Source organism: Myzus persicae, unplaced genomic scaffold (assembly GCF_001856785.1).
Source record: "Myzus persicae strain clone G006 unplaced genomic scaffold, MPER_G0061.0, whole genome shotgun sequence".
Lineage (NCBI taxonomy): Eukaryota > Metazoa > Arthropoda > Insecta > Hemiptera > Aphididae > Myzus > Myzus persicae.
Window position 1 is genome coordinate 224,634 of NW_019101374.1, and position 144,179 is coordinate 368,812.

Consider the following 144,179-nt stretch of genomic DNA (forward strand, 5'->3'; position numbering starts at 1 on the left):
TTATTAGTGTTAGTATTTTATTATATTTTAAGTACATAATGACATTTTAAAAACATTTAGATTAATTGTATGCTATTGCCTATTTATACTAGTACCACGACTCACGAGGCACGAACCTTATATATTTAATATTGACATCATAATATATACGGTAAGTTGGTATTGGTTTAAAAAGTAATTACAATTATATATTCAATATACATATTACATATACTATTATAAGTTTGTAATAATTAAATATTAATTATAAAATGCAGTGTTTTCGCTGAGAATTAATTTAACCTGTCGTATTACTAATACATACTTAGTACCTATAGTGTTAGTATACCTAATGGCTAATATAGGCTGAAGACTGTCTTCGCTCAGAACAGTTTTTGGTAAGCAATGATTTATCATTGAATTCAAATCAGATATTTACATTACAGTGACGATATACATTTGACTAATTTATAGTCTAATAAAAATCTCAGATTCCAATTGATCCAAATGTCCAATTAAACGCGACCACGATGGGTAAAGTCATTGTTAAGTGCATCAACTATCATTATTTTTATTGCTATTGTATTATGTGTATATTGATAGAATAAAATATTAAAGTTCGGACCACAGATATACTCATGTAGGCACGTGGGCGGAATCCAAGGAAATATACACTATATGAATAATAGTTATAGATTAAGTATTTAACATCCCTTAAAAAAATTGTACCGCATACTGTTTCTATACATTACCTAGTTAATGTCTTAATAAATAACGTGTGGAGTTTAGTGTGGCGAAATTATAAGCAATTTTTGGAAAACTTGATCACATTTATGTATAGTTAATATTTACACATTTTTAAATAAATTTGTATAGCTATAGCCGTATAGCGCAATTCCATATTTACTTCACCGTCTTACTGCATGACTAAAATACGATACCCGAGTTACAAGACAGTATAATAGACAGCATAAGACAGATTGCATTTAACCCACAGTTACCGCACTATATATTGTATTATACATTATACCTTAATAAATATGATGGTGTTATATGTATACATCACATCACATATCATATTCATATATATATATACTGTTCGAAAAACGACACGCGTTCAACACGTGTCTGAGGTTGTGTACCTGGATAATATGTAAAATATATGCTATACACTATGCATGTGTATACCGGCAATACTCAATTACGTAGGTTGAACGAAAAATATATATCATATTCTACACGATGGAAGTTGTTAACGTACAATATATATACGTGACTCATTCATGGTTTCTCCCTTCTACCGACATCACACGTCTATTGGGATATACCTACATGTAATGTTTAAACACAATAATATTATTATCTTGATAGTAATATTTACATGTGTGTATTTTTTTTTTTTTCCTTTTCAATTATTTGGATTATCGTCGTCTCGGCAGCAGTGGCGGAGTGTGCGACGGTGACGACGGTTAAGGAGAGTGGAGGAGAAGAGGGTGCCAGACGCCGCCGCCGGGAGAGACAGACAGACTCCTGTCTCCCCCCCTACCCCTCCCACCTCCCTCCTGACCATCACATACCCGACCGTGAATTTTATATAGGTCACCGACCTTGACCGATCACTTCATTATTACACACACAAACACACGTACATATATACGCACACAAAGAGACGGCAAAACGTAAACAAAACGGCGATTTATATATATTATATTGCGCGTATAGACAGAGGAAACGTGTAGTGGCGGTAGGAGGAGTGTGTATAGTAGTCGGTATGTGCAATATATACGGATGATACCACGTGCCGCCAAAAATATATAGGTATATTGAATATTATCCGATAACATATATGTATAATGTTTATATATTATAGGTACACATTTCAAATATTATTGTTTAGGTATATCATACGCATTATACAGTATACGTAAAACCATGGAATACCTACCTACTCGAATGCGTATGTAAAGTGAACTTATTTACCGCGGTGCATAGTATACAGCTATACTATACCTACTATTGTTCATTGCGTATACATAAATATTAAATATCGTTTTTACTCACTGACCAGTGCTATGACTTATTAGCTAAAGACTTTTCGACTCCATTTCTGCATTCGTAAATACATCACCGTAACACCGTGGGTTGTGACTTGTGGGTATACCTATTGAAATTTGAAATTCATATTTATAATATAATTTTATAACCTATGGTAGACGGAAGTTCCCTAAGATTTAATAATAAAAATATGATATAAATATCCTTGTTGTACATCATGTAGATTGCTGGTAGTTTTGTTCGGTATAGAATTCTAGAAAATTACAGAAAAGTTACGAAGTTTACGTCTTAAACAGTTAATAATATAACTATATACCATACTACCGTACGATTTGTGTCTAATTTCAATCTATACAAAGGTAGTGATGAGGAACTATCGATTTAACGTATATGTCTATAGGTATAATTATTATTATTATTATTATTATTCATCGTTAAACTCTAAATAAAAATTTATTGTTTATGGTATTACTACTGTTTCTATCCATACCTATTACCAAGTGTCAATTCATAGTGATTTGAAAATACATCTCATTAAAATATAAAATATTAGGTATGTCTGTCTGTCATAATAAAAATATAATTAATGTTATACCAATCTATATTCAGTGGCGTAGCGAATTTAAGCAATGTAGTAAGACTGTCGGAGTAGGTTAGGTGTCACTGAACTAACCTACCGTATAATATTTTTACGATATTTACTGTACAATTAAATTATTACTACCGTCTGCTATACTCATGCATGTTTGTATGTTTGAATAAAAAAATAAAAAATATTGCCATAGAATTTTGGGTAACTTCTTGTAAGTTGTAACTTAGAAAAACAATTTTGCCTTTGTATTTTAAATATTGTTACATTAACAACTTATGTGGGATCTTCTATTCGATTTTAAAGCTTTTGACCGAGTCTAAAATGTACTGTCAACATTAAAAATAAAATATAAAAATTTAAGGTATTTACGATTAATCGTTTTTGAATTACAACTAAATAAGAACATAGATTTTGTAAACATTTCTGTACTCCCCTAATTTTTCTTTTTAATTATTCCCAAATCCCAATAATTAAGAAAATTATCGTGCATTTTTACTTTTGACACTTTCTGATTCACTTTCCTAACAGAAAAAATATTGAATTTTAAAATCAAATATTTTTACTGCTCCAAAAGCGGTGACAAACTATAAAAAAACATGTAGCTCATCATCTAATCGCTCCACTCAGAATCTAAAATATATTATGTAACACAGTTATTATTATTGTTTTTAAAGTATTATAATTTGAATAACAAAACAAAAATATATTCTTGGGATTTCAAATATATAATTTTTTTGAGTGAGCCACTGGACTACTGGAGCTATATAAATGTATTATTGTATTCATATGTAATTTTAAATACATACATAGTTTTAGTCTTTCAAAATAATTTTACCATTAATAGAGATAGCATCGAAATAATTTTGATACATTTTAAGATTTTATTATTTTAACAAATCTAAAAACTCATATAGCTTCCTTGTTTTTGTTTAACCTAAATGCTATTTAAAGCTTTAAAAGTTAAAAGTGTACCTAGCATACCCACTGGGTACTATGCACTATCTACACGACTACAAAAAAAAGGGTTTTAATGTTTTATGTTTCCTTTTTACTCGAAGAAATTATAAGAATTGATGGTATGAATACATACAAAATTATAATTATAATATTGAATTATGGTTAATCTACGAAATTAGTGTTGTACACAAATACGCACTTTTTTTAGTTATTGACTTTTAATTTTTTTTTAAATATTATATAGGTACTAGTTAGTTTAAAGTATAGTGTTATTGACGTATAAACCTACAAACTACATGTATTTTTATTGAAAACAATGAAATATTCAAATAATATTAAGTTTTATAAGCGTCATGGTATAAAATATGGTTAACCTTAGCGTATATAATATATATTATATAAATTAAAATACATAGTACAGGTACATGAAAGGTGGTCACACTTGTCTGAACTGACCTCGCTACGGATCGGCACTGCCGAGTGCTGACACAAAACAACGACTATCCTTGTCAGTTGTCGGTCTCACATGTGTATGCTAAAAAAGTAGGTATCTATCAAATTTTGCAAAACGTACAATATTTATTGACACTCTAAAATCGTAATTATTAATTCAAGCATTATACCTAATGTATTATAATTATAACTATTAAATAACCTGTAATAAATAAGACAAGACGTGGGTTCGTTGGAATGTTGGATACCTCTACCTATTGATAATAGGTCATAAGTAGTTTTAGACATAAACTATGAATCACGATTAGAATTTTGTCAAAAAGCTGTATTTTAAACACTCAGGGGCTCATTTGGAGTCAATTCATCGTAGAGATAATATCTAATATCTTTAATTCAATTGCACGTTGTATATTGAAGCTTTGGAGCAGCAGTCAGTAGTAAAATAATAAAATTGGTGGTGTAGCAATTGCTACCCCTCTTTACCCCGTCATGCCACATAGGCTATTATATTTATTTATTTGAATGGTCCAGTCTAAGCACTGCGCCACATCATACAATTTCAAATCGTTGATTTTTTATAATTTTTCCGATTACATGGAAAAATGTACTCAACATTGGCTTTATTGATTTCGATTACAATAAACTACAGTCGGAATGTTTAAATATGTAGTAGGTAGTTACATAAACACTGTAATATAATACAATCGTTACATAAATTGGTAAAAAAAAGTAAATATGTCGTAGGCATAAATGATCCCTTATTGTGCGTAACGTCCTGTATAACCACACCTCAATACCCAGTAAAAACGAACCAGACTAATAATTTATAATTCTACATTATTTGATATAATTTGTAAGGTTCAAATCAATAATGGATAAGAGTTAGTAGTAGGTATTTTTATCGCCAAGATTATCAAGTATAGTGGTGTAAAAAGAATACAAAATGGAAAATGTAGTAAAATATAGAAAAGTTTTCGGAAATAATAATAAGTATTATGCTACAAACTAAACGTATTCTAGTACGTTCTGATTTCATATTTATTTTTGTATGATGTGATTCATTCGTTGAGCTTGATTTATAATTTATAACGATTACCTAACGAACTTTGCATATGGTTTGAAAACATAATATGTTATACTCATTACAGTATTAAAGTATAATTTAATCAATATTATTCTAAAGTTTCGAGTCTGCTGCGTTTAGGTTGGATACATTCGAGCATTTTACATGTGCGTAGCCGTACGTTACACGATTGTACAACGCAAAAAGCGAATACGTAAGGGAAACGGTTTTCAAACGAAATGTCATCGATGTCGGGGGTATAATGATAATAATCACGATGATAATAATATAAAATATAATATCAAAACGCTGTCGGTGCATTCATGGCGGCGAACGGTGGGAGCGATACGTATTATTTTATTTTATATAATAGGTACAGCTCCTAAAAGAGAACTCGACGGGCGACGGCGGCGGCGGCGTCGTCGATAACAGCAGCTGGCTCGGCCACCGGGCCTAGCTTTCCCCACCGCGCACGCGCATCGGTTGCCAACTGGTTGTCTGTTCGCTGTTCACATTGTATTCGGCTTACTCACCACTATGGCAAGCCAGTGGTTACCAAAACGCGCGCGGGCACGACAACTGGGTTGCGGCAAACCGGCCCCGTGCGCGTCCATTGTGTTGTGTTTCGAGAACAAAATATTTCGAGCCGAGTCGCGTACCCACAGCATTGCTGCGACGGCTCACATTTATATTATATTGGTAGTTGCCAGTTGGTACAACGTCGTTATTATTCGTTCGCCACGGTTTTCGTTACGAGCACAAGCAGAGGGCGCACCGGTAGTGCGGGTCGATGCGACTACATTCTACGTAGCGATGGGGTCGTTTTGATAAAAAAAACCTACCGCAAGGGCATCCCAAAATATCAACCGTTGGAAACTGGAAAGCGTGACACTCGAGTACACGGCACGGATATAATAATATTCTCAATTCTCGTGAAACTATAGAGTTTACGAGATATTACGATTGTTCTTGTTATGAAATTGCACGGAAACTCATTAGTCTGGCGTCATAGTGAAATAAAAAGTTTAATATTTGTATTAATAGTCTACTGTTCTGCGCTGTTGTGCAGGTATTAATATGTAGGTAGATTCGTTAATTTTCAACACAATCCAAACGCTAACTATATTTTTTATCGCAGTAATCAAGTGTCCAAGTCAAATTGTATTAAATATTAAATAATTTACATTTATTTTATATTCTACCTATTAATCTTGCTATTCAATATTATATCGTACCAAATAGTTTTGACACCCAAAAATAAATAAGATTACATATTTAAATGAATAGATAAGAATAGAAGCGTTTATTTCATGAATGACAGTACAGCAGAAAACATAATTGAGATTCACAAATCACGAAGTACCTACCTATGCATTGTATTATGATGTATCATAATAACATGTGCTGGTAATTGGTAAAAGAAAAAGACAAACAAGTTAAATGTCCCTTAAACAAATTAAATTATTTATTATTAACCTACCTAAATATTAGGTATATTATTGAATTTTTTCAGGGTGTCAGAATATTAGTTATTTATTATATTTATGAAATCATTTCAATATGTAGTGGTAGTCCGTCCATACGATCATACGTAATTAATAATTTCTCATTAGATAAATTATATTTTCAATAAAATATGCATTATGTATGTCATCTCTAATCACTACTCACTGTTATTCTAAAAATACATTTATTAAAACAATACACGTAAATTGTTAATTTATAATAAAGCGAAGCTGTCTAAGATTTTTATATTGCTAATTGCTATACATATTGTAGTGCAGTTATTTTTGTGAAATCAAATAATAAGCAAACAGTATCTACCTATACAATTTAATTATATTAATTATTATTAATACGTAACATTATATAGTTGATTAATCAAGTTAAAAAAAATCTAATACCATTGGAGTATTGGAGAATTAGATGGTCCAATTTGGAGCGATACTAGCAATGTTTTGTTTTTATTACTCGTTATTTTCTTAAAACTTCATCAGTTAAAAAGTCTTAGTGCTCCAAAAGTTTCATTTGGAATTCCAATCTAGTTCGTATGTTTTTATGTAACAAAAAAAACTACTCCAAAGAATATGTTGAAGAAATGAACAAATTGAAGTAAGTGTTCTACTGTTGTTTCAACCAATCTTGAGATTTTTTTTACCGATTGTCGATTTTAGAGAGTTTATTGTCATTACTTAGTATTATTTCATACGTTGAAAGATTTGAACACTTTAAAGAAGACGACCACTAATTGGTTCTTATGGCTTTTCGCTTTTGATTTATTATTTAAAACTGTATAATATTAACGAACGAGAATATTAATAATAACGAGGAAACCAACATATGTAAAATAAAAATTATACAATTTTTAATAAAAAAAAATTATTAGGATGACCAGGGTTATCAAGTAGGTAAGTAAATTTTTTTTACATTCAACTATTTTATCTTGCGCCGTTCGGTGAATGTGCGCAACACGTGTTGTCCGAAACAAAATCTGAGGTCAAAACATAAAAACGTGCAACCTTTCATTGATATACTTCACGAAATCATCATTTTATACTACTCGTATAATAATGGTACGTACACTATACAGTTGACATTTTTCGTTAACACTGCGCACCACAATGGGCACACGGCTGTATATTATCCTTATACGTTAATAGTTTAAGGTATAACTAAACATGCTTAATAAGCTTACCGTAACTAATCATTTCCTCGTGGTGTTTACAGGAGTGTGTATCTATATATTTGCGTATATACACACGCGCGCGCTTTTCGTCGTCTCCCTTCATACCTCTCTTCATTCAGTAGGTATGACATTGTCCATCCTTACACCCTGTAAAGGATCTGAGGTCGAATGCACTGTAGTATAATGTGTGACTGCCTGTGTGAGGGCCATCGGGATTATGCAAACAGGTGGCCAAGAGATAACAATATTATTATATATGGTAGTCATGCGGCATGCCGGCATACCATGTGGTTTTGTCGCCTAATATAATACAAGTACACAACAAATTTTACAAACTATATTTTATTTTATCTAGTCATCTAGATATTTATTCATATCTATATTAAGTCTGCTATGTGTCATTTTTTATAACTAGTAGTAGTATAGAAATTAAAGCTACAAAATGTGTGTTCAGTCTCATTATTGATTAGAAATGTTATCCATATAGTCGGCTGGTAGTTTGGTACATTAAAAAGATCGTTTTTTGATTTCCTCACAAAAGTTCACTAAGTTCTGTTAATTTCCTATACGTCACCAAGCGTTGATGCAAGTAAAATCTCATAAATTTATCATATTTATATATATAGGTATTAATCAAGTATATTATATACATAATGTTAGCACTTACTACTTTCTACTTTGCTATTATTTTTGGGCACAGCTGCCTGACTAACCTGCCTACTATTATACATTATAATAATTATTTACAAGTTGTAACAATAATACAAGTATGAAACACATCGTTATAGGATATCAGGATACTAGAAATAAGAAATAATGAATCAGGGAAAATCATCGTATAAATATGGTTTAAAGTTAATACAGATTAAGCTAATGTAGAGTGAATACATAATATATACAATATATGATATTATACCAATATTTAAATTTTAGGAAGTATTATTTCTAAAATATCATCAAAAATTATTAATTTGAACATACATATAGCCATATAGGTGATATATACTAGGTGGTTAACGGTTGTGTACGAATATACGAAATATTATTTAAGCTTATCTAATAGATCGCAAATTTTGGTAAAACAGTTGGCCAATAACCATTATTGTGGTTAAAAACTGAGAGCCTTATACCTTAAGCTTTGGAAAAAAGAAATATCAATAAATTAATAATTCTGTAAGGACTTGACATTTTACCAATTATATATGAATATAATAGGTTATAAAATAAACCACGGTAATGTGACACGTGGGTAGTTACTATATATAAAAGAAGAACAATATTAAATTTATATTAAGTTGATGTTTATTATAGAAAGTTTGAAAAAAGGAATTAAAATTGAAACTTCAATCAAAATATATTGAAAGACCAGAGGTCGCGCCAATGCGCGGTTGAGCGACCTGCGATATTTCGTATCCGTATTGATTTTGTCTTCAACTGTAGAATTGTTCGTTTTTCATGATTTTATTTTATTTTTCTCAACATTTAAACGTTTTATACACTATATGAAGTAGATTACATTATTATTAATATAATCTATGATCATAAAATTAATAAATGAATAGAAATTATCAAGTTTTAATATTTTTTTATTTTATTTAAACATTAAATTATTGTAGCTTAACAAAAATAGATAAAAAAAATAATGGTACAAATTACGCATATTCTTTTTAAACAAAATCAATTTAGATTATTTATTCAATTCAGAAAACAATCATCTTAACTCCTAACCCCTAAGCTACTATTTTGAAATTACAAATGTTTATCACTTTGTAATTATTTAATGGTTATTTATTGAAGTATTAAAAATTGCTATTATACAATATGATTCACTAAGCAGTAAGCATAATCATTTACTTTAACCTTTTCCTGAGGCAATAATTCTGATTCTTGGAATTTTAAAGTATGCTTTAAGATAGAATATTTTCAAATATTTATAATTTACATGCCGATCAACAAACGTTTATAATAGTGGTGATACTAATATACAATCTTATTTTTTTTTCAAATTATAACCACTGTGTTTTACTGTTTATTATCGAGCAAATGATTTTTTTGAAGTAGGCAATTTTTGGGTTATTATAGGTAAGTCGTATGTATATACCTAATTGTGTACTAAGTTGGTCACATTCTAGAAAGATAGAACAGGTATAAAATTGATGTCTATTTAAAAATATGATCTTTTTGTAGATATTTTTAGGTGGTCTTGTAAAAGATATTCTATAAAAGTATTCAAATACAAGTACAGATACTTATTTTGAAAAGTATTTAAAATACGTATTTCAGTACTCAGTAAAAAATCTATTTAAGTACAAACACAAATACTTAAAAAGCATGTTTATAGATATTCTCAAAAATTTCAACTAATGTTTATAAAATATTTTTTTTACCTTAAAAATCAATTGAACTGATTGTCAAGTTTTAAGTTCATTATATAGAGCATTTGTATCATTTGGCTGAACTTAAAAACATTTATCTGTTTTCTTTATGGTAGTCTTTGAAATTTAGATTGGGTATAAATGTATAATCCATAGTACAAAAATATATTATTATATATATTATTCTCAATTTTTATTTTTATTTGATGTGATCAAAATTAAAATAGAAAATTTATAAACTAAAAATAATTATAGGTACCTATTTATTTGGAAATTAATATTTGATCTTAAGTTCAAATAGAAACTTAGTATTCAAAATACATATTTGAGTAATTTTACTCGAATATTTTTACTCCAGTATACTTTGCAAGACTGCAGTATAGTGTCGGCTTGAAGGAGGTAAATTTTAATCATGTTATTAACACAAATATTATGGACGGGTATCCTAAAACGTTTAGGGCGGGTGGTGTAAAAATATTAAATTAGAGTAAAAGAAAAAAAGGTCAAGCCACCACTGCGTATACTTAAAAATTTCAAAACTTATAAATAATTGAATAAGAGCATCATTAAAGAATAAAAAGGACGGCGTGTTTGGTACATAATCACCTTCTACAGCCATTAACAGCGGCGAAGGAAAAAAACAATGTCTATCTACAATCGATTTTAAGTATAATAATGCGCTATTCGTAGTAAAACTATTATTTGTATAAAAAATATTCAATTGTACAAACAAAATATTAATAATTTATGTTTACAAAATATCTACATTTGGTAAAATATTTTGTTCCAAATCAAACAAATATGTAAAAAGTACTCCTAATGCAAAATTCAATAATACATTTGACACAGCAATCATCTTTATTATTTTGTCTGGTGGCTGGGAACAAATCCTTTAATATTCTTGTATTATAATATTGTGGTGGTTCCTTAAATATGTATGCATGTCAGTTATTAATTATTTCTAAAAGTATGGACTGAATTGTGAACGCCTGAATGAATACTACACAAATTACAGTAGGTATAGTTCTTGACGCCGCGCAGTTGAATATATGTCCAAAAACAATTATCTAAATGTATTTTTTCAATCTAAAAAAAAAAAACGTTTTGAGTAAACCTTCATAATTAAACGATTTCTATCAAAATGTCATATTATGTATGTATCCTTTGGTGTTTTTTTTTTTTAATTGTGATTTAAATGTCGAGAAATGTACTGATGTTTAGCAGCTGTAAATACTTACAATTTATCTATACAAATGGCCAGAGCACATATTTTTAATGCAAAGATGGAAAATCGATAAACCATAGTAAAACTGGACATTTTTCAATGGGTAACTTCTTCCTAAAGTGCCGTCAATCTCCTTTTTTCAGATATTAATGGATTTGTTAGCAAATCACTTATTTCTAATTAATGTTATGCATCTTATGGTACCTACATACCTTATTTAGGCTCAAAAGATCACGTTTAGATTCGTTAGTTCGAAAATTAAAGTGAATTGACCTTTAATCAAACTTGATGGAAAGAAGGCAAGAACATTATCAATGTTTTATGTGGTTTTTTGCGATAATTCAGTTTTTAAGTGAGATAAGAATTTTTAATTTAGCTAAAACTGGGTGAATAAAAACACTTTTTAACTTTTTTCTATTTGATCTTTATGAATGACGAATTCATAAAAATTCTACTCTTACCCAGTGCTGTATTTACTGGAGGAGGTCTATGGGGTCCGCCCGCCTAATGACTCGTGTCTCGTATACGTAAAATTTTGTGATTTTACATGGTTAAGAGAAACAGATATCATACTATACAAAGGATTTTGTAAAAAATGTTCGCCGCTTCAACTGTCAAAATTTTTAATTAATATCGTGATTTTTTTGTTATCAATTTATCATGCCAGTATCTACAGCTACTCCCAAAATATTTTCAACCTTAAAAAGGTTGAAAACTAATCTTACATCAACTACGAGTGAAGTTATTCAGGACATACTTATTATAAAAGCCATAATCAAACTATACAGTATATTTATAATTTGTTTTGTACTTAGGATAGGCTAAATTGACTGGCACTGATGTCTAATCATCGGGACATATCCCTAAATGCAATCAATAATATAATGGCTCTAAGTCCTAGGCGATTAGATATTGTTTTGTAATCTCACAATACAATTTCCTTTAATAACAATAAATAGTTAACTGTCCTTAAGTTTTTATATGTTTTTTTATAACACTTAAATATAAATTTAAAATAAAATTGTTGTAATCATGAATAACTAACTAGATGGGGACGAGGTATCTATGTCAGAAATTTATTAGTTTACTAGTAAACTGCTTACATAATTAGTTAGGCAACCATGGTTTTATTATAATTACAAAGTTTTTGATACAAAAATAAATATTTTATAAAATAGTTAAAAACTCAACAATTTTACATGGACTTATAAATTAAATATGGTGTATTTATTTAATAAAAATAAATTTTAGGTTGGGGGGGGGGCAAAGCTCCCTTCGGATCTGTGTTCTGAAAATTATATGGACCCTCCCCATGACAAATTCCTAAATACGCCACTGAACACTTTTAGCATGTATATTTAAGTTATTTTTATGTTTAGCAAATTATTGTATATATTTCAATAGCAACATCTATGGTCTTTTGGTGCACTTTTCTATTTTACCAAATGAAGGGTAAATAGAAACAATTATTGAGATTTTTCTTAGAAAAGAAGTGAACAAAATTGTCAATTAAATACTTTTTTTGAATATTTTTCCATAAATATTTCAATTACAAAAAGAAACGAGTAAAAAATGGAGGTTAATTTGCAAAAATGTTCTCCTGATTTTTGGAAAACCACATACTATGCCTTTATGTTTCCCACTTGTATAACCGGAGCGTTTAGAGTTCATCGAATTGTGTACTAACGTAGTAATGTGTATTCTTTGTAGCGAAGGTTGATTACTCTAATATTTGGTGGTGGAGACGTCGAAATACCTAGTACCAGTTTCCTGATTTTGTTTTTAATCACATCACCCAAGCTGTTATAACTTATAATATGCTCCAAACTTGCTAAAAAATTGAACTATCGTAAGAAATTCACAGAAAAACAGTTAATATGTTCTTACAATCAAGTTTCATAACAGGTTGATTTAATATATTTTTTGAACTAACGAAGCTAAACGTGATCTACTGAGAGTAAATTTGCTAAAATAATACCTGTTATTTGTTAAGTACGCACTTGTATAAGATGGAGACAACAAATGCTTACGTACCAAGCTTTCATATCCCATATAGTTGATCTATATAATATAAGATTTAATTCTCTTAACCCTTAAGTGATGTTATACAAACTTAGTTTCGCTATACCAAAATGGTCATTAATCATTGTATAGGTAATCCAACGGAAACACATACATATCGTTTGTGTTATCATTCATTCGTGTCCTTCAATCTACCTAAATATTGAACCGTTAACTCACTGCACGAGGCAGGACAATTTAGACCCTTTCCTATTTTATGAACAATATAAATTGTAACTTACCTAGTTACCTACCTTTTAAGTTTGTAAGTTTATGTTTTCTCTTATGCAAAATGTATTTACCAAATGCACTAGATAGATATATATTGTTACCGAGCTTTCCGGCTCCTGTCTCTTACATTAATGAAATAAAATAAAAAACATAAAATTGATGCTACTGTTTCACTCTTCACTACTTACATGTATAGTTAGGTTTTGTGGTTTTAGGTCTACGAGAGCCTCGTCTGACGATTATGGTACTGCTTTATAAACTATAACCAATAAGTTTATAATCCATATTAAATATGTAAAAATAAATTTGTGAAGTATATTATTGATATCGCATTTTAATTCGTCTAGATAAAAAATAATGTTATCTCCTATTTATTCAAAAATATAAATCATAATTAAAAAGTAAGTAGGTACCCATAAGGCCATAACTTTTAGCAAAAAATGTTATATTAAAGGAGTTAAGAGGATGTCTTATCCGCATATAGGTATTGTCTCTATCTTACGAAACTATATATAAAGGTACACCTACCTATTACCTATGTCCTATAACATAACAAATTTTATTTTGTTCATTGTTGGATTTAATATTTGAGTGACTGACCTAGTATGTACTACGTATACATTTTAATGCTAACAATATTATCTGTGACCTGTGTTTGTATATTATGTTAGTTTCTTAGAATATTTATATTATAAAATCGTAATATTTATACACCTACTCATATTTTGCTTAAAACTCAAAATATGGTAAAAAACCAACACGCAAAGTTTTATAAAGATATTTATTTTTACTTTTAGGTTTGGCAATATTGGTCAATCACTACAAATAAAAGCTAAAAATACAAAATTAATTCTTGTGAACACAAATTAGCTATGTTGTATGTTTGTAAGATACTACAACACATATAGATGAGACAATATGAAAATATAATGTTAATTGTATAAAGAATGATAATATTAATCATTTTTATTTATTATATTTATATCTGTTACAGCTTTTGGAGCAGTAAAAATGTTTCAATTGCTGAAAAAGAGCGTGGTTTGGTTGCAAATTATTTTGTATACAAAAATATATAATACTTCATAATTTTTGATAGCTGAAGTCTAAAAATGTATTATAAGGTTCTTCATTTGTTGTGTTTACAGACATTTAAAAATTCTTAAACACCTATAGAAAATAAATGTTACCTAAGAACATTTTTGTTAGTAGTGGTTTAAATAATGTATTGTTTATTAAATATCTTTAGAAATAGTCTGACACACAGTTTCTGTTCTGAATGGTTTTTCTTATGCAATATGATTTATAATAATATTATTAAATTCAAATTTAATACATAAATTACAGTCGAGCACACTAATGAGGTATATTTTAAATTTACTATACAGCATTTTATTCATGGTATTTCTGTAGTATATATACTACGTTTTTTTGATGGTCTTTTGACATAGAAATGCAAATTAGTTTTTAGCATATTTAAATTAAATACTTTTTAAAATGGTTCTAAATTTATTAAAAAAAATAAAACATAATCACTACAAAAGAATAAATGAAATTCTTAGCCAATTTATAAAAAAAAAAACATATTTTCTACAAAGATAATTTTTTATTACTTTCATATCGAGCTACCTAACGTTCTAACACGTTAAAGTATAATTAATTTAGTTTGTATTATATATATTATCATTGACCTTCAAGTCAATTCTATTGAATAAAAACACAATGATTTGTGTTAGCAATAGATATTGGGTTTAATTGGCATCATAGATTGTATAATGTATTTATCATTTATGTAATGGTACTTATATATTTTATAGAAATGCACTAACATTTCTATAAATTATAATTGATTGGTAATATGTATTGTTAATTTGTACACACAAAAAATAATTTTACAAGTAAATTAAATTGACAGATAAATTTGGGTAGTAAACATTTTAGTTAACACAATAAAATAATTGGTATTTGGCCAAATATTAAATATAGATTAAATAATTAACTTTCAAACATTTCAATACATCAGTTATTCTTTTAAACATAAATAACACTAATAACAACACAAGTTTGGGCCAAAAGTGATGATAACTTTAGTAATTTATAATTGATGCTAGAACACAATTTTTAATTATTTAATTTCGAAGATGGTGTTATATTGGTATTAACTAGCCGTCATTACATTTACATCGATTGATGGAGACGGTTTGTCAATGTTACTTTTATAATGTTGTCTTACCATTGATTTTGTTTAATAATATAATTCATAGTACTTGTACCTACGTCCATCTCTAGAATCTACAAAATAAACTGTGTGTAGTGTGTATGTTCATGACTAAATTTTCCATACGATCAAGGAGATGATGAAAATAAACATATTAACATATTTTAGAACTATTGTAAAAGATGAAAAACATAATAAAAATGAGATCTAATGATTATACTCTGTAATTTCTAAAATCCAGTAGCACCAAGCACATGGCGTATTTGTTCAAAACTCATCCAAAAAGTTAATGACCAGGGTGCCATTCTAATCCAGACGGGTAAAAATCCTTTGTAAAGAGCAAAAAACCCTTCATTTTCAATAGTCTTAATTAAGCAGTCCAAAGATCCTTTGTATATCAAACCACTAAAAAAAAAATAAAACATAAATAAAATTGATTCCTAAAAATGTATTTCTCAATACATTTATAGTAATTGAACTTACATTCCATTTTTGTCAGTTGGTTGATTCATAACACGTGTTTTTACAACATCTGCTGGAGTTCCTAATGTAGCTGCTACTAATCCAGCACATATACTGAAATAATAAACTATACTTAGAAATCTTAAAAAATTGTGGAAAATAATAAAAAAATTAATGTCTACCTAGAAAGACAATGTAGAAGATGTGAATCAGGTAATCCAGTTTTATGCATAATTACTTGCTTAGCTGTATCATAAGTAGTCAAATCACCAAGATTTACAAGTGCAGCACGTTGTACATTTGGAATTGAGCCTTTCCACAAACCACGGACACCACTTTCGGATACTATTTTTTTGAACGCATGTGCTGCACTTAACACTCTTGTATAAAATGATAAAATATTATGAAAGTTAATTTTAAATGATTGTACAATAACTATATACAGTGGAGCCAAAATTATACATCATGTGAAGCTTCATTTTTTTAATTATTAGATGACGAGGAAGTTTGTGTGAGTAGAGAATGGTTGGATAAAAATTTTTTATTTCACTTGACGACAAATTTTAGAGTTTGGTGCCACTGATTATATGTAGTTAAACAATAAATGATAGGTATACCTAGCAGGCTCTCCCATCAGACGCCGTTTGCCTTCCATCTGTATTTGAACTTTGATCAAATCAGCTGGACTAGCAAAATACTGAGCAATAACACCAGACATGACTCCGCTTATGGCCGATTTCCTGAAGTTAAATAATAAATCAGAGAATCTACCAATTTGTGTTGTTTATTTGTGAATACCAAATTGGAAATGATCCATCTTCGTTTTTTAATAATAATTTATCACGCATGGTTTCGTACGATACAATCCTAATACCAGAATACACTACATGTCTATAGAGTGCAGGTGTCACACCTTGCCACAATTTCAGGGCACCTTCTTCATTGACAATGCCAACAGCAGTTTTTAACATGCCTCTATACTGTGTAGGTTTGCTGCTAGTAGCTACTTCACCTTGTATTTGCAGACGGGTCTTGGTCAAATCCAATGGGTATGTCACTGCACAAGAAAAAATAACATAATATAAATAAGTATTTAGGTATGAGTTTGTGTCAGACTATTATTAGTTATTACGAATAAGTGCATAGCCACATTAGCATAAATATCAGGGGTGCTAAAAACCTCGAGTCTTAATTTTAACACCTCAAATTTTGCAATTAATTTCAATAATAATTAAGAACATGGACACATACCACTAAAATGAGTCAAGATAGATTTCGGACTTAGCAATTACTCAAATCTAATGATTTGTGCGTAATTCATAAGAGGATGTCGTTCCCACATGTGTTGTCTCCGCAAATTAACAGATTTTCGTTCACAAGATTCAATAGTGTCCTCTTAGTTTTAATATTGAGTGAATTGACCTATCATCAAATTTAAAGGTAAGATTATTATCTAAGGGCCCACATAGGATTTTATTGATATTATTTTTTAGCAAGTTATAGCTTTTTTGAAACTGTACATTTTAAAATTATCATAACTTACTTGAAAAATAAAAATATCAATTAAAGGCTACACGGGACCTTAAATAATATAATCTTACCTTTAAATATTATAATAAGTCAATTCTCACTAATATACTAACAGCACACTATTCAATCTGGTGATCTCTTAATATTGAAAAATTTTAAATAAATATGAAAAACAAGTAACCATTGTAATAAAATGTCTAGTATAATTGGGATTCTTGATTTAATGCAGTAAAAAACTTTGAAAAATGCATTTAAAATCTTAAAAAATAAATTCAAAATTCAAAATGTAAATGTACAAAATCTATTAAATTGTATTAATACAAATACCATCTATACTTATATTCAATGAAAAAAACGAGACTAAATTAAAAAAATGACCTATAAAGGATCAAAAAGAACTAAAAATTAAAAAAATTCACAACATGCAAAAATTGAGTTTGTTGGTATAGAATTCAAACTGTGTGTTAAGAAAACTATGTTTTAGGTTAAGCTAAATAGAATGAATTTTTCTAAAAACTCAGCATTATATAATATTGATTCATATCAATAAATTATTTTGTTGATATTTATAAAATGTAACAAATAAGGTATGGTAAGTGAACAATGTGAGGGACAAAGCCCGTCATAGCTTTGTTTCCTATACAATTTGTTTGGTGCTTGAGTCTCCCAAATATTTTTGGGTGATTTGCACCTACTTAGAAATTAAAAGAATCTTGTAAAAATACTCACATATTTCTGCAACACTGGCAGCCACCACAGACACAATATATGTACACCAGAATGAATCAGCATAGTTGTATACTTTGGTTCCAGGGGCTTTGTCTTTGATGGATACCACTTGTGTGAACACCATTATTGGTTTTATTAAACACTGTTATTATTATCATCAGACACGTTACTGAAATGTAAGTTACCGGTAACTGCTGCTGTATAACAAATAAATGATGAACATTATTGATTGAGTGATTGGTAAGTATGAACTGAGTTATTATAATTACTACCTAGTACCTACTGTAAAACCATGAGATTAGATAGAAAATAAAACACAAAGGTAGCTAGATAAAATACTGAGTAGGTACCTATATTCGGGAGAATAAGGAAGTCGATAATGTAGATTATGTAGGATTCTACTTTTTCTATTCAATATTTCTGTACACTATAAATACTTACCATTTAGAGGATTTGACCCTGTAAAGTTTGTTGTGTTTACTATTTTGTAGTTTAACACATTTGACATTCAAAGTCAAACATCATTCTAACGATTTCGAAAGAATTTCTAGATTGTAAACACTGATAAGGACAACCTGATGTTCTGTCTGTTCTGACCATATGGTTGTTTGATAACACTCGCTAAATGTCTTAATACTTAATAATAAACATGTGATTAAACCACAGAATAATCAATAGATTTAGATCTATTTTGAATAGTGCTTGATAAGAAAAAAAAATTAGAAGGGGGATGCAAAAGTGTTAAAATAATTTGACCATCTAATTATTATATGTCTTATTGATTAGGGAGGGTACCAACGAGAATATTTTTTTTAAAAAATGAGGGACTTCGTTCCCGCATCCGCACTGATTTTTAGACTTTCATTTTATGTTTATCACCTTAGACCAAATTAAAAATGAAGAACAGGTCTAATAGGCTTAACTTTAATAAAATACATTTGTTGGAAATTGTATTCATAGTATAAGTGTGAAGTAGGTATTTGATTAAATATTAATGTCATATGGGTGCAATATTACCTATCATTTATTTTAATCAATATTTGGTATAAGGTAGGTACTAGGTACTTAAGGTACTCGCACAATGAATACAGGTACCTCCGACCTGTACCTAGGTATCATTTAATAATAATAATAATAATAATAATACAAATAAGGCATTCACATTTCACAGTATAAACAAGTAGGTACATAAGGTACAAACATCACCTCTCCTCAAATTCCTGTGCTTGAGCTTGAGGCGAGATTATCTTCTTAGAGTAAAAAAAAATAAATATTATGTTAACGTGGAATTTTATGTGAAGAATAGCAGTACTCACTATACATTATACAGTACACTAATACCTGGAATCTAGGTGTTTTATTATGTAAATGTGAGTAGCTAGTATATTATATTATATAAGTATAAATAGTAGGTATAAATGTACAAATCGTAGAGTGATAAGTGAATATGTGATAAGTGATAACCTTTTATAACCTACATACTACAGAGTACAGGACGTGCCTACTTAACATGTAGGTACGACTAGACATACATAACCAGATAGGTACAATGAAAACTGAAAGGTGAAATTATATAGACTTGTGAAAACACATACAAATATACTGTATATGTAGTGTTATTGAGTGACTTTGGACATTTCCGATATTTCAGTCAGTTGCTGATCCAAATGGGGGGGGGGGGGGGAGAAATAAATACGACCGCACCCTTGAGCGACTTGAGCATATTATAATGAATCGTATTAAATGTATTTGATATTTTTTTGGTATTGGACAAATTTTAATTACCCCTTCTTCTACCACTTGATTAATTTTTGAATCCGCCATTGATTTCTGTACAAATCCTTTTTGTTGTTTAAGTATGGTTAGTTAAATATTTTTACTTATTTATTTTAATTTTCAATATTTTTATAGCACAATCCATTCAAATAAATGTAGAACAATAAGCGAATGCGATGTTTGGAGAAAAAATAAAATATGATTCACAGAATGAAAAAATCTCCCAGTGAAGGTACTTCGAAAATATCACATACTAAAGTTTTTTAAATTAAATTAATTTTTGTTATAGTGATTTTTCATTGTCTGTCTTTAAATTTTAAAACATCTTTACATTTACTATTTTTACATTATCTGCGTATAATACGTACACACATGTAGGTTATAAATATAAATTGCATTGGAAATATTTAGTACGTCGTAATAGCATAGAACAATATGGTAATAGCCAACTGGTAAGAGGTAAGACATGTATGTCCAGAGGTGTAGCCAGGGGGGCTTATTGCCTTCTAAAAAAGGAAATCTGCAATTAGTCAAACTTGATTCGCAATTATTTGCAATTAATTTGCTACTATTAGGTGGTATTTTGAAACCGATTAAACAAATTGGAGGGGATGGGAGCTGGCTAAAAATGTTTGTTAATTTATAAATTAAAATAATATGCGTATAGTGTATACAGTGTAAGTTATAAAATAGCTATGAAATAAAGTACATATTGAAATTGTAAGTCAGATCGATTCTCATACTTAAAACAACTTGCGACTAAGGTACATACTTATTTCTGCCAATAAATCAATGAAAACTTTAATAGAAGCACATCAAAAGTAATGAGGATCCAGGAATGAATATTTTGTAAACTTTTTTTTAAGTCGAGCAGGGTTCTAGGTAGGTACTCAATTTAATGGATCAGAATGCAAATCATGTATATTCTTTCATATAATAGGTTAGCTTATAGGTAGTTAAGACTGAATGTATCATATAATACTTAAATTACATATTATACATCATACACATAGTGCCACTGTGTCAGGTTATTTATAAACTATATTGTAGTCTTATAAATGAATATTTATACAATAGATACGTTATAAACGGTTTCAAAAGAGTTGTGTAGTCGTCCTTTTATAATACATAAATATTTATAATGTTGAACTGCAACAGTTCCAAAAAAAATAAAATATTTATGATATTATGTACTCAAACATCAATTGTATAAGGCATGATGACAATGTTAATAATTTTTTACTGTCGATTATACTGACTTTATGTGAACTTTACTCGACTTATCATACCAATAAGTAGGCACTTATATTCAATGACAAACCAATTAAACAAATTTAAATTTTAGTTCATAGTATATATTAGATGTATCTGGATTTCAGATGTGTACCTATTACCTACTACTTGCACAAGTTCGTGGGGTAAAATAATTGTAAGTTTTGACCGTTGCTCGTTGTTTTTAAGGTCACAAGTTTGACGTTTTGGAAGTAAATATAACTATGCTGTAATCCAAATGCCACTTTTGCAATCAGAGGCATAGCCAGGGGTAACCTCCAATCACCCCATGATGAAGTTTGTTTATTTAGCTTCATTAAAAAATATCAATAAAATGGATTCATTCATGTGTATGTAGTATTTAATTGTACATTTAACCCCACTAACCGACAAATTCTGGTTACACCTATGTTTGCATTCCTCGTGGTATTCGTACATAACGAGCTACAGGTTTTAACGAGAAAAATGCAGTGGTCCTATTAGCACTAAATAGTACCTTTTTTTTCCTTTTGAAACCGGGAACGGATGGGAACTGTTTAGCACAATACTGCCACCCGAACCCGTATCGTTTATTCGCCATGACAAATAGCAACATATAATAGCTATACGAGTACATACGTGGGGGCCTCTAACCACCCTAGATATTTGGCCTTCGGCCTACAAGTTCAGTCACCATACTATAATAATCGCGCCTGCCTGGCCCGCTCTGCATTCTCCTTCCGCCCGAGGATCTGCTCCACCATTTTGCCAAACGCCAACCTCTGTCCCTCCGCCATCGCCTAGATACATCGCCTCCTGAATAAATCATCTGGGAGGAGCTCCTGCCCCGGCCCCAGGATGATATCCGACACATCGTTGGGATGTAGTGGATGGCCGACGCATTGTTCCATCTCCCGTCTGTCTTCTGCCCAGAACGGACAGTTGAATAGGGTGTGCTCCACAGTGTCTTCCGGCTCATCACAGTGCATACAGTGGGGGTCATCTGCCCTCCTCCTCTTCCACAGGTAGCACTAAATAGTACCTACTAATACAGTTATACCTACAAAAGTGCTTTATACATATTCGTAGTTGTATGCATTTAAATATATAGGACATAATTATAACTATGTTTTAATTAATTTGCAGGTATAATCACTTTCAAGTGGAATGTCTCAAGATTTTTCAACCACAAGCCGTGGAATATACAAATGTTGAAATGTGAAATGTTGGATTTGGTATTAATAATATTAGAGCGAATAAGAGGATATTTTAAGATGACCACTCTCACCTCAAACGTGTAGGAAAGATTGTGAAGGATACAACACGTAATAGACACAAATAATGGCAAATTAGTGTAATGGAAATACTTAACTTTTATCAATGAACCTGTGCAAGTAATAACTACATGTCTGAGATGCAGGTATATTATATCTAATTATGGAAATTCGTCACGTTTTATCGGTTGGCCATTGAATTTATGCACTTGTTGCCTGTTGGTGTGATCAGTCGAGTTAAGTTCAAAATATAATGCCACTATAATCGACACTAATAAAATTATTTATTTGTTTAATTTTCATCGTGTCTCATACGATTGCTATTTGTATACATATTATTAATATTTATAGGTATTAGAGTATGAGCTTTACATAAGAATATATTAAAAATATTTATATTTGTATGCAAAACGAAGAAAAAGTTAGAGATAATTATATTATAAATTAATGAATCATTTATTTATTTATAATTTTCTTATAAGATAATTAATTATATTCATTAAACAATCGCCTAAGTGACTATCTTGGTTTAAAATGAATCAAAAAGAATATATAATTTCCACAAGGCCATTCTGTACTACTAGATGGAAGTCACGATATACTTCTCTGTTCTCTGTAATGAACAATTACTTTAAACTATTGACATTTTTGTCAGATTTTCCAAAAACTGAACATCACGATGCAAGTTTTAAGGCAAATTAATATTTTAAACAATTGAAATCTGCATACCTATACGATAGACTATAGGTAGTGATTAAAATAGTGATAAGTATTTTTAAACATGAAGACTAAAAATACGCAGTTTTGCAAAGTAAATCATTATATCTTATACTTTCCGCTCCACGTTTGCATATTTTAGAGGATATTATTTCAAATTTGAGAGATGCATTCAACATTGTATGGGAATTTGCAAAAAAAGTATGGTCAGATTTAAACTTAGATGCACCAAAAGAATCTAGAATACGAAAAAACCTCTTAAATATGAAAACAGTACAACTTCTATACTTTCTGGCTTACTGCTAAGATTTAACTGTGAAGTTTGATTATTTTTATGTAATGTGGACATTTTTTTAATTGATTCAAAAAATATGACCACAAATAACATGCACATTTTACAAGGATGGCTTAAATATTGACACACTGAAACTTCACAGAAATATGTTTCATGATATAATTAAAGGCCAAGGCTTAGTCAAGGCGGGTTTCCACTAATGCGTGTGCCGTATACACGAAAAATGTTCAGCTATGCCCAACAACACGGTAATTTGGATAATCGTGTGGTAACCTAACCTAAACAACCAATCACAGCAAATGATTTGTGTGCACGTATGCGCTGGCGTGTACAGTGGAAACCCGCCTTCATTTGTTTTATTAAACATTTTTAAAAATAAATCATATGAGTAATATTATGAGTTCCTAGTTAGTGTCTATAAAGTATATATAAGATTATAAAGTTAAGAGTCTTATCAAACTATTTAAAACTAAATTGATAGTACAACAACTAGAAATTTAGTTTCTATAATAATTTAAAAAGTAAAAATAATTTATATACCTAATATTAATATAATATTGAAAGTATAATTTTCAGTCAAGGTTTTCTGCTGTAGTTCGGTATAGGTATCTGTTAATCTATTAGGCATGTAGGCGATTTATAGGCACTTAAAAGATTATATTTAACACTTTAACAGCACTCAATATAGGCGTAAGTGAGATCACATGCACAGTTTATTTTTTTCCGTGCAATTTTTGAGAAGCAGTTTTTAAAGTATTTTTATTTTTACTGTTGGATTAATTACAAAGTTCCGTTGTATATTTACTTAAGGTATTTTATAGTTGTGACGTGTGTGTTGTCGGGTCGATAAATAGTTATTAGTCATTTGTTGTACATATCTGTTATATATTTTAGTATAAGAAAATATATAACACGTGAATAAATTACTTTTGATTAATTATTGTAACGAGCAAACCATGGGTATAGATTGAGGTGGTATTGGGCAATCAAGTTACTTGGATTTTGTCTGGTCAAAAAACACTACCTTCTCCATAAGAAAAAAATCAGATGACAACATCATGCCATGTAAAACATATTATTATTTATTCATATTTTTTTATATTTATATATTTCTTTATTTTCTTCGTATTTATTATTGTGTGTGGCGTGTGCCATAACTCATAAGCAATGTTTATCATGTTTTGTGACATTTCTGTGCAGTTATTTTAGCACGTGACAATTCAGCGCCTAGAATTTAGCACCGGATAATTTAGCATTGGCATACGATATTTAAATTAAAGAAAATTCAGCGAATCAGTGGAGTACGCAGATATTTTCAATTGTGGGGGGGGGGCATAACCCCTCCTTGTTATATATAACAATATTTTTATATATACGTAAAAAAAATACCAAGGGGTTGTTTGAACCGTAAGTAAAAATCTTTATTTATCAAAACCATTAAATAATAAATAATTTAACTCGTTAAATATGTGACAAAATAATATTATAGGTAAACTGATTATGTCACTATAATAGCGTATGTGTTTATATTCGATAGATAAAATGGAAAGTCTCGTTTAGTGAAAAAGGCTGCAAACGTATAAATGTTATTGACGATTTTAAATTTTCATTCTATGAATGTCTAAAAAATGATATCGGACGATGACGACGTGTAAAAGAACATGTTACAATACGAGTACCTATGTAAATCTTTTTATAAAAGTGAAAATGAAATAGTTATTGAAAAAAACATCACGCACAAGTATAAATCTGACGAAGTAAATATTTTAACCAGACAGACAGTGTATTTGAAAAATACTCTTTAAAGAACGCTCAAGAAAATCTTTGTGAGAGACCATCAAAGAAAATATATTTTTTTGTAGGAACTAAGACCAACTAGTATGGTATGATTTTTAACCAGGGCCCCTAGACAAAGTATTGATACAGGGATAACGGATTGGTCATAATTTAATTAATTACATCACATTTCTACTTTTCTAGTAGGTACTTACATTATTTATCATAAGTTACAAAATACTTAATAGGGGGACGAGGTGACCGAGTGGTCTGACTCTTCCGCTGCGACGCAGCCGGTCGCGGTTCGATCCTCGGCCACCGGGCGGCATTTTTCTCCGGACAAGTCGCGGTGACCGGAGAGCAAGTGCTGCCATCCCCCACCCCCGGGGCATGGCAGAAACCTACGGGTGCCCCATTCGAAATTCTGCCAAAACAAACACACACGTGTTCCCCCTACCGTTCCAAAAACCTACAAACCATCAATACAAAAACCTACAGTACCTAATGGCCTCAGTTGCCGGGCTCAGGATCAATTAAAAAAAAAAAAAAAAAAAAAATACTTAATAATGGTTTTTTGAAGTATTTAATATACACATCAAACATTTCAATGACTGACTGAGCTATCAATATAATATAAAGTAATAATAAAGAGTAAGTTTAGTAGGAGAAAATGTCACTAAAAACCAAACAAAATTACTAATAATATATACCATAAAATGATGAGTGATGACCCATCAGATGTTTCATGGGTTGATCGTATAACATTATGAATATTATACATATATACCTACTACCTACTAAACAGTGAATATATGTATTATATATTATTATTTAAGTTTATATTTGTAATCGAGACTAGTGAATGGTATATGCTTGATAATTGTTGTATACATTACAAAAGTAAAAACTGTATACATTTTCTTAAAAATAATTATTTATTACCAGTGTTCTTTCACTAGGTCAATAAAATCAATCATACAACTTTTTATTTCATAAAATCATGTAGAACTAGTATGCTAAATTCATCAAACATATTAATTGATTGTAAAAAACATATATAAAATGTTTAAAAGGATGAACTGTCGTGCTGGTGAGAGACTGTTTGAGAGTACAAATTTCAGAGAGCTGTTGGGTACTTGAATTTGTGACTGGCGACGCTTTCTTCATAAGCCCATTGAAAGTTCCATTTTCATTCTTTCCAGGTATTAAAATACAGCTAATGTAAATATTATTGACATTAGTAAAATAAACCAAAAATATAAAACATTCAGTACCATCGATGATAAATTGATGATTACATAGGTACTTACATATATTTAATACCTCCACGATACCTTCCGAGTACCGAATTATTATTTCATTTTCAAATTAAACTTAATATCGTTGGTATTATTAGTAGCATTGATCATATTATATATTTATTTAATCAATGTTCGTATAGGTACTTACTAGGAAGACAGACTCTAGATGTTTATTAATCCTTTTAATCTCCGTGTTCATTGCAATAGATATATTATGTTTTTTAAATATTATTTACAAATCCACTAAATTTGATCCCTACTTAAATTACTAAATTTGATAATTTTAGTTTAAAAAAAATGTAAAAAATGTAAATATGATTTAAAAATATTTTTCTAAAAATACTATATTCTTGTAAGAAAATGTATAACTGGATAACTTTAGACAATATAGAGTTCAAATAGATTTTCTAAAGTTTTGGTATCAGGGTTAACTTTAAGTAATTTCCGAATGTCTATTCAAGACCCCAAGTGACCTGTAAGGGTTTTTTCTTTACTGTAGTCAATAACTTGTATCAGAAAATTTTAAACTAAACTTTGAATTTGGTTCGTATGACGTTTGAACAAGCATATATATCAAACACAACTCTATAAGTCAAACAATCAAAAATATCATATGTAAAAAAATTGATTTCAACAAATTTCAAACAAAATCATTTTTTTAAGTTATTCAAAAGGTATTAATTAGAAACTAACAATATTACAATTTTACAATTTTTAGTTATCTTATTTATTCAAACTATATTCAAGTTATATTTATTTAAAAATGAACAACCTATATCTTTTGTACACCGTTTTAAATATTCTACATGACTACATGTGAACATTTTTAGCTTTACAATTATTGAATACACGTAGATTATAAATTCATAGAAATTATAAACTTATTTATATGGCCTTTGTTCTAAACATATTTAATTATATTCATTATTTTATTTGTAAACCTTAAAGTACCTATTCTTAAAGTCTTGAATCAGAAGAACATTATAATAAATATATAGTTAACAAATTGTAAATTAAATCAAAAGTTTATATACAATAAACAATAATAAATAAGATTTTCTGAAAATAAAAAAAACTAGTGTAATATAATTCTTAAGCACATATAGGTATATTATGTGGTAGGTTCATTATACAATACATATATTGTGGGCTGTGGTACGTTATTAATAACTTATTATCATAATTTCTGTAATATCTTAATGGCTTTGAAAATCATTATTCAACAATTAACACCATGATTGGATATTATATTTAAGCTATAGATATAGGGTTTTAGTATAAAAAACAACAATTTTTAAAAATAATCCTAATAATGTTTAATTGTATGTACCTAACCAAGAATTAGGTTGTATGCCTATTAAACAACGAAGTTTGTTTGAAAACAATTTAACTTTGGAACATAATACTTTAAAACCGAGTACAGGGGTATACACTCTGAAAATACTATTCAATATGTTTACAAAATATTATTTATGTTTTATTTTTAACCTAATCAATGGTTTTTAACATTTATATTGAACTTATTATAGCATAATATATTCTTTGACTATTGAATTTTGTTGAAAACTTTTTGACTTATATTTACATATTATACATTTATACATTTGTGAAAATGATTTATACAACGAACAATGGACAGATTAAGTCATCAAATATTTACAGAAGTCTACTATTCTAATCAAAAAAACAAAATGAAATAATAATAAATAAGAGCTTGAAAAGTTTTTAAATTATTGTCTTGAATTCTTGTTTTGGATTTAAAGAATTATTTGTTATTGAACATTTTACGTTAAAATGCATTAAAAAATTAAGTTTTAGAGTAAAATGTTTTTAGGTTTCTGTGAACTGTGTAATTTAAATACGCAATTAATTATCCATTTATTTTTTTAATTTAATTTTGTTGGTTAGGTATAGCTCAGAAATGTGTAAAAAAAATGTTTTCGGGAACTTAAATATTATGTGCTATCACAGTTTGACAGCAGGAAAGCTGTGTATATCATTTAATTCACATTAAATTTATATGGTACCAATAATAAATTATAAGATCATATTCGTATTTTGTACACGAAAGCATGTTCTTCGCGTACGAATGTCGTATTGTTCATAATTTTTTTTTACGGTAACGATACAAAGCTTTACTTCGTCAACGATAACGATGTATATACATTAATATACAATACAAATGTACATGATATAAAATACATAAATTACAAAATGTTGTCATATAAACACAAAGCGTTTGACATACGCGGCACCCGGTATATCTCGGTATATGGTATATGGTATTATATGACCCACGCTACCTTCGTGGCTCTGTCCGTGGACAAATGGCTGGGCCCAATTACGCTGACCGAAGCCGTTGGCATTTGGGCCTCCGGGCCGGGTCAATCGGGATCGTACTTGCAGTCGATGTGCACTAGCGCAGCAGTGGACAGCAACGTGAGCAACGTGAGCGAAATAAGTATAGTGGCCAGCACGACGATTTGCCCGTTCCGGAACAGCGACCGTGCCGAGACGTACAGCAGACAGGCGTGCAACAGACAAGCGGCCAGCCACAGCACCGAGAGCGCCACCGCGGACCGGACGGTGGGCCCCAGAAACCGGAACGGTTGCAGTCGAGGGTCGCACAGCTGTTGCGGTCGGTAACCGCTGAAACCGTGGCTCATGTAAATGCTGCCGGCTGTATAACATAATATTATGTCAAATCAATGAAAAATGTTAATATTTTAATACAATTGTATAACAAACATATTCTGTAATACAGCGCGTGATGTTAATATTGATGCCTCCCCAAAATGGCAAGTACTCTCTGGTGCCGCGGCGTGTAAGTAGGTACCAGTACCTAACACCTCCCCCCCTTGTTGCGTCACTGTATATGTTAACTAATGTAATTGGAAAGCCAACTGATCCATGTTCGTGATGCGGTAAAAATATTTATTTAATGCAGTTCTCATTAATGAAATATAATATTACCGATGGAGTCATAGGCATCACTAAGGGGTATTGAGGGGTGTTTTTACTACCACAGCAAATATTTTAATTAGAAAAATGTATTAATTATATATGATGTTTATTATTAAAGTCATAAAGAAAATTATTCGTTTTTATATATGTTAGTCGTGACTATATTGAAGTATGAAGTAAAAATACCACGGTTAAACATTTTTTGTTTTTATGTACCTATTACAATCAACAAATTCTAAGATGGTGTGATAACGTAGTTTTTTTCATATATTTTGTTTAGTTTTATCTAACAACGTTTTACAGATTTTTTTCTTGTATGAGTTCTGTAAGATTTCCTAACAAGTTCAATGCATGGGAATAATTGTTTTTCTAGACTACAGAAGTCTAAAACGGGTTTTGCTTTACAACCAAGGGTATTTAAATTCTGGGCTATATTATTGTGTAATTTGCAAAAATTAAAATTATTAACAATATTAACAGTTTTAATTTATTCTGTGTTTATTTTAAGAAGGTATGAGTTTTGAGCGGTTAAAAATGATACCAGAAGTCGTAAGTCGTAATTTTTTTTATCAGTTTTATCTTTTAATTGTGATAATTTAACCATTGTCCATTCATTTTTATTTAAAAATCTTAAAATATTCTGTAACCAAGGGATCACAAGAATTGAATTATAGTTATTTAAAAAAAAAAGGCTCTGAGGAGTTATGTCCCCACATACTCTCCACATAATCACGCTACTGGGTGCAATTGTATAAAATTACGTTTTTATCAATTTATTTATTTATTTTGAGTTTTGCGGACAGTAAATCACTTCAGAGCCAGATGAATGAATGTATTTCGTTTGTTTAAATTCCGATCTGTGGCACAAAAGATCTTAATCAGTCATTTTATTAAAAAATATTACGAATAACTCAAACAAAGGTTCCTCAATTGCTTTTACTCGAACGAAAAATTAAGACAATAACGAAAATAATAATTTATCTTTTTTTTAATTACAAATTCTTCCTTGGTTCTTTATAATATTAATCAAAAATATATGTTGGCATTTAGGTAAAACGTATTTAATATTTATTGATAATGTCATTAATTGGTTTATCATAATTCGTAAAGCATTCATAATGGAACATAAAAGAACATAAAGTAACATGACCCAAGAAATATTGATCTTTGACCTTGTACCGTATATGTTATATGAACGTTTTATACAGCTAACAGGATTCAACATTCAAAAGCGATTACGTAAAATTAAAAGAGGTAGAACATTTAATAACCCCATATTTTACTTTATTGAGAATTTTACAATATATTCTTTGCTTATTATTCTCTTTATTTTAAATAAAATAATATTTATACGATTAAAAAACAATAATAATACCATGCCGAAATAGTCACAATAGTCATAATGTATAATAACATAATATACATTTGTACGATTATGTATTTGAATATTGAAATAGTTTAAAACTAATTAAAATATAAAAATATGTTTATTTATCTTCAAGTTGTTAGAAAACAAAAAAAATATATTTACATAGAATTTGCATAATAATGAATAATGATTATTCAATAAAAATGTTTTTAAGGAAAATTAAAATAATATATTATAATATACATTAATATGATATCTATAATTCATGAAATAAAAGTAAAAAGAATAATTCTCATGAAAATGTTATTTATCGTTAGTTGATCTTATTATACCAAATATCTAATTTATTTACATACAGAATTATTGTTTGACAGTTAATTTGCATAATCTTAAAAAAAAAAAAAAATTAAAAGTGAAAATGTTTAAAACAACGTTGTTCAGAACTATTTTGAACTTATATAAAACTAATATTTTGTGGTTCCTTTATTATGATAAGAACCACGAATATAATTTATGCTTTGTATCAATATATACTTTCAAACTGCCATAAGCGAGAGCTTGGAAGTAATATTTATTTTAAACATTGAATACTTAAGTTATTTCATCAGAAGTTAATTTCATATGCATATTAAATATACTACAAGTACAGACAATTAAAATTCATTAAAAAACTAGCGATTTGGATTAATTTAGTCTCCATCTATTCGTTATATTTTTTTCCGATTCGTTTCAGACTTAAATTCTATCATTAGTCTGCTCATTTCCCTCGTATCGGCCAGCCTAAATACTTTTCTGTAGTAATTATTACTTTCTACTATCTTCTTAATTATTATCCTTAATCCCGATCTGTTTGTATTTTAACTATTAACTATACAAATTACAAATATATATGTATTATACAGATATTTTTTTTTATTTGTTACCAGCATGGCACTATGGTAACTCCATAATTAATATTATGGTATTATATATGTAAATAATACCATGAAATATGACATTTTATAATGAAATATAGAATATAATAATATTAGTGCTTGATATCTGAATAAAGCTACGAAGGCCAATTAATAATGAGATTATGTAAGAGTAAAGATAACAAATCGTGTGGCAATATAGATAATTAAAAGCAGAGGTATACAAAATATTCACTATGGCATAGTTAAGTGTTTGTTATAGGTACTGCTGTTAGGAGAGTAAATTATAAACATTTTAAAAATAAAAATCATTTAAGATGTATTAAGTGTATAAATATAGTGCATAAGGTTGATGTACCTATTCAAATAAACAAATATAATGCATAACAGTATTTGTTGATAATTTATAATCTAATTAAATGATAATATAATATGTATAATATTTTTAGATAACTGTTTCATAAAATCTGTTAGTTTATAATTTCAAATAATGATTGCGTACTACTTATTATAATATTATTTTCATAGTAACCACAAAATAAATCGAAATGATTAAAAGCGGTTTATAATATAATTGTAGTTCAATGGTTAGGTATTGCTATTTGTTTGTATGCAGGTATATGTAACAGTTCGGTCAGTTCATAATATAATCATTGTTACGTATACGTATATAACTACTATACCTAATCAGTGTGTTCTAGAATATGGCATAGTGCATTTATTCGTATACATATTTTTTTATAAGATCAAACTTTACGACCGTTTGAAAATATGAATAAATTAACTGTAACAACAATATTATTTATCTGCAATATTGGAAATATTATCAGCGTGGATCCTTTGGCTTATAAATACGGACATCTCGTATTTTCCACACTAGTATGTATTATCTAATGATATTCATATGAATGAATAATTATAATAATAATCACTAAATAATCTTTATGTTCTACCGGTTGTATGCAACGACGATTGAAATTACAAAAATTGCTTTTATGTTTAAACACAAATATTTGCCATTAGATATCAATCTGTGCTTTGAAATGTTGAATATCATCAAATCAGATAGTTGATAACTAGATTGTTAACTATTATTATAGTTCATATTATTTTTACAGTTAAAAAACCATGATAACAATAACTTGCGAATTATAGAAAGTATACATTTTGTAGGTGGTAAAACGAGCATACTCACAAATTATATTGTTGCCACTAGTATATGTACCAATTATCGAATTAGGATAATGATCTATATAATAAGATTACAATTATCTATAGTATAAAATACTATTAATGTATAACATATATTATACTTAGACTGCGTAGTCATATATATGTGCATGTCTCTAAAGTAGGTAGGTGCCTTAGAACTTCTGTGACTAATTTATGGACATATGGTTGACAATAATTGATAAAAATCTGTATTTCGCATTTATTTACTTCTACTCTTAAAACGATTGTGTAATTTTGTTTGTTATTAATATTTTATTGTTATGATAAATAATATATTTGAAAAATCTCTTAATATGTTATGAAAATTAAAATACTGATATTCTTATAAAACATAAATTCATAATGCATCTATCAACATTTAATAAATTATGATTTCAGAATAAATATTTAAGACTATTTGTTTTATATGATTTAGTTGTACAGACACGGTGATCGGTCAATTGAGCATACTTATACAAACGACCCATACGCTAATAAATCTTATTGGCCTATGGGATTTGGCCAACTAACGCCAGTAAGTAATTAATTTAATTGAGCATTTGAAAATCTGAAAAAAGATAATGAGTATTGTCTTTATCTTACAATAATACCATTAGTTTTTTTATCTGCGATAACGACTTTAAACGCTGATGTATGCTATATATATATATTAATTTGTTATAACGTCTCTTTAATACAAATAAATTTAAAATTGTATATATTCATATTGTGTTGTGTATCAATGTGTTATATTTTAAATTTGTGAAAATTGCAAAAATTCACATGATGTCATACTATATTATAATATATATTAGAAAAAAATACAAATAGTAATCAAACAAAATTTAAGATTTATAACATTACAGTTTATTATACTTATTGTGTGTGGGATGGTATAGTATGAAAGTTGGATATATAACAAAAAAATGTTATAGTAGGTACTCATCGTTTTGTGCATCATCATCAACCTTAAAACGATGGACTTACTACAATATGTGCCAATATGTGGGTTATGTTTTTTGCCTTTTAGTCTGGAATAGAAAAACAATTTAAATTGGGAAAATGGTTGAAAAAACGGTACAGCGAATGGTTGCCGGAAGTGTATTCTGCAGAAGACGTTTATGTACGGAGCTCTGACTACGATCGGACCATAACGAGTGCCCAGGCTAATCTAGCCGGTTTGTATCCTCCCGTGGGACCTGACGATTGGAACATGGAACCTGGAAAGCACATTCAACTAGTTCCGATACACACTGTGCCGAAATCCATGGATAACGTATGTATATTTTATGTATAGTGGCTTGGGCGTGTTTGTTTTATCAGAATGAATTAATAATGTTTTCAAAATTAATATTTTGTGTTTGTTAATTTCGGCGATGTGTTTATTTTATCTCGTAATAAAACAATATATTCTACCACGGTAGTTATTTAAAACGAAAAACACGATAAGCTAGAAAAAGTCACGTATTCATAATTTGTGCATGCAGACTAAGTAAAAATCGAGAGTGGACTATATACAAGGAGAAATTAGTTAGGCTAGGTTTCAAGACGGATGGTTAGAGTGCTTTTAGTTTTTTTAATGTATTTTTTTCTCAAGTAGACAGACTGACGCATTGAGGTCATGACGTAATATTCAATTTGTCGTGAAAATGTAAGTTTTTTCATCTATTCAGCTCAGTTTCGTCTAACGACACCGCTAAAGTTCATTTGGATTTTGGGTACCAATAAACTCAAAATAATTGAGCTCATGTAGAAAATATCAAATAGTAAGCATGACATGACTTTGTTTGTCTTAACCATTTGCCATTTTGTACACATTTTTGAGGTCTGGTAGATTTTAAATACGAGTACCTATACATTTTGTTTTCGATTTAATTGTTGTATTTGATACTTGTATAGGTACATGTCTCGTGTGTTATAAAAACACAAAAATATGCATAAATATATGTTGCGGTTCATTTTTTAATCATTATATTCGTCTTAGTATTACAACTTTATCATAATGTTTGTATTGAATTTCTTTTAGTTATTGTCAATGTCAGCATCTTGTCCACTTTATTCACAGGAGATGGACAACGTACTAAACGATTTCGAGGTACAAAAATTTTACACACAGTTTAGTTTGGCGTTCAAATATATAGAAAAAAATAGCAACTTGGAAATGGGTAAAAAAACAGTTATGAAATCTACTACGGTACTATATGATGCACTTCTTGTAGAGGTAAATATTAAACATATACTACTATAGGTGCTTTAATAAATTATATGTATATTGTAAATTTATAAATATACTATGCTTACTGATTCATCATATTCAGGGCCGTATTTACAATATTTGCGCTCTGGGGCGACCATCATTTTACCCCCCCCCCACCAAAAAATAGATCCACTTTTTTGATTTTTCTTAACACATTTTTAGTTCTTAATTCTTTATGGTTAAGTCATGGTTGTCTATCTACAACTGTGTTTAAGTTAAAATAATATAAATTATATTCTATGCTAGCACTTACCCATTATCATTGCACTGCTAAGTTCACAAGGGTCGTGTCATAGTACAAAGTCTTTCCAAAAAAAAAGTATTTATTGATACAATACTACACCGGGTTACAGCAGTGCCTGCCCCCCGAAATAGATCAATATTTGGCCGCCCGTGGAAAATGTTTCCAATCCCCCCCTCTAAATACGGCCCTGAACCATGTGTTAGATATAGTAATTTTTAAAGTAGATTTTTGCGTTTTTTATAATTTTACATTCTATTATGACGATAAATTTTATATTATAATGTTGGTAGAAATTAAAATATTTCACCATTTCTTTTTTATTTCGGTGCATCATAATTCATAATGTAATTATTATTAGTCTATAACGACAGCTGCACATATACATTTTTTTGCTTAGAATTTAATATTTTCATATTTTATGTTTATTAATAATCAGTTTTATTTTATTTTATTGACAATTTAATTATTTTAAACTTAATACATAGGTCATATACTTTTGTAACTTCGTTTTATATTTTAAGACAAATATATAGAAGTGTTGAAAAATCAATTACTAGTTACTAATTACTAGTTACTCATGCCTTATGTACTGAAAGTAAAACTAATTAAACTTATATTTTAATATGGAAATACTGCTAGGTATACAGTTATTATTGAAATATTATGTTTTTAATTTTTACATTAATAAATAATAATAGCATTTTATTAATTAAAAAAGAAGTTTGTTTATGGAGATACTGTGATAGTATATTTGATGTTCTATGTTCAAATAATACATATATATAAAGCTTGTATCTGGAATATTTCATTTCCGTATTTGCCTTCTTTCCCTCTTCAATAAACAAGCCTATAGTTTCCGTTAAGCATTCATTTTATACTGTACTACTCTATTACTACTATCTTATGTAATGAACTCTTCCCGTTTTGTAAAATAAAATAAATTTTCATTATAAGTTTTAATTGTTTACCTAATTAACAAAAAAAAAAATACTAACCATTTTAGGATTAGCTAGGTTGTTGTTTAATAAGTGTTTCTTTTATTTATTTGACTATGTTCCATTTACTGATTATTTCTCAAAAAAGTATATTTAATTTGGGTATTTTATTTTATTAGTCCATTTTAACCAAGAATAATTTTATTTTTTTCTTCTTTGTATTTTATAGTGATTGTGACACTTAATTTGCACAATTTTTAATTTTGATAAATATAAGAATAGGTGATGATTTTGTTTTATAGTCACAGTTCAACTACACGTTACCGGAGTGGACTAAAAGAATATTTCCTGAATCATTATTAACAATAGTTAAAGAAAATGTAGAATTGGCGACACACACTAATACTATGAAAAGATTAAAAGCTGGCAAGTGTTTTTCTAAATTCTAAATAATCATAATAATTTATTTGTCAAATAAATATACTGCATGGATTTATGGGAATAAAAAGAACAGCGACTTTTAAGATCTTTAAACTCAATAAAGTAAAATATAAGTGATATAATTAGGTAGGAATCAGTTTTTTTTTAATGGCCTTAATTTGGTTTTCTATCAGAGAAACAGACTGTCTTATTTTGAATCCTGATTGGATAGCCGTTAATTTATATTTTATTTTTCTTTCTAAAAATCTTCTTTTCAGGATATCAAACAATCATATATTATGTGTGATTTATATACCTTATGATTGTTAGGTTGGACCAATGTCAGGTCCACAATTGTGTAACTGTGTAAGGTATACCTACTTACAAATATAAAAACTTCACTGAAATAATTTCAAACCTGCCACCTATTCTGGTTTAAATTAAAAACTTCAAAATTATGTATTAAAGAATCCATTATAGAAAAATTATTGAAAACCGCATGGGTCAAAACCACACACAAATTTCAGTATTTGATTCAAATATCCTAGAACCACACAGTGCACGCACATAATTATTACAAGATTTTCAAATGATGTATAATTGTTATTTGTTACAATATATACAATATAAGTAACAGCCCAGAATTCATTAACGTTAAATAGTAAAAATATTATTTTTGACTAATCCATAATGGCCAAATGTACAAATTCTAATAATACACCAACGTATGTATCCAATTAGATACTATATTATTTATTATAGTACCTATAATAGTCAAGTGATAATTATAGCTCATATATGTATAAAATGTTTAAGTTCTTTGAAAATAATTAAGCCACCTAAGATGATCGAAGGATTCAATTTTATCATAAAATCCGATCAATGTGTTATTTATTTTTCAACGTTATTAAAAAAAGTATATTCTATACCTATTTATTGAAATTAATTTATTTGATGTGTATATGTTGACATGTTATGGATTCTAAAGAATCTGTGTGGTGGTCTCGAGCCATTTTCGTAAGTGCTTTTAGGATATTGATTTTATCAAATGCAAGTGGAATATCGAGTCATCTTTGTGCGTGGTATAGGGTTATGAATGTTGTGCGGTATTGGCTGGTTATGAATTTTGTCGGCCATTGGGCCATGTGAGGCAATGGCAAGCATAAAAAATGACCAAAAATATAAAACTGAAATTGAAATACGTACCCCGAGAATTACAGAATTTACAGCATTCATTTTATGACATAATATGTTTTAAACGCGAATGTATTAGATAATTTAATACGTTGTATCTTGTATGTATAACACCCATGTTGTTGAGGAAAAATGAATTTCCGATTAGCCAATTATCGACAAATGTTTTATGTATTAGTTTATTTCTCAAGTGTCAAAAGTATAACAAAGCTACAAAGTATATTTTATGAGTTGTATTTGTATTATATAATATAATGGTTATAGACTACAGTGATATTAGAATAAAGGTTTGGTTTCAGGTCCTTTACTTAACGAGATTGTAACTCATATGTACGAAAAGAAAAATGGTACCCTGAGTCCTAACAGAATGCTTTGGGTTTATTCAGCTCATGATATGACTATAGCTAATTTACTCAACGCGTTTGAACTATACGAACATTTACTGGTGCCCTATGCAGCTGTCTTGATGATTGAACTTCGGTTAAACACTACAGGAAATTATGTTGTCACGGTGAGTTTTGCACACATAAATATTAAGTATGTAGGTGCTATAATGTATAATATATATAAATACATTTATAAATTCAGTACCTATATATAAATCAGTATGAACTACTTTTTTTTCATCGATTAACTAAACCAAAACTGTATCAATCTTTATACGGTTTTGTTTTCCTATTATTTTTTGGTGAATTATTTTATATTTTAGATATCGTATCGAAACACAAGTGACCACGAACCATATTTACTGCATGTACCTGGTTGTGATTCAATCGCTTGTGAACTAGATATATTTATTGATGTTTTAAGACCATTAATATCAGTTGACTGGGATGTTGAGTGCAAATCTGCTGTAGAAAATAATATTCCAACATTTTTCAGTGAGTCAAACACGTATTTTTTAATTTGTATTTCAAACTGAAGCTGTTAAAAATATAATGGCTTATGTTTTAAATGTAATTTATTAAAATGGTTTTAATGATTATATCTATAATTAATTTAATGTTGAACTCTAATTTATCAAAAAAAAAGGAGATAAATTTAAATATTATGCTGAAGGCTCGAACAAAATTATTAAAAATCAGGACTATATATTTTATAATTTTTTTTTTCATTTAAACTGTTTGTTTCAATAAGTTTCAACAAATATTTTATAATTATATTTATAATTTATCATTCATGTGTTTTTTCCATGTTTTAAATGTAATTTATTAAAATGGTTTTAATGATTATATCTATAATTAATTTAATGTTGAACTCTAATTTATCAAAAAAAAGGAGATAAATTTAAATATTATGCTGAAGGCTCGAACAAAATTATTAAAAATCAGGACTATATATTTTATATTTATATTTTATAATTTTTTTTTCATTTAAACTGTGTGTTTCAATTAGTTTCAACAAATATTTTATAATTATATTTATAATTTATCATTCATGTGTTTTTTTCCATGAGTTCTATATACGGTACACCGCAATAACTTATAAATATTATAGACACCCAATTATTTTAAAATTGTATTATTTTGTTTTTCCAGATTATTTATCAGTCATTATAGCTATTGTAATTATGTTAATATCGTATATGATTGCTGTAAAAATACTATCTTTCTTTAAGAAAAAGTCAAGTTACCAAACATGTGAGTAGGTATTTCATATTATTATGTAGTTTGTATGATTTAAAATATTAAATAGATATTAAAAATAATCAACTCTAATTTAAGAAAATGAGAAATCTAAATAAATAATACTAAATAAAAATAATTAGAAACTATAAAAATGTTAAATTAAACAATTCAAACACAAAAAAAATTGTATTATGCTAAACAAATACAGTTTTTTAACTTTGCAATGATTTATCCAATCATGTGAATATTTTACGCTCTTCAAATTTCCAAGACATGTTAAATGAGAATATGAGATAATCGTTGTTATTAATAAAAGGTTTTCCTACTTATATAATAATACTCTTGTCTATTTAACACTTCACACGAGATAAAATGGTGGCTTTATGCTCATATGTCTGCTCCCGTGATCGATAGCGAACGTTTAATAATAATAATAATATCTCATACTACCTTAACCGTATAAAAAAATAATAAATATTATATATTTTATGTAACACACTGAACCGGGAGAGGTTTAGTGATTATTATTATCGTTAACGTTATCCAATATAATTAAGTTAGAATAGCATCCGATATATCACGGAAAAAAAAACAGAAAATAATATTTATGTTGCACACGTCATATTATAACAATTGTTTATTTAAATTTGCACTTTACATTTCAATAATTTATCAAATTTACTTATTGTACTACTTGTTGTATAGATTGTAAATATTACATTAAACAAAAAAAATATTTATACAATTCAAACGATTTACTGAGTATAATATCATATCCGTCCATAGTTCCATCGCTCATGTTCGTATATTATGTCGTTTGATGTTTAAATTAATTATTCCTGAATTAAAGATTTCATCATTTACTCTAATATGGGAGAAAATGATTTTTTTTGTATATAAATAATTTTTGACGGTTAAATTATGAACGACCCTCTACAGTGTTTGATGTATTTCAGTAATGAATAATAAAATAGCCTGAACAAGTCATATTAGTGTCGTTTGACAAATCTATATCTACTGATAAAACATTTATCATATTATTTTTGTTTCATATAGCCTGATTTTTATTTGGTATTAACTGTTATAATTTATAGTTCCTACTAAATGACAATTACTGGACCATTATACATATTATACCTGGTATTTTTTTTGTAATTTTTTACAATGTCTAGACATTATGAATAATATCAGATGTATTCATATATTTCCGGTAACATGAACAAAAAAACACAAATTTATAATTAACATTTACTTACAAAAAATAAAAATAATAAACAATATAAAAAAGACGAAATTATCGCCATATTTATTAGATTCTAGTTCTTTAAACTGATTTTATCATTTATAAAAGGTCTATAATTATTTTGTATGGATATTATATTTAATTATAAATTTTAATAATCTAAGCCCCGGTTTTAAAATGTGGGTAAAATAACAAGAATAATTACTAATTAGGCACAGCTGGTTGTGTTAATAAATAGTTTTTTTTATTTTTTTATTTTTTTTTTATTTTTTTTAAGTAAAACCATTTATTAAATATAATAGAAATACTAGTACAATTAGTATACTAAATAATCATTTTTAAAAAAAAAAAAAAAAACATTTTGGTTTAGCTACCTTCTTTAAGCGTAGCTTGAGTTGAAGGTAGCGAGTTATTACAAAGTAATTTCCTTAGAGATTAAAATATAGCATATACAATTTAGTATTTAAAAATATGACAAAAATAAACAATAAAAAAACAATAAAGAAGAAGTTATAAACCAGATACTTGAATTTACAAATTATTTATAAAAACATTAGTTAAATATTTATTTATATTAATATTATTACTTAATCTAAGATACCTTTTGACATTAATTTCTAGGTAATTGAAATAAGTTGGCCCTAAATAGTCTACAAAATTCTGACCAATACATTTATTTGAATAACTGACATTTAGATTGTATTTTAAAGTTTCACGTTTATTTATTAACGGATCGAATTTAGAATGATTTTTTAAAGTAAAAGATATAGAATATTTTTTATATAACAGATTTAGAGGAAGTTACTATTACTTCTTTATTGTCTCCACAAATTATAATTGTTTTAATAAAAGGCGTACAAAATATGATTATACACCTAATTTAATTAAATTAAAAAAAATATATAATTAAAAAAAATCGAAAAAGTAAAACGTAGTCGTTACATTTTGAAATATTTAAATATTGTAATTATTTTAAAGCAAAAATAATATTAATTATCATAATGATAACTATTGAGTTGGTTTTGGCTTTAGTTAATTAAAAATATAACCTTAAAAAATTTAAATACTAGTTAACTGTTATTAGAAAATATATAATAAACGTACTTCACTAATTAGTTTAAATTTAATGACATATTTTCATTTAATACCTATATTCTATGAGGAAATATTTGTATTTTAAGTTGATTGGGTAAATTCTAAATAACAATTATTTAAAGAACTATATGTAATCACATTCATTATTTACATAATATTCATAAATAAATATAAATACAACAACAGTGTTATATTGTAAATGAATTATTGGTTCATTTACTGCTATTACAGTGTATTCGTTTATCTTTCAAAATTTAAATTGAATACATTTGGGTTTTAATTTATTAATGCTTAACTACGCAGGATTGTTTACATTTAAATATATATATACCACATCATTTAAATTTATTGATTAATACAATTAATTTATAAATTATATTTGTCTGAAAATCTATTATTCTATGAAAATATTTTAATGTTTACCTAAATTTTAATTGTTAATATTACTTCTTTTTTTATTTATGTTAGTTATTTTTTATATTATAATGTTTAGACGATAACTTGTTTTGTTTTGTTTTTATTTTATCATCGATTTGTTTGCTTATTTATATTTTTTAATGTAAGTTAAAATAATTTAAATGTATACTACCAATCTCTAACACAGCTCAGCTTAAATGGAATTGATAATCATACATTTGCAATTGTTGTTTCTATATTGTTAATTTTTGATGATTATAAAAAAATAAAAATACAACTTTATTTTCACATTTTAAACTATTGTCAAGTAAAATTCAAATTACATTCTAAAGAATTAAACATACTTAGGTAATATATATATATATATTCAAGGCTTATCATTAATGAGTTAAAAACCTAATTTACTTTTAACTTACTTATACAACGAGTTACTTTTAATTTGAAATTCAAATTTTTTCCATGATATGTAGTTACTTATAATTTTGGTAATTAATTGTATAGTCATATGAGGTTAATTTTTTTCCTAGTTTAAACCCCGTCGATTAAAAGTAAGTTTTGCTTAGTACAAATTATTGTTTTTTATAGAAATAAAAATATTAGAAACTCCCGTATTATACTATACAGGTTATATGTATAGTAAATACTAAATCGTGGTCTGTCGAAGTGTTTAATGCACTGTTCCTGGATTTCATTAGGGATTAAAATAAAGTATATAAATATCCATAGAAAATTACTGTCTCATTCAAAACATATTAATTTGAAATCTCACAATAATAACACTACCAGATAACCTAGTTCAACATTTAAAGCAACGTTGATGACGTGATCTATATAAAAAGAAATCTTGACAATGAATTTTTAATATTCTTAAATTGGTATAGGTATCTATGTTTGCAAGTAAAACTTATGAGGAATCTTGTTTTTTGATTGATTATAAACTTTATCATCTATGTTTGAAGGAATTTTTTTTTTAAATTATCCTTAAACTTCAACTAATTAATATGATTCTATCATTGAGGAGTCCTCTCTTTCAATCATTTATTCTGTCAAAAATAATGCATTATTTCAGTTTTTGTGTATGATTACTTTTATCAAATTTGAGTATCGTAATTTGGCATAAAATATAAATATTAAGCTAAGAAATGTATGTAGGAAATTTATTTTAAATTGAGTTGAGTTCCCCAACTATTTAACTTCTATTTATTTCATTAAACATTAAAATAATGTAACTTAAAATTTTCAAGTTAACTTATATTCTTATAAAATAACTCAACAAGCGATTTAAAAAAAAATTGTTAACTTTCATATAGGTACAATGTACAGTATACATGTATTAGGGAAATTAAGCATTTCGAATGGTATGAAATGGTGTGCATTATTAAATTTAATACTTAAGAACTTTACAGCGTCTTATACTATTAAATATATTATATACCTATTATTTCTCAATAATTAATGAGAATTTGTGAAAATCGTCTGCTTATAAAATACCATCTATGTTCGCATATAGCTAATCACATTCCAATCGATAGAGAATAGTTGTATGATACTTTGAGAACACCCCAACGCTACCTACCTGAACATTTTTAGAACTAAAAGTTTATACTCACTAAATTAAATAAGTGTTATATTTAAAATGATTTTTTTTTATTATTTTGCTTCGCTTTAGATTATTTAAAAAATAATATTAAAATATTTAACCACCGTGATTTATATATTTTGTAAGGAATTTTTGTACAAGTGTAAAATTGTATATGTGGAGCACAAATCGAATATTACCATACTTACGTATAATAAATGTTTTTTTAGAGATGCATTTTTATTAACTTCAGACAATTGTTCAATAAATGTATTGAAAAAATGTTTACAATATATTATTATTTATTATCTTTCGAAAAATGCATTGCAAAAAATTAATGGAATCATATTGTAGAAAGACGTTTGGTGCAATTCAATGCAAAAGTTATGTTGGACGTTTTTTCCAAATATACAATCATTCATTCATCGATTGAAAATGTTATAATTACATATTTCAATATTTAAATTTTAAAAGGCAATATTAAATCTAATATAAAACTTTTAAAATGATCAACTATTTCGTTGTTTATTTTTAATTTATATTGGTGGTATACTGATGAATAACTTTATTTACGACTTTAACTTCATTCTCGTGCCTAATCTAAACATTTTATGAATTCCTATAAAAAAGACATTCACGTATATAATTATAAGTTTATAAATAAAAAAAAATACTACAGCTAGTTATTATATTATTTTTCAGTTTGATTTTGCCAATTGGATATGTATCACTGAAATAAGATTACTGCAACTTACTAACCGATTAATAAGTTATAAACTTATAAGTATTTAATTATATTAAAGTTATTTTAGTTTATATTTACTTAAGATCTATGCCGTGTGATCATGTTATGATTTAATATTATACATTCGATTCTGCTGTTATTTGATTTATTAAATGATTTATTGTCTATTGTGTTATAAAATTACGATGATAGGTATAGATTTTTATAATTCGTAATATCGTTTTATTATTATTTATCCATTTATTTGTAACCGTAAAATTATATTAGCGATATTAAAAAAGTATACAGCTCAATTTCTTCAAAGTAGTCTATGAATAAAAATAAAAATGTATGAGTAAAATTTAGGAATAAAAAAATCGAATCAATATAATTGAAGAGTGCTTATTTATTATAATTATTATTATTATATTATTGGAGTGTTATTTCTGTGTTTACAATAAATCATTTGTATAACTATTATTTTTTTTCTAAAACAAATATTGAAATATATGTATAAAGTTACCTATACATGAGATTTAACTTTATTATTAAAATATTTTATAACTTTTTAAGTAGAATGTGATTAGATGTATCTTCTATATAATACTCTTGTAAACATTTTTTTATATATAAAGTGACTTTTTTAATAATAAACATTCAATGTATTTTTTAATAATAAGTATTTAAAGTTAAGTTGGACAAGTTTTACAGAGCATTATAAATTTCACAGGATACCCCTTGCTATACTTCATACATATGAATTTAACTTAAAAAGCTTATAAATAAAAACTTAATGGTATGATATTTATTAGAAAATGTTCTTGTATACATTAGAAATTATGTTTGGCTTACGCTGTGAACAAATAATTTGTAATCTTAAGTTATTTTAGTTTTTATCTTATTTACTTCTGTGGATTCTTGTTAGATTATATTTTATTCGTAGGCATTGAATATTCATGTTTATTAATTGAACGTGCAAATTATTTAGTAAGTAAATATAAGGTAGAATTTCGTTTATGTTAGAAAGTTATCGGGTTGAAGACCATGGTTCTTTAGGCGTTACTGTCGGCAATTTAGATTGATTGCTTGCTTTTGTCAGACAGGTGGAAGCCATTCATTGCTAATTGACTACATTAAAATATTAGTTAATTAAATGAGAATATTGTGTCCCAATGAGTAGACATATTAATCAAATAATTCACTCATACAGTATAATATCCGCAATGACTATTATGTTTCAATATTTATAATTTACATTTGTTTTTTTAATACATAATGAACTGCACATATTTTTTAATTAAAAAACATTCTTATCGAAATTGTTGTAAAGCTGTTGCACTGGTTAGGTATATTTGCCAAGAAGAAATCAAAACGGATTTAGAACAACATTTTAGAGAGTTATTAACATGACCTAGTAGGTGATGAGTGATGACATAAAAAGGCAGTATTTATCTGAATTCCGTATATTGCGTATTCAAGTAGAATGTGATCAAAAATATTTACTTATAAAAAATGTATTTATCGTTCCATTAACATAGATGTTAATAATAATTGTACAGTCATTTAAATGATTTGTGAATAGTGTATCAATGTTAGTAATAAACACAAGGAGAAAATGGTTTTGTGAGTTGCAATTTTGTTTGTAAATTATTTGAAATTGCTTGCTATAATTTTACATATAAAAATGATATACTGTGCATGTAATGGTCTAAATGTATTTTAACGACGATCATTTAAGTTGTAGTCTTACAATCTATATAATGTTAACAATAACTTTTTAAATTATATGCATACATAGTGAACACAGTAATAAATAGAAAAAATATTTTTTTTAGTTGACCTGAAATGTAATGATCATCAAAAGCATTAACACAATATTATTTATTTACAACATGTTCCTTAATCAGTCTGTTTTTAATATTTGAGGTTATGTATATTTCTTTAAATAACCTAATTAGGTAGTTATACGTAATGTAGTAGGACGAATTACCTGGTAATTTAGAAAATACATTTTATACTCAAATATTTTCATTTTCCATAGGTAACCATATGTTTTTGTATAAGTTGTTTTTTTATTGTGTCAAACCATCGCAGAACGATTTTAATTAAAAACACATGGCATACTTAAAGTGGTATGTTTACTGTTAAAATTAATAATTGCATTCCATAAAATATGTTATCGATTAATACATTTAAATATTTAATATAATTTATGGTTTTGTTAATTATTATGGTCTTATAGAAAAATGTTGTTATTTCATTAGAATTTGTTCTAATTTTATATGGTACTTAGGTGTTGTTTTACATTTACACTTATTGATATACTATAAATGTTTAATATTGAAGATTCCATTATTTCAATGGCTATTTAGATACAATTGAATCATAGCATATTGATGAAAGACATATAGACTTATAGCATGTTTTGTCCTAATTATATAGTATAATTTAATAACTAAATTTTATAACTAAATGGGCATATCATAACCTATACAGACTATTTTCAATATTGTAATACGATCATATTTATTATTGTCACTGAACACCTGTACATATTATACGAATTTAATAAAATTTTGTGGATAGATATTTTTCAAACACGTTTTAGTGAACATTAGCCATGAATGTATTTATTTTTATTTTTAAGGACATTTTTTTGTAAATTGTACTTAATTTTTCTTAAATTTGAGATTTTAAAATTATATATATTTTTGTTATATTAGATTAACCTTGTACAGATCAGCTCGTTCAGTCTACACAAGCATGTAAACATGTCACACATGCTTTTACAGACATACCTATACCGTAGGAAATACATGCTCGTTGCCCGTAGGCAAAACACTCAAAGTTATATAATATTAATGTTAGTATCACAATTCACTAGAACTAGAAGGTGTGAATATGGCGTGTTATTGTAATAATGTAATATACGTGTTCTATTATTAATTTATTCAAAATGTACAGTATATTTTGAATGAATTATGAGTTACACTGCACTTTTTTGATACGATATTTGATTGTTTTAAGTCAACTTTGATATTTTTTGGGCGTATTTGCATACATTTTTTAGAGTTTCAGACCATAAACATACCACTTATTCATTAATAACTATGTTAATGTATGTAATATAATATAATATATTATAGTATTAAACACACCTGCAGCAATAACTGTCAGAATTCCAGCCGGTATTGCTAAGCCCAAGTTCATTTTCCCCTTTTCTTCTATAGTGGCGACCATACCCATAACTAACCCGGTAATACCGCAAACTATCTGAAAAAAAAATATAATTATAACTATACAATGATTACAAAAAAACTAAAATTATATAGGGAGAGCACGTATTGCGTTTTTAATAATATATTTGTGAAGGGTTCAAGTAGTATATTATGTATTACTAGGTACCGTAAATAAATCAAAGGAAATATATGTATGTAGAAAGAGAGTGAGTTAGTGAGAGGACATGAAATACTCCTAAGCAATTTATTCACCACTAACGTCGTGATTCGTGAGGGTAAATTATATTTAAACTCCCGTGGATTTTTTTAGGTACATATTTTTTTTCGCTAATTTTGTACCTATATATATTTCATAACATCAAGTTGATTTCTATTTTAATTCTGTGTATTTTATGATCAGGGAGAATTATATTATCTAGTATTGGTAGGTATTATGGAATTAGGCATTTATGCTGTAGGTGAAGTCGAATACACATTATTATTAAATGTATAATTTATACTAATAGAAATACTGAACTGAAAAAGATTTATATGTATTTAGGTTAAATATATGTATATGTATTTATACGGAGTAATCCACGGAGTAAGACCCTCGGGAGTTTTTTAATTTAAATTGAAAGAAAAAATATTTTTTATACGGAATTTTTTTTAATTTTTTTTTTATTATTAGAATCATGAATTTTTTTACAAACCAATTAAAAACTATTGTACTAAGATTGGAATGTAACACAAAAAAGAATTTTAATTACAACTAATAACAAACTGAATTCAATTAAAATATAAATATATAATACTATTACATTTTTTATACTGCAGTATAATATATCTAAAAACTATGTATGACATTGTTTTGCTAAGTCCATCATAGCTTTAATCAGTCTGTCGTATAATAAGTAGAAAAAAACATTACATCCTGTTGAAAATCTTAATGGTATGCCAATTCGTTGTTTTTTAAGGCTTCATACTTGAAAGTATAATATATATATATAAGTATGATATACAACCAATAAAAATTGTTATTTTATATTTATAAACGTTTAATTTAAACGAATGAAGAAAAGATCTTTCACCCACGGAATTTGTTTTAATACTCTTAAACTAAATTCCAACGGATGGTTTTTACTTTTTAATTTAGTTTTTTACGTAGTAGACGTCTATAGAGTATAGATGTAATTTTTTCTTATCTAAGACCATATATTATGTACCTATATTGTTCAAGAGGTATTTGAACTATTTATAAATGACGTGCAATGAATTTCATAAAAAACGAAAAAAAAAATAGATGCAACTAAAAAGGTATTTTCTGAGAAAAAGGGGTCAAATTTGACACTGTTATATTTTGATGTCAATTTAAGAATGTATATTTTTTAAAGGTATGTGGTGTTATGAGGGATAAATCTTTTTACGAGATCACCGTTGATGTATCAACGACATCGCTGACTTTATGAAAATAAGTTAATATCTCATAAATTCTTCACAGAAAAAATGATACCGAGCACAAAGTTCAGTGGTATTGTCTCGGGCTTTGTCTCGTGTGGTTCCATATTTTATATCGATTTAATGACGAATTTCAGTCACACATAATACCCACCGTGTTCCCGACATTCTATTTATTTCATCCGTGTGAATGAGACTGATTGAAAAACAATATTTCGAACATAATGTTTGTTGGCTAGTCGTGAATAGCATAATATACGAAAAATATTATAATGTATTAGGCACGAAAATCGTGGTCTTTATTGCACAAGCGAGCGCAAGGCATGTTTTCACCGTAATTATTATTGCTGTTGTTTTTTTTTTCTTATCGGAATATAAATAATATAATATATTTTATTGTTCGTCGAAACAAACGCGAGGTGTACGTTATTATTTTAAAACGGACAAAACTAAACGGACGTCGTACAGAGCGTTGCGACTCAAAATGACCCCCGAGATTATATTATTTTATATTATAATATGTGAAAGCTTTTCACGTGGCCGAATACCTGCCGCGTGCGTACCTATATGCACATTGCACATTAATTATTTCCGTGTTTCAGCAAGCGTATAATCGCATCTCTCATTTGAAACCCTATACAAAATACTAAGTGCTTCTACTAATAATACGTACCTGGTAAACTCCAGTGTATTAATCAAACGTAAAAATAGCAAACATAAAACAAAGACGAGTTTCTAAGAACTTTTAGAATTAATATTAAAAGTACACGTGTTAAAGGAACTGTGATAAAATTCTATTATGCAATGGTACATAATGTATTTTTCTTTTTATACAGTAACATTATTTATGGTACATTAATCAATGATTTTCCGAAGCCGAATAATGTATCATAAAATCTAGAAAAAATATAATAAAATTCGAGGTAGGTGTTAAACGTAACAGCATTTTTAAGCACAAAACGTGTCTACAGTTTCGTTATGAAGATAAACGGTTTATTTTTTTGAATGTCTCGTCCTAGTCAAAATTAAATTTTAAACAACGTTCCATTGCACTAAAACAATAAATAAACTGCCACAATGGTGGAAGCATTTTACGCCGCTTTAAGCAAATTGTAAAGTAAAAGTTCGGTTTTGAATGGCTCCGATAACGAGCGAGATAAATACCGAGCCACGCCAGAGGATTGTCCGCGGCTTTAACTCATATATCTTCAACGGGACGATCCCGTCATTTGTCATCTTTTATTTGACACCTTAGATAATCTTTGACGTTCACCAGGTGAAAATATTTTCACGATTTTAATTTAATTTTCACACCGATATTCGTACATATTTGTTTGGCATTTGAATTTCTAAAATTCGAATTGATCTATATTGAAATGCGTACACATATATTGGTATATAATTATTATATTGTGTTATACAACGGACTTGTGTTAAACTGAGTGTTATTATACGATTTCTAAAGTTTGACAATATATTATTTGTAGTGAAGAAGTGCATAAACTATCACGTCACGCAATGTTTTTCAAAAGTATGAATCGTCAAATACGTCATACAGTGCTCAAACGTTTTACTCAAATTGTTATTTTCTAGATGCTTCGGCTTAACAATAAATCACATTAGACAAATTAAATTTTACCCGTCATCGAATGCCGTCAATTTTTTCAATTTCTTAATAAATTACAAAGGGGTGTTTATTTATAATACGAATATTTGCGTAACGCTTTATGTATGGGTTCGTTTAAATTACTTTTTTCGCGTTTGACGTACACGAAACATAATTCCTTTAGCCTTTCGGTCAAGATAATTACATCGGGATTTGAGTGTATCGATTTTTCAATATTATCGATATCCACAATAGATACCTGAAGTACACGAAGTCGGAGGACTACGGCGAACGGGTAAATCTTCGGTTGAGACGTATAGATCATTTTATCGTCTAATAACATGTTGTCTTCGTCGAGTATGATCACTTGTTCTTTCTTATGGTTCATCCGGACCGCCTGCAATCATAATAATACTATATATATATACATTCAAATGCGTGCACATAATACATTTGTTATAGTTTTACGTACGACATAAGCGTTTAACCACTATTCCGGGTGACAAACAACAGTCGGAATCGGTTAAAAAGGATTTCTATCGCGAAACGTACGATAATAAATAATGTTGTTTATCATATTTTAAATGTCGTTATTGCTCGTCAAGATGTGTTGTACTATAAAATGAGATTTATACACTTCAACGTATCGATGGATAGAGTATTGTAGTAATATGCGTTCTATTGGAACGTTTGTACGAGAATAAACGAGGTATAAATATGTCTCGTATTGGATGACGAGTACGATAATCGGAAATTGTGTGGACTAAATCGAATAAAAAATAACCAAATAAGCGTTTCTGTTTACTCTTACCGGTATACCTTCCTCTCTTTTCTATCTCACTTTTGAAACATAATAAACTGATTAAATATATACATATATATTTCCGACTATTATTAATTGCCTGAAGTGGTGTTCTATTACTATAGGTATTCGGTTCTACCTGTATAGGGTTACAGAATTAAAATAAATCAAATTTATTATCTATAATTTAACCGAATACAATATATTCTATAGCAATAGCACGAATAAAAGGTTGAAGCATTAAACAAATTTCTCCATTATTTTTTTTTCGCAGAAATATGATACACATGAAGATTTTTATCGTCACCGGACTTAGAAATTTATGTGTCGCCTTTTTGAAAGGGGTGGTTTCTAAAAAACATTGTATAGTTTATATCTGTCGAAAATTGCAATATCATAAATCCAATGAATATCTTATAAGGGGTTGTCGTGTAACTATTACTTGTCGTGAATGGACGTGTTTTCAGTAATTTATTTTTAACCTTTTGTGGTTCATTTTATTCAAAACACAGAAAATACAAAAACCAAAAAATGTTAAAGAATACCATCTTTTATAGTTAAAAATAAAGTCATTAGTGTTGTATAAAGTTTGCATAGAATAAGGAAAGAAAACATTTTAAAACAAAAACAACTTGTCAATAACTTTACCTATAATATTACCTTTTAAAATGATTAATTAATTGTTTATTCAATTACAATATAAAATGAATACAGGCACAGTATTTGTTTTAATTGATAATTTTATAAATTCTAATATTCATACCTAAATAAACAACTAAAATAATTGAATAAATTATTTTTTTCCTTCAAATTTACAGACGCATAATAAAATAATTTAATATAACCGTAACAGTTAATGTTATACCTAGTTATCATATTAATAGCCTTATGCTTGAGTATTTTAAAACCGTGGAGGATATAAATTTCAAAGGTTGAATAATTACTAATTAGTATTAAGCAGGTATAGAAATAATTATAATGTTATAATTAGTAACTACATTTTTGGTACCGAAACACATTATGATTTGTGTAACACGGCGTGTTGAATAGGCAATTTAGGTGACCTCCTGTAGGCAGTAATGTCATTATGGTATTCTACGTAGGTAGTGCTTTTTATTAATTATATCCCATACTCGACCTCTCATTCACAAGAACTTGAAATAGACGTCATACAAAAGAATATTTATTCATAATAATTGATATCATTGATTATATTTCCATCACATTGCGCAATATTATTATGTGAAGCATAAACGAAAAAGTGCGAACATTATTGATGGAAAATTGTTTTTTTTTTTTTTTTAAACTTTGTTTCCAGTGCCCTGGTGAAGTATTTTGATTGTGAATCAATTGCACAACACTACAAGTCACAAAACTGTCCAATGTCCTACACACGTCCGACAAAGTGTCATTTAAATAACTGATAAGAATAACGAAAAAAATAGGGCAATAACTATATCGTCATTCGAGTAATGACTTGGACTGTAATATAGTGAACAAAAAATGAAAATGATCGAGTTTGAGGTGAAATTCTTACGTCAGACGTTGGACGTCTTTCGACTATCCGTTTATAGGTAATACAGTATTATTATAAATAATAATAACACTATTATTATCGACATTTTCATAAAATATGATTTTAGTGCGCGGGTGCACTATCAAAAATATTTCATTAAAATTGATTATAAAAATTTCTCAGGTAGTAAATATTGTACGACAATATTTTCGGCATCGGGGTGGGTCACTCATAGATCCAGTAGTGAACCTTTGTTCATCATATAAAAATTATAGGTTTATATACAATTATTTTACATATTTTATTATTCAAATAGTTTACATATAAAATATAATACATATTGGCGTTTCGACATCCGACATAAAAAACATCTCTGTTGTGATCATAATTTTTGACTAGCAAAAAATATATATTTTTCAAAGTGCAATCGTGCGTGATTATCACAATATATTTACTTGTTCTATAAACCTGTGTTACTGTGTTAGGCATGCTCCTCGTGTTTCAATCGTATAATATACTATCAATAATAATATCGTAAAAGTAAAACAAATAAAAATTTGAGTTATATTATTTATGATGCGGGGTAAGACAGGGTAATTCATTTATTGCATCAACGTTATTACGTTTTTTCCGTGGGGCTCTGTTTTTATAAGATCATAATAAACATTAATACAATAAATATGTAATAAATACTATAGGTCTTTAAACTCTTTCTAAATATAATGAACCATTATAACTTAATGTCCACAATTTTTACTACCAATTAAAATATTTATTAAATAATAATGACACAATTAATATACAATTAAGTCCTAAACAACTCTATGCAAGGTCGATTGACTTTTGATTTTGTTTTCTTTCGTAATCAATAACGTGGTTTTTCGTAATTTTTGTTATGATGACCAACCCACCCCTAAAAAAATATTGAACATATATTATTAAAATATGTCCCTATGATAATTATACGTTGTCATTCCAATTTCATATCTGATAAATCAAAACCAAATTGCATAAACTACACGACAATATTGTTAGCACACATTTTATGCGGACTGCGTGAGACTAATAAATGAACTTTCTGTCCCGAAACTCGACAATTGTATTGCCTGACATTCCTTTTTATTATTAACTCAAGTGGAAAAAAATTTAGTAACAGAAAAACATAGATACGGAAAATAATAGTTTCGTCGAGTTTTTGTTTCACATATTATAGGCGCCAACTACGTATAATTATTATTTATTATACGTAGAACTAATTTTAATAGAACCTATCTTAAATCAAATTATTTTACGAACACAAAGAAACTTTTTTAAATGTTATAATTTTATAAGGTATAATAAGGTCACCTTTAAGTGAATCACATACCTATGCACTAAATTACACTCCGTTAGCACTTCTCACATCAATATCAAAGTTAACATTTCCAGCTTCATCGTTATTGTTGAGAGGTGTCTCTGACCCCTCCTTTTCACATACTATTCTATATAAGTCAAGTAATTTATGTCACCACATTTGCCCTTTTAATTTTATACGAGCATGTGACGCTGCAGGTTGCGAACAAATTTAAAATTAAAAAAAGTGAAAACTGTAGGTACACATATGAAATATATTTTTAATATAATCTCAACGAAAAAGTTCGTTCAAATAGAAATATTAAATATTTAACGAGCACTCAAAAATGAGTATACATTTTTTTAGGTGGGTGCTCATTTTAATCATATTAAAAAATTAATATGTTATAGAGTGGATATTAGAGACAAACCAGGACTATTTTCATTTCTAACAGACTTATAGTGTTGGACACCCGTTGTGTAAATGAGATTGTATTACATTTTTAATTAAATTAAAAATTCGTTAACATAAAAAACTTATAAAAATTCTACGTAGAGTACAAAAATGTCCGAAATTCGTTGAACATTTTTACGATGTCAGTATTATAAAATAACCGATGAAAATGTCAATATTCTCTAGGTTTTAATTTTTTCAAATTAGAACAAATTAGTAATGGTCTATTAAAGTTCATGTGATATAAATTTTACAGTTTTTATGGCATTTGTTGCAATTTTTATGGAAAATTCTAAAAATGACATCAATACATAGAGAACCAACCATTTTTGTAAGATATTGTGTCGATTGTTATGTGGTCATATAAAACTTATGAAGCAGCTTTTCTACCAAAAAACATGATCAAATATACCAAATAATAAAAAATACATCATTGTTAAACCAATACATTTCTCGCTTCTCTTAGAAATTTAAAAATATATAACAAGATCTATATAAAAGATAAGACACTTTATGTATAGAATTTTAAGTAAAACAAAATAAATTATTCTGAAGATGACAAAACTGTCGTATTGTGGTTGATATCGAAAGAAAGCTGACAACTGTGGAAAGATAGACGTGACAGGAAAAAAATAAAAAAAGAACCGTACAAGAAAAATAAATACGTTTATAAAAGACATTAAATAAATCTGTGTTAACTTGGTTATTTAATTATTTTCTTCTTGGCTAGAACTTTGATAAAAAAAATGATGCAACTTTATAGGTTTTGTCGATTATAGGACTTTATAGGAGCGCTGAACTCTAAACATATTATTAAAAGTCAATTTTACTTTTCTTGAAAATAATATTAAATACAATGTACAATATACATGTGATACATTATAAATATATAATTACAATACAATATTTGTTCCCCGACAATACACATATATTAATTTTTCAAAAATTTTTCACATAAAAATATTTAAGTCATACTTTGAAGGAGACGATTATTTTTTTTGAATTTATTTTTTCGTTCACAAAATACAATCATTAAAGGCGAGCACTACGACAATTATTGTATTGTAGCTCCGGAACACCGAAATACAGAGAAAGACGAATGACTTCCTTTCTAAACATCCGGTATGATACTATTAATACAACCGTTATGTCAAAGCAAATACCGCCTTTAAAAATAAAAACAAAATCGTTGTAAGATTTCCGATATTCATAAGACCTAATCAAACCATAATTTATTGTTATTGTAAAGTGATAAACTCCTTTGTTATCTAGAAATTTAAATACCGAAATATTTGCAAAAATATCGAACGTTGAAAAAAACCATGCTGATAACTCATCACCTATATCATCGTTTAAAAGTTTATAAATATGTTCAAAAACGACCCAAAATCCCTGAGATATTATTGGAATGATGGTCATAATAAATAGGTAACTATAAATTAAAAATGACACACCTTAGGCAGGACGCAGAGAGGGCAGAATCAATACATCACGCACGTTTATCTCGATTCACTCACCTCATAAATCATTCCCTCTGCAAAACGATTATGTTTGCTTAAGTTTTAATAACTATTACCCATTATACGTAATGCGCTAAACACGTATAAAAGTCAATTAAAAGATATAAATTAGAATTAAAATGGAATATTAATATAATTAATCTCTACTACTATATAAAATGAAGTCGCTTTCTTTTGTTCGGGATAAATCACCAAACTACTTATTCAATCGCCGTTGAATTTTTTTTTAAACTAAAGAGGACATCACAGAGAAGGTTTTAGGCATAAATTTAGTCCGATAAAGTTAATAAATAATTGGTTATTATTAATTAAAATAAACATGTAAATTGTATACCGATAACTTTTTTAGTAAGGAATAGTCCCTACAGGCTGAAAATAAATCAAACTCGATTACCACAGATGCTTCTATTAGGCAGGTCGGTTTCGACGTGGAATAATAAACAATTATTATAATAATTTAATTTATCAAAAAAAAAAAAAAACAATTATTTTTATCTGAATATCTATTATTAGTGTTTATAATCAATGGTGTTACTATAGTCATTGGTAAAAAATAACTAATAACTAATCGGATTTTCACAAATTTCTTGCTAAGATGATTGAGTTACACTCATAGTCACTCATCGGCGTGTCCACAGTCAAAACAAAAAATAAAAAATATTATTCATATAGAGTATTTACCTAGCTTGAGGTACGATAGTAATAGTATATTATAATATAATATAATATAATATACCTGATAATATATTGCTCGCGTTATGACAAGCGAGTCTCCTCTATAGATTTGGCATTTTCAACGGGCAACGACGTGCACGGAATTATTATTAATAATACAATTTGAAATAAGCATCAATTTTTCTATTGACACAAGCGATATACATTTTTTCAACATTATGAAGAATCCGAGGTGGCGAAGCTTAATTTATATGGCTACATTACCTGCACGGAGACGTGACTAAAAGTGGTCTAATATAAAAATAATTACTTAACATACAGAAAATAAATATGAAATCAATATCTGAGAAATATTGCAATAGTGAAGCATTGCCGGGTCAGCTAGTATATGATATAATATGAAATGTACATAACAAATACCTATAATGCTGATTGTATACTAATAAATATGTTATTAAATAAACCATGAAATAAGATGCCTTAGTAATTAGGGCACATATATATTTTTATTTCAGTGAATCATTATATTTTTTAGTTTGATTTTAGTTACATGTACGGGAACACACACATATTCGGGGATTAATGATCTATAAAATTCACATCATATCATAAATTACTTATCGTGTCGATGGAGATAGTAAACCATCGATGGTATATGTCATCTAAATCATAATTTAAAGAATTTATGATTCAATTTCGATAGTGGTTTCCCGAGCAAAAAGAAAACCTACCAACGAAACCGAGTTTAGTTTTTTCACCTCCATTTCAGGAATATGTAGATTTAAATATTTAATCTGCCTGTGAGATGATGTGTAAGTGAAGACAATGTTACTCATGTCAATATTTATTACAATATCCAATACATTCAAAAACTATTTACTCTAAAATTAATTAACCAGCCCTTTATAATGTACAACGCTGTTTGAATAGAATATTAGAATATTTGTATTTCAGATTTTTCGGAAAAATACAGAGACCGTGACTTAATATATTATTCACCTCGGCGTAGGATAGTGCACTATTATTTGAACATATGAGGAAAGGTCTTCAAATTTAAAGAGTATTATACAAAGTGAATGTATGGATTATGACGTTAATGGTTAAATTATGTAATATGAGAAATTTCGTATGAAACGATTAAGTAAACAAAAGTAAAAATCCTATTAAAACAAATCTAGAAGTAACTTAGTTAAAAGATCTTGATGGTTAAAACTCAAGACGGATGTACTTAATGAAAACATGTTGACAAAGGGGCTATGGCATTTGAGATTTTTTTTTAACTCGAGTTGAAATAATTGAAAAAGTAGTAAGTTTAAAGATTCTATGCGTATACCTACGAACTTACATAAAAATCGGAAAAACCATTACACCGTCTTTACGGGACTTGAACATTTAAAAACATTGTAGATAATTTCTATCAGGTCAGTACATTGATAAATATTTTCGAATAAAATATTTGTAGCTGTGAAAATTTGAAGTTTCAAGATTGATCGTTTATTCCAAATTATAACAAAACAACCCAAATTGATTTTGTTATAGAAACCGGTATGCCGTAAATTTCATTTTTTCCCTCGCGATTGTTAATAGTTGTTTTTCCAAGAGTCTACGTGAAACTTTTACAATAAGTACTTCTTCTTTTTCTACAGAAAAAAAAATGATAACTGACAAAACTAACTAACTTAGTAAGACTAAAAAATAAACACACACCGTTGTAAATCAAATACGCGTTATTCGCTTCTTTCACGGAAATTTCATACAAATTTGAAAAGGTTACGAAAATATTTTATCTCATTTCTTTAACAATGAAAAATGAGAACAAGTTTAATATGGGACACCTTTCGTTTAGAAATTGTAAAAGGAATAATATGCGCTCATCGATTTTACGGGGAAAAACATCAACGACAATACAGAAATCGGTATTTTTTCTCGATGCAATACTTGATTTTCCGATCTGGTTCAATTTGCGTAGCCAATGTTGAAGTGTTTCCAATTTCACATTTCCACATGCATGTATATTAATATTTAATATATACATAACATTGACACGTTGCAGCTATTCAAAATATTAATGGCGTATTTGCGTAGTAATAGTGCAATGTTATAAATTACACGACTGCAGGTAATTTTAAAATTTTTATTTTCATTTCGGTCAGAATAATTTCAATGTATTTAATTTGAAAGTTTCGTAATAACCTCCACGGTATATAGGTACACGGTAATATCCCGCACTATACAGCGTTTACGGTTCCGATGATAAAATAAACAACATTGAAAAAATACTTAAAGATTTCATTACCTATATATAATTATTATAGGTAATTTAATGAAATCTACGACTTTAGAATTTCGTTTTTATATCAACCCCAAGCTACTTAGCTAAACGTTTTTCGAAATTAAATTACCAAAGTAATTTCCGATCAATACTCTTCACTATGCCCGGCCACAATATATACCGGAATATAAGGCCAAGTGTATAACAACGTTTAATGAGATCGCAATTAATTCTCTGTTTAATTAATCTTTAATTACTACAAACGTTTTTTACACTCGAAAAATAAACAAACATACCACGGATTGATTCGCCGTTCATTATAATATATATTAATTAAAACATGATCTGTTCCATTGTAAATGATAACAAGGCAAAATGGAATGCACTGCATAAACAGACATTACAAACATTTTTCACTGTAACAAATGGAAGGTATTATCTCAGTGAGATGATAATAGGTACCCATATAATATATTTTATAGTAGGTACCCACATGATTTGTATACTGTAGCAAAATAATGTGCCGTGATTTGATTGGTGTACGTTTATGGTTGCGGTAATAGTGGTTTTAAAAAATTGTTCAAGCTATTTATTTTACGAAAAAAATTGAACGTGCATCAAAAAACAAAACGAGAAATTGTTTACAACATATTATTATTATGAACGTAGGTTTCCGCATGATTGTTTCATGTTTGCTTATAATATCTCGTAATATTATAAAGTAATAGTAGTTGTAATATTTCCCTGTAAAAGATAAACGAACGCATTTTAAAACAAAACATCAAGACGCGATGAATGTTTGTTTATCAAAAGCAGGATATTCAAATTTAGTAAGTATACCTAGTGGGTATAGTGACTAAAATATATAAAATAATTATCAACAAGATATTCTTAGAAAACCGTGTGGCCACGTCAGATGTTCCATAGGACTCCTACCAGAACGTTTTTGTTTAGGTGGACGGAAAAGGGTATTTAACCCTGTCATTTACATCATCCATCCATCCATCCCTGCTTATTATTAATCATACAAAAGGCGTATAAATGGGAATATTATGTAAAACATTTATATATTCAAGAAGTTTAATGCGTTTTTAATTCCATTTTTAAATATACATGTTTTTATAAAGTTTGACTTCTAACTATACTTTACTGTAGACTTAAAACTTTCTACAAATACCTTATATACATATAATATTATAAACATACTATATAATATCAAAATACGAAAATCTTGTCTGTAATGCTGTAACGTGGAATACATTATAGTTCACTATGTCAAAATACAACTCTATGTAAGTAGGTATTTAAAAATAGGATATAAAGAAAAATAAGTATAATATATGTCCTAGAAATGCAAATAAAAATACCACTCCAATTTCAACTCGTGATCTAGAAAATATATGTGACTTTTAACCCGACAAGTATAAGTAGGAAAATAGGACGGTTATCTAGTAAACGGAAAAAGAAATGAGAAAAAGGTAGACATTTTTTTTTTAAACGTATGCTAAGCTATTCTGGTTTACTAAATTTAAAAATAATTCTCACATAGTTCGCTGTAATAAATTTGCGCGAGGGAGTGAAACAACTGCGTGGATATAAAAAGATCAGAGAATATCTTCAAGGCTGTATTTACTGTTAAATTATCATAATATATTTCTCGTTATTTTTTTGTCTCATTAAAATGCGTTCACTGAGTGAAAACACAATTACCAATTTAAAACATGTAAACATTATAATTGATACTGTTTCGCAAAACGATATACAATTAGTATTAGTATATATTATAAAATCATTATTCTTATTTAAAATTGTTTTAATAACTTGATATTATTATGTGTTGTGTATGTGCAATATTAATAGTACGATGAAAACAAGTACATAAGCCATCATCTATTCTCCATATTTATTTCGTTCAGCATTATGAATATACGTTTTTTATTATTGTGTATCGAAACGATTTCAAGAATAAAATACAATGCTTCAATACACATGAAAACATTGACTGTAAATCAGACTGAAAAGTACCTACTCAGCAATTAATTATAAGAACTTACAAACCATAAACCGCAAACTAATAAATAGTTTCAATATATATATATACGTAGAATAATTATAATATAATTTGATTCAAGGATGAATTATTGTGATGGCGCGTAACTTTCGGGAACAATATTCAGGAAAATTCACGAAAATATTTGTGAGGAATGCTTTAATCGTGGAAATTAATATTGACTGAAAAACACACTTCTTAGTAAAATCGAATTCCTAAAATTGACTCGAGTTTAATCGATTTAAGATTTTGTCTGGTAGTTCCGTCTGACATCCGAATAAGTATGTAATTTAAATAAGCAGTGCCCGTAGTTTAAGTGGTTCATCGGACATTCACACCAGGGTAGTGCCGAATGCACAAAGTCGATGAAGAAATTAATAATATTTTTTACTATTATCCTACATTTAGCTAGTATATCTTACATAAAAAAAAAAAAAACTGTCGAGCTATTATCAGAGCCCTGCGATTTAAATTTGCATCGACGGTTGTTGGGCTTTTATTATTAATACTTCAAACCACGGCGGCATACCTATACGACGGCGAATATAAGTCGGTATCGTCCTAAATCAAACTCTCACAACGCAATCACAAAATATCAAAATATTTCTTATATCCATAAAACAAACAACGCGCTTAATTTTTATCAACACTGACGTGTCCTATTATATTGTTCGTCCGAAATTAATGTGCAATCAATTTAAATTAACGATGGATACAGACAGAAAACTACAAACTACCGAATAGCTGGAGCGTTGGCCGAAATTCAATTATTATTTTATATTAAAGAATTGATTTTCACGCAATTGTATAATAGTTTGTAGCAATTATTTGTTATGGCAAGTATAAGTTTTTTTTATGATTCCCGAACGGCAATAAATAATAACAACGTTCGCCAGCAACTATACGTGCGATTCATTGATTTTTTTTTTTTTAGGTTTTATTTATATCGTTACGGTTATTATTTTATTTATATAATATGTTGTGTACGCGTTCGTCAAGGCGTATATCATAATAGCATTGTGCGTTCGCCATTATCGACTGCGTGCAGAATAATATTATAATATTATTCTAATATACCGTTGTGATATATATCGTTACGCCGCTCGAACGCACCATCGCAAACATCGTAGCGATAATCGTCACGCGAATTAAGATCGTATACATATTATAATACATTTGTTTTATACAACAACTGTCGCTGCGCCGACGAGTCATCGCAATACGTCTAATTGTTTTTCGATCCCGGACAGAGGGTTCGCCGGCATTCGCTGTGTGTACTGTGCAACAACAACAACAATAATATGGTCGTCGTAGTTTTCGGATGTACAAGCAGGACCTATATGTGCCGGAGATTAAATGAATGCCGGGAAACGCATTAAACTAAGCAAAAATTGTTGTTCCGACAAATAGAAGTGACTGCGGCAATACATTTAATGACCGACAACGGCGGCGGCAGCGGCGGCGGCGGCGGCGGAAGATTCACGTGATGCTTTTCGCAATCTTCCCCCCCCCCCCCCCCCCCCATTAATGGATATACATGCGTCTTGAAACTGTGTGGGGGATTAACCTACAATGCGCTGTCGGCGGCATTTTATTGGTATTCGGTTTTAACGATTCCGCCGCCGCCGCTCTTGTCGATTTCTCGGACAAAAGTTCGCGGACGAAGATCGACAATCGCGAGAAACGCCGTGGTCCGTCTTATTGACGAAATTAATCTTGATAAATGGGATTGAAAAAAATTAAGGTCACTCTGCTGCGTAGTAGGCTTCGGGTTTCGGACTCGTCGGTGCAGAGTGGGTCGTCCGCCACGGTGGGTCGTCGTGGGTTAAATTTGAATCCGACGACGAATCGTTTAGTGCGAAAAATGATCTCGACCGGAGAGTAAACGCGGTTTCAGCCCCTATTTCGGATATTTTGGGTATAATTTATTTATAGTACCTTCGGCTATTTGGTAATTCGGTAACACCTATTAGTAACGTAGATAATTATCCGGTAGGTGCGCAGTTGAACTAATTTTCGCTAAAAACACTTTTATATTAGGTATATTATTTATTTTAATTGCTATATTAACTTATAACTGAGTTAGGAGAATTAATACCCCATATACGGCAATACCGTTAAATTATGTTAATACCTTCGTGGTGTGAATAGCTTAAAATTAGGTTAAATATTTAGAAATTTGTATAAATAGGTACGTGATGATGAAAAGTTTCAATTCCTTACGGTTAATATTTTTTGAATTACATCAAAATAACTATTTTTCGTTTAGATATAAAATATTTTCCAAAATGTCAAATACCTATGAAAGTATTACGCATAGGTAGTAATTTTGAATTTATGCAACAAAAACTCACGAGAAATCTTGTATTAAATTTTAAAGCATAAACTTTAAACGAATTTCGTCAACATTTAAGCTTCTAATTATATTTTTAAATTGCCTTGAGAACAACTTATAATTTATAAGACTGACAAAGTTTTGACCATTTTTTTATCAACATTTATTGTATTACCATAAAATTACAAAATCTATTTTGTTACAAACTGGTATAGATAGAAATATTCTCGATTTCCTTGATTATTTTAAGAAGTAGTCACTTAATTTTTATATACTTGACCGTCTGAATCAATTCATATATTTGTGAAAATTTGTAACTAAGATTTGGTAATATATGTTATACCGAATGATAGAAGTGGGTTAAGTATAGACAATAGATGGAATTGAAGAACTTTTTACTATCTCGACAATTTTTATGCATAAAAAAATGCACATCATTATAAAACCAATACATCTCTTGTGCCACTTAAAAATCTAAGATAATAATAATAAAAGCATCGCAATAAAATGATAGCATTTCGCCTTCTTATACATTGTGTATACTTGAATATTTCTTAAAATAACAACTATTTTTTTCATTTTTGTTATTTTTCAACTTGAAAGTTTGTCAATTTTATGGAAAAATGACCTAAGTTCGTCATGTATCCTGTTCTTTGTTGTAGACGAGCTAGGAGTTGTATTATGTTTGTACTTTTCTATAAATCTGATCTGAAAAAAAATCGAGTCGTGGTAACTTGTCGACTATAAAAATGGAAAATAACGAATTTGTTTTGGTTTTTACTCACAATGTACCTATATTGTGCATATTTTTTTTTACTTTTCGTTTTCCTATTATAACTATTGTATAGTTTTTAGACGAAACAACAGCCTGCGGTCTACTTTCAGTTATCAATAAACTGGGTTATGTACGTAAAGTTATTGAGATACATCTGCACCTATACATATATGTCTGCCACACAAATACGTTTTCCAAAAGTTTATTTCCCCGAAAAAAAAAGAACGCTATGTAGCTTTCAAATTTTGTTTCAGAATTTAATAAGACGAATTTAACAATAATGTTATTTATTTATTTAAGTACAAATAACAGTATTGCGTTGGAGTTTTCTCGAAATAATTTATTCGAGTTTTCTCGTACACGTCTTGTCTTTCGCCTGCATTTGTAAGGTAATAAAATCCTACGAACTCAATATAATAACAATAAATAATAACAATAATAATCCGCCGCCGCCGCCGCCGCCCGAATAGAGAATGTATACGTAGTTCGTCCGTAGTATATACTCTATTATTGGTGTTAGGTTTTACGAGGCCCGAGACAATTCTCAGACAATATAAGTCCTATCGCAGTGTGTGGAGAGTGCTGCCAATTGAAAAGCTAATGGCATTTGTCGGATCAAATCTAGCAAATACAGGACACAGGACGATCGCAAAATGCACATTGAAGATTGAACGCTTTTATGATAGTCGCCGTCCGGATGATCGTAATAATATCACAGTATAATTCTATGCGAGCTATCGAGTGTTCCGCGGAAGTGAAACGTGGGCGTCTCGAATCGAAGGAATTATAATACATATAATTATATGATACAAATCGATAACTATAATTATTTTATATCAGTCCATACCGATTGATAAGTATTGCAATTGTAATTTGGAAATTTTAACGAGTAACCGTACACAACGATGTTTTACAGCTTTCTACGCTGTTATTATTTTATAGATACCTATAACGTTCAATCGTTACACGCCTATAATTATAACATTAGTTTGATCGTTATTATTAATTGTTGGTGATATAATCACGGATAAAGAGGAAAAAGTTTACTCCTTATAATTGTCCGTGTACGAGCGTCTCTGTACTTTATGATTATATTTCATTATATTATTATGTATTTTACTTACTACACATAACGTGTCACTTTTATTACCCCCCCCCCCCCTCCGAGACACACACGCCCACATTGTGTCCATACATGGATAATATATGTGTTCCCAAAGTCACCAATGCCTGCATTGTTGCAATTATAAAAAAAAATTATTTTGCGGTATATGTGTTTTATACTTGACTGGCACTATTGTTGTCTATAATAAATCTTTTACTATTATTTCCTGCATTTACGCCGTACCTATTTCATGTACCAGACAGTATTTCTTATGTATATATATGCACATTGCACATATTATATTCTCGTTATACAGACGTCTGACATTTAAACTGAAAATAATATGTAAGCTCAGCACTTTAAATTTATAATTGGTCGGACAATTTATAATAATATAATATGCTTAATATGTAATATTATTAAAGTTCCTACCTATAATGTTATTGGTCATATTTCATTTTGAACTCATAAATCCCAATGCACGTTTGAATACCCGGGAATAATTGGCGGTGTTACCGAGTCATGATTTATCTTACTTATTTGTTGATATTTCCCCATAAAAAAAAAAAACTTTGTTTTGTTGAAATTGCGGTCACATGTTTATAAGGGTCAAACGAGTTTCCGCCATATTTGAATTGCAGTCAATCGTAGAGGAACAAATTAGTTTTCTACTTAAACGCCGATTATGTGTTTCAATATGGTGTCCCATTATACTGCGTTCATATAATACCATCGATACCATTCATTGCGATTTTCGTTGCAATTTTCGTCGCTAGATGGTTATTACCTGTATGCAGTATCTACCGTATTGTTCATTTTATGAAAATAATATATCGTCTGAAGTTTATCGACGTGAGTCCTCCTGAGCTATACGCCTCGTTGATTTTGTTTTGTCATGGTATAATATATATATTTTTTTTTTATTTAAGAGAAAAATAACCCTCGGCATTGTAGCCAATGGGAGTTCCATTGGTTTTCACAAAATATTTTAGATTAATAGTTAGTAGGGGAGACATTTTTTTTTTATATATTATACATGAATAATGCAATAAAAGTTTAAATTATAAAAATTAAATAAAAATAGTATTAACAGTAGTCGAATTTACATATATTTTCATCATATTAGTTTATCCAATTCGGTTCGCCGGAGCTACGAAGATAAATATGTTAGATATTTTAAGTTTGGGTAGTAGGCTTTCGAATATGTCCTCTGGTAATTGGTTTCGGTTCATAATATAGAAGTGTTCAATCTAGTATTGTGATTCACTCACATACTTAGATATCATGTAATTCAATTTTAGTATTTATATTCAACCAGATTTTTTAACCATCTTATACCATACATTTTATCTATTTCATGTAGGTAAGCAATTTAACTTAATCGAATTTGAATATTGATGTGACAATAATTATTTATTTTGACCTGATTCTGTTTGCAATAAATATACATTCCATTTTGTTTTCAACCACACGACTAATATTTATTATACACATTTTTTCCAAACTTAAATTTGATTAAATTTTAGACTATTTATTTAGAAATATATTATAAAAACCAAAATTTAATTCCATTAAGTAGATATTACATAAGAGTAGAAAGGCCATAAAACAAAGGTTTCATTTTAAAGAGAAATACATTTGGTGACTGGTGTTTGGTAACTTACACTTATAATAATAGTCTCTCTTGACCCTTGACAGTTACCTACTTACTGTTTTTAAATTATATTTGGATTAATAATTCTTTTAGTTCAGTTACATTAAATACATTTACTTTTGAGGTTTATTTTCACTCTCAAATATTATATTCTTTAAGTAAAGTACTATGACATTTGGCCAATTATATTAATAGTTACTGCCATATTAAATATAAAGGCATTTACCAATCAACAGTTCGAACTAAGTTATTCTCAATTTCTCGTAAAGTCGTAAGTATAAACAATAGACTTGTGTCCACATATTATGACGTCTTTAGACAATACGTCTCATATAATGCCATTGCGGCTGTACATCATCCTGTAATAGTATAATTGTAAGTGCTAAAAATATATGATGTCTGAGCTTACACTACAGAAAATATTAATGTGAACAGCCACAACACGAACCACTGAACAAACCTAAACATTTTTTGTTTTTTAAATAATAAAGCAATTAAATTTTTTTTTTAATAAACGAATATAGTTTATAATAAATGCGGGTCAAACTATAATCGAGTTAACTTTGTTTTACGACCAGCACTAGATTAAAAACATTAATAATATATATTTATGGTAGGAATAACAGGTAAAAGAGGAGAAACGTATTATTTTACCCCGGGAAAGCCGCGAGCGTGTTTTATATCGAAGACAAAGAGGTGCAACAGAAATTTCACATTTTCAGATTTCTGTATACAATTTCGTTGACTCTGAACGGGTCTAGAGACTGTTTTACAAAATACGTTATGCGTACTTACAACGAACATTAAATGAAAATTAACGAACAATATAGTAGTAATAATTTAACAGTATGCACGCATGTCGCATCAGGGGTTTATCTTTGAACACGCCACTATAGCTGCGCTATTCAGACTTCGCTACTTCAGAGCAATTTTTTACGAATGTTTTAAGAACTCCACATAATCATCATTGTAGCAATCTATAATCATGAAATTACAAGAGGACACAACATAACCAACCGCAACGAGAATGTCTACGGTTTTATGTCCAAACGAGACGTTGTCACTTGTTAATCTTGTAAATGTTTGTCCTGTTGTTACGAGTATAGGGTGTTGTGCAGTGTTTATCCCCGTCCACCAGCTGTATAGCCAACCTGCCAGAACTTTAGAACTTATATAGGTAATTGTGTAATTTGAATATGCATTAATGAATAAAGTTGAACAAGCCCATTTACCCATTTAACTCGCAAAATAATTTTCATAAATTATAAGTTTTTTAATTTGAAATAGGTATATAATTCTAAAACGACACAAAATATAAAACGCTTGGTTTTTTTTTTTTAGTATCAAGTTAAAATCAACCATCACAGAATATTATATTAATTATCTATTGAAACATTTTTTGACATCCGATGAGATAATATTCCGTTTAAATATTTAGAATAAAATGTAGTCACTACCCCCGAGTCCGGACCAGGTAATACATAAAAAAAATGACAAACAATTTCATCTTAACTTCTTCTTATGAATTCAAAATCCAAAATTAAAATTACTCGTATAGGTGTACTGCAAGTGATTTTTTCAACCGTAAACACTTATTATAGCTTAAAAAGTTTTTGTAACATTTTTTTTTACAAAATTCAAATTCTTTACAACAGAAAATTTTGAAATTCGTTAAATTTGAAAAAAATCTAATTGTATAAACTAGATATACAAATTATGTAAAATGTTTCCAATTGGATACGGCAAGACTTCATGGTATTAACTGCTTTCCATTGTAATGAACCATTATACCATGACAATAAAAATGTACAAAATAATTTTTTAGCCATCTATTAAATAGTTATAGTATTTTCAATGATGTATATAAGTAAATTTTTAAGTAGTACAAGATAATGGGAATTAAAAGTTTAAACTTTATGCAGCAGTCGTTAAATTAAGTTTTTATGGAGATGTATAACTAATTTAAGGTCTTGAGCGGAGCAAAAACAATGAATAGTTATGTGTTGTTTTATTCTGAAACCCTTTTACTGTAGTGCTCTTGGCAGGTATTCGTGCCATACTTTTCAAATTAGAGTAAAATTATTATTTTACGAGAGTGTATCAATTCGAGTGGGTATTTAAGCTCATAAGAATACAATCAAAAACTTTTAATTTATATGTTTAAGAGTAACTATTTGTCAAATGAGCGCATATGATCCGTAATTCGCAACACATCGTATGTTAGAAGTTATATTACTTATAACCATTTATTTGGATGAGCGATGAACCACGGTACAAGTTTGCGTAATAATAACTGTTCTTTTTTTAAATATATACAACTTAAAAGCAATAATTAGCAAATTAAAAAAAAAAAATGTATGGCGTTTTTTAACTGTTTTATTAATTTTGAAACATTGAAAACTTTTGGAATGATTTTTGTTTTTAATCATCTAATAATTAATATTTTAATTAAAAAATTCTAGGGGTTTCCGGTATTCTCACAGTTTTCATGAAAACTTTTATGAGTCTGTCGATATTTCTTTAAAGTAGGTACCACCTGCGTTAAACTATCATTAAATCTACAAAAATAGTACATGAAACTTAAGTATCTGCAGTTTTACTTAGTCTGAAAAAATATGTTCGGAAAAAAATACATCGTTTTAAATATTCAACACGTTTTCAATTTGCTCATTTGATAAATCCTTTTTTTCTCTACAAAAATACTACGAGCTTTTATGTGATAGAACACGTCAGCTTAATACACATAATTCATGGTTAAACGGTCCATTTAACAGTGGCCAACTCGCAGGGAATGTCTGCTATTTATTATACTCCACAATTATTATTAAATAACTGCAATATTTCATATTGTTAGTCATCGTTATTTGTTATAATATTATTTGAGTTTAATTTATTGACCTGTAATTTGTAAATTATTCAGGTAATATAAGAGACATAAAAAAAATGTAAGCGTGTTTTTTTTCGCCTGTCTTAAAATATATAACGGCGTCCAATTGCTGATCGCCTAATAGAATGGTACATATAATAATATTATCGCGGAATGAATAGGAGATCAGGCCTGTAGATTGTACAATTCATTTTCATTTATAATTTAATTTATACGCATTTCACACGTTGCAAAAAGCCCCGCGAAAAGTGTAAAAATCGAATCAAATAAGTATAAAAATATTCTTTAAATCGTAATTTTAATTTTTACTGATCCGCGGGTAGGTACACTTACCTACCCACCCACTCTGATATGGTATATTATGCGTATCGTTATGATGCAGTATCGGTTTGATATCGCTATTCCTGTTGAACATTATCGGCTCTATAAATCCACGGAATATTGTTTTAAGTACGAGTATAATACCGAGATTCGACATGTTATCTTATTATAGTACAATGTTTACATTATACCGACAACCACTACGTGCCATATCGTCTCGACAAGGACGTATCGTAAGTACAGATCGACAACAGATGATCGTTTGACTGGATGTGTGTTAAATTTGAACTTAATAATAAGCCACATTGCGTACGAAAAACGAATCTGAGCGAAAACGGTCTGTCAGAGTATATGTTATTGCCAAGTGTGATATTTCATGATGTGGTAATATATTGCTGTTACGGTAATTTATTTTAGTTTAAGCACCCATAGTAGGTTGAATTCATTTTTGTCAATACCGTCATTCTTCACTTGAACATATTGGTCGATTACGTATCAGTTCTTGCTTTTAAAATGTCTATAAAAAAAAAATGGAGCCTATGTATTTTTAGTATTATTAAATAGCTAAAACCTATGTTAAAACCTTATTAGGAACCTATTCATTTGAACTGTTTTTAATGTATTCACAATCTATACATTTACAAGTAACTTTGATGACTAAATTAAATTATAAATCGAAAGTATTTACGTATACTGGTAGCCATTCAGCATTGCCACCCGAGTGCGGAATCTTGTGTTCAATTTTCAAGTATTTGACAGAGAAAACAATTTTTATCGATATTTAACGACAAAAATCACTAAGAATAAACCGTCAAATACATACATAAATAGCTCACAGTATTTTGAAAATATTATCATGTTTATAAAATGCTAGTAAAAACCATAGTTGAACATTTCATGTAGGTATTCGTTTTTGAGTAACACCAAAAAAACGAAATCGATTTTGTCTGGGAATTCCTCAATTTTTTTTTTTGTTTATCCAGGTAATTATTGTAAAAAAAAGGGGGAACTCCGATTTTGACAGCTTAAAAGTACAAATTAGATCCAATTTTATACCTGTAGAAACCACCCACAGAGTTGACAATTGTAGCAGTTTTTTCTACTGTTATTCGTGTACATCACAATTCACAATAAAACACACATCATCGTAAAATCAATAGAAAATGGGTATAATTAATAAATTATAAATCAAAGAACCAAATAGAAAAATACCAATTGAGTTAAAGATTAGTACCTTAAGGTAATATACATTTTGAGTAGGTAGTAAAAATACTTTATTTTTATACAAAGGAAAAAATACAATTACGAGAATTTGAAAACGTAATCGGAAATATAATTTATAAATAAAACTCTCGTCACTGGGCATATAAATAAATAAAATATTCATACAAGAAAACTAAATGAATAATAAGAATGAAAATGTAATTTCACTCTTGATTTTTTTTTATTTATATATAAACATTCCATAATTTTCGAAATCTGGGAGATGAAAAGCACAGAGTACCTACTTCATACTCGTAGTAGGTATATATTTGAATTTAAAATTATATATTTATTATTATTTGTTTGAAACACATTAAATATTATTTTCATAATTATATAGGAGATTTGAGATCTAATAAATATTTACTGCTGATTTCTTATCGGTAAACTTAATTTATAAAAGTTACTGTCACCTAATCACTTTCAAGCGTATTAACAAGCCAGCTGAAGTTGGAGGCCGAGAGGATGTACACAAAGTGAGAAGGACCATGTATTAAAATATTGAGATTTTTTAAAAATAATTTAAGGAATGTACGTACAAACTTATAGTATTCAATTTTCAAAAAAGAAATACTGTATAAATTATTGTTGGACATGCGATTTTTTTCACATTTTGATTTTCGATAATTTTTTTGTATTCAATTTGTATTTTATTTGTAATATTTGAATATTATTAGATTACAGTGTACTATACACTCGCGGTTATAGGAATTATGTCTAGGGTAGGTTATGAAGGTGATGGTGATTGGAAAATTGAATTGATTTATTATAATGTTTAATAGTTTAAAAAAAATTGTCTGAATATAATACGCGTACTGGATTAAATAAAGTAGTTCTGATTTTATCAAAAGGAAAGTTTGTATCGCTACGTAATTCTACTAAAATCATTTGGAAAAAAGTCCATGTACCTGAAAATAATTTGGTTCTTGGGCATTTATTATACATGAAAATTTCAATCAGAAATCAGAAATTTAATAAATGTCTTATTAAAGCATAAAATGGTGGACAGCGTGTTGTTGATGGACCACCCCGTATTCTATTTAGGTGGTAACTAGTTTATACGTCAACACTCGGTGTGCCCCTATTTTTTTTTTTTTACAACAAAGTTTCAATCTAATTACTTTGTAGGACCAAAAAAATCCATAAATAATTGAGTTTTAGTAGTCAATTACGTGGAAAAGCTTTGTTTTGCAATTGTAAATATAAACAATACGAACAGTTGTATGTACATGATGATATAAAATATTAATTTTGTATAATGTATGAAAAGAATTAGTTTTATACCCATTTTATATTTATTTCATATTTGAAAATATTCCAATAATCATATTATGATGTTCACTCCATAAACATTTAAATATTTACCGTATAGAGTTCGTTTTTTTTTTTGCATCGTATCGATTTGTTTTTGTTGAACAAATTTTTATTTCTAATATAAACTTAAAGTGTTACTACTTACTGGAGTCGTTTTAGAAGTTTTGAACAATTTTTACTTCGCTAATGAATTTATACAAAAATATTGAATTCTGAATGTTTCTTTTGCACTTTAATGTATGTATTTGTGTAGAACGTAAAATGTTATTATACAATTTATGTTCAGTGCACATCAACTTTGAATACGACATTTAAAAGATAAGTCAGAAGAGAACATATTATACCGAACTGTCAACTGGCTCTAAATCATGATTTCGAGTAATACAAATATATCGTCTATATCATTGTACCAAATAAATGAGGCATATTCAAAACGAGATTGTACTAAAAGAATAAATACACTGGTTCTAGGACGACTCCTCAGAATAATTCTTGGCAATATCGTTTAAAAAAAATTTAACTCGACAAAGCTTTATTTTTTTATACACCGTATATGTGTGCTTGGAAAGATTTTGTTTTGTCTCACTGCACAGCAGACGAAGGTCTTTTACGATGTCAAGTCGGAAGCTGAACGGTACTACTATTATTAAAATTTATTTCATATAGTCATTTGATATAGAATTTTGTTTTATCATAAGAGGAGACTTTTAGAAAACTCGATAATTAATTTGAACAATAATGAATAATTACATGTTGTTGCGTGCATTTAAGTAGCAACTATTAATTAATATAAACAACTAAGAAAAGTACTATACTATACTCCAAAGCAGAGCAACTATAGACTCGATTTTCGATCGATAAGAGCGGCTATGTGAAACTTTTCGGGCTGTTTAACTACCAAAATTGTTCATGGAAAAATAAGATATCTTCGAGAAATCAATATAAATTCCTCGCTTCACGTAGAGATTTAAACATTTTAGAGTGTTTTGTACTCATTGGTAAGATGAAAATTAATATATTGTATAAAAAATATACTTAAATCAATTGTATAAGTAAACAATACAAAAAATTTTAATTACAATATGAAAACAAAATTGTCACAGAAAGTAAGGTATTTCGATATTATTATAAATTAAAGATAATTGTTTAGTATCTACTGGTTTGGTATTAATTGAACACTGTATAATATTAATTTACCTAATTATTGACTATAAAATAATTTATTAAAAAATTAAAAATTAAAAATTTACTATAAAATACTTATATGTTTTTTATTAACCCGAATTTATCAAATGTATCATTACATTCATTAACAATTTATTTATTATGACTACTTAAGGTGATGTATAGCACACCATTTACAAGTTTATTAATTAGTTTCAGATTTCTATTTTAGTCATTACTCATGCGAAATATCCAAAATTACAAAGTAAAACTTTGTACGCGGTATAAATATTTGAACAACAACGCATTAAGCATTACATCTATTTTATATATTATAGATTAAATTAATAACAATACTTTTATAGCGTTCGTGGACAAATAGCTTTGTAGAAGAATTTTAGGTTATAAAGTAAGTATATCATGTGTATTTGTATAGAGAAGTCATTATTTAATAATTAATATTATGCCTCCACATCACTGGATCACTGTCGTACCACTTTATTTCTCAAGTAAGTGCAATTATCTTACATACATTTGTTGTTTATGTGAAATTAAAACAAAACCAAAATTCAAGTCTTAAAAACATTCTATTATTATTGTAAGCTAAATATCTGTGAACGAATTAAATCATTTTATTATAGTTTTTAATGATACACTCCATTGCAGTAATATAATAATTAATATAATACCTGTGTGAGTACAAACTGCATAGTTATTTTTTTTAAACATTTAACGTTAATAATTTTTCAATCAAAGAATTCATTTTTATTTTAAACCGGATATTTTATTTCAAACACGTGAACAGTGTTAAAAAAACATGTCGGAATTTCACTGGTACTATACACGGTGAGATACCAATACACTATATTATTCAGTTTTATCATATACCAACTTACCGTATGAGCATATGAGGTATCCCTATATTCCCTATAGAATAATAGAGCAGAGGTCTTCAACCCCCGTCCCACCTCGTCTTCAGTTGTGGCCCGTGAACACATTTCAAACATAATTTGTATTTTTTAATAAATGTTCAATCATTTAATACCTACGTTATGTTTTTATTACCAGTGGGAATCGAGAGATTGTTTAAAAATAATAAGTGGCCCGTTACCAAAAAAAGTTATCGATACAATGTTCTTGTACAAAATAAAAAATACAAATTAATTGAACTTATTAAATTATTTTAGTTTTTAATACGAATATATCTGAATGACAATCACATAAAAATGATTGAAATCAATTATTTGTCTTATTTATGTTATCAAAATGTATCACTATAGTAGGAAAGTCTAAAACGGTGAGTTTTTAAATTGTTAGTAAGCTAGTAATGTCACAGTACTCATCATTATAATATTGCATGTCTAGTATATATCGTGGCAGTTTGGATAATGTCAAACACACTTTCTAATAATCTTAAAACTTTCCAAACGTTACATACTGACATTTATTTCGATGTTTGGCTTAAATGCATAACCCAACACGTGTTTTTTGCCCATTGATTAGTGTTACTTGTTTGTGTACATAAAATAACACACACAATTAATACACACTAAACATGTTATAGAAATATAAATATTTACATGGTATTTAATAATCATCACGAATATTGACTTTTAAAATATTCTCAAATTCTATGGAATAAAACTCTCAATCAATAATCCTGACCCCTTTAACAGTTGTAAGTACTGACTAGCAAGTAATAACTATTCGGGGAGAACAAAACAAACATCATTATCATCATGTCGATATGACAAATAAATATTTGAAAACCATACACTTGAGAAATATATGAAAAATAAATGATTCAAATATCCATGACTGAAAATCACAATGGAAAATTTAAAATGAAAACGTAGGGTTGCAAAATTGAATTATAAATTTGAGTACAAATTCGCCAATAAATATAAACGCATACAAAAATCTATAAATCAGTCGACAATCAATCAATCAATACTCGTATGTTTCTATCAGTATTTAATATTCTTCTTTTTTCTCCCTTCGCTCCCTGCTATAAAGGGTCGGCTACCCTTGCATTATACCTCCATAGGACCATACCGTTCACCTCTTATTTACTCACTTTATCGGTATAATATCTTCCAAAATATTCAAATATTCAAATATGAAAAATTGCATAATATAATGAATATCTATATACATGTAATAATACATCACAATTTGTTCTAATAGACCATTATTGATTGTTACACATCAAATAGACCAACGTTAACTAATTTAATGACTAGGTAGGTATAGCCAGTGCGTCAGACATCATCATTGATGTGGTGGTGTAATTTTCAGTATCAATTAAACCTTCAACAGTTCAGCGTCGACAACCATTATGGACTACGGTATAATATGTTGTGTTATATGATCGTTTTATGGACGCACATCAGGCGAACGAGAGACAATTCGTAATCATCATCCAAAATACACACCGTGTAATGCGAAAAGAAAAATATGAAAGTTGCATGGTTTTCGAGTCACTGTAGCTCAATTTCGAAGTCCTGGAATCTTTTTCAAAACCAAACTTAAAATAACACTCACTCCTCAATAACAACTTATAGGCCGCATTGCTATAATTCTGAACAAAACGGATGAACGCGGACGATTTCAAAAACGATTCCCATTTGTTAGAATTTTATCATCGTGCATTTAGTGGGCCCCATAAAAAATCCCGATGACCACTGTCGACAATAGTTATGTGTTTTTTTATGGCTCCTCAAATGAAAAATATATTCTCAGTAGATCTTTATCAACAAAAGTTTGGCCACACCCGCAGTCATATACTTTTTCACATATTGTTCTTATTTGAAATTTTACTACCTATGTAAGCTTACACGGGCTCAGCAAAATTCCAAGATCTCTAAAACATAATAGACTTTAGTCTCGTATAAAATCATCTCAAAATAAATTAATAAATACTCTACACCAGGCATGTCGAACGCGCGGCCATCGAATCTTTTTTTTTGCGGCTTTCGGCCACCAGATCGTCGGGCAATCAAATTGAAATAAAGAGCAACAGACATTTAAAAAAAAAAAAAATTAAATATATACAGTTTATGTTCCGTGCGTGCAACTACATTTACGCAGAGAGAAATATATTTTGGTATTCATTATAATATATTATATTATGTTACCTACGCGTGGTGGTTACGCAGTACGCACTTTCCCTGCACAATTTGTATGAAATGTTTTTTTCGATAAGGTTTTTTGTGCGGCCCGCATAGTATTCCATTCAATATTTTTGACCCATATAATATATACCTACGTTTATAATGTCTGCTCTACACTTATCATGACCGACATTATGTTTATTCAATTTGAATTGTATTTATTTGTGTACGTCATAACCTGTGTTTGTGTTTGTAACAGTAAAAACAAGTAGCCGGAAAGCTCTGGTAAAAAAAGAAAAATATATATATATATGGATATTAAAAATTAAACCCATCCTCACGTTATATAAGTGATTATGAACTAACATTTTTGCGTTAATCTACTAGAGAAAACATATAATTTATCAAACCAAAGATTTCGCGTAATCCCTGCAGAGACAGCTCATGGCTAGCAAATATAATTGGGCATCGAACAAATTGTTAATGTTTAATTTTTGTCATCGCAAATTCACAACCACAAAATCATTTTATAACCAAAGTCTTCGCGTAAAATACATTCACCAGTGTAGGTTTAGACTCTAAACCTGTATATACAGAGTATATCGACCATTGTTTTTGGATTGGCTTAAGGGCGGAATTAATATTGTGACACCACTATAAGATCAATATATAGGTGTATACATTTATAAAGCGTGACAACCAATGAAATATAGAACATATAAAATCGCGGAGTGAAAGATGCAATACCTAAAAAAAAAAAAAAAAGGAAGTATACAGGAGTTATACTACTGAATGGGGGTGGATGTCTGTAAACTTGAAAGTAATAATAAATCATTCTATTTGAAAAAACAATTCTAAGTATAGTTGAGCTTATCTCCTAAAAAGAATCTAATTTTCTCGTTTTTTTTTTTATTTTAAATAAAGATAAAATATATATAGCGGCGCACGATTGAGATGTATTTTTGATACTTGCTGCAGGGAAGTAAGTTGTGCCTGGAGTGCTTTCTTATATAAGCAAAGAGACTATTATTAATTTAAACCCATTAATAGTATACAACTGAACAAATAAATAAAATATTACAACTTAGAACTGTTAACTCGTCATAAACATTATTATTGGGAAATAAATGTCTCATGGGAATTGAATAGTACCTACTCCCTACTCCCATACATAAAGTAATAAGGTAATGGATTTTCCATTTTCCTGTCACTTCAAATTAGTTAATTCACCTGGGACATCATTTATTAACTACTAACGTGGAAAAATGGGTTACAAAACTATAACTACACGAAAGTTTGATGGTTGAACATTTGAAGCTTAATCAACGTACCAATTTTAGTGTACATAACCAGTGCCTATTTCCAAATTATTTTAACCCTTAAATATTTTATAATTAAATAAACAACCACTTTATAAGCCGTTTTGTTAATTTTAATAAGAACTCAAAATGAATATTTTTTTCAATCACATTTTGACTATCAATTAGTAATAATTGTAATTAATATATTCTGTATGACTACAAAATAGTCAAAATAGTATTCGTCCCACTTCTTTTTTTTTTAATTTTAAGGATTTTTTTTACCCAAAAACTTTAAAACTACATTTGTAAATTACCATATTATGTGTCTAATTTTCAATCGCAAGAGAAAGATTTATATGACTTTTAGGGCATTCATTCTACATAAATACATAACCATTGCTAGCGACCCAAAATAAAACACAAAAAAAAATTAAAAAGTATAATATATCATTGTTAAACATTCAAACCAATATAATATAGTATATATAAAGCTTCCTAGTTTCTATTAAATATCTAAAAATAAGAGAACAAGGATCTTCGATTGTATTTTGAGTTAGCTTTATTTGCTTTATCGATTTCAATACATAGCCATTTTTAAGTATTTAATATTTTTTAAAACTACATATCATAACTTGTATTGAACATTTATTTTATTTGTTAATACCTAACCATATATATAGATTATTATTATGATTTTTAAAATTGGTATGTACATTTTATTCCTTAAAATATAGATTATTATTATTTAAATTTGAACTCGAAATCAAATTGTTACCATATGTATATTTCTTTAACGACCATCGGATTGATAGATGACTGTAATACTACCCATACTGGGTAGCGTTTTAATGTGATACATTGTAGAAAAAAAAATAAAAGCATACGCTACTACTATCCAAGGAAAAAAAACTGAATCCCGAACGAGGTTAGAAAGAGTACATAAAATAGTAGGTACTACCGTACTCAATGTCATTATAGTCCATCATTTCTTCAGTAACGGTTCTAAAATAGTCGATATATTAAAAAGAGCTTAATATGTATACTGCTGCTACTTGATTTAAGCTAAAAATAAAACATATTCAAATAGTTCTAATCAACTTCCTGTTAATTGTGAGTACTAAAAACTTAACGAACAAAGGCTTTCATAATTTATTTAATCCCACTGTTGCTTGTGTTAATATAACTATAATTACAATATTGCGATATATCTTATCCTCCAAACACTAATATCAATTGTTTTTTTTATTAACTTATATAATTACCTACTTTAGTCTTTAAGTATATTAATATTACAATTTACAACTAATTTGATGTCTCGCTATGTTTATAATCAATACTCATTGCTGAAAATAAATTATTATAAATACATTCTCTCTTTTACTTGGAAAAAAATATTGTTTTGCTTATATTTGTAAATATCAATATCTTAAAATGTATTTATTCTGTTTCTATAAAGGATATTATCGTATAACAGTATACGATTTCCAATTCATTTTAAAACCATATAAATGTTATGTTAACATACCTTTATAAACTGTAATACGTAAACAATTATATTGTATTTCATACCAGTCTTTTTCTTGAAAATTTTTCTAAATAGAAAGTTTCTAATAGAAGTTAAATTTCCATATAACAAATTGTTAAATTGTCAACCTAAACTACATAATACCTATCTTATTCATTTTTATTCCTTCCTATGAATAATATTACAATAAATTGAACAAATACATCTAAGCGGTTACACTGTTACATAAATGACGAACATATCATTCTTACATTTTAATATTTTTTTTATTTTTATACACGGATACGTACAACCACCTGCACGTGTATATAATGAATTAATATTTGAAAAAAAAAGGGTAATGACATCATTCCTCCGTTACTTAGGCTCCCGTCGTAATTAGGATTCTGTGCTCCCGCTGCAGGTAAACACACATTGATATGCTACCTGCTCAGTCTTCCTCTCTTTTTTTTTTCGTCTTATATTTATATCCATTAATAATGCTCATTATAAAGCAAAATCGCCAAAAACTGATTTATTCGAATAATGTGCTGCCATTAAAAAGAACGGTCCTCTACATCAAATGCGCTACTAAATAATATGATATTGATATATGAACTTATAGTAGTATTATGTACTTATAGTATGTACACAAAAACGCTATTAGTAAACATCATTCCTCATCACGATGAATAAAATGTAAAATGTGCCATAATCCAGTAAGCAGTCAGCTCATTTAGGTCCACTTTTCGTACACCTCGCATTATAATCCTATACATAATAATGAAACCTTTAAAGGCTTTAGGCTAAAAGTTAAAACAATTTCAGATCCCGAACAAAACGAGGACCAGGAATTTATTTTATATATTTTTTTAACAACTTCCACAGGTTTTCAATTTTTATTTACAACCGTTAATGCGCATTAGAATTAATTCGATTTCATCAATCGTATTAAATATTAAACGAGCATTAGCCTAATACCCGAATCAACTTAATCCAATGCATAGGTATTAACGATTACGTATAAACGGGGACAATGGAAAACGATATTTTTTTCCAACAAAAGTGCTCGCAAAAATGTTATAATTCTTAAACGTTTAAAAATATTGAACATGGATACAATACCGATAAATTACAATTATAAATAAGTCCTAATGTATCTTATTTTTTTCTATGCTACGTATTATACCTATTGTGGATTCAATCAAAATATGGTTTGCAACCGCAATTGAATTTAGGTAATTATTAAAAGCAATGATGAACAATATGGTGTTAAAAAGTAACATGGTAGGTACGTAATATTTGGTATACTATTATAAAAAGTTATTTATCAAATTTCATTTTTTTGTAAAAATGTGTGATTTAACTGCGTATAATAAGCCACGTGTAAAAATTGTATACAAATAAATACTGAAACTGTAATAAATATGTTTGTCAACATCATTGATGTTTGAATGATAATTATTACAAATATTTAGTGTTGTTTATTTTATTTCAAAACTTATTACAAATAACAAAAAATAAGTATCCAACTAAAACCTTTTATAAATATCTAATACATGTTAATAATTTACAAGACAAGATGTTCTATCAAAATAGTATTTATTTTAGTCTTTAAAATTTAAACTACTAATATGATATTTAAAAATAATAGTTGATTAAATCACATAGATGATAGATGCAACGTAAATCTATCAGGATTAATTATAGATAAGTAATAACTAATAAGTATATAATCTAACTATAATATGTGCATTGATTGATATTTGTTTTAAGTTTGATCTTTAATATTTATTTACAAATTAAATCAATCTATGGTCTTATTACATGGATATTTCTTGGAAACGTCCAAATTTGAAAACCAAATTGGTAAGATTTTTTAAATTTTAATCCATTTAAATTTAATTTAGGTAGGTACTTGCAGTATTTGTATTTAATAAATTTCACATTACGTTTACATTACTAAAGAAGAAGAATTCCAAGTATTAACTTTGAGTATATGCGCTGTATTTATGTAGGTTCATTCAATATATTTTATGAATGAGTAGTCAACACACCCTTTGATTTCATATCTTCAAATTTATATAAATTATTTTATTTAATAATAATAGATTTAATGTACTTAACTCTTTGATGATACGATTTTTTTTTTAAATATTAAAATTTGAGTTCAACTTATAGTTAAAAAGTTAAATAAAGAATAATAATTAAACGACAACATTGTGTTGTATAAATCGAATATTATAAATAATGATAATGAACAATACATAAATATACTTACAAGATCATCCATGTTTTCACGTGGTAAATTTGGCGGGCAAATTTTTAAAACTCAACAATAATTATCAGTCATTTGTCTAGAGATTTAAACAAATGGAAAAAATGATTTTACACTTAGTGTCATAAAATAAATCTTTGTATTGTTAGGAAATAAAAACCTAACCAACTCGATTAGTGCCGAATTAAAAAAAAAAAAGATAAATTATATTTTTGGACGAGTTAAAGCGGTCAACGCTCACCTTCACACAAACGGGACTGAGAGGAAAATGATACTGAAGGGCTTGCCGTCGGGTGTTCATCATACACCTACACGCACCCTCTCTGTTGCATGGCTCATCCCCCAAATACCACCCCAACTTGAAAACATACTTACACGAATTCCAACGATGAAAATTATTTTATCATCTACAACTTGAAGAGGAGACAGAATTCACTTTTCTAGTTGTTATACCGTAGCCGAGTGTAACCAGCTATTTTTTTTTCAAATTAAATTCCTTTGGCGAAATAGTAAATAAAAAAAATATTTTATACGACACTTTATTTAAATGAATATTTACGTAAAACCATCGAGTTAGCAATACGTTATCCAATGTGGTTATACCTAATACCAGTAATACCTATGCTTAACCGCTAACCATAGACGAGTCAATGTTCTATTTATATATAGTTATTTTAGTTACTTTATACAAACTGCTGAGTTTCAAATGTACTTAATGTGATTAAAATCATTTTCACATATTTATGAACACTTGAAAGTTTTTCAAAATAAATATAACCTTAGTGTTGTATTGCTATCGTATATTTTTCTGCGAAGAACTTCTCTCGCGTTTTTATATTATACATAAAAAGTTTAAAAACTCATCTGTTTTCTCTACATATGAAGCTGACTATTTGTATATTATAATGTTTCAGATATTGAGAAATATAAAATCAACTGTCTTTAAATCATTCAGTAATCGTACGTGTTTAACGCATAAAACAAGTACCTATATTTTAATTTTTTATTTGATTACATATATTCGTATTATTACAATTTCAATGAGTAGATTACATTTTGAATTATAAACGATTTCAATTTGTCCATTATTTACATTGTTTGACATAATTTGACCAGTCAACTTAGTTTATATGTATTGTGAAACAAATTTGAAATTATGTGGGCAGGAGAAAGTATAAATGCTTTGTCTAATTATTCTACGCATGTCAAACACGTTTTAATAAAGAAAATCGGCCATGATGTTCAATTACATTCACATTTTTCTAAAAAAAACTATACCTACATATTTCTAAAACTGTATGCTTACATGGACAGGTAAACCGACACTTAAAAACATTATACTATAAAAAACCAAAATAAATAGTAGTAAAAATGTCTGTCTCTCGAGAATCATTTGCTAAGTTACAAAGTAATCGATTTTGTTCAAAACGAATGTGCAGTAAATTTAACATTTTTTGTTCTGCAGTTTTTCAACTGTGGTCTGGGGTTTAAAACTACTGGTAAAATAAAAAAAGCCTGTTTTACGTACAATCTGTTTTCTATTTCCAATGTATGTGAGTATACATATATATATATATGGATACTATTGGACAGGAAAAACATGAAACTTTTAGGGCATTTTTACAGCTCCATAAAGGATTTTCTCCAAAAAAATAAATAAAAATAAATCACATCATTATTATACCACCAAGACCATCAATAAATTGGGGTAGCTCGGACTCTCTAGATCCCCCCCCCCCCCCGGGAATGTAGAATGTCGTCGGTATTACTTAAATATATTTTGCAATTATATATACGTACACCTTCATCAAACAGTATTTATGTATAATATATGTATGTGTCTCTAAAATATTCTCATGGTAAACATATAAACGCCTGCAGCTAAGAAAAATGTTGATTTACAATTGTAATTGAATTCGGATGCGGATCCTAAAACAACTATGTATAGGTACAATATACAGGATAGGTACACCCAGAGAAATAGAAAACCACCCTGGTACAACGTCATAATGCCGTATAAACAGCAATTATGAATTCACTATAACACCGCTTTATGAAATTGTAATTCCAGGAACATTTGAATAGTCAAATGAATGGCTTACACTAATGTTACCTATACACAGTGAATAAAATATTGCCTCGAATGAATTATACTCTATTCAACTCGTTAACAAATTACCTCCGCCGAAGACGATACGACAACAATAATGCGATATCGGGTATATATCATACCGGGTGATTCTTTTATCGTTGGACACTCCTTATTTCAAAAATTAAAAATGTTAGTGGATGATTTTTTTCTGAAATGATTTCTAGTCATTAAAAAACATTAGTTAAAAAAATATTTTTTTTTTTTCAATATTTTTTATCCTTAACATTTTTTGAGGTTTTTACTATTTTAAACGACATAATACATAGTTTTAATTTCATATTCCATAGAGCAGAATATTTTTGAAAGTATTTCGATACATAAAAATCGAATTTAGGAGACATGTGGTTTATGAGTTGTTGGTATTTAAAATTATTTAGATGAGCTTATAGTGTAGTTAAATATCTATAAGTCATATAAACTACTCAACCCAAATTCGATTTTTAACCATCGAAATACTCGGCAAAATATTCTGCGAAATTAAAAAGGTGTGTTTAATTCAAAAAAGTTTAAAAGTTAAAAAAATTATACGGATAAAAAAATATTTAAAAATATAATTTTTTAATAAATACGTTGTTGTATAACGAGTACCGACTTAGGATCATACAGAAAAATATTTTCAAAAACAATACTTTTTGAATCATGAGTGCCCTGCGTTCAATGAATCACTCAGAATATCAATATATTATATAAATCAAATTGCAACTAATTCGATGTAGGTATGACATTCAAATTTAAAATTTTACCTACAAGTGGCTACAAGCCTACAACACAAACAATCGATCATTAATTGTTCGTTTATTAAATGTGTATGCTGTTATGATAATGTTTCCATATAAACTTAACATTTTCTTTCTTCTAAATGCGGTGGAATTGTGAAAACTGAAAAGACGATTTTTTTCAGAGGCTAAACCTAAAACCATAATATAATATTTACCTACGTTTGAAACGATTTCGTACGAGTTTACGTCCACAGTATAGTTTATCCTTTAAAACTATCAACGAATATATGAGTACAAAAAAACACACAGTACGTGTTTTACGAATGACTTGTTTTTCATTGGTGCGTATAAGAAGTCTTTATAGAAGCTTAGGACCTCAACTATTCTTCAATATAAATAAAAGACAATCTTTAATAATATGAATTCGTGGTTATATATAGTGTTGTGTGTATAATATCTTATAAAGTTATAACAATATAATAGTGATTAGATGATATATATATATATGTAATAATAATACATAATTCACCCAATAGGTGTATAAAATTACATTATAAACTTACCTATAGAATATTAATCATGTTTGAATTTCTGAATTTCGGTACAGATTACAATCTTTGCCTGTTTTTGTTTCGAATACACGACCGCTTTTACCTTTGTAGAATTGCCTTTTGCTGCTGCAGATATATCTACCTAGCCAAAATTAATTAGGTACCTATTTCAATATAACAACAACTATACATCCAACTGCAGTATTGTCTTAAATGAATATACCTACATTAAAAGTTTCATTATTACCATTGCGATGTTGATGAGTTTTTCAAACTTACAACAAACAAAATCCGACCAAAGTGCAAAATGTAAGTCAATAACTCACCTATACCTATATGCATTCACAAATAACTGTCAAATCTGCTCTATTATTGATAGTTATTGATGTTAAGTACCTACCGATACAAAAATTAAAAATGTTCTAAATATTGCACCTAGATATTGTTTTTACATATAAATAGCTCCTATACGGTGCCACGGGCTACAATGGTACAATCTATACATGTCAACTGAAACTGATTTGTTGAGTATTTTCATTATACTCATTAGATACTTATTTTTTTATTAAATAGTTACAAACTCATTTGACCTATAATATACAAAATAACTTTATTCGTTTTGGAGTCTGTTAAAAACACAGTAGGTACCTTAAACCTTTGACCACTAACAACTTATAATATTATGTCCAATACATAAATTATGTAAACTATGGTGATCTAGCGCTCTAGTGGTGGCGGCGCTGGTTGCAATATTAAATGGAAAAGGCTATAATAGTTTATAAGTTACCTACGTAAGAGCGACGCACAGCCATTCCCGCGTTCGTGCAAGTTCTGCACAAACAAAAATTAATGCTTAAAACTTTTGTCTATTGAACTTAAACTCTAAAACATTTAATGTCTAAAGATATAAATATATATATATAAATTGAAAGTACACGATTAAAATTCAATATAGTACCATATATACTTACCAATATAAAGTGAACAGATATTTTTTATTTGCCTGAAAATTACAAGTGTATTGGAGTCTCATTTGCCTCACCCCCAAAATCGCCACTGCTATGGTATAGTTACAACAATGAATACTATACTTGGAGGCGATTATCGTTTTGTCTTTTTCGTCGGATCCTGTACGAGCTATTATAGCCATCTATACCTACTTGTTTTCATTTTTTGATGCATGTATTTTGATACATAAGAATCGAATTTAGGACATGTTGTGTACGAGTTATAAGTATTTAAATTATTTAGATGGACTTAGTGTACCTATAGTGATACTCAATTACCAGTTTACAACGCAAAATGTAGGGCTACTACTCCACTCGTTTAGTTTAAACTTTAAATATTTATAATCCATAAACTACTCATCCTAAATTCAATTTTTGTGTATCGAAATACTCTGAAAAATATTCTGCTAAATTAAAACGGTATGTTATAGTTAAAAAAGTTATAAGGATAAGAAATATTTAAGAATTTAATTTTTTGATAAAAAAGTTGTTTTATAACGACTTAGAACCACGTAGAAAAATATTTTCAAACCAATACTCCTAGAGGCACCTACCTGCTTGTTTTCAGTTATTAGTCTTCGCATTGGAATTATATGAATACATTATACTTTCCAGCATGAGAGTCAACAGGTTGCGTCTGGTTGCTGTTAAGCCTTGTGACTGGATTATTTTGGGGCCTTTCTCCAGCCCCACCCCACGAATGTGTTCTGTATAATCGATTTTCGTTTCGCCACGATGGCCTGCACCTGCAGTTTTCCTTTTTTTACTTGGAGAATCCAAATCTCCATCTGATTACACGGTTTTAGCTTCAATTTCGTCACCCCTTTGTCTGTGATCGATCCGCTGTCTCTGGATGCCTTGTCAAGTTGAATATATTTTGTTAGTTTGTAAGTTGATGAGCGGTTTTCTGAGCGGTAGTATTTGAGCGGTTGACTAATTTTTGAAAGAAAGTTCTTGCTCCGTTTAGAATTGTGAATGTGTCTATAAATATGTCTATATAGGTACTAAAATCTTGGAGAGACATGCAAAGTTTTCTTAAAGTTATCAATATAGTTTCACAGTATACCAAATACCAATTATTGCATTACGCGATTTGGTGTGAAGGAAGTACACTTACTGCTTAGTATAATATTCTGACAGTTAAAAACTTTCTATTACATAATAATATATCATTAAAACAAAGTTGAAGGTAGCATTGCTATACAATATTGATTTATATCCATCCGATGGCATGTTTAGTCTGTAATATATAATTTTGATTCATATTTAAGACAATTAATGAGAAATAACGCCTCATATGCCACGTTTCCACTCATACATATTTTGTAATCATTGAATCATATACGACAAATACAAAGACGAATTTAATTTATTCAATGATATTTCATAGAGGTGTACTGTGTACGTCAAACAAAAAAACTGAGTAATAGTACCTAACTAACAAATTGGTAATATTCCTAGAATTTGATATTTTGATATCTAGGTTTGATTTCCCCCGTGAATACACTTTAGGGTTCAAACGTAGACTCCAAATATTTCGTGTTAAGATAAGCATAGCCGTATAGGTAGACATGTATAGTAATATTAAGAAGTCACACTACTCATACTCCTTTTTATAGGCACCTTTTTTAATGAATTTACGCAACTGAGGTGAGAACCATGATAAGTAATATAATAATTACTATTTTACCTCAGTTGCATTCTTTAGGTATTTTACAATATTTTTTAATGTAAAAAAACACTGTTTTTATATGAGTAGGTAGGTAAAATTCATTATTAGGTAACTACGGGGCTTCAAAACATTATAACAGAAATAAATGAAAAAAAAAATAAACGAAAATAATTAACTACAATTTAGTACAATATAATATTATTAAACACAATATTACAGATTCATAATAAACAACAAAAGTGAAATGAAATGCAAATAACGTTATCCTAAAAACGTACCTATATGTGCTTATTTGTTTGCATTAAAAACCCTACTAATTTCATAATTCTCGCATAACAGAGTGGTTAGTAAATTATGCTACAAATAAAAATAGAATTTATTGAAAAAAAATTTGAATTCCCTATTTATTTTTAAGTCATTAAGTTAAGCAACAAAAGAAAAATTAAAATAACGTTTAAAAATTTGAAAAGGTCAAACGAAAAAAATCAAATAAAGTTAAACCTTAATATTGTATATCATTTAATAAATACCCACAAACGTAAAAACGATATTTTTTCAATTTAAGCTCTGTTTAGTTAGTACAGATTAAAGATGTCATAAGAATGACTATAATGACGAGTAAAGCAACTATATAACTTTCACAATATTGTGTGTTATTTTTTCGGTGTGTGTCCCTTGTCTCATTTTGGAACAGAATTTATTTGTAGGTAGTTCAATATTTCAATCTTCAATTTCGAAGATGGTTTACGGCATAATTTGTGTTTCTATTTACTTAAAGCCGAAAGTACAATAACAATTCGTCGTGTAGGTAAGTGTTTGAACTTGGAAGTTGTAGTGATTTCTGGGTTCATTCGCTGCCCCTCCCCCCTAATAATTTGGTGGTAGGTTTGTGTGATACATCTGATACATTTATAACGTCAAAATAATTAAGTGGACTTGATTAAGCTCACTAGGCCTTCGACTTGTGTTGACTATCTTCTAAATCATGCTAGGTGCTCTACTCGCATTTAAAAGGGTCCTGGCTCGACGGCCAATAATAAAATTCTATATTATTTCTAGTTCCTGCTGAATGGCATTATTATGCGAATAATCGGTAAACACGTGCTTTTTCCTCCTTTGCCCTCGATTAGATTATTTCCGACTCGCACGTACATCATCAATACTGACCATTAATACATGAATCATACAATATGTATAGTTTATTACCCATACTATATGTACTAAAATTATGAAATAACTACCCTAGGTCTTGGACAAGGCCGTATCTGGAGGGGGGGGGGTAAATAAGTTAATAGTAAAATAACTATATATTAATAAATTAAAAATTAAAATAAAAAACATTGTACCTAATACTAAGTGGACTAAACTGACATAATACTCGGTGGGTTGAAAACCACAACGGAATTCAAAGATTATAATACATTTTTATAGCATACCCCCCCCCCCCAAATTAATTTCTAATTACGGCCTTGGTCTTGGAGTACTAAGTGGAGAATAGGTACAAAGAAATTCACTAAACTCACAAGAAATATTTGGTTTTTTTAAATAAAAATTGTAATTGTATTGTAAATTTCATCAAAATTTGAACTTAAAATTAAAACGTTGTCTTCAATATTTTTTGATTGCTATGAGAACAAGATATTAAGAACCTTGCAGTAAAAACCTTTGCATTAAAATTATATTAATTCTATTTAAAATCGAATTTACATGAATTTCGAGCTATACAATAATTTACTAATGTTCGTAATTCCAATGAAATTTTCAAAACATTTAGACTAATTTTAAGCTATTTAAAGGCATTTCTAATTTCTTTTTTAGTTTTTTTTTTAAGGTGTATATAAATTGATAGGCTTCATCAAAAAGGTTGAAATTTAATACAATAAAAATATAAAAAGTACACCTGCACAATTTTTTTTATATAAGCATTTAAAAAGTACAAATTTCAATAAAATTTGTTAAGATTAAGAAAATGTTTAAACATTTTGAATTAAAATTATAAACATCTTGATTTATACCAATGTAATTAACAGCTAAATTGATTTGTGATCTTGAAAATTAGTAATTTATTTTCCTTTAAGTTACCCTAGTTACATTTTTTTATTTATAACTCAGTTATGTGTAAAAATTAGTGTAAGCTTACAGATCAGTTCAAGGGTTCAATATAAAGAAAATGATGAATTAATCAAAATTATATATTAGGTACAATAATAACATTTTTTATCATATCAATACAAGTTAATTACATAGGTTCAGGCATTTCTATATCTCTACACGTGGAGCTTTCTAATTCACGGCGAATATCCGGTGTAATAGTATGATGTGATTTTGTTCTAAGTAACTTTAACAATGCTTTTTTCTGTTCAGAACTTATATCCGTCTTATAACGTTGAACAAATGTTAAAAATGACTGATGCCACAAAACTGGTAATTCTCTGCTATCATGCTCAAATCTAATAAATAAAATAGTTATTAAATAATTCATAACATTTTAAAATTACTATTCACATTATCATACCCGAGAAAATGGAAAACAACTGCATCGACAACCCTATATGGAAGGGCATATTTTTTATCAAAAAGTATTCTGAGAAATATTGATGTAGCTCCATTATATTCCATCTCAGCTAATTTCAATATAGCTGCTGCTGAATGTAACATTGGTATAGAATTTTTGCCTATAACTGATCCAATGATAATCGCTTCTCGTAAAGTACAAGTACCACTCTAATTGAAAAAATATAAAATTATTAATAAAATAATAAGTTTAAAGTGTTACCATTAAATACCTACTTCACACAAGGGAATAAGTATTCCTTTCATGAAAGCTCCAGGTTTGAACAAAGCTTTTTTCAATGCTTGATAAAGATGAAAATTCAATTTTTTATACTCATCTATATCATCTCTAACTCTAGGTAGCAAAACAAGATTGTAGAATCGTTGAGCCATATTTTCTTTTAAATTAGAGGCGAATATACGAATACCCTGATACATTGCTGCAGCACTCCATGTAGAAGGCTCTAAATCAAAAACATGAATAATTAATAAATGTCTCAAAGTTGACAAGCTCAAATGTAACTAACCAGTTATGTACAAAATTTGCTCCCAATTTCGCAATTTTGGAATCAATTTGAATGCTTTAGGCAATTTGCCACTCCGATACATGGTTAGCACTTGTTTAACACCTTTATACATCTGTATTACACGCGGATCTACATCTTGCAATTGAACACCTGACAATGATATTCAATAATACAAAAATATTAATTATTATAACCTATTTTTAATCAGAAAATAATGTGATCCAAACTAATATTCAGTTCAATAGTATACAATTTCAAGAAAACACTAAGGTATATGATTATATCCATTTTTTTTATTTTTTTTTAACTAAGATGATTTAAAAAGTGTTTTAAACATACTTTCAGCATCTGTAAATTGAGTTTGCATTTCAGTTTGTTTTTCAGTAATTTTTTCCATGATCATATCAGCTAAAGTTAATCGAGCTTCAGGTTTCTTAGACATAAACATTTCTAAAGCTTTTTCATCATCTGCATTGATTTCCTTTGAAAAAAGACAGTTAACATAAAATATATGAGAATATTACTTTTACTTTCATTATATTTACCAGTTGTTCATAATAATCTTCAGCTTCTCCTTCGCCAAACATGGGTTTTTCTTCTTCATCTTCTTCTGAATCAGAGCCCGACCCTAATGATGTGAGTAGATTCTTGTTTGTTCCCTCTAAGATAACAGAATAAAACATGTATATTTAAAGTAAACACTAAACCCATGGAGTTACATATCTTTTATATTTTCAACTACTGTCATTTAACTTACCAATTTCAGTTATTTCTTGCTTTTGTTCTCTTACTTGATCCAATATACGTCTGGACAATTGTGAACCAATAACCTGAGTTATAAAATTATCCAATAATAAATTAAAATTTATACATTTAAACAGCTATACAGTGTACATCTTTAGTCATTACCTCTTCGCTTTCATCCTGTCGTAACCGTATCTTTGGTTCTTTCTTTTTTGATACTACCCGATCACCAACTATCTGATCGGCCAAGTTAGGATATGGCTTGTCTACTCCGCTCCTCATATTCTTTTTTTTTGTCTTTCCCATTTTGTTTAAATTTTAATATAATTAAGAATAAAAAAAAACAATTCTCAAAATGTCACGTGTGAAAAATTAAGATAGGTACTGAACTTGTATCTTTTATCAATTATAAATTATAATAATAACAATTAAAATTGAACCAGACTGTTGTAAATAAAACGTTGATACCCGGGTGCATGTGAGTGATAAGAGAAAATGATAAGAGTGGTAAATGGCGGTTACCCTGTAACCAACCTGAGGTGGTGTCACGATTTAAGATATAATTCATTTTTAAATTTGATCTACGTTTCAGTGTTAAATTAAACTTATAATTGTAAATTATTCATTTGACGAATATTTTATATCAAAAAATATTACAATAAAATGTGAGTAATATACAGTGACGCCCTCCGCCTACAGGCTCAGGTTGCAAAACTCGAGGTGATCCAGACCTCTCGTAAGTCGTAAGGTTAGGTAAACTAGAATGATGTGAGAATGCGTAAAAACAGCAATATATAGATCCTAATTAGGTCATAACTTCGAAACTAAGTCCCACCGCAGAATTCAGAGTTCACCATCACCATCGTTTTTAGTATAAATCTAAAAAAAATTGGCAAAAAAAGGGTGTCCAGTAAAGTAACAAAATACCAAAAGAAGAATTAAGATATAAATTTATTATAACATTATAACGATTAATGGACTATGGAATCTATATCATGATCACGGTTAGACCGATGATGTTACCGTTTCAAATCTCTCAATTTTCGAAGATTATCTTATAAGGCTGAAGTTATCACTATAATAATCTCAAAAAGGGATGATTAATCGACTCTTCGGATGAATACTCTTTAAATTTAAACACAAATATAACAATATATTAAGCATACGGTTTTTTTTTTAAATTTATAAATTCTTTTAATAATAGTTAGTAAAAAGTTTTCAAAAATATGCTTTTATATTATCGAACGATAAAATTAAATGAAGTTCAATAACTTATCAAATTGTTTACAATATTTATTATTTGGTCACACTGTTTTTGTGTGCAATAATGCTTTTTTTTATAGGGGTCGTCCATATTGTTTTTGTTGTGAAAAAATCACTAAAAATTCTTGTTATTAATGTTATTATCGCATATTTGCGTATTTGTTTGTAATTTTTGGTGATTTCTTTCAATTTAACATTTTAACGTACGTTAAGACGTCTCATGTAGCGTATAATGCAGACTCTGCTGGATGATTGTATTCGACGACGTACGACAAGATCGTCAAAACTCCATCGTATGTAATCTCGGTAAGTAAAAAATTTAAGTCCTAACTCCAAAGCATCTGAGCACCAACACTACATTTACTGAAAGAATATTCTAATCAATTTGTATCAAATAATTTTCCGAAGATCACTTATAAGTTCCTGCAACTATGAAACATAGTATTGTACTATGGTTTTATAGATTCATTGTGTAAGTTCATCCATTTGAAGTTAACAACCAAATCTAGCATGCATCTTATAGTACCTATTATCAAAAAACATTCTTCCTTGAAATCTATATACTTCCCATTAATATCTATCAACAAAATACTATAATATTACAACAATAATATTGTTTGATTTGATTATTCAAAGTTCATACTTCATGTAGGATTAAAATGTTACATATTAGGATTAGGTACCTACAATGAGTAATACAGCTTATCTGCTTATATTATCAATTTTTTAATATATAACTTAAATTTCCCTCATGTATCTAAAGTCTCATGATTTAGTATGAATGAACATGTAATTTCTTTTTGGATTTTTTCGTAACTTGGGACTAAATTCTTTAAATAACAATCCTACACCCAGAACACCCCAAAATATTATTTTTAATAATTAAATATTATAATTACAGTTATTGATTTAATCTATAAATATTGTTTGGTTATTGAGTGTCAATTAATAACTATTTCGTAAGGCTGCAAATGTATCAATTTTATAATAGAAAGTAACGACCATTTTAAGTACACAAATTGATATATTGTACAGTTACATAATGTGTAATAGTTTACAGTTATATAGTACATTTATTGAGACTTATTATTAATTATTTTCAACAATACATCAAAAACAATTTAAATAGCAATTTATCTACAGTCTTAGTACTTTAAGCTTTATTAAACTAGGTATATTATCTTTATTTCTATGAGTCTATTTGCAGAATACTATACCCATAAAAGAAATGTAATCTTGTTCTAAAACAACAGAAAACAAAAAATGACAAAGGTCTATTTAAACACAATTCAAAGAGCAAATAAATACAAAACAATAATAACCATTATCAATTAAGTGAAACTGGATTATTGTGGTTTATTGAGATTCAGTTAATTTCATATTACCTAATCTTTACCTTTAAGTAATTACTTTTTTAATCTAATGAAGATTTGTAACTGATAAAGAATTTGACATTTTAAAAAGAACAAATTGAGTAATTAGAAGGATTAAGTTTTATGCAACTGGATATAGGTAACCTGGTAACCTAGGTAAACTAAGAATGTCAATCTTACAAAAAGTCTTATTAAAAATTAATATCATTATATAATTTTAAAATTTAAACATATTTATAACATAATAATAATGGCTTAATATATTTTAGTATTTCCATTCATATTGACTAAAAAGGGTGAATGGTACATGTTCAAAATCTAATTTTATACTGGGTAGTTTGTTTGGAATACATGTTTCAAAATCAAATATTTATTATGTACTTATATTTTGTTTCTAAATAAACTAAAAATAAGTTTATTGTCAAGAACAGACCTATTTAAACATTTTTTATATGAATTTATTAATTAAGAGGATGTCAGCACACTGTTTTCTCTCTCTCTCTGACCCATGTGCTACAGAGACAAAACACATTCAAGCCGTATCATATCTTTTTTGCTTTTAAGTAATCTTGCGAAAAAAATCACCCATTACTAAAACGATAGATAATAATAGTTTTGAAGGTATGATTTATCAATAAGTCTAAATATTATCTCAAAACACTTTGAATCATTTAAATTTTCAAAATTTTTTTTTTTTTTGAAAATCTAATAGGTACAAAGTCAAATTTTAATAAAATAGAACACCGATAAATCATACTCTCAAAAATATTATTCTCTTCAGTTTTTGATGATTTTACATTAAAATTATTCAAAAATTATAAAAACGATTTTTGGGGAAAGCGTTTTATCTATGTAGCATTGTTGCAAGTGGGTCTGAAAGAAAAAAAAATATTATTCTAGCATTCTCTCAACAGAAATTGTCTGTACTTATTAGCTATAGCGTGTTTTTATTTATGTTATTATTTCTTATGTATGTTACTTATTATTGTTTGATAATAATCTGAAAGTGAGTTTTTAAAAAAATAATAATTCGGTCAAATAATTTAAATTTAGTGTATCAAGTCAGGTTAATGAACTCTTTTGTTTATGGCTAAGTGTAAATTTATTCTGGCTTATTTAAGTATTCAAAAAACCCATGAGATTATCAATGCGAATTTGGTAGTTCAGTTTTTATTTTTACAGTAAATGTAATGAAAGTAAACATCATATTAAATTAATACCTACTTACCTTAGAGTAAAACCTTTTTCTACTGAAGAAAGATTTTGTTTAGTTTGTTAATACTTATTTTCGATTAAGAAGGTAAAATTATTCTGTTTATTGGAAAATAAATCTAGCTTTTGTATACTTCCCTAAGAGAATCGGAGGTATGAAAAATTAGTCTACATCAACTTTAATTTCTAGATTTTTATATTCAACTATTATAGATCAATACATATTATAATCAATTCACAATATAATACAACAGTTATTATAAAATAAATCACAGTATTTTGTTTATTCACATAATAATCATTAATAATGAGAATACAAATTGGACTATATACATATAAACAGTTTATCATTTCACATTTTCTCAGCTATAGCAAATAGTCTTGTTAAATTGGATTTGAAGACACCTGACCCCATCCAGATTATGTAAAACCAGCTTTAAAATATTTGCAAATAAGTTTTGGATATGTTTAACCCCGAGTAAAACTATTTTATCAATGATTTAATCATAAAAAATAACTCACTATAAATAGCCATCTTCATAATTTTTTTTGATATGTAGACTCGGATGTCCTGATAAGTGATACTGCTGTATATATATGTAGTCTATGTAGTATGCAAATATTATTATTGTTCAAATGTATGTTGATTAAAAATTATATGTGTATTTAACTTTTTAATTATATGTTTTCAGGCTATGGATATTACAATTGTTAAGTGAAAATAAGTTGTAAAACAATAACTACTAAAATTGGAGAAAACAATGGAACAAAAGATTTGGATTTGGATATTATGTAGTGTTTTATTACTTGCAACAACTTGTAATTGTGCTAGCCGCAAAAAATCTGAAGAAGTCAAATGCCATTATTACAATCAAACTACTTGTGCCAATTCTGAAAATGAGGAAGGTTGTACTAGTATTCAAAATTGTAAAGCTGGGGATAATGACAAACCTTCATATTGTTATGCTGTATGGACAAATAATACTAAGACGAATAAATTAGAAATTAAGCTTAAGGTAATCTATCCTAATTTGTATAGAATAATAATAATTGTGTTAAATGTTATCATGATTTTATTTTAAAAACAATTTATAGGGTTGTTTCTTAAACAATGTTGAATGCCAAGGTCAAAAACAATGTAAAGAAAAAAAAGGAGAAATTGAACCTAATGGCCTATTGTTTTGTTGTTGTGAAGGAGATTATTGTAATTCAGAAATTATATGGGACCCTATCCCGACAACTCCTCGAATAGAGACAACATGTAAGTTATATACAAAATATCATTTATGCAAACAATTTAATAATAAATACATTTTTCTATCATAGCTGCAAAACCATTACGTGATGATAATGAATTAATACATACAATAGTGTTTTCTACCATACCTTTGGTAGCTGTAGCAAGTATGTTTCTATTTGTCTATTGGGTTTACAAGCGAAGAAAAATACCTCAATTTTCTCATGTAAGTAAATTAAATTCTTTTTCTTTTTTAGTAACTACTATTTGGTAAAATATTTTTTAACTCTTATACTTTGATAATTTAATAATTTTAGTTTTAATTATTATCATGTTTATTGTGTATCAAAATGTTTCATACACATACCCCGGTATTGATAAAATTTTTATATTTTTACGTGTTATCGTAGGCCTAAAAATAGTAAATTTGAGATACTTACTACACATGCATTTACAGTAATATACGCTGAATAACACTGACTCTAAAAAAGGATTAAAACCTTAATCTGGTCGAAATAATACTAATAGATAACAAATTTAAAATTGACGCCTTAAGAAGATGCTATACACGAATATGTTGTCTCCGCCTTACACGAGAGTAACATATCAAATTTTACGTTCAGCAGATCACGTTTAGCTCAGTTACCTTAAAAATTAGAGTGAATTGACCTCTTATTAAAATTAAAGGTAAAATTATAACGGAGGGCCCCTTATGGGCTTTTTATCATATTTTAATTTTAAAGAGAATTATGAATATTTTAAGTTCTACAAACAATTTTCAATTTTTAAATACTCATAACTCTCTTTAAAATTAAAATATGATAAGAAGCCCTCCGTAATAATTTTACCTTTAATCTTAATAAGAGGTCAATTCACTCTAATTTTTAAACTAACTGAGCTGAACGTAAAATTTGATATGTTACTCTAAACAAAATGACACCTTGAGGTGTAATCAGCAATGATCACGTTAAAAATAACTATACTTTAAAATTGTATTCAATTTGATCAAATTTAAAGGTTGAAAAATATTGTACTAGTATCTTTCATCTGTTTTCATTAATTTAATTTTGTGGTAAAAACATGCCTTAATATTTGTATTGTATTTTAGATTACAAAACAAAAAAAAAAATTTAATCCACACACTTAATAAGAATTTATAATTAGGTCCATAGTGTGTATGAATAACCAATTTGACACAACTTTATATTTTCAGTATATTTCTGTTCTCGTTTATAAATTAAAACCCAAAATCAAGGAAACTTTGTCGTTTACCAAACATTTTCTTGAATTTCAGTATCACCAAACACCTTAGTTAAAATTATTATTTTTAATAAATCTATGATCTACTTAAAGCAATTAGAATTAATTTGCTAAGCAATTAGAATTAATTTGCTTTAACTAAATAATTCAAATTAAAAAAGAAAAATTCTTTAATATCCTTGTATTAATTATTCAATAATCAATTCATCGCCTTTTGTGTAGTTTTCCTATTCTACAATTCATGCGTAATAAAAATAATATACTGTGATTTACAATTGGTTTTTTTTTTTTTTAACATTTCTTACTTTGGAATTTAAATCTTTAGTGGGTAAGTTAAGCTAATAATGTTCATCACACAAACTGTTTAATTTAATTTTGTTTAATTTGTATGACAAATTATTTTCTGTGTATTTAGGTTCCGTCGTCTGATAGCTCCCACTTGGGAAATTGTTCACCTATTCTTAGCAATCGTCCAATACAACTAGTTGAAGTGAAGGCAAGGGGTCGCTATGGTGCTGTTTGGAAAGCTCTTCATAAGAAAGATACAGTAGCTGTTAAAATATTCCCTCCTCAGGTAACAATTTCATATAATTACTTTTTTTTTTATCTAGCTAATATCATTATTTTTATTTAAGGATAAAAACTCATGGTTGGTTGAACAAGACATATATCAATTACCACACATGCAACATGACAATATGCTATCCTTTATTGGGGCTGAAAAACATGCTAGTGTTATTGAAGGCGCCAAAAATGAATATTGGCTGATTACTGCTTACCATGATTATGGATCATTATGTGACTACTTAAAATCGAATATATTAACTTGGGATCAGCTCTGTCATATTGCCCAATCTATGACAAGGTAAAATATTTATTAGTTTGTTTAACATCTCCAGATTTTTTAATCACTCTCTTGTTTCAGTGGTTTGATGCATTTACATGAAGAGATCCCATCAGAACGTTCAGATCAGTATAAGCCAGCCATTGCACATAGAGATTTTAAAAGCAACAATGTTTTACTTAAACATGATTTAACTGCATGTATCGCTGATTTTGGTCTCGCCCTAGTTTTTCAACCCGGCAAGTCATGTGGTGATATACATGGGCAGGTAAAACCCATTATTACCTCCAACGATAAGGGGTAAAATTAATTTTCGTTAATCATTCAGGTTGGCACAAGAAGATACATGGCACCAGAAGTACTAGAAGGGGCTATCAATTTTTCAAGGGACGCATTTTTAAGAATAGACATGTATGCATGTGGATTAGTACTATGGGAATTGGCAACTAGATGTACAGCACAACAAGGTGCTATACCAGATTATAGATTACCTTTTGAAGAAGAGGTTGGACAACATCCATCATTGGAAGACATGCAAGAATGTGTAGTACATAAAAAACTAAGACCGGCTTTCAAAGATAGCTGGAAATCACATCCAGTAAGAAGTTATTAAAAATTATCTTAAAATGTTACATCTATTATTATATGGTACTGTTAAAATTATTTTTAGGGTTTGATAGCTCTATGTGATACAATGGAGGAATGTTGGGATCACGATGCTGAAGCTAGGTTGTCAGCATCATGTGTAATGGAACGCATTACATGGCAATGTCGTCAATATAATGGGACTGCAGTAACATCGTTAGCACAATAAAATATTTTATTTATATAATAGAATAATATACATCAGCAACCTAGCTTCTACAGAAGAAGACATTGGTGTTTCCTTTTATGTAAGTTAACTATCTAAGTTACTTTGTATACTCCTTAAGTAATTTGATTGTTGATGTACATAAGTAGTAAGTGAATACGTCCAAACCCACCCACCTCTTCCCACATCCTAATGTTTTCTTTTTAACCTAATCAATATAGATACAATCTATAACCCTCACATAAACAATATTTGCTATAACTATAGCAAAATAATCTCATAGTTATGGTAATGTATAATCATATACAAAACATTATGGGAGGGGGAATTTTCCAAAAGAACGATCACTTACTACTTAAATATATTTAGGTGTATATCAGTTTTTTTCATTAATTGTTGTAAACAATCCAGAAAACACTAAAAGAGGATCTGGAATGGAATAATATTGTATTCTGCATTTTGGAAAAAATCAATTTTGTTGAAATTTAGTTTTATTGATTTATACAATATTATTTAAATATTAAATACATTTTGATTAATAAAATTCAATCATCAGTTATTTAATATATTTGTCGTACATTGTTAGTCTGTTTAAAAACAGAGTACCATAATTATACTGTTTTAGTTTTCAATATTTTTGTCATGAATTTTCTTATTTGTATCACATATGATGACAAAATATATAACTGAAATTGATTTTCTCTATTTGTATGTGTATCTTAAATTAATACCATTATAGTTAATAATTATTATATTCTTCTACCTCAAGTTTTATCCACCCTTATCTTAAAAAAATGTGCCAATATTCTTAAGGTGGTATTTACTGAGTGTAATATATATATTGTACATAATATTAGTCAAAAATAAGTTTTTAAATTTATTTATTAAACAAGTTTTATAGGAATACTTGTTAATTGCAACAAATTAAAATCTAAATGTTTAACCTAAAAATAATTACTTAACAACAATATTTTCACGTCCTAATTTACTTGATGTATGGAGTACATAGTTTTCGCAAGTTTAATTTTTAGATACTGTGAATATAACTATGTTAACAGAGCGCTTAGTCTTATTGTTATAATACTTATTGTCAATGTATTAAGGGTGCCTCGAGTAATTAACAGAAATAATAAAATATTAATGTACCTGTAAACTCCTCTGTATAGTTTAAATAAGCCTAAAATATTGTTACCTATGCCACAACAGTTCCACAAACAAATTGTACAATATTTTTTATTTGAACTACTTAACTAGTTGCAATTTATATGACATGGTAAATAAAATATATTAATTAACAGAATGAAAAAAAAATCTATTTTATCGGGCACCCCATATTTTTTTGGGAAAGATGGGGGAGGGGGGGTTAATGTTTGTAGCATAAACTCAATGTGGTTTTATATAATAAATTACTAAATATTTTTTAATTTGATAACTTATATAATTCACAAATTTTATTTTTTGTTTTAAAAATACCAACAGGCTAGTGACATAAAGTTTAAATTACCATAACAATTTAATAATAAGAATACTATTTTCCTCATGTTCTGAACAGTACATTATTTAAACTTAAAAATTGTAGCTAAGTAATTATTTCACATAATTTTTATTTTCTCTCCCTTGTACTCTTTTCATTATTGTTGCCATGTAATCTTTAATCTTAATTTATTTTAATCTGTAAATGTGCTGTATTTTATTTAAAAAAAATATATATTAGGTTTAAGGTTTTAAGATTTCTATATAAGCCTAACACAAAGTTAATGACACAGGTATTGAAATAAATTATAGCTAAAATATTATTGTGTAATGTTTAGATATTATGTAAGCAGGGCCGGCCAGCTGAAGCTATGGGTGAATGGGTGATGCGAAAAATTGCCCAGGGTATCACCCACAGAGGGGCTCAGAATTCAAAAATAAAAAGATTTTTATTTTAAGATTTATTTACATTTTTACATTTTAAATCATTTTTTTAATAATTTTTTTTTTTAAATGAGTTAGGTACTAAAATATCGTAAATGATTAGTGTAACATGCATACACTTCTAGGTTATAACAATAATGATGATATTTTACACTATTATATTATCAAACTTAGTTATGCTTTTTATATACCCTATTCAGCATAAGAACAGACCAGGTGGCAAACAAAAATACTTTGTTGTTGGTCAAAAAATCCCCACTTTGGCCGCCTCCACAAATATTCTCTCCCCCCGCCCTTAACAGCTATCTGTCGCTGTATACATGGCGAAGGTGGTTTATTATTATTCTGAATAGAAGTTGATAGATACTTAAAACTTATTGGTCTTCATAGTTACATTATAGGTACCTATTAACTTAAATATTTCTAATAAAATTAATGTTAAAAATCATAATTATTTATTTTATTAATAAAGTCACTTGTGAACTAAATTGAATTATTCTTATTAGTGTATGTTCATACAAATAAAAACGTATCGTATTAGGAAATTTGATCGGCCCTGTATATGAATCTTATAAATTAATTTAATTAGCTTGTTTATATTTGAAATAACATTATTAAAATTACTTAAAATCAAAGTAGTGTAACAATTTTAGATTTTATCTGTCATTGTTGTTTAATTTTGTTGTTTTTATTTGGCTATGGTTGTATAATTGTTTTATAAATAACATCTAGGTACTAATATTGTATAAAATAGTTCCTTTATTATGAATAAATTTCCTTTTTTATTTGTATTTTATAATTTGAATTATTATATATATATTTTTTTTTTGTTCCTTACAAAATATTTTATATAAGTTAATACAACTACAAGCAAACTCCAAGACTGCTGCTTCATACACAATAGTTGTTTACATTCAAAAAATAAATCTGCACATAATTTTTTTATGTAATTAACTACATATATGATGTACATAGAAAACAGAATGAATTGTAAAGATTTTTCATTTATATTTTAAACATTGTTAAAGAGTGTTTAATTTTTTTATTTTTCAAATAATGCAGACTTTATTTTATTACAACTATTACATTTATATGACGTATAATACCGATATATTTATATATGTGTGTACCCGTGAGTGTGTGTACGTGCATTTATGTTTATGTGTTTAATATAATGTAAAGCTTATAATAATTTTTGTTCTCATTTTTTCACGGTACAGGGTGTGGATATTTTGAAGGTTTTGTTTTAATGGATGGTTTGTTGCCAATTAAATGAAAAAAACTAAATACAAATTTGTGAAAAAGGGCAAAAATATTATTTTAATCAAATAATTTTTATTTTTTAACATTTTTGTGAGTTTTACCTTTTTAATGACTCACTAACGTCCTTGTAGCATTTAAAAAGACATGCAAATTTGGATAGTTATATTCCTTAATTTGTCTAAAACAATATTTGTATACAAAATAAATGTAATGTCATATTTTCATTAAAAGCCTAAAATAATTAGTATATTTAATTCATAAATTAGTTATTAAGTTTTTAAATAGTTAAAATGAAAAAATATTTACAGATTTATTTGTATAATCAAATTGTAAATACATTTATTGTGTGTGTAATATAATTAGATTTAAATACCTAATTTGTTATTTTTTCAAATCAGATCATTGTCACTTTCTGACAAACTAGACTCACTGCTGCTGGAACCTGTACTATCTGATTCCTCATCCACTATAAATTCAAATTGAATATTTAAGTGTGTTATCTTAGAGAAGTTACAACAGTAAATTTCACTGTCTGAACACATATGCACATAATATGGTAAAAATCCAATTCATTTTGATTACATGGTTGAAATCTTAATATCGTATATATTATATCTTGTATAAATGACTGAAAAAAACAGATGGAAGTTAACACACCAAGTTTATATTGATGTTCAAAGTTTTGAGAAAGATAATTAAAAAAAAGGTTCTTAAAAATTGAATATAGCTTTGTGTCAGCACTCAGCGAACATAAATGTTGTTACTAATTATGTTTATTATAATAGATGATAGTTGCACTTTGCACATTTGTTCCTCAATTCCAACAGTGTATTTTATAACCATTCAGTGTTTTGAGCTATTGGATTTAATTCTATATGATGTGTTACTGTGTTTGATGGCAATTTACTGTTGCATGGTCCAAATATTTATAAATATTTTAACAGGTATAATGCAGTGTACTCACTCATGCTCATTTTTTTTGTAAGTAGTTCGTGAAATGTCATCATTGTCTCATTTGCTTGTTCAAAGCTCAAAACTATAAATAAATAATGTAAAATAAAATCCAAATATGTACATTCATGCAGTTTAGTATTTTACTTGCATTGCAGTAATCCAACGCAGTACTATAGTTTTTTGCCACCAATGCACTATGCATCTGTAATATAATTAAATAATGTTCTACTAGTACATTTTTTTTAATTTGATAGTGTCTTAAATCTTAATTATGATTAATATGATTACTATTACTATAACATTACTTTTATGAAGAAATCCACTGGTGCTCTTTTGGGTTCAGACATTTTTACTTTGTATACCTATTGTTTATACATACATTGTTGTGGTTTCTATAGAAACGAATGACCTCATCGTCTTGAAATTAGTTCCTCAGTCCTCTCTTTTATCTTCCTAATTTTGACTGTGTATAACCTAAATAATATTATTATTTATGTATGTACATTATACATATCTTACTAACATACATTTTAAGGTACTTAACCTAACTTAGAGAATATTGCAGGATATAATGATAAAAATTGCCAAGTTAGTTTATCAGTTGTCCTGTGCCAGTAGTGCTAATAAAATTATCATTTTATGAAAAATATTACTTCACAGTATTTTTGTCCTACCTGGCTACCTATGTATAAATGTATTACTCTGAATTCTGATATTAGAGTTTAGTTTATGTATATGAATATCAGAATATAGCTTTATGTCGCTGCCTATTTTTGTATTTTTTGAGTTGCACATGTGAAGATAACAATTTATCATACTTGTACAACACCCGCAATGCATTTACCCAAACTAAAAAAAATTGTCAAAATTCTAATTTCAGACGTTAATCAAAATTAGATAGGTACATTAAAAAGGGTAAAATGGCTATAACTTTAAATTAAAAAATTTCGCAATTTCTTACCAGCACTTGAAAAAGCATGCACAAACACTCTTTCAAAAAAAAAGGCTACCCCTTTCAGTAGTTGTATACCAAACATTATTGTGGATTTATACTCGGATTTTCCAACTAACAACGTATGAGAAAGTTTCTATTCAATTATTAAATTTTTCTGTTTGAAAATTTTTTATCGCCAATAATTAAAAAAAAACTAATATAATTCGAAATTTTATATGCCTCTAAATAGCTCACAAAATGTCAAAATTGTAAGGTGTGTTTTCCATACAAATCTAAATTATGCATTATGCATACTGTTCTTTTCTTCAGTTACACCAAAAAAACAAAATTGATATTGTCGAGAATTGGTATTAATTATTTTTCTTTTGTTTCGACACCCCACACAGCGTCAGACATTTTACCGAGTAAATAAAAAAAACTTCAACAGCCTTAAACAGTTATGAAGTTAATAGTAATAATGTAAGCTGTAAAGAAAATCAAGTTGGCTAAAAGTTTTTTCGGTTGTCAGATAGAAATATAAATCAGTCAACACAAAAATTAAAAACTAATTTTGTTTTTAACTATGAAAATATAGCAACAACTGTCGATTACTCATACTTCAACTGTCTAAAAGGCAAAAGCTAGAGTAAGTTATCAGCTGCGAGCTTTGTAAATCTAATCATACATGGTGATCATATTACAATATGATATTATAATTTATCATCCTAGTAGTCCGTGCATATTATAGCTGATACAAGTCCCAATAAATATTTTGACTACCTAATTTTGGTTTTCACAATCGGATTAGGTAGGTACTTATTAAAAGAATTAGGTAAATGAAATATGCAAAATTTTAATCCGACTAATATTACGTTAGTTTAATATCGTGATTTTGCCGATTATTTTAAACGGCATGAAAGAGAAACTATGAGGGATGGGTCTCCCCCTAATTACCCCACGCCTCCCTTGTGGAACGGCCCTGATGCGTTGTGTCAAGGTAAAAGCAACATTGAACATCCTTTTCAGTTTGTTTTTTTTTCAAAAACACGGTGGCAGTAAAAGTTTCGTGCAACTTTTCTATAGATTGATAAATCATCACAAATTTTTCTTCACCCATCTAGAGAGGCAATTTTTCACATTTCTCAGTGAAAATTCTTGTATCTGAACTTGGTTTAAATAATTGGCTATTTTATGGGTTAATCTAGCTGTTTGCTCGAAATTTTTTGAGCCTTCAACGATTTATCATTAGCATTGCTGTCACATTTAAAGACACTCGTCCCACTGGTCCGCCCAAAGGCCAGAACCAAAGATTACCTATAAAAACATAGACGCCTACCTACTTACCTATTAAAATCCTATAATTTACCTACCTATTTATCATAATTTATATCCATGTATACGTAATACTTCATAAAATCAATGCAAAAAATTATGACCTGCAGTTCTTTGACTGTCTATTATTTTACTTTCTGAATTTGTTAATATTACTTAATATTTACTATTTAGGTAAATACTTAATTTAGGATAGGTATTCGGAAAAAATGACACCACTGCAGTCTACGATATCCACCTCATCCCTCCCACCATCGAATATATACACTCGGTCCCGGGACCTACTAATATGCTTTTCATATAGGTACTTGCTTTATTATGATTTATTTGTATTCAGTTCAAAGAATCTGTTCCATTACCAGCTATGTAGACATGTTGGTAAAATATGTTTAATGTATATATATACTATATAGTATAGATGTCCAATTATACGGCCACACATTATATACCTACGTGGTAAACGATGATTCAGACTTAAATAATTTTTAGGCCAAGTACACTTTCTAAACGACTTTTTTTACCCCTACCTAAAATTGTACTTGCAGCTATATCTAACAAAATAATAGGTATTCACTCATTCGCGTTTATTATATATACCTAACTACCTACCTATAAAAAAAAATAGAAAGTGATTTTGTTTCTAGGAATTAATTCAGCTCCTCGTCACTGGTATAGAAACTAGCTGCTGTTTTAATATTAAAACATGGATTATTGCCTGAAGTAGTTACAATATTAATATTTTTATTCAACTAAATGGCTATAACTCTTACCGAAAACCTTTACGTTTAAAAATAAAATGTAATACACAAAATGTTTGCAAATGCACTTTACACACAAAACTTAGATTTAATCGTCTTGACCTGTTATTATTTGGTCAGTTTTATATCCTACCACGAAATTATATTATAAGTTATTAATTATTATAATACTTTAATTACTGAATGTCATTCTATTCTTTATAATAGATAATTTAGATAGTTATATTAAATATTAATATTATTAAGAGTACGTCACACTCGTTTGGGTTGTCTCCGTCTCAGAAACGTATTGGTAGGTACATGGCTAAATATGTATTTTTATATTTTATACTTTTTATATTTTTTATTTTAATATGCATACATATATTTAGCCATGTGGAGGTACGCTACAACGTGCAACATATTCGCGTTCCGCTACACCAATTTTGGGTTGTTAGCTTTAACATAATAAATTAACCTTTAAATATTTTGAACTTTAAAGTGAGTAAGGACTAAGAACGTTATCTGTATTTGTTCAACCGTTTTTTTTTTTATGATATTTCAATTTTTAATTGTGTTGTGAGTAAATCATTGTAAAGAAGAGTGCCGTAAATAATCATTAACATGCGAATTATACAATATTGAAATTTAAGCTCCTCATATAATATTATTCGCTTAATAATTAAAATATTTTAAAAATCTACGGCATAAACACAGATAACATTCTTATCTTTAAGTTTGATAATAGGTCAGCAGCTCACTTTAATATTAAAGCTAACCACACAAAATTGGTTCTGCAGCGAAATACAAATTTGCGATGTTGTACCTATAGTGTTGTACGGTTGAAAAAGTGCAGGAAACAACACGTCGTGCTGATATGGCTTCCTAAACTTCATTAATACAAATTATAAATGTTATAAATTAAATAAATTGTACAATATTATATTATTTAGCATAATATATGATTAATTATTGTATCATATTATTCTTATTTGTCACGGTCGTCTGTCCCTTTCTATACCTATTTTTTTATATTATACTTATTATTTTTTTAAGTTGATTTTTTGTGGCACTAAAAATAACAGTGTGGTCAAATTGTTATCCAACTAATCATTCGAATAAACACATTGTATTTGAATGGTTTTTTTAAGCACATTTGAGGTGTTCTGGCTACCTGGGCCACACTCACTCAAATGGATAATGCATGCCCCATGGTCACACGGATTCAATTATTATTGTCTAACACTGATTTACACTCGAATAAAGAAAAAGAATTACTCGAATTATCATAAAAGTAGGTACTGTATACAGGGTGACTCGCCAATCACGCTCACCCCTTTTTTCTTCAATAATGCTGCATTTGCTCTAAGTACAATTTTTGGAATATTGATACTTAAAGACCATATTTTCAAATTCTTGAGATTTATTTTTGTTATACCTAATCCTCGAGGACTGACCTGTAGAAATACAAACTTCTGTTTTTCAAACGAGATCCCCCTTTTCGACTGTAAATTATGTAGTGGATAATTTTTCTGAAAAAATTGACGTAGTTTCCCATCAAAATTAAAATTCGACGAGTAATTTTTGATTTACTCAACTTTGTGCACTTAAGGTCTAAATATCCATATAGAAAGTCAACGATGATGAGTTCCGGAGATATTTTGGGCTATGATAGTTTGAATATTTTAATAATTAATATTCATCTGTTAGCATTTATAATTTATAAAAATGGTTCAGTATAATAGGTAAATACTAAATCCAAAATCCAATAGGTACCAATATATTGTACCTATAAGTTTCAATTTATATTTTTGTAAAATCTTTTTTTAAGGATTGTCTATTATCCTTAGTATAAACATTTCACTATTTTAGTAGCTGAAAAACTATCCGTTCAAGTTTTGTATCATCTATACATAACAATTTTCAAAATTGTATCCACTACCTAAATAATTTAAAGTAAAGGAGGTTTGAAAAAGATACAAATGTTTTTACCTCCACTAAATACTTAAGATACAAAATACCTACCCATTAATTAGTAGAAGAAAATCTCAATACTTTGGTCATAAAGTATATTTAAAAAAATCAAAAATCAGAATTTAAATAAACCCATAATCAAAGGAAAACGCGGGACTGCAGAGGTGAGATGCTTGGTGAATCTAATATTGTGTATAGTAATTAAAGTATTCGTTATCAAAGTCGTATTAGTGTATACTGTATAGGTATATAATGTGAAAATTTCCAATCTGCTCAAACGAGATTAAGATCGACGTATTATAATATAATATATATAATTTTAATCTAAAACAACAGTGGTAAAATATAATTTATTATATTATAATAATAAATATAATAGTTTTAAAAAAACAATACACCTACCATTGAACTCTAAATGTTTAAAGTTAATATGGAGTAAAATGATAACTTACCTCTGTTGAAAAGAAGTGAGTTAATTTTGTAAATTATTATCTGGGTCAGACATATTATATTGAGGCTGTCCAACTTTAATTTATTTTGAAACAATAAATATCTTACATAAAAAATACGTCCTATACTATTTCTTCCTATTTACACTAGCTGAAGTCGCTTAGGCCTTAGGCCTAAGCCAATTATATGTTTGTGACAACTGAATCTATTTATCTGTTTAGTTTTATTTAGAATCGAATTGTACTTATATATAGCGAGAAAACAAAAAAAAATTTACCCGTCTTAAATATGTGCATAAACGTGATTTTAAATAAAGAGAGGCTAACGTTAGGTGTCGGAAAATTAGCCGATTGTTGCGAACTTGGAAATCATGTCAATGACCCTAAAGGTAACAGACTTTGTGATAAGTTTAGAGTGGTTATGATGTAAGCAGTAAGCACACATCACGAATATTGTAAATAAATGAATCATTGTGAAATAAATAATAATAACCCAAAATTAGTAACAACAATACAACTACATGCAAAGCTGGGCAAGTTAAGTCATTTTTTTTTTCAACCAGTTAAACTAAACTTAAGTAAGCTACCTACAAAAACTTAACAAAGTCTAACTGAGTTGGAACAGAAGTCATGGTTTCTGAAATTTTCCGAATTTCTAACTTATAATTACTTAGAAGTTAGTTGGTGTAAATAGTAACTCTTGTTAGAATAGAAGTTAGAAGTTAGTTTTAGATTCTGAGTGGAACGATGAATGTATTGATTTTACAATGATGTGAGTGTTTTTTTTTTTTTTTTATTTATTTATTTTTTGTGTCTGTCATCACCTTTTAGGACAGTAAAACTGCTTCGATTTTCTTCAACAGCAACTTTTCTGATTGGAAAGTGAATCTAGTTGGTACTTTGGGGGAAAAGTAAAAATGTCTCAGTAGTTTTCAAAAGCGACGTGAAAAACAAAAGAAAAATTAAGGAAAAACGGAGATTTTTACGCAAAATCGATTTTGATTGTTGGTGTAACTCTAAAACAAATGACCGTAGATATATGAAAATTTCACTGAATGTTGATATTAGCATTTTCTAAACACGATAAAATTTTGAAAATAATTTGACTCTTTTTGAGATGTTTACGGACATTGTCAATTTTAAATTTTCTTAGTTTTTTTTTCTATAAATACCAATAAAATTTTATTTGTTGGGCGAAAAAGCTTGAAAATTTAATACAAGGCTCCTGATATATTTTTACAATAGCAATTGTAAAATATTTAAAATACATAGGCACAATTTTTTTTTATAAGCATTTAAAATTCGAATTTTGACTCAGATATATTGGTATTAATATGTCTTAAACCAAGACTGACATACCGTCTCCACTCAGAATCGTGTTTCTTATACAATGATATTGTATCATTGAATTCAAATTTAATTCCATCCATTATACAGTGACCCACTTGTAACCTACTGTACAGCAGAGCGACATCCACTTACCCGCTTTTTTTTGAGTTTAAAATATAAACTTAAAAACTCGTTTGTTCAAAATATACGTAAAATATTACCATTGATTTTATGATGTACAGATAAGCCGCTACATAGGAGTTTTCAGGGACTAAAATTATGCTGTCAGTCACTATAGGTTCGCTGCATACGTTTGCATTAAGCGCAATGTTTTTTATTTGTTTACATACATGTATTGCTCAGTGTCTCAGTATTTAACATAAATTATTGGTGACGGTAGAAAAATTATGTTGAACAACTGATAATTCGATCAATAATTAATGTTTCGACTTTCAAGTAGGTATACGTAATAACTAATAATTAATAATCCCTACTTGTTGGAAACGAATTGGAATTTCAGTCATTGCGAACACAGAATGTATGACAAAATAAGAAATATAAAAACATGTATGCTATGCTACTATATTCGTACAGCAGGGGCGTCCGCAGAAAGGGGCCAGTGGGTTCAGTTTCACCCACTGGGATTTTTTTAATGAACCAAAAAATCCGAGTGCAATAATGTAAATATGTGACTGATCACCTATGTATGTATCACATAAATTTAATTTTGCACCCACTCGGCTGATTTTCTGCGGGCGCTCCTGTCGTATAGGATATGTATATATTGTGTATATCTATTGGACATTATAATAATTATTATAAGCGTAGTGGTTAACGCATATTACAAGAAAGAAGTATAATTATAATAGAAATAATTAATACGTAAGAAAATGTTTTTTTTTGTAATCATAAAACTGAAAATACTCAATTTTCATTAGCTGGTATTAATAAATTGTGATCATACCTATAGATAATTATATAGTCAGCGTTCAAAAGTTCTAACTTTTAAGGAACATTTGGATTTTTGAAATGAAAAAAAAAACGACAAAAAAAATAGTTGCCCACTTATTGTTTTTACCAAGTTTGGTTAGATTATTTTACGTATTCAATTCAACTATACTTAAATTACAAATAGTAAGTATGAACTGAAGCTAACTATAGTTCTGGTGATCATTGACCTGCAGATTTGACTCTATATATGTGTGCAGTAATTAATTTCATAACTTTGTGATGCCTTAATACATCAACACCTACCAAGTTAATCAATTATCTGCTCGATTTTACATAAAATTGCACTCTGTTATATATATTATAGCCTATTACCGCTTTTTTCGTGGTATTTTATGATGAATGAAATGAGACGGGAAAATTAAATCTCTCGTGAATCTTTAACATTGTACAAAAAATCACACCGCGGACCGATGTCACCATATTGAGTGTATTGATTATAAAATATAATTACCATAGATTGCTCAATGCTTGGACTAGGCGGTTACTTCGAACACGTGTGATGGGCGCCTTTGTGAAGCGCTAATAAGGCTAGTTGTGACAGATTTCACCAGGATCGCTGGGAATTTTCTCGGTGGGGCCTGCAGTAGATCGGTTTCAACTGGTCGGCATCGGGAAAATTCAATCGGTGTCCAACCTTTATTACATTCCTACCGGGTAATAAGTATATCTATGATAAAATATCATTTGCTATTACAGTCTGAAAACATAATATATAATGTAAAATGAGTCTCTTAAAAAAAGCCTGTTTTGTTTATTTTATTTTCACATTGACGTTATTGTTTGTGAGTTCCTACGAGGATTACGAGAGGAGGGCCAAGTATAACGCCGACGACGAAAATGATAATAAGACTTGCAACATTCCGTGGGAAACATCTTTGATGTCAGAACCGTATCCTTCTTGCTGGTTAATGTGTAAAGGGAGATGCATTATTTTGAGTAGAACAACCCAATGGCGCTGTAAAATGTCTCCAAACGAAATATTTGGTAACTGCCATTGCTGTTGTGGTGAGTTTCAAAAACTGCTTATACCACCTGCGTAATATGACAAAATTAAATAAATTTAAATACTTTTTTTTTATTTTCATTCACTATAGATGACAATGTTAATGTAATATATGATTTCTGATCGCCGAATCTGCAGGATAATATGTGAGCGATACCTACAAGGCTACAACGATTGAAATAATGTTCAAATTAATTAATATTTTATATAATAATACTATACGTAGCCTATATTTATTTAAACGTGGGTGCTCATGGTTTAGGCTTCCATTTATTTTTACTCATCTCCATCACTGCTCCGTCGTATATGTTATGCTATTAGGTCTTTACAAATTATTAAATGTCACCTATATTGTATTTGTACGCATACCTACTACAATTAACATAATAATTTTAAACATTTGTCAATCTAATTATTGTTATGCTATACCTACTTAAGTTTACATTGTGTTATAATTTTTTTTTATTGAACTTTAGCATGGGCGATTAAGGGCCAATAGTTGTATACATTATATTTTATTTATTTTCGGTAACAGTTAAATTACAATAATATAGGACTTATATAGTTCTTTGTTGATAATTGATATTATACTATGTTATATTAAGATTAACACAAATTTGTATTGCCGATTGGCGTTTATTCTAATAAATAAAGCACACAAATATTCTTGCATTTCATGCAACATATCATGTTTCAAATTTAAAATATTATCTAACTTAGTTTAAATCTTTAAACCATCGTACTATTGTTTCTAATATTATTTTAAAACAGACAGACGACTCAAACTCGTATGGTCATTATTATTAATTGTTAATAATTATTTAATGTTCTATTTACTAGATAGCCTAACATACCATTCTTATCATTGTAATTAGTAACATTCAATTTTAATTATACTTCAACCAATTTGCTTGTTTTATTACTAAAACAGATATTGTACATTAAATTTGTGTCGCATAGTTAAAAATAATTTTTAAAAAAGTATGTAGGTACGTTATGTTTGTTACAATTTATATCAAATAAAAACTGGGAATGTCGCTTTACTGAAAATATATAGACATATCACTGTAGTATCACAGAAATGTGAAATGACATTTCATCTGTTCTGTGTTACCTTCTATATATCAGGTTTCGAGTGTTCCTTGTTAGTGAGTACCTATCTAAGTCACTGTGTAACGAATAATGTGTTAAATTCGAACTCAATGATAAATAAATCATTGTGTAGGAAAAACGATTCTGGGCGGTTATTCAGTCTATATTTCCAACTAAGATATTTTATTATATTTTATTTATTTTGCATTATTGCTATTATAGTAATTATTTATTTTTCTATTAAAGTAACACTATAAATTGAACTAAATACTAATTATTTCCCATAACAAATTACATCTATCATAACATAATATAATTATTTTAATGTTATTTCATATAATTTTACTATCCATATTATTATCATGTGCATATAGCTTACATGCAAGTTACAGCTGTTATTACCTTATAATGTCTTAATAAGTCTGCGGTGTTCCGTAAAGGTTTATGTAGGTTTTTAAGTAGCCTAAATTGAATTTAAGTATTTTGAAAATGCCATAAATATAATATACATGTAAGATGAGAGTTTCAAGTACTTACCCACTACCTACGAATAATATGTATTGAGTTACAACAACATGACTAAAATTTTTATTTCTTGTTTTATAGGTATCTGTTTCCGTCAATATTTGAACATGAAATGTGTAAAAAAAATGTTCCTTATGTACTTTTGATGTTTTTAACGGTTTTTTGCAGCCTGAAAGAACTTATGAAGAAGGAGGAACCTTAAATTAAATTTAAAGATTTTAGTGTTACAATTTAATATATGTACATTTTTAACCGTTAACTAATTTCCCTACATATTTTCGTGATTTTGGTAGCGGAAATGCCAAATTTTGGTAGAAAAGCATATTTACTTTCAGAAGTTCTCATTTAGCTTTTTTAGATTATTAGAATTCATATTCATATTCAACCAAAAACCTCCCTCAAGGCTTCAAACTTTCAAAGCCAGACACAAAAATAAACATGATTGCGTAAACCAACATTCTTGCTCCAAATTTAATTTAAGAAACAAATATAGGTATCGACGTCCCGGGCACTCGTCTCAATAAATTCAACGTATCCACATATTCTATAATTAAGCAAAAATGTAAAATCATTATGTATAACCTATGCCCTATAGCCATATAGTACTGGTAATATTGATAATAAAAATATATTATTATTAGTTGGGTAATAGGTAGTTTGGTAATTACAGTAATTAAATTACTAATTGGTAATTCGTAGGTATAGATAGCTATATGTAGAGATGGCTATACACGTAGTGTACATACCTACCTAGATAATATTTTATACCAATACCAAATAACCTAATCATATCAATATATTTTAGTATAATAACTGCAAGCTTAACGTTATTTTATACGATTTATTTTGATAAAAAAAAAAAATAGATCATATTATTAAATCTTAAACAGTTATATTTGCCGCTTTGTGTCGCATTAAACAATATCTTGTCTGTTCTTTGTTGGAGATATTTTTAAAATAAACAATTCCTTAGACAGTTCTTCATTCCTATTTTTGCATCAGTCATATTTTATATCATATATAGTGTACTTAACTTATTTTAATTAGTTAATTAAGCGAAAACATTCCTCTGACCGGTTGGTCTGCCAAAAACACATGTAGATTGTACATCTAATAACAACATAAATACAAGCTAAAAATCGTATTCTTAGATCTTTATTTTGAAGTAGGTACATAAAATGTAAGATTATAATATATAATATCATACATTTTTTTAAGATTGTTAATTAAAATTAATAAAGTACCAAATACCAATGTACTAACCTTTAATATAATGATTTTATGCAGTGTTGTTTATTATTTAAAACTTATTTAAAGCTATTATCATAATTCATAGGTATGTGGAAATTAACACAAATAATGTACGACAATTTTTAATTGACTTTAATATGTTTTCTCGTGTATTAATTTTAAAACAACAACGAGAGTGTTAGATAATAATATAATGTCATATTATGTCAACACATAGTGTTATCAGCAGACATACCTTACCTATCATGTATATGATTACTAAATAGTTTTACATTTTGAATAGAACGACTCGCGTGCCTTATACGACTATACTTATTTCCTATTGGTTTTACAATATGGTGTGTTCTATGTATGGTTATAACGACACTTTTTGGATCCGTAAATCTGCGTTTGTGTGTGGGTTTTTTACGATAGTTCAATTTTTTGGCAAGTTTTACGTGTATAATACAACTTAAATTAAAAATGATCATAACTTACATAAAAACTTAATCATCATAAAAAACCCACATGCAAATACAGATAATGTTCTTATCATCAAGTTTCATAGTAGGTCGATTAACTCTGATTTTTAAGCTAACGAAGCTAAACGTGATCGGCTCAGCATCAATTTGGTTATGTTACGCACTTGCAAGACGGAGTCAACAAATATTAAAATTCTGTGTAGCCTGTAGCGTCCTCTGAAATTTTCAAATTTAGGATATTTTCTGGTAGAAAATTTAAACTCTAGTTGGTATCTACTTCAATCGTCAAGTAAGAAATTACCAGAACTTTTTTTTTTGATAATGAGGAAAGACTAATATTATTATAAAACAGCAGAAGGTAATATTGACGGACCTACAACGCCTGCAGTTCTTATAATTTTTATAATATGCATAAATATGCAATTTTTAACATTTTTTTTCTACAATAGTCAGGTTTTATGCATAATGGAATAATTACACTATAGAAACAGTTAAAATATTATCTTTTGTTTGAACTGTTCTAACCATTGTTTATAAGGTATTTAAAATTAATGGATTTTTTTAATTTTATTAATTATAAAAACTTAAAAACACGTAATCACAAAACCAAAATATATTTGGGCTTTTATAAACAAATACGTTGTTGTTATTAAAAAAATAAGGTTAACCAATACTTAACGGCCATTATTATACTAAGATCCGGCAACGACCTAATAGTACTATCACTGCGTGTTTTTTGTTTTATCATAATTATATTTTTAAAAAAATTATGATAAGGAAAATGTTTTTTCAGATACCATAATATTAAGATTTATAACAACACATTTAAAAATAAAATAGTATTTATTTTTCGTAATTTATAAAATGTTCCAAAATATGCTAAATAATTTAAAATTTAAATATTCCCTAACCCATGAGATATTCTCAAATATACAAAATAAAATCTTTTTCCTACGAACTCTATGTTGAATGAATCGATAATCGTCCTCATTTTTTACTCGTAAAACTACATAAATTCAATAACGATAAATGTAATAACACATATTATAAACCCGGACTATATAGTAATAACACTAATAACTAATAAGTGATAACCATAGGGCCGAGTAACCATGTTTAATTCAACCCATAGGCACTGTGTTTAATCATACTGTGATTCATTTAAATTGCTCTAAATCGTTTCTCAGAGTAACAGTGCCTAACAATAATCAGTTATTTTATTAATTGTGTGTGTTATAGTTTATAATAATATATGTAATTTATGCTTTCATAATAACATAAAAACTGTAAACAATTCAAAATGTGATTTAGTCGGTACTTATTATTTATCAATATTTACTAGGTTGTATATATATATGTTTTGTACGCAGGAATGTTTAATCTATTTATTTTCAAGATAAACTTTGTCTTTATATCTAATATCTTATATTTTTTATAAGTAGGTACCCATTATAATGTTAACGTTATGTTTTTACCGTTTTACATAGTTTTTTATATTAATCTCGAGATTTCTGTAATACAAATTACAAATATGGTTTACTTGTGATAAAAATAAATTTTAAAAATGCCATCCAAGAAATTTACAAAATGTATCAAATAATTGTAATTACCTACACAAATTAAAACACGATTAGATTATATTATATTATATCTATATCTTATTTTATGTGTAATACTAATTATTGATCTATCTGAGAAATGTTGACAAAATATAATATATTCAATGTATATTTATAATTATAAATTACGTGTATGTTTAAATATATTATGTTGTTTGAAAATGTTCACCATTATATGGTATACGTAGGTAGGTATATATTATTATCTTTTATATTCAATTAAATTTTAAACAATAACATATGTACGTATTATGATACTATAATAATTATTAAAGTAATATATTATGCGATGTAGATATTTGGCCAAAATTAGTACAACACTTAAACATACCTATACTACATGGCATATTTCTAATAGAAAAATAAATTACTAGCTAATGTGTAATAATAACATATAAACATTTATTATTATAATATATATTATATACCTACCCAAAGAGGTAAGAAATAAAGGCTGACACTATTCAGGCTCTGAATCCATTTTATAGTTGAATTCAAACTTAAGTTGTAAATTGTAATCCATACATTCTTAAGAGCATATTAAGTTTTTCGATAGGTATTGTAACTTATTTTTAATCCAAGTCCTGTTAAATAAAACAAAAATATAAAAACCAAAACGTTGGGGGATAGGGGCCAGGGACGAGCTAAATGGGGATACACTCGGCAGCAATATAAGATTTTCAAACAGCAGTCAGCACTTTGCACTCAGTCAATTCGGTTGGCATTTAGAAATTGGTATTTAAAAATCTTGTTGGTAACTAAAAAAACGTATATTTTTTAAGTCTTCCCCGATGAGTGGGATGCATTATACATTTGAGATATGATTTTAACGAAAATAGTTAATAACGTAAGGTAACAACGCTAAGTATAGACAATTTTAACATAAATATTTGGTAAAAAATATAGGTCTACGGTTATTTATTTTTGAATTACAGCAAAAAAACAAAATTGATCCCCAAAAGTACCGATTATACTTAATTCAAAATTTTGATGAATCTTATAGTGGCCAACTTATATCCGGAGCACTAAACGATATCTGCAGGATCATAACAGGATCTCTTAGTCTCAAACCAACGCCTACATACAATAGCTACACATCTAACAGACATTGCTTCACCCGAAATTAAAAGACGTGTAACCGCCACAATCGAAAAAACCAAACAATCAAATTACGAAAGACATCCTATGTTCGGACTTGAAATCACAAGGAAATCACAAAGATTTTCCAGAAGAACTTTCATGTACACAGAACACAGTAAAAGAACTGCACGAACTCCCACAAAAAGCTAGACTGCAAAGGTGGCAAGATGATAACTTACTAAACAACTTCCGTTGTGTGGAAATTTATTATGGCCACTGTGGAAAACATTTTTCTAGCACTATTTAAAAAATAAAATAAAATTCGTACTTAAATCTGACCCGTAAAAAGTTCTCATCTTTCAGATCAAAAAATTATCAAAATCCGACATATCAACAGACAATAAGGCGTGATAGTTTTTCCTATGCAGTCATTTTTGTGGATATATAATACACCCCTTCCTCTTCCCACAATAGGTATCGGGCTATAGTTTAGTGGAAACGTAGTATAATAATTAAGGTAGCAACGAGAATATAAAATATAATTTTTAAACTTTATAGAATTTCAGACAATTTGATTAACCGGCTCCGACACCCTTAACGTGTGTAGAATATATAGATCCAATTTACCACCATTGTACTATTTTCTCAGGAAGTTTCTACAGAAACCACCTAAAAAGTTGAAAATCGAAGAATTTATTCTAATATAAAAACACTTTTCAGACACTTACAAAAAATAAAAATAAATTTAAAAAAAACATTATTGTAAAACCAACAAAATTGCTTTACCTACTCAGAACCTAAGATCAATATTAATACATAAATATTATACACAATTTCGTCTATACTCCTGATGTTAATAATTTTTTAGTAAAAATTTAAATAACTACTTTTATAACACGGCAAGTGTTATGCGAAGCTATAGCTGTATTACATTTTATAATTCATACACAATTACGTTTAACTTTTGACTGCCTATATAAATAAACAATACCTAATCAGTGTATATCTATGTACAAAAAACAGTGTAATTATAGCTGTGTAATATAAACGCCTAAGAATAATATTTGTGTACCAAATACCATACAATTCGCATTAATTATGCGCGGAAGGTATCAATGTGTTATAACTATTTAATATAGGTATAAAATAAAAATTATATATATAATTATACCTATTAGGCATTAAGTGTTGATAATATATAACATATTAATATATAGGTAAGCAATAAATACAATGAAACCCTGTTCCATCACTGGATGGTTGAATGGTTCCTTCAAACAAGAATTCTGTCGATACACGCAGTACAAATAAATATGAATGATAACAACAACATCAAAAAGTAATAAATAATGGTAAATGGTATAATACGCGTTGCTATTAATCGGTGTAACAATATTTTTTACCGATTTTCTTACAATAGAATTAGACAATAGCTGAATATCTTATGAATAACGAACGAGATATTAAAAAAATAGGTATAATAATTAATAATTCACTATTTAACATTATATTTTTTAAATTACGAAATGTATGTTGTTGAGAGTCGTAGCTCATCAGTAGCTGCAAATTGCAATAATAATAAGTAATATATAGGTATGCGCAGACCATAAATTACATTAAGGGGATTTCATACCGTGACTTACTGTCTTTGTTGAACATATTCGTGACATGGAATTTTAGACGTGTTCTTTGTCAAACTTACTGATTGATGAAAGGAAGAGATAAGAATTCTGAAGACAGATTTGAATTTTACGTCAAGTCTACTCGACATCGCCTTTCTCACATTTTCAACTCCTCGAAAAAATGAAATTGAAGATTTATTTATTAGTTATTACTCTTTTTTAGTATAACCATAACGTTTTTGAGAATTTGGGAGATAGTATCAAAAATGTGGGAAAGTCGTTCTCAAGTAGTCTTGACAACAAATTCAAATCTGTTTTTAGAATACCTATCGCTTCATTAGATCAATAAAATTGGCTAAGACAGTAAATCGCGGTATCGAATTCCCTTAATAAAACAGACTACAGAATAATTTTTCATTAAAATTCTACTTAGGTGTTCTAGTTTTTGTAGGTTCCTTTTTTTGATGACATGCCCCTATGGCGATATCATCCAGAAATATTATGTGGAATAATATTATAGTATTTATAATATTCGATACATGTAGGTCGTATAGGTAGTACCTGCACTAGTTAGTACTAATCCATGTGATTTGTTTTTGGCAAAAAACCACTGTTAATTTGTCAGTCATCTGAGGAAAAAGGACTGTTTCTACACCTATGATTATTATTGAATAAGATGTACAGATATTAGACGTAATATCGAACAATAAAGGTAAACCAGTTTTACCGGTGATTTTACTCGCCTAATTTATTTTGCCGACGATAAAGCTATCTTAGCCTCTAGTTCTGATCCTCATCTAGCCTCTAGCTATATTCAGGACCACCTTCACCTTCTCCAAGCCTGGTACAAGGAATGGGGAGTTAAAATGAATGAATCTAAATCAATCCATTGTACTTTTACGCTTCGTCAAGGAGTGTGCCCGACCCTCCTCCTTAACAACCAACCCCTCCCCACTGCCCAATGTGTACGCTACCTTGGAGTCAACATTGACCGTCGACTTACCTGGTCAGCTCACATTAAAAATAAAACTCGAACGTTGAACGATCGTTTTCGTCTTCTCCGGCCACTCCTAACTTCTAAAAATATCAAACTACCTACTAAATTACTGCTGTATAAACTACTACTCAGGCCCATTTGGTCCTACGGTTTACAACTTTGGGGCTCAGCCAAAGTATCAAATACAAACCGTATACAAAGGTTTCAATCCAAAGTCCTTCGCGTCATCTCCAAAGCTCCCTTCTATGTTTCAAATGATACCCTTCATTCTGACTTCAATTTACCAACCGTCACTGAACTAGCCAAGCTCCACTATAAACGATTCAACAACAAGCTAACACATCATTCCAATCCCCTTATTGTCCAACTATCATCTGCAACTATTCCAGGAAATCCCCACAAAAGATTAAAAAGGCAATGGTGTCGTGACCTACTTTTATAATTTAAAAAAAAAAAAAAAAAAAAATGTATCAATACAACTTATGATCTTTTGTTACTTATAACTATTATGTAGTATGTATATGTATTCACTGCACTATCACTATTATTAATATTAATATTATGCTAGAACTAATACCTTAAATTTAAATTAATATTCATGCTGAAGTACCTCCGATGGGAGGTCTCTTCATTCAGTCTCTTCTGTCTATTTTTTTGTTTATGTTATTATCAATTAAGCTTATTGTTCAATATTGTAACAGATAGCGTAATAAAAAAAATTTTTTTAAAAAAAAAAAAAAAAATTTATTTTCTACAAAAATTAAAAAATAGTCTTAATTTCTTTGGATCGTATCTACAATAGTCATGTCATATACAATCGTGTAGATTATTGCATAGGGTTTGATGTCTCCGACCACTATGCGTTGTCCCTCAAGATAAAGTATATTATTATAGTATAATCAACATTTCAATGGTATAATTCCGTAGTGGGGATGTGAGTGCAAACTTTGCCCGCTCGGTGGCGTCGTTTTCTCGAGAGTCGATACTTCGAGTCTAGGCCACGGCTAAAGATAATAGTCGACTACAATATACAATGTAGCCGTGTTCTGTACTCAAGAGTTGGGGTCTGATGAACCTTCCTGTCGTTGAACGTTTTACATTAGCTATACAACGGTACACATCGATACGTTTGGTTTATTGATGTGATGTATATTTGGGCAAAGAGAAATAAAATAACGACGGAAACCCGCAAGCGTTGTTCGGTGTAAAAAAACAAAACTTTTAGCACTCTAAATAGTTGTGATATTATATGATTTATTTCATATTAATACTGCGTTAAGAAAACCAAAAATATTAGCATAAGTAATAGTACTACTATTCCCTACTCAGTAGATACTTATAGATACTCAACAGATACATGTAATTATTTACCTACTATTGGAAAGAACATTTCTGGACCAAAATTGTGATGTTTAATTTTTTTTCTTATATGTCAGGTGTTAAACTCACAATTATTTACCTGTTTCAAACTAAGGGTTTTTGTTGTAATTACATTAAAGGATAGAAAGAGGGTGAGCGTGTTTGGTGAATCACCCTGTATATAGCTCAGTAGCCTTGAAAATTTTATGACCTCACCGGTCACGACTAACAACTTACTATATACTTCTACATTTTTTTTCACTTCCAAAACAAAAAAATAATAATTTTGCAATTATTAATTATTATAGGTACCTACATATAAAAATTAAAATATTTTTATTACTTTATTATCTGCATACTATAAATCATCCCAATTTTCAAGAATGAAAATACGTATAATTAGGTCGTAATTAAAAAAATAATATATGTACATATAATAGTAATATACGTGTAGTCTTTTTTACAATATGAATGTGAACCTGTTATAAATAAATAAATTTCAAAACAATTTGGTGAACACATGAATTTATTGTTTATTCATAAGACCTCGATACAACCAATATCAAATCCGTATAACCATACGAATATAAGATATTTAGTACCTGCTGGCCAGATAAAATTTTTTTAAAAAGTTCACAGACTTGTCATAGCTCTATGTTGAATATTATACAGGGTGATTCGTCGATCATGCTTGCCTTTATTGTTTTCCCCTTATTATTGAATTAATTCAAGATCAACATTTTTGAATTTTCACTTACACTGGCTCGGAACTATATGCGGTAAAAAATAATGAAATATGCGCATACATTTGCACTAAAAAAAACTTAAATATGCAATATTATGCAGTACAATAGGCAGTTATTTTTAAAATAAATATGTAGGTATTTATATACATATTTTAATTAACCTAAAAATTGAAGAATTATTTTTTTATTAAGTACCTATACATTTTTTATTTTTGGCTGGTAGATTTTGTTAGTAGAGTTTGTTTGTAGAAAAATTCTTCGATTATTGACAGTCCTAAATATAATATTATAAGTCCATCAATTAATACAGCAAATATCGAATTATTTTATTGTGCATTGGATCTTCTTTCTGAACCGATTGTTGTTCCACAATATTTGCAAAACAATACCTTAGAATCAATACTGAAAACATTTCCACCAAACTCTGCCACGAACGTATGTAAACTACTATTTAGAGGTGTTTTCTCCTTAGGAGTATTAACTTGTTTTTCAAATATCGATAGAAATTTAAATTACAATAATTATTACGCGGTAAGCGATCATAAATGAATATACTAAACACAGGCATTTATCACACGATAGCAAGGTACTCAAATATTAGTATAAGGTATAACGCGGCCGATCATTAGGAAATAGCTCTCTACCAAGTACCCACACAGTTCTCGGTAAAAATAAATCGTTTTTATAGGGTCGATTAATTGTATAGTATAATTCGAAATATAGACGGTGTGTGGTTGTGGTTGTGGTGGCTATTTATTTTTAAATTTTTATAAAGCGATGATTTGCTAACATAATATGCATTTATATGCTTAAAATCTTAAAATATGCAAAATCATGTAAATCAAGTTAGTCAAATACTAAAATATGCAAAAATATGCAACACTAATTTTTGTATTTAGATTGTAGGTACTTTGAAACGAATTTGTATCGAATCAGATTTTTAATCTAGCAGCTTCCTGAGAAATATGCAAATACATAAAATTCCGAGCCAAGATTATATAAGTTTTAATCTCAAAGTACCTAGAGGGCCAGGTACATATTTTAAAATTCTTGAAATCGTTTGTTCTAGGTGGGTACCTAAGTTTTTAGGAGTATTATGTGAAGATACAAACTCGTGTTTTTCTATTGAGAACCCTTGTATACTGTAAATTATTTATTAGATAATTTTTCTAAAAAATTGTGTTTACCAAAATCAAAATGTGTGTGTGTGTGTGTGTGTCGGTAAGACATAATTTAAGTATCAAAGTATTAATTTTTAGTATTTCATACTATTTAATATACGTAAAACAAGTATGTAAGTACCTAATAGGGTATATTTTTTTACGTATAACACACAACATATTTAAAAGCTTAAAACCATAAAAAATCAACATCTTTTTACCTCTTTTGCTTTTCTGTTTTAAAAATGGTATTAACTGTTTGGCGAATATAGAACATATTGTACTGAATCCATATATATATATATCAATTTAACTTTGATTAGATAATTATTGTGTTCACTCGTGAAATACATACTATCACACTATACAGTTTATACTTCTGTTGTCAACTGGCGACGATTACCACTGTATATATTATTGTATCTAACCCGACTAAACCTCTTCTCAATTATTAGAAATTATTTGCATGTTACGTTACTATATATATGTTAAACATACCACTACATATTATTTTGCTTAAAAATTAAAATTATTGGTTTTTAAACTTTGTTTTGTATAATTCTCAGGCACGACTATATAAATATGAGATAGGTTCCTACTTTTTATGTACCTGCTATATAGGTATAACTGATATCCAATATATTTCCAAATTTTGTTTATAAATTAAATATATCCCATATATGTCCTATGTATATACATTATACATATTATATATTATGTAGGTAATATTATACCCTTTGAAATGCAACGTAGAACAAAATAAATACAATCATATAGTACTATATAGTGCATAACGTCTGGATAAAATATACAATCGGACAACGATAAAAAAAAAAAATCAGCATGCCGAATAAATTAAATACCTAAAAACATATAATATGTCTAACCTACGGATATCTCTGCTTATACAAAGATATTATATTATATCAATGTCAGACTATATTCTGAAATATTATTCTATATCAAAGACATACATAACCTTACAGTGCTAATGCCTATATAATTTATGAAGGTATTTAAAGATACCTATTACCTTTATGTACTATAGTATATAGTTGTTCTGCTATAAACGGATGCTGTTAGACACATAAATTAAAAACAGTTTTTGAAATACCAACCTTAGCGTTTTTCAACCTGTGGTACTCATACCACTAGTGAGAGTGAAAAGGTCGCAGGTGGTGCTCTAAGAAAATCTACCTTTATAAAAAAAAAATGGAATGGATCATTATTTGCATTAAATATTTATGTTTATTTGATATTTATAATAATTTAAATAATAATCGTACGTACTTAGATTTTAGTCGGGTATGTATCATAAATGTACCTATGATAATATTATATAATAAAATAGTGAAAGCTATGCGCGATGAGCAATGGACAACTGTTTAAAAATGTAAGTCGACAATTAGTTAATTATACAAAATTAACAAATATTTAAAAACTGTTCAGATACACACTACACCAATACATGGATATAGGTATATAATATAATAATAAGTTGATTATTAAGATTTTACAAGTTGCACATTAATAATTATAATTTTGTGTTTATACGTCAGATTTTTTACAATTTGATGTACCTATAGATACTTATACAAAGGACATAATATGTAAATTCAATAATTAATTAACATAACTACGGCTATGGTATAAAACTTGATTCTTGAAAAAAATTTAATTTTACAATTTTCTAGTATAACCTTTAAATGCTTTTAGATTTTATTATTTTTATTTAAATGACTACTTCTTGTTGGGAATTAAAACATATAAAAGTATAAATGAATATTGAATAATAATAATAATAATAATAAAATACAAATAAATAGTGAGCTGTGATTTTTCTTTGCAGAAATAAAATTGTACACTTTATGGGTAGATATTACTACACTAGATAATATCGTATTCAATGATGTCTACATTATAATATTACTTGTATATGCGAGTATTTTAAGAGTCATTGTGTCAATATAATATAATAGTCCACACTCATAATTAAACTTAATTTTATTATCTTATAAGTTATAATTATATAGCTATTATTTTTTATCATCAACATTCAGTGCCTGTGTGGCTAAGTAAAATAATTCCAAAAGTCACAGCAAAATTACAATAATAAATTATTCACTTCGAGATTAAAAAAAAAAGGTAGGTATAGGTAAGTATACTTACGTCATAAATATAAATAATAATATAATACATTAAAACATAGGTAACAATATATATCTAATAATTGTATTGAATATAATATTATATTAAAATGAGCCTATTATAATATATTACATAATATTATATAATACTAATTGCTATATCATAAAATATATTGAATAATTGTACCTATGTTTCTAAATTGGATTGATTTATTGAAACTACAGTAAAAAATTAAATACTGCAAATGACTTCATAGGTATAATATATATAATTGATCCCCATTCTAAATTATAATATGAATATATGATAAACCTACCTATACTTATAACTTATATATAAAAATTTATATAGTCGTATGGATATAAAAAGGCAGATAATAAGATACAGGGGCGTACCCAGGGATTTTTCAAAGGGGGGGTCCAAATTTTTTTAACATGTAAAACTATTATACAATCAGTGGTTTATATCATTAAATTTTGTCAATCCATGGGGGGAGGAGGGTCCTGACCCCCCCCCCCCCCCCTTTGGGTACGCCCCTGATAAAATATCTCTATAGGTATACCTAATTTTTTTTTGGCCTTAAATTTGAATACTAAGTTCTTTATTGTGAGCTGTGGGCTATAGTTTTTCTAACTAGGTTATTACACTCATAAATCAATATATAAATATATAAGTGATAATAATATATTGAGATATTAAGATCTGCTGCTTCGAATTATCCGATGTTTGTTTTACTTTTATAATATATATTAATCATTTGTAAATTATCTTTACGCCTATAAAATGAACATACTTATCATATACCTATACACTATAGATATTAGATATAGATCTATTATAAATTATAGATTAGGGGTCGGAAACCTTTTCGTAGAAAAGAACCATTTTTTTTTTAGTCGTAGTTGTTAATATGTAGTCGTATTAACTATTATTATTTCATTGAAAAATTGGAAGACATTAAAAACATAATAATACGTCTTAAATTTAGAAAATATAGAAAACTTTATTTTATTAATATTATTGTTTATAGAAATTTGATATTATTTAATTGAATTTTAAACACATCATAACACACAAAAATAAAAATAACGTATCCATCTCATATTAGTGGGATTTTTGACACTGAATTTAGATATAATATGAATTATAATACAAATAATATTTATTTTTGTTATAAGTTATATTAATATTTGATATTTACAATATGTAACTACTATCTACGTTATATTAATTTAAGTCATTGTCATTATTTAATTAATTAAAAATTGTACTTTGAATTTTATTTTATTAGTTGTAGGTACCCAATAGTTCATTTTAGTTCAAGGCTAAATCATAAACCTTTGAACATCTCTACATTTGCATTATGAGCGGGACTAACAAATATATATTGGCAAAGCTTAAAAGTTAATCAAATAATAGTGTTCAAAACTGTCACAGTTCTTAAAAAATCTTACCGCACTTCTCAAAAATAATTTTGGTATGTTACGCACTTGTAAGAAGATGGATACAACAAGTACCTGTGTAACGTCATGTACGTGTGGCATGAGCCAAACAATAAATAAAGCAACAAAAAAAAACGAAAACAATATAAGACTATAAGCCTATAAACATTATATTAATTAATTAATAATAACACTGAATTAAGTGTTGACGGTTTTTTAATTAAAATTTAAGGTACTGCATATTATAGGATACGGCTGTCTAATTATAGAGCAAAATTAGTCATTGACCAAGTCAGGATATATTTAATACATATTATTAAATTAATTAACCATATTTAAATCGTATGGTATTTTTACACCCCCTCCTGGCTCCCTCCTTGAACAAATATTTTACATTTATTTTCTATTATAAGTTATAATTAATGTATGTAGTAGTAATCATAATAGATATTTTGTACAATATGTATAAAAATATACTACACTGTATGTATATTTTAAGATGATAAAAGATATTCATATATATTTTAATTTTTTATCATTTTTTTGAAAATTTTTCATACGATTACTTTTATTAGCTTGTACAGTAGAACTCCGATTATCCAGATGATTGGCATATGCCATATCAAAAGTTATATTGTAATTCTATGAATATATTGTCTGTATTTATTATTTAAATGTTGGTGTATAATTTGAAATTTGCAACTTTAAACAAATAATTTTATTATAATATTTAAATGAAAACAGAACGACGAAATACGATTACAATGAATTACAATTTGCAAGTTATTAGAAAACCAATCTTTTTTTCGTCCGGTTGATTGGCGTTCGGATAATCGGAGTTCTACTGTATATATAAGTAGGTTTGTAAAATAAAATACAACTTAAATGTTAATTTGTGCCTGTGTAAATTTAAAAAAATAATAGTATACCTATAAGTACTTATAACCTTAATAATAAGTTATAAAAATGGATATTAGATTTTTTACCCAACTTTATTTCTTGGACTTTTAGTTAGAAATGTAGATTACCAGTTTGAACTTAGCCAGTGTCCACTAGGTATAGCCGTATAGGTATGAACTATATGGGAATATTAGAGTTGAGTACAAACTAATTTTGTTTTATTAATTTTTAGAGCATGTTAGTGTTATCCAGGAGACACCACAAAGAGATTTGTTTTTTCACTTGACATAGTTTAAAATAATTGTTTATTTTCATTTGTTATGTTTATAGGTACTTGCATATGATTTACTATGATTTTGATTTTTGATGTTAGGTGTAGTATAGGCGGATAAAGATAGATCTTGAGAAATATTGAGGGGGCTCAAATATTTGATGGCATACAGACCCGTGGGGGCGTTGCCCTCACACCCCCAACAAACTAATTTTTACATTAAATCAGTCATAAAAAATTGTTCTCGTTGACTCGTTATCATAACAACGTATCATTATAAATATAAAAAAAAGAATAATTAATAAAATATTTAAATTTAAATATTTCAAACACAATTGAACTAAATTATTTATTGAAAATCTAAATCACAATCTCAAAAGAAAAGTATTCCCAAGAACATCAAACAAAAAGTAAAATATAATTTTGTATAAAATGGTCAATACGGTCACGGTAACGGTACGAATACGAATGTACCATGTACGATACCCTTTACAATGTACGAACACAATTCATTCAATCCCGATAAGCTTTACGATAGGTAAATATAGCGATAGTCCTATTATAGTATAATAGCTATCGCTCCTCGAGAATTAACAAAAATTAGAAAAGAAATAATATTTTTCTCATCTATAAATAGAACGGTATATGTTATTCAATATTGATGGCCAATTGGTACAAAATATGTACAATATTAGGTATATAAACACAATATAATATTATTGTGAATTGTGACTTAATTGTTCGGTATGTTACCGTACATAATAAATTGGTAAATAGTATGTATGTAATGTACTAGGTACACTTATACAACTGTGGATATAAGAATATAAAATAATGAATACAATTCTGCAAACTGTACAAAATAACGGTATTGCTTGTTTAATATTTTTAGCGGGACTTTAACTTCAAATTATTTATTTTGGGGGGCTAAGCCTCCGTAAGCCCTCCCCCCCCCCGGTCTCCGCCTATGATAGTGTACCTATATCGGTAATATATAATTAAATTATTTAATATTTTTGGTAAATAAAATAAATAAATAAATTAGGAATAGGTACATATATTTGACAACATTTTTATACAGAGTTATTGCATTCCTCAAATTAGTCAAATTTGTTATATTACAATATGTAATATTATCCAAGTCTTCTTTTCTCTTTTGTTTCGTACATTCCATGAAATGCTATTTATTTTTAAGAATGGTTCTTCATATTTATGTACTCAAATGTGTCGGGTACTCGGGCGCGTGTTTTTGCATCCAACAAATGTGTTCTACATTTACAGGTAAAAACTAAAAATAGTGCTATTTACGGTGTACCAAACGCGCTGCGTCCTGATGGCGAACAAACAGTGTTCAATACCTAGGCGGTTGCTATTTTTTTTTTTTTTTTATAGACAAGAAGTTTTTATTGTAACAAGTGGTAAAAAAACTGGTAGATACCTAAAACTATGATTATAAAATACATAATGCCTGTCCGGTGTCCTTGAGAATCCTTGATTGGAATTCCATTCACGTGCGAATGAGGTTCCGTTCGGAGGTCGTACGCTATTACAATAATATTATACGTATTATATTACGCCAAAGACGTAGCTCGCGTCCGCTGGAGTGAACCGGCGCGAAACGTTTCAAAAAACAAATACTCGGTTTCTCGATACACATTATTTGTACATATAATATATGTAGGCATATAGGTGTACACATTACGGCCATATAGGTGTACTGTGTTTTAGTAATAGTAATAATGTGTCGTAGAAACGCCGTACCCACGTAACTCGTCCGGCGGCGGCGGCGGGCGCCGCGCCGGCGGCAGGCGTTGACGAACACGCACGGCGTCTCGACTTTTCGGCACGTCGGCGGCGGGCGGGTGGCGGTAGAACGAAATTATTACGTGTTGCCCCAAACGGCCCCACCGGCCGCCGGCGAGTGGCGACAATCTCCCGTGGCCGGCCGGTGGGGCGACGCGACCGACGGCCGTGTCGGCGACCGCGGTTGGCGGCCAATGACGTCACTGCCGGTCGTCGGCCAATGGCGTGCCGCGACTCCGGACGCTCTCCGCGTTCCCGCGAATTCCCCCGCGCGCCGCCGTCGACGATGCGCCGGAGCCCGAACCCGCTCCCGCTCCTGCTCCCGCTCTCTCGCCGACTCGCCGTTACGGAACGGCACAGTATTCAGCCGACCGACCGCCTGTCGCCAACCGCCTAACGCCGCCAACGTTCGCCGCTCCGCCAATTTGTTTCACACCGACGCCGAACGAGAGAGATCGCCCGTCAACGCAAACGGTCTTCGAGAACATTTTCGCACAGTTCCCGTGGTGTACCGCAACGACGTACCGTTTTTCAGAGGATATATTATTATTCTCCGCAAGTCTCCCACTCCCCGCGCGTCAAACGTTCACCGATTTGCGTCGCAATTTGCATGCACATCTGGTAAGTTCACGTTGTTGTTTTACTGTTATATTGTTAATTGTTATTGCTCTTTACCCTCATCGTTTCGTCGACGAATAATGTCAGTCCACGACGTTTGTTGTGCACTGTTCGACGTGGACGTACTATTATTTACTACTTGGATGGTTGTCATCATTTTGTTTTCGTAGATTTTACGTTTTGTACCCCATTTTGGATCATTCGAGGACCTTTGCAACGGGTTAATGTCTAACCTTTTCTGTTTACTCCTTAATCATAACGTTTTCTCGTGTTACACTACTGGTTGACTGTTATCTTCGATCCTTATGCATCAGTTGCTAGACATAACCTTTATCGACACGTGTAAACATGTTTTTTTGTAACGAACCTTTTGTAGACTATCGTGGGACCTAACCGGTAGACAAACAAACACCAATTAAATAGTTGTTTTTTTGTAATTGCCTAGTTTTCTGTGCGGTGGATGTACAATAGGTTAAGTCTGAAATCATCTAAGCGCCGTGTTAAACACTATAACTGACATTAAATAACCTTGAAATTATTTTCAAGGCCAAAATGGAATTCTAAAAATTATATACCTAGTACATCTAGTATTAATTTAAATTATAATTATGCATAGTTTATCTTGTAGGTAAACGAGGTTATGTAATACCTATTACCTAGTTCTATGAATATTTAGTATTTACTAAGTGGCTTCTAGAACTATAGGATAAAATAACTATCGCATAATTTTGTAGATTTCTGCTGACACTATACCTACTAAAAAAATCATTTGCTTTAACCTATAGGTATTCAAACATTTAAATTACTCAAGAGAGCATTAAAATTTAAGACCTCTGCTTGCAACTGTACACTATTATTTCTTTACAAGATCCTTTTGATTTTTTTTCCAGATGCACTTACTTCTATATTTGCTCAAAATAACATTTAGTTTAAATTAATTCTTTTGAGTCTTATGACTTAGAATTGTCTTATCAGCTAACCAATAGAAAGTACAGTCGTGCATGTTGTAAAACCCTCAAAAATACCTATCCGACCACCCTTGTAGAAAAATGTTTTCGGGGAAATGGTGTAGCAAAATATCTATTGGCTTTATCTTTACTAAGCATTTAAATAAATTATGATATGTTAACAGAATCTGAATACCAAAGAGGATTTACATAGTATAAATGTATTATCTCCGCCATGTTCGCCCACGTATAAAATCTATAATTTGTAGAATAAATATGCTCAAGGTCAATGTTAGAGTTCATTACCACATTCTAAAATCTGTCGATGAGAATTGTACAACCTATGTTTTGTGTTTTTAGATGATTCCGTTTTATAATCAAAACTCAACCCTACTACAACATAGGTAATCATCAAATTTGATGGTTATTCCTGACTTATAATATTGACCCTAAAATAGTAGTGTAAACTATCAGTTTTTAGTGAAATAAGTTTTGAAATGTGTCTGTAATATAAGCAAATTATGCTATACAAACACAAAAGGTTTATTATTATTGTTATTATCAATTTAAAAAATACTTTATTCTAATAATGTTAAAATTATGTTACTAATAAAATAATGTTTATTTTACAGGTGAGCCCTGAATTACTGGCTCCTGTAAAAGGGAGGTATTGCTGTTGTGAATCAAAACCACCATTACTTTTGTAAGCACCAAAGCGAACTCAAAAGTAAGTACTATTTTATCAAACACAGATTCTACCTATGTTTGATGTATCACTAAATGATATTGTTTTATCTAGACCAAGCCATCATGTTCTACTGCATCCAAAACTGCGTTATCTTCATGTCTTGCCGAGAAAACCGGCACCCCAAACGTGAACGCTCAATTGCTCCAGCCATTAACACATCAAACGGTCTTGGAGACCAGTTCAAGTTCACAAATGTACGATGCACCCACCAGAATGGAGGGCTTAGTGGATGAATTTTTAAATATGTGTGCAAACGGTAATAATCAATTTTTATTCATTAACTTATGATCCGAGTTGTTAAACTTAATTTGTGTGTTTCACTGTAGGAAAAAACAAATGCGATAGACAAGCACCCGGGATTATAAACTCAAGTAACAGCACTAATGACATAACTATGTACAGAGAAGACGAGCCGTATTTAGACATGTTTCAAATGGACGCGCCCGCTTTGTTGGCGCCATTCTCAACACCTCAAAATGTTTTCACAATCGATGACGAATTTCAAAAGATAAACAAACCAGAGATAGAACTAATTATACCTCTAGAAGATACAGCTTTTAAACAGCCCATATCTATGAGAAAAAATTCCACCCTCAGATTAGATGTTGGGCTACAACAAGTTCAGTCAACTAGTTATGGTGACATTTTAAACACACCAGAAGTTGTAAAAACGCTGACTGAACAAGAATCTGCTTTTAATCTTTTAGCTTATGTCTTTGATGTAAGTGTATACTTTCAAAACAAAATAATTTTATACAGTTTTAATTTATAATTGTTGTTTTCTAGGAAAAAAAAACTGACAATTTGGCTGAAGTACCTACACCCAAAGATGTAACTGTATCACCAACCTTACAGTGGTCTCGAAAACGACGTAGTAGTAATTCATCAGCTTCAATACAAACAGACGATGATGACTATCCTAAGCACAGAAAGCCTAATGAAGATTATCATTCATCCGACGATAAGTATAGACAACTGAGGGACCGTAATAACGAAGCATCTCGAAAGTCTAGGGCCACTAGAAAAGCCAGAGAAAATGAGCTAAATGGCAGCGCTAGTCAATTGGAAGCCACCAACAGAAGATTGACTATCAAAGCTGAAGAACTGGAGAAAATGGTCAACGATATGAGACAAGCTTTATTAAAAATGATGACAAAGAAAAATAAATAATATTTATAAAAAATTTCACCCACTAACCTCTTCTAATTATGCTGAAAAATTAATCTCAGGCTCGCAATAGGTATTTATTTTACATATTATAATCTGTGTGCTTATTTTGTAAACATCTCATTGCAAAAAATTATAATAAATAATTCCATGAAAGTATATAAGATAACAATTAAGTTTTGAATTACAGTAGTATTAATAATTATATTAATTTATGTTATACTTTTTGAATCTAAATATAATTTTTTGTTTTCAATATCTTAGAAATAATAAAATATAATTTTAATTTTGGATCGTGGTAAATTATGCATTTATTATTGATTTTTTTTATTATTATAACCCTTGTACTCACATAGAACTGGTATTAAAATTTATTGTTCAAATTATTAAACTCTTGATAGAAACTGTGAGTTTGTACAAGTTTCTTGTCAGTAAAACCCATATGCTATACATAGACCTATACATTTTTGAACATCGCTTTGAGGGAGAAACTAGCAGATGAGGTAGCTGAAAGAGCAAAAAACTATGTGTTATGGACATTGAAGTGTTATCACTCTAACTCCTCCTTGGGAACTGTATGCAAAGCTGTATAGTCCGTTAGCGTATACGTCTTATGACACTCATATTCTAATTTTCTATCAAATCTTATCATGAGCAATAATCATTCATAACGCATTTAATAATAAATTCGGCTACATCAGGGGTTTTCAATCTAGGGATCTTCAAAAATTATGAACATTTTTTTTTTTTCATATAAAAGAATATTTTTTTAAATAATATTATTTGTTTGGTTCAACTACATGTTGATAATTTATTTATTTAAGTGGACATGTAAAGAAAAAATACTTATATTCTATTATTAATTCTTAGAGGAGGTAGCATTAGAATAAATAAATAAAAATGGGCATTTGCGATTTGGAAAATATTGATAACTTTTGTGCTATACAATTAATAATTAAGTGTTATCCTTATCATGGGTACTTCTAAAATTATTGTAGAATTTCATTGATACAAAGGTTATAACATGTTTAGGATTAACTCAACTTCCAACATATTAAAATAAAATAATGAGGTCAGAAAAAATCTGATAGATAAAAACTTGTTCTACTACTTAATGATGTATTATTATTTTCACCACTTATTGATGTTTAGTTTGACATTGATAATTTTAATTATTAGTTCAATGACAGCAGGCCACTGCTAAGATTAGCAGTGTTAGAGCGAAAAGTTCTCAGAAAAATGTATGGCTTTAATGTCAAATCTTTGATGTTCAAGCCAATACAGAATGGCAATCCATGGAATTAATTACAGAACGATTAACTTCGACTTTAGTTCCAAAGGCCCGAAATAGTTAAGAGATCTCTAAAAAAAATTGGTGTGTACTACCAATATGGAAAAATAGTAAGCATCAGTATCGATGCAACATCATTCTATTAGTATTTTCATACTCAAATATAATATCTCACATTGAGAAAAAAATTATGTTAAGAATTCTGTTAATTAGCCATAACACGAAACAATAATGAATTATCAAAATAATGAGTTGTTGACTATTGTTTAATATTATAAATCAAATTCTTCGCAAATAAAATGTTCAAGTAAACATTGTATGTGACATCAAACTGTAACAGAAAGCTTAATATTTAGCTTAGATTTGTTAGATTTTAAAGAGAAAATTATATTTGAAAAAAGGGTTTATGCATTTTCATTATTATAATTTATTATTTGCTACCTACTTGAAAGTTTTTTCTATCATATTTTGAAACTTAAAATGTATTTTATTTTCAAAGTTGCCACTAATATATTTACAGGAAACATGAAATGATTGATGGTGAAGTAGTGCTCGAAAGTGTTTGTAATATCAGCCTTTGAGTCTGTTCCGGCTGGTTATAAATACAATTTGAGAATTCCCGTTCTTAAAAACATTAAGTAAATATTCGACAACAGTGTTATGAACAAGCGGGTAGGTATTGCTCTTCTGTACAACTGTTGGTGACTGTCGAGACATACCTGAGACGTGTATTTGGACGCCCCCCCCTCCCCGCTCCCGAGGGTTTTAGCGGTACTGGACGTTTTCCCTCTGAACTCAGACATTTCCCACCTGAATCAATATATATATTCTTTTACACATGAAGCTGATAAATATAATAGGTTGGAAAATAGGTTCCTTTGATTTTACCCGAAGTATACAATCATCATATCTATTTGACTATCATCATTCACGTTTTTATTAAAGCTCTATAGATGAGTAACTCAAGTGCATCAATAGACATTTTAAATTATAGAGTAGGAGCTTTTCGTAATAACTTAGATAAAGAAGACTTGAGCTATATAACCAGAATAAAAAGTAATAAAAGTTACATTTTGTTTTACTTGTATTATTTAATTATATCATATTTATAAGTATTCATAATATGTACTTGTATACTGTTTAATATTTTTAATATTCATATTAGTGCATTTTGTATTAGCATTTGGAAAATTGTTCTTTTTTTCCGGGGGATTTTGTCCTGTTTGGGGAGGAAACGTCCACTGTTTCGGGGGCGAAAAGGCACGGGAGGGAAACGTCCTAGATTCCCTGAGACGGTATGTCAGGTAAGCATACTTGCATCAAATTTAATCATTTTACAAAAGTTAAAAAAATATGGACATTTTTAGTGACTATAAATAGCTCAGATAAAAAATGATTTTTGTTTACAGGGTATGGAAATGTATATGTAAATTAATTTTAACACGTGTGATGAAATAATAGGTATATTTCAGTAGTTTCTTGTAATATTATTTAAATTTACAGTTCAAGGTTTTGGACTAATTACTAAAATTGTGCAACTGCAGCAAATAGAGGCTCTGTTTGTTTTAAAAATAAATTACAAAAATATTTTGTATATTTGATTGATTGTAAAGTACATTTGACTATTTGAGTATAAAATTAATTATTTCAATCAACCTACTGAAAGAACTATTTTACAAATTGGCATTGAGCCATGCAATGCCAGTAGATATTAAACATTTAGTAATGGAATCTTTCAACGTCAATATTAAAATGTTGATGTGCAAACACAAATAACTTACAGCCTACAAGGAGACACACTAGAGATAAAACATTACCCGATTTTTTTGAATTTTAAAATTATACAACTTATAAGAAGAATACAAATTTAAAATAACAGTTTATTAATTTTTTTATTTATTTCAAATATATAACTTTATTGTTAACAATATTTGACTCCTTTAACAGAAATCAAGTCTTTAAGGTAACATACACTATACACAGCTCGACATAAAACAAAATACGAATGCATAAGCTTTAAAAATGCTTTAGTCCTAGACATCCAACTACACAAAAAAGTAGGTACTAAACATATTTTTTGAATATTACACACTCAAACATTCGTTTTTATTTATTTATTAACAAACAATGTTTGTGTAAGTATAATAAACTAAAATAATTACTTCAAATTAAAAAAAAAAAATCAAGCGACAAGACATTAAATATGACGACTGACTTTTGGAACTCCTGGTAATTTTTACTATATAGGAATACGGTTTTCATAAACTTCCCCTGCATTATTATTATGATTCAACAATGGGAGGTTCAATGTTGGACGGAGGAGGTTTAGTGATGACTAATGTTTTAGGCGGCAGGTTTGCATCCGCAGTGGTGCGTGGCACGTGTTTCAACGTGACTGCACGCATGGGCACAGTATCTGGCGAAAGTGGTGTGGCAGGTACCTGAATAGTTTCACCGTTGTGCATTGTTAGCCATGTCATCTTGGTGCCAGCATGCATACCATTTGCATGCGATTTGAGTCCTTGAATAGACACGTAACTTTTGCCGCAGTGACATTTGTACTTCTTATGAACTCTAGAACAATTTACATTTTGTATAAGAATTTTTTTTTTTAAACTGTAACAGAATTTGTTAATAATTGACACAACTCACTTGCCGTTTGTATGCCCATTTTTAACGTGATACTTTATTCCATTAACATTTTTATACCTTTTAGTACAACCCGGAATTGGGCAAGCAAATGGTCTTATTGGTTGCTCAGTTTTAACTTTCTGTTGTGAACTAAAAACAAACCTTTTTAATATCAACAGATCAATTGCTTTAATGATTGTTATTTAGTCATGTCTTACTTGGAACCATTTTTATGAGCATCATCAATTGCATCTGATGTAGTAGACCAAGAGTCACTGCTGTCCCCAATGTGATCGAGGTTTTCAGCTTCTCCTTTATCGGATTCATAACCTAAGAAATAGTATAAAGTTAAAATACAAATTTCATTTAGATAAGATACTGTCAGATTTTTAAATTACCTGTTCGTAATGGTCGATGGAATAGTTTGGGTGCTGGTGGTAAAATACTGGTTTTGGGTTGAATGACAGGTTCTGCTGGTTCGATTTCGGTTTTGTGTACATTCTCGCTGAAAAACCGCATAACACAACTGAGCGGCAAGCATTGTTGTTCAGTGCGATCAATCAGCTCAATCGGTTTAGGATCAGTATCTATTATGTGTTAAATCCAAATGAATATTATACAAATCTAAACATCCGAAATATTAATAATACATTAGTTGATGGTTGTATTGTTAAAAAACTTTATTTATTTAACTTCCAATGAACACTGTCTAAGAAGTATACATTCTAATTACACACATTTAACTGATAAATTGACTCCCCTCTATTATGATTAGTTTTTATTTTAACTATAACTTAAATTACATTTTTAGCTCGATTTTTAGTTTGGAGATGTGTCATAATTTGGTAGGTACATTCTATATAAAACGTAAGGTTTAGTGTTATATTTATTTAAAACAAAGAATTTTTATTATAAATATATATAATATACATGTTACCATGTCAATAACAATAATTTAAGAAATAAAAACAATTCCCAGGAAATGTGTAAAATGCCTTGAATTGTTAGCCATTGACTGAATGAATTATTTATATAAAATGTTGTATGAATGTTTCTACACAACTTTTATACTCTTTGATGAGATAGTCTAGTTGGTTGGCTTGCCTTGTGCACACAACTATGGTTATGAGTATTATAAAATTTGTTAAATACAGCAAGTGCATCAAGTAGTAGTGAATTTAGCCCGAACCACTGGGATTTCAAAAATGTAATGTGAGACTAGTTACTAATAACCAATTGGTAACTTGTGCCTGCCATGCTAGTATTAAAATATATAACTAAGAATTCTATAAAGTTTACTAGTTTGCCATGTGAAAACAAGTTTGATTAATATCCAAATTAATTATTTTAATTGTACAAAAAATGTTGCCCCTTTATTATTAAATTGTCTAAAAATCATCAACCATTGATTATTATGAATAGTTAATATTCATATTTTTAGAAATCCTATTATAATTTCCTACATTTAGCAATAATAATATTAATAATTATATTTATTGCCCGTAACCAATAAAGTATACTGACTAATGGCTTTTGTTACCAAGTTACAATAATATGATCAATAAATAAATAAATACTCAAATGGTTAGGTACATATACGCTACTGCTTGAAATTGGGAATGTTGAGTTCGATTGAAAATAATGAATATTGAATTTTCAGATGATAAGTATATAGACATCATTATTAAGTAGGTATGGGTAGGTATAAGCTTACAAAGAATATTGTTTATAATTAAGAAGAATTTATGATATTTTGAGTTAGGATTTTGATTAGGTAAGATATTTTTTAGGTAAATTTTATTATTAAAGGCAGTGCTAGAATTGGGAAAATTTAACAAGGAGTACTCTGTTTACTTATACAAAATTAGGGTCCCCGTCATTTTTTATATCATGTTGTAAATTGTAACGAAAAAAATAGTAAAGGTAAGCTTAAATTCTAAAACATTAGTTAAGGTACTCATTACCCTTGAGTCCCTACCCCAATTTAAGATACTTGATCGTCTATAGACATTTGACAGTTGTTTCTAATATGTTAATATCACTAACATTAGTAAAATGCCAGAGTTAAATTTCAAACACCAAAATAGATTGTACACCTAAATGACGTATAAAAAATATGTTTCGGTGTAAGATTACATGCATATGTAGGTACCTCTGTACATTCCTGTATAACATCCTTCAAAATATAAAATAATGTTCTTATTATTCTTGACAAATTGTTCATATGAACATTTCACATTTTAAGTTTATCATCATATTGCAATTCAAGATATTTAATATTATCTTCCTGTTCTAATAAATAACAACTTGAGCTAGAGTTAAGTTATTACAAACTTAACATATATTAGGCACTCAAAAATTACTAGAAAATAATATCAACTTCTACATAAAATAGGCAGTTTCATTATTGCCTCCACAGTACTTAATGATCATCATTGCTATACCTATATATATAGGTAGGGCAATATAATTGAAATATTAAGGAAAAAACCTAACATTTGACTATAAGCTAAATAATCATGTAGGTACAAAAGTTATGGTTTGAAAAACACTTAGCCACCTAATTATTGATCTTAATACCATATAATTAATACTTATTTGATGTACATTAAACGGGTTAAAATGGGTAATTTAAAAATAACAGATCTAAATTAATATAAAACCAAAAGTAATTTATATTGTAATTACTGACTAATTTGTAAACTTATTCAATTATGGTGTATATGTATTTTGAAAATATGTGGTCGTATAACATATTACAATGTCTACAAGATTATGAAATGCAAATAATATGAAGTGATCAGCTATCAATAAACATTAGATTAAATTAACAAGAACTATCAATTTAATTGCATTTGATAAATGTAACTTAGAAATGGCCTTCAGAAATTAATTACCACCAATAATTTGTAAGTAAATAAATGTCTGAAAATATCTTTCAAAAGGTACTTCATTTTTCAATTAGTGAAAATAAAATTCATAGCTAACGTTGATCAACCGACAAAAACACAATCGGTTGACAGTGTGATCTAAGGATTGGGTGAAATAATTGCTGAGGATGGTGGACAGAAACTCATATTTTGGGATATGTGCATAAAAAGAGCATAAGGCACAAAAAACCAGGGGCTTCGGCCAAGTCGAAAAAAAAATCTCGTAGCATACAATACGTTGGGGAGGGGGGCCTAGAATTTTTATTTTTTTTTCAAAGGGTGGGGGAAGGATCTAAATTTAAATCTATGCACAATTGGGTCACTTAAGTCCAACGACAGGGCATCGGCGTCGGAGGTGCGGTCCTCGGCACGGAAAGGTCACCGCGGCGGTCGGAGAGTCGGGAGGGAAAGGAAAACGGGCGTCGAGGCGAAAAATATAATAAAAAGGTCGCCGGCCTAGGAACACGTTAGCCGCGCCGACCCATGCGCGGACGGCGGAACGTGACGAAAATGGTTTTGTTTTTTTACCTATGTGATTGTCTTCGATGTGCTGGATGAGATCGTAAAGGTTTTTGAAGCACAAACCGCAGTTGTTGAATTTACATTCGTTTAACAGGAATACGGCCATTTATATCCAGCAGCTGAACGAAAGTCACAAGGGTCTCTGGGTGTTAACAGAGCTGCGTGATTATCAGCTGATCGCGACTGGCCGACTGCACGCGCGGTTCCCCCCGCCCACCATAGAATCACGGGCGGCGGCACGGGCAGCTGTTTTCCAATGTGGCCCTGCCGCGTAAACGCCCGAGCGGGCCGTGCACTGTGCAGCGGTCGTCGATCGTCGTCCGCGCCAAAGTTTCACCGAGATCTATATTTGTACGGCGATATTGTCGTCTGTGATTAGAAAATCGTCGCCGTTCGCGCGGATGGGTCGATGGTGGTCGGCGTCCGTACGTCCATAGTCGTGGCTGTCCAGCGGCGGAACTCACTTTTGAGGCGGGAACCCAATATACGGCGATTATACTTTCCGGGGTCCACGAAAACCGTTCCGCGTTCGCGATCGAGACGTCGAACTACCGTAACCGCGGTGACGTTTCGCAGTTTGGGTCTCACTGGTGGTCGCGGTGACCTCAACGGGAACACTGCTGTAACGTGTACCGCAACCGCTGTCCCGCGCCGTCGGTGGGGAACTGGGGACTATGGGTGGGCGGCGGTCGAATCGAATGTCTACTTTAATTATTTTTATTATTGCTATTTGCCAACGCTTTTATGCATAATTACATTATTTTGGTATTTTTATTTTTTAAACTTATACGGCGACTACAATAAAGTTCTACTTTAGGGTTTATGCGAATACTTTATACTATAAACTAACTGTTCGTCCAATCGATACGCGAACACGAGTTTTGGAAACTTTTTTAATCGTTTAAC

At 28.7% G+C, this 144,179-nt stretch overlaps 8 protein-coding genes across 19 annotated transcripts in view; 4 read left to right on the top strand and 4 right to left on the bottom strand.

The window, feature by feature from the left end:
* Positions 1 to 15,359: 15,359 nt before the first annotated feature.
* LOC111028884 (mitochondrial uncoupling protein 4) lies at positions 15,360 to 19,943 on the bottom strand. 5 transcript variants are annotated; one of them, XM_022307666.1, is made up of 7 exons: positions 19,820 to 19,943; positions 18,614 to 18,810; positions 17,153 to 17,411; positions 16,972 to 17,094; positions 16,537 to 16,734; positions 16,376 to 16,468; positions 15,360 to 16,297 (listed from the first exon to the last, which is right to left on the bottom strand). In XM_022307666.1, the coding sequence occupies exons 2-7, from the start codon at positions 18,735 to 18,737 to the stop codon at positions 16,123 to 16,125; spliced, it is 972 nt and encodes a 323-aa protein (XP_022163358.1). In that variant the 5' UTR covers positions 18,738 to 18,810; positions 19,820 to 19,943; the 3' UTR covers positions 15,360 to 16,122. The 5 variants fall into 5 exon arrangements, with proteins under 5 accessions (XP_022163358.1, XP_022163356.1, XP_022163360.1 ...); XM_022307664.1 differs by lacking the exon at positions 19,820 to 19,943 and adding an exon at positions 19,055 to 19,189; XM_022307668.1 differs by lacking the exon at positions 19,820 to 19,943 and adding an exon at positions 19,055 to 19,173 and having other exon boundaries at positions 18,614 to 18,807.
* A 4,576-nt stretch (positions 19,944 to 24,519) lies between these two features.
* On the top strand, positions 24,520 to 47,301 carry LOC111028857 (prostatic acid phosphatase-like). 6 transcript variants are annotated; one of them, XM_022307625.1, is made up of 11 exons: positions 24,520 to 24,991; positions 25,127 to 25,333; positions 26,776 to 26,904; positions 33,899 to 33,997; positions 34,493 to 34,738; positions 35,489 to 35,683; positions 37,201 to 37,324; positions 38,812 to 39,023; positions 39,222 to 39,393; positions 40,051 to 40,156; positions 45,177 to 47,300. In XM_022307625.1, the coding sequence occupies exons 4-11, from the start codon at positions 33,974 to 33,976 to the stop codon at positions 45,211 to 45,213; spliced, it is 1,116 nt and encodes a 371-aa protein (XP_022163317.1). In that variant the 5' UTR covers positions 24,520 to 24,991; positions 25,127 to 25,333; positions 26,776 to 26,904; positions 33,899 to 33,973; the 3' UTR covers positions 45,214 to 47,300. The 6 variants fall into 6 exon arrangements, with proteins under 6 accessions (XP_022163317.1, XP_022163318.1, XP_022163319.1 ...); XM_022307626.1 differs by lacking the exon at positions 26,776 to 26,904; XM_022307627.1 differs by lacking the exons at positions 24,520 to 24,991; positions 25,127 to 25,333 and having other exon boundaries at positions 26,244 to 26,904.
* Positions 28,765 to 83,369, bottom strand: LOC111028859. The gene is made up of 4 exons (XM_022307629.1): positions 83,119 to 83,369; positions 51,740 to 51,877; positions 48,357 to 48,471; positions 28,765 to 29,683 (listed from the first exon to the last, which is right to left on the bottom strand). The coding sequence occupies exons 1-4, from the start codon at positions 83,128 to 83,130 to the stop codon at positions 29,388 to 29,390; spliced, it is 561 nt and encodes a 186-aa protein (XP_022163321.1). The 5' UTR covers positions 83,131 to 83,369; the 3' UTR covers positions 28,765 to 29,387.
* Positions 83,370 to 91,390: 8,021 nt separating this feature from the next.
* On the bottom strand, positions 91,391 to 93,489 carry LOC111028888 (bystin). Its single transcript, XM_022307671.1, has 8 exons — positions 93,206 to 93,489; positions 93,054 to 93,126; positions 92,842 to 92,957; positions 92,636 to 92,777; positions 92,297 to 92,446; positions 92,007 to 92,233; positions 91,732 to 91,940; positions 91,391 to 91,666 (listed from the first exon to the last, which is right to left on the bottom strand). Exons 1-8 carry the CDS (start codon positions 93,344 to 93,346, stop codon positions 91,456 to 91,458), a joined length of 1,269 nt encoding a protein of 422 aa, XP_022163363.1. The 5' UTR covers positions 93,347 to 93,489; the 3' UTR covers positions 91,391 to 91,455.
* Positions 93,490 to 94,407: 918 nt separating this feature from the next.
* On the top strand, positions 94,408 to 103,110 carry LOC111028856 (activin receptor type-2B-like). 3 transcript variants are annotated; one of them, XR_002603950.1, is made up of 11 exons: positions 94,408 to 94,609; positions 97,581 to 97,904; positions 97,984 to 98,149; positions 98,215 to 98,351; positions 99,711 to 99,713; positions 99,801 to 99,959; positions 100,021 to 100,250; positions 100,311 to 100,497; positions 100,558 to 100,827; positions 100,900 to 101,122; positions 102,852 to 103,110. XR_002603950.1 is itself a non-coding variant. In XM_022307620.1 (10 exons), exons 2-10 carry the CDS (start codon positions 97,650 to 97,652, stop codon positions 101,041 to 101,043), a joined length of 1,551 nt encoding a protein of 516 aa, XP_022163312.1. In that variant the 5' UTR covers positions 94,408 to 94,609; positions 97,581 to 97,649; the 3' UTR covers positions 101,044 to 103,110. The 3 variants fall into 3 exon arrangements, 2 of the variants coding, with proteins under 2 accessions (XP_022163312.1, XP_022163313.1); XM_022307620.1 differs by having other exon boundaries at positions 100,900 to 103,110; XM_022307621.1 differs by lacking the exon at positions 99,711 to 99,713 and having other exon boundaries at positions 100,900 to 103,110.
* A 10,434-nt stretch (positions 103,111 to 113,544) lies between these two features.
* On the top strand, positions 113,545 to 114,627 carry LOC111028886. Its single transcript, XM_022307670.1, has 2 exons — positions 113,545 to 113,945; positions 114,035 to 114,627. Exons 1-2 carry the CDS (start codon positions 113,663 to 113,665, stop codon positions 114,064 to 114,066), a joined length of 315 nt encoding a protein of 104 aa, XP_022163362.1. The 5' UTR covers positions 113,545 to 113,662; the 3' UTR covers positions 114,067 to 114,627.
* An 18,119-nt stretch (positions 114,628 to 132,746) lies between these two features.
* On the top strand, positions 132,747 to 136,022 carry LOC111028883. The gene is made up of 5 exons (XM_022307662.1): positions 132,747 to 133,040; positions 134,617 to 134,711; positions 134,784 to 134,988; positions 135,059 to 135,453; positions 135,519 to 136,022. Exons 3-5 carry the CDS (start codon positions 134,925 to 134,927, stop codon positions 135,900 to 135,902), a joined length of 843 nt encoding a protein of 280 aa, XP_022163354.1. The 5' UTR covers positions 132,747 to 133,040; positions 134,617 to 134,711; positions 134,784 to 134,924; the 3' UTR covers positions 135,903 to 136,022.
* Positions 136,023 to 139,063: 3,041 nt separating this feature from the next.
* LOC111028866 (juxtaposed with another zinc finger protein 1) overlaps positions 139,064 to 144,179 on the bottom strand; it is a 5,143-nt gene continuing 27 nt past the window's right edge. The window contains exons 1-5 of the mRNA XM_022307636.1: positions 143,280 to 144,179; positions 140,220 to 140,408; positions 140,040 to 140,151; positions 139,843 to 139,971; positions 139,064 to 139,764 (exon numbers count right to left, since the gene is read on the bottom strand). The exon at positions 143,280 to 144,179 is cut by the window's right edge and continues 27 nt beyond it. Of these exons, the coding sequence (XP_022163328.1) occupies positions 139,473 to 139,764; positions 139,843 to 139,971; positions 140,040 to 140,151; positions 140,220 to 140,408; positions 143,280 to 143,379 (822 nt within the window). The 5' untranslated portion in view covers positions 143,380 to 144,179 and the 3' untranslated portion in view covers positions 139,064 to 139,472. The remainder of the gene's footprint in view (positions 139,765 to 139,842; positions 139,972 to 140,039; positions 140,152 to 140,219; positions 140,409 to 143,279) is intronic.

Excerpts from the sequence above, each read along its gene's own strand:
- LOC111028886 (XM_022307670.1), top strand. The coding sequence starts at position 113,663 with ATGAGTCTCTTAAAAAAAGCCTGTTTTGTTTATTTTATTTTCACATTG. Across the intron at positions 113,946-114,034 it reads TAACTGCCATTGCTGTTGTG|ATGACAATGTTAATGTAATA; the intron begins GTGAGTTTCAAA and ends CATTCACTATAG.
- LOC111028857 (XM_022307622.1), top strand. The coding sequence starts at position 33,022 with ATGAATAAATTAACTGTAACAACAATATTATTTATCTGCAATATTGGA. Across the intron at positions 35,684-37,200 it reads ATGATGCACTTCTTGTAGAG|TCACAGTTCAACTACACGTT; the intron begins GTAAATATTAAA and ends TTTGTTTTATAG. Across the intron at positions 40,157-45,176 it reads TCAAGTTACCAAACATGTGA|TTTGATTTTGCCAATTGGAT; the intron begins GTAGGTATTTCA and ends ATTATTTTTCAG.
- LOC111028856 (XM_022307620.1), top strand. The coding sequence starts at position 97,650 with ATGGAACAAAAGATTTGGATTTGGATATTATGTAGTGTTTTATTACTT. Across the intron at positions 97,905-97,983 it reads AATTAGAAATTAAGCTTAAG|GGTTGTTTCTTAAACAATGT; the intron begins GTAATCTATCCT and ends AACAATTTATAG. Across the intron at positions 100,828-100,899 it reads ATAGCTGGAAATCACATCCA|GGTTTGATAGCTCTATGTGA; the intron begins GTAAGAAGTTAT and ends AATTATTTTTAG.
- LOC111028859 (XM_022307629.1), bottom strand. Across the intron at positions 48,472-51,739 it reads TCCGACTTCGTGTACTTCAG|ATAGTTTGCGGTATTACCGG; the intron begins GTATCTATTGTG and ends TTTTTTTTTCAG. Across the intron at positions 29,684-48,356 it reads TCTGACAGTTATTGCTGCAG|CCGGCAGCATTTACATGAGC; the intron begins GTGTGTTTAATA and ends TATGTTATACAG.
- LOC111028883 (XM_022307662.1), top strand. The coding sequence starts at position 134,925 with ATGTACGATGCACCCACCAGAATGGAGGGCTTAGTGGATGAATTTTTA. Across the intron at positions 134,989-135,058 it reads TTTAAATATGTGTGCAAACG|GAAAAAACAAATGCGATAGA; the intron begins GTAATAATCAAT and ends GTTTCACTGTAG. Across the intron at positions 135,454-135,518 it reads TTTTAGCTTATGTCTTTGAT|GAAAAAAAAACTGACAATTT; the intron begins GTAAGTGTATAC and ends GTTGTTTTCTAG.
- LOC111028888 (XM_022307671.1), bottom strand. The coding sequence starts at position 93,346 with ATGGGAAAGACAAAAAAAAAGAATATGAGGAGCGGAGTAGACAAGCCA. Across the intron at positions 92,778-92,841 it reads AAGATTATTATGAACAACTG|GAAATCAATGCAGATGATGA; the intron begins GTAAATATAATG and ends CTTTTTTCAAAG. Across the intron at positions 92,447-92,635 it reads TCAATTTACAGATGCTGAAA|GTGTTCAATTGCAAGATGTA; the intron begins GTATGTTTAAAA and ends TATCATTGTCAG.
- LOC111028884 (XM_022307666.1), bottom strand. The coding sequence starts at position 18,737 with ATGGTGTTCACACAAGTGGTATCCATCAAAGACAAAGCCCCTGGAACC. Across the intron at positions 16,735-16,971 it reads CTGATGGGAGAGCCTGCTAG|AGTGTTAAGTGCAGCACATG; the intron begins GTATACCTATCA and ends ATTTTATACAAG. Across the intron at positions 16,298-16,375 it reads CCAACTGACAAAAATGGAAT|TGGTTTGATATACAAAGGAT; the intron begins GTAAGTTCAATT and ends TTTTTTTTTTAG.